The sequence below is a fragment of the Carcharodon carcharias genome, chromosome 7 (genome assembly GCF_017639515.1).
Source record: "Carcharodon carcharias isolate sCarCar2 chromosome 7, sCarCar2.pri, whole genome shotgun sequence".
Classification (NCBI taxonomy): Eukaryota; Metazoa; Chordata; class Chondrichthyes; order Lamniformes; family Lamnidae; genus Carcharodon; species Carcharodon carcharias.
Genome location: NC_054473.1, coordinates 25449137 through 25573605, shown reverse-complemented (window position 1 = coordinate 25573605; position 124469 = coordinate 25449137). Strand labels below are relative to the sequence as shown.

Genomic DNA, 124469 nt, shown 5'->3' with positions numbered 1-124469 from the left:
TCAGATGTCATAAACTGTAACAGCAAAATTTTTAATGATTCATGAATGACATTTGTACTTTGAAGTTAGTCACAATTCACTTTTGTTGTACACTGTTAGGTGATGAATTTTGGGGTGGGGAGCAGGTGTTGTGTTACAAATTGATGCTTTTGTTTATGATTGTTGTATTAAGAGTTCCATTGTCACATGAGATTCACTTTATTTGCAATATTTGAACAATGCTGAGTTTTTGATATATTAGGGAGAAATTCTATAAACAATATGGTTAAAAATTTACTTGTCCTTTAATTTTTTTTTATTTTCTAAGATTGGTTAGGTTGTGAATTTCAGTTACTGCTTTCTCCTTTGTATTCCCAAGTGCTATTCAATTTCAGCACCACCTTGGAAGGCATCTTTATCAAAGATGACCTCTATGCTTACAGATGACATAGTTTCCCATAAAAGGTAATAGCAACTTGTGTATAAAAATAGTTGCTGTGACACTGTAAATAATGTAACCTAATTCAGACTTTTTGTCTTGGAGGGGAAGACAAAGTAGATGTTAAATATTTTGCTTTGCCACCTCATTAGTTTTTCTATCTTATGATTATAATTAGTGAAATAACTTCATTTATGTATTGGCATTGGTACAAATTGTGAACAGGCTACATATATTTAGCTGTGCTACATTATAATCCTAACGGATCTTTACAATGGTGCCTATTAATAATTCCATTATATGTTAAATTACTTTTTGACCTTGGGGCCTTCTTGGGCATCACTGGATCTTGACAGAGAACAATATTCATGAGCATATTTCTGGTATGCTACCTTGGGTTTCTTACTAAAACTGGTAAATTCATGCATTATCAATCTGACATGTTGGAAAGATGGTCATTACATATGTTTATTTTTGCATTAAACGTACAGTATATTTGCATTGCTAAATTGCACATTGTTCCAGCCATTGCTCTTCCAGAGTTGCATTTTTAACAAACTTGCAGAAAAGATGTGAAAATGGCAATTCACTTTCAACATGACTAAGTCGGAGGTGGTGCATTTTGTGAAATGCCGAGACCCTGTAATTCTTGGAAAACAAGAATCTAATTGAGGTAAAGGAACAAAAGGGTCTAAGGATGCAGATTCACAAATCACAAAATGTAGCATGCAAGTTAACAAGGCCTTTCAAGTGCACAACATGGGTTCATGTCTAGAGGAATAGAAATCAAAAGCAGGGTAGGCATGTTAAACTTGTACCTTGGTTTTGGAATATGGTGCACAATTCTGGTTTCCATATTACAGAAAAACTATACTAGACTGAAGAAAGTTCAAACATATGATATAGATGATACAGAGCTATCAGCATACAACTATTTGGAAAGGCTGGTGCTCTTTTCATTAGAAAAGAGAAGGCCAAGAGGTAACCTGATAAGAGTTTTGATTTGGGGAAATAAACAGATGTTTCTGTTTATGGTGGAGTCCAAAGTTAGGGGGTATAAATATAAGGTAGTTATTAATAAATCCTGTAGAGAATTCAGGAGAAACTTCTTTACTCAAAGTGCAGTGAGGATGTGAAACATACTACCACATGTAGGAGTTATGATGAATAGCATTTATGCATTTAAGGGAAGCTAGATAAATTCATGAGGGAGGAAGGAATAGAAGGATATTTTAATAGTGTTAGAGGAAATAAGGTGAGGGGAGGCTCATGTGGAGGCTCAACACTGGCACAGGCTAATTGGTTGACCAGCCTGTTCTGTATGCCAGCATTTAAATTAAATTATGTGAGAATATATGACCCCAACATATGCTTCATCAGCCAACAAAATTCCTCAGAGTGTAGGAAATGTGATTTTGATGTACACTGACTAATGTGCTGCCAACAGAAAGGAGTGCAAGTTTTTGAGCTGGAAGCAAAAAGCAGAACTGGACCAAGACCAGATGATTACCCTCCTTAGATTGAAATGCAATATTATGCAGTGTAATGACATCTATTTAAAATGATCTAAAAACTTTCAAGCCTCAACAATAAGCTATTTTTTTAGTCCTGTATATAGATGATTGCTCAGAAGTTGGTTTGTAGCAGATCATAATTTTTAAGTGTTTTGGTAATGGAGCTGTAGATCAGGGGTTTTCAACCTATTTTTGTTTAAGGTATCCTATAATGTGAAATTCTATGGGACCCCAACCTTTTCTCCCTTCCTCCCCTTCCACCATAAAACAAAAATGAAAACAAAGTAAAACCCTATTGAATGAATTAATGAAAATGCAATCTTTTTTATTATTTTTCATTAAAAATGAGAACAATGTATCTTGAAAAATTGGGTACAATAAAATACCTGAAAATTGTGCAGAACTCTGGGGATGCTTGCAGAACCCTTGAGCTCTGGGGAACCCTGGTTGAAAAACACTGTCATAGATAAATATAGAATTATAGACAAACTGTATTGCTTATTATCTGTTTCTATTTTGTATAATTTGTAGCAAATCTCCAAAGATTAAGAGCAGTGGAAATTCTGCAAAAAAAAAAAATTCCCTGTAGCAGCATCTGTACATTTGAACCCTAACCTTCCTGTCTAAGAAAGGCTGACTATGCATATCCCAACAACATTTCCATTACTCAGTGTCTTTTGTAATTGAGCTATATCTGGATAAGACTCTCCAAAGTGCAGCTGAAACATATGTGGAGAAGCTCAACCTCTTCCACATAAAGCACATTTATTCTCCAGCAAACATCGTCGTAAGTTTAAAGCAGTGATTTTTAAAGCTTTAAATATTATTTCCTACTATTCAAACTTTAACAAGGCCTAATTTGTTTTTTTGTCATTAATACCTTAAAAATACAATGAATTGAGCATGTATTGGATTTATTTCCAAAATTAATTATATTTTAAAAGTGTAATTAGATTTCCAGATTACTCCGTCACAAATATTGCTTGCTTGCTCATTCTCGCACATATTTATTTTTCCAGTACAAGTAGCCATTCTACTTCCTCCTCCATCTTAACCTCCCCACCTCCAATTCAGTTTCTGCTGTCTCTTCTGATTTTGCTGATTTCTGTCAGGCAACCTTGCATTAATTCATCCAAGTGACAGTCCTTCTTGTGTGAGCATAGATTGCATGTCCAAAGGCTATTCAACTAGGCCCCACTCACCTATCACCTCTATTGTCACGCTGACTTGCATTGGCTCCAGGCCCCACAATTCTCATTCCTGTGTTCATGACCTCTCCATTTCACTGTGACTTCTTAGATCGCGCTCCAAAATTTGTTGCTGTTGCTACATTGACACTGCTGCATTCATGGCCACCCTTTTCTTTCTCTGGTTTAGTCAATTTCAATCCATTGCAGATGCTTGCCTCCTATTCCTTGCTTTCTTAAATTGCGGACTAATTGCTAGAGATGAAAACAAATAGGATCGAAAGCATTAATTTGACACTGACAGCCTCATAGTCCTAGAGGAAAACACAATGGGCAAAATATTGAGCTTGGCGGGCAGCGCCCAATCTGGGCGAGCGTAAAATGACACATGATGACGTCAGGCAAGCATCCCGATGTCATTGCGTAATCCCACGATATTTCGTTCGGTGGCCTTACGGTTGGTGGGCAGGCGAATACGGTAAGTGGCCTTTGCACTTTTTAGGAAACCTCATCCACGGGAGGGATGAGGTTTCCTAAAGCAAATAAAAATATAAAAATTTGACACTTGAATTAAAAACATGCCCCTGCTCATGTGACAGTCTCACACGAGGGGACATATTTTATGACGTTTTTATTTTGTGCATTAAGTTTTTTCAAAGATCGCTTCATCTTCTTGAGCAGTTTCGTGCCTCGGAGATTGAAGCGCTCTTTCGCGTGCATGCGCAAAGTTCACGCTAGGCCCACTCGCCCTCCTCCCCCCCGCCCGCACAGGCAGCGCTCAGCATTGCCGCTTGCGTTCCATGCGGGGCAGGCCTTAATTGGCCTGCCCGTGTAAAATCACGGAGCGATCAGGGGCGGCAGTCGGCTTCCTGACCCCTCCCGCCGAGCATCCCCACCAAGGGCAAAATCCTGCCCAGTGTATAGAGTGCTGGGAAGGGCTTGAAACATCAGGCAGTTCTGACATTTGAGGATGGGGGATTGTGGGGGGGGGGGGGGGGGGGGGGGATAACTTTTGACAAAATAATTTAATTTGCCCCAATACTTACATCTCTGTATAGTCCTAAATCCTAGAAAGTCCACAGTATATGATTAGCTTTAATTCGGGAATCTAAGAAATAGTTTGGAGTAATTCAATGATTGACCCATCTTACCTACTTCTCCAAGGATATTTCTTTTTCAGACTTCCCTGATGCCTTAACTAGAGTGAATAGCTAAGCTTTATAGATCAGAAAGGCCCAGGTTTGTCTGTTGGTTAACTAATCTCATAAGAAGCAAAAGGAACACGACAAGTGGCCCCATCACCCGAGTTAGTGAAGGGGAAATCAACCCAGGATTCTTGCTCTTGTTTGCTATCCAGTGACTTCTGAGGATGTTGGGCGAGGACAAAATTTGGCTGAGTTATGATCCTTTATAAATAATAGGAACTTGACAGTGCCTGGAGTTCAAAGAACCATACCTTAATAAAGACGAAGAGATGGGTAAAAATTGTCAGAATAAAGCTTGAAAAAAGTCAATTTTCTGGAGGAGTTTAGTTGATAGCAACTACATATTGCTGTTTTATCTGATACAAACTGTATAGTTTGTGCCAAATGGCTCACTTGCTGCACTATGGACTTTTATTCAGATTGTGCAATTTACAAATGTGCAGTATATGTGTTGTTTTTACTTTATTTCTGTAGCATATAAATCATTGCTGAGAGTTTTTTTAAGGCATATGTGGGTATTAAGTGCACATACTTGTTTAGAGAAGAAACTGACCTGTTTGAGAATTTAGGGTTTTAAGTTTTTCTGTTTAATTTCTTTTGCAGTCTGAAAGTTGGCCAATCTGAAGCTGTTTTATTGATCCTATTAATATTCCTTTCTGCGTTTCTATTTAATGTTGAGAACTGAATTGGCATCTTTGTACTATATCAATCCTCTCTTTTATGCTGAAATAGAATATGTAACATGTTTTCATTTTAACCTATATTAAAGATTTTGTGGCTGTGAGATCAGATAACCAGAGATCATTGTCCCATTAATCAATTACATCCCAAAACTTTGACCTGTGGAAACCCAATCAGTTTACAGAACCAATCTGTAATGTTTTTCAGTAACAATTCCATTCAATTCTTGTTGGTTCAGATTTTGTGTTGCTGCAAATATAGAAAGGGAATCAATCAGAACTGTAAACTGAGGTTATTGTGAGTACAGTTAGTTTATCAAATGCTTGTCTGATGTAACATTGATTAAAACTTTATTGACCTTCAGCAGCTGTCATAATTTTCTTATTTTAAAAGGTTACAGTAAATATCCAATTATATACAGTAATGAAAAAATATCCGTAGTATTTGAATGACAGAGGAAATCTTAGACTTGAGTGCAGTTTCAATCAGTTGTTCCTAAGCTAGTTTGATTAATCATATAAGTTGGTAGCAGACTAAACAAGGGTCACAACAAAATAAGTAATCGGACTCTTGGCATCAGTCTTACAAAATTTACTCAACACCTTTCATGAATTCCAGGAATTCTGTAATAGAACAGATTACATTATAAGAATACAATATTAAAATAAATTTTAATAAACAATAAATATTAAATATCTCACAACATTAAAATGTGATTTTTCATCAATGTATTGAAAATACATTTAAGTTGAGTAAAGTGCCCCTGAAAGTTGCTAACTGTGCATGGTGCACTTAATTACTGAAAACAATTTGGGACGCCACCAGTTTGAGCTCAGATTTGTTGCTCCTAGCCTGATATATATTCAGTATACTCTACTGTTGTTTTGCTGAGCTCAGGATGCGGATTATGTGTCTGCCAGAAAAGGCTGATTTAGCTCCAATCTACTATTGCTAGGTCTGTAATGTTTGAGCCTGCTTATCCACAAAGATACCCTACGTACTGCTTCCAGCAGCCCTTCGCCACCTACTTTCGAAGGAGGACAGCCATTAGTAAGTCATTTGGCACCCGAGAAGTGCTTAGCCCCTTTATAGATGGCAGTGCGTATAATGGGGAGGCAAAGGCGTAGTGGTATTGTTGCTGGATTAGTAATTCAGGGACCCAGAGTAATTCTCTGGGGACCTGGGTTTGAATACTGCCATGGCAGATAATGAAATTTGAATTCAATTTAAAAAATCGATGAAACCATTATCGTTAAAAACTTATCTGGTTCACCAATGTCCTTTAGGGAAGGAAATCTGCTGTCTTTACCTGGTCTGGTCATGTAGATGTGACTCCAGACCTACAGTAATGTGCTTGACTCTCAAATGCCTTCTGAACAAATGGGCAATAAATGCTGGCCCACATCCCATGAATGAATAATAAAAAAAATAAGGAACTCTTTATGAACTGTTTATAAAATGTGTGAGTGTTGGGCACACAGTACCCATCAAGTAACAGTTCTAGGAGATGTGGATCTTGCCCCTTTCTAATCTAATTGTGATAGTTGATGAATGTTGGCTACATGAGTGTATTCTCATGCCTGGTATTCAGGTAACACTTTCCAGCAGATATCATCCAAAGTCATCGGTTACACAATTGACATTTGGCTTCACCTTTCTAGAAGGTCTTCTGCAGGACAGCTTGTAACATGCAATCTACCTTGATGTTCTGAACATTGAAATCCAATGTCATGTGCCAGGTTTACTTTTAATAATTTTAATCCAAGATGGCTTTGGTAAAAACATGGTGTACACTGGCTTGAGCACTGTGGAGGGGGTATCAAGACTAGTACAGATCACTGCAGATGCAGTAAAGTTGATTTCAAACAACAGTCCTGGTACAGCTCACTTTGAAAACTGACAGAACCAATCACAATCCACACCTGTAATATGACAGGCATTATCATATATGATAGCACATACAAGGTAGTTAGTCCGGTTCGAAGGTCAAAGAAAGAAGTGCAATGTGCTTATTAATAAGTCATAACATTTGATGAGAGATGACTATATTTAAAATTTGTGAAAAGGGGGTTTGTGTCAAGAGTAAAAGATGTGAAGATGGAAGGATTTTGTTACAAGCAGAGTGGGAGACCAAAGAGGGAGCCTATGGGAATAAATTTAGAAATGAATTAAGGAATAAACAGAAAAAATGGATGATTGGGGATTTCCATGAGAAAGGGACAAAAACAAAGGGTCAATAGATTGGAAAGAGGCGGGACAGGGTGATAATGTGGAAGAGAGTAATGGGAGAATAGATGTGAGGAGAAAAAGAAATATGTGGGCCAAGAGAAGTGAGGAGGATCGTAGTTTAACATGAGATTGGCTTTGGGATTACGTGAAAAACAATGAAGGAGACAAGGGTATAAAATGAGGACAATATTGCACATCCATGCATTGTGTGTACCATGCAAGAGAGAAAGAAGACAGCACAAAAAACATAGGGTCTCGTCAAATGTCATGCAAGGCTGGGGTTCAGTATGGCTTCTTAATATATGTTAATTTAACCATTGTTTGCATCTGGTAGAAAATCAGAACCATGGAGTGTGAGGGAAGACAAATGAGAATCAGATAAATGGATTATACTGCCACTTCAAAAACTTTTGAATGCTCAAATGTAATATTTTTGAAAATTGTTGCCTCCCCAAGGACTTGGGGAATTTGTTTAAGAGTTGCTAATTAAACAAAAGACTCTGGGTTGCAAAACATATTAAGCGATTATGTAACTCACCGTCATAATCGATTTTTCCATCACTATTTTTGTCACCATCTCTCATGAGCTCTTCAATGTCATCATCGGTGATACATTCACCTGTTTCTACCAGCATTGTTCTTAATTCATTGAGGTCAATGTAACCGTCAGCATTTCTGTTAATATACAGGTGAGTATAAAAGTGGAAACAGTGACACTGATGGATTGATCAAGCATTGTGCCTTAATAAGATTTGCAACTTTAATAAAGCTTGTTTCTTCATGTAATTTTATATGAATCCTGCTGAGTCTTTTAATATTATAAATGACTTTTCAAATCAGCAAAACAATTGCAGCCTGTATGTTAATCTTCACCATCAATAAGGAAGTTAAAACTTCAATGAAATCAATTTGAACCTCCTTCATTGCATATCCTATTGTTACTTCCGACTTTTTGTAAAGGGGTGGAATATTTAAATTTCAATGTCTTTGATTAAGTTCCTGAGCTGAATACTATGCACATACACTTTTGTTTTTACTCTTTAAGTTATGAAATGGATTCAATTACAATATTCAAGTCACCATACTTATTGCCTTCATGGACTAATATTGAGTTTGTTACAAATATGTTTAATGCATTTAACAGGGTTGTTCAAAATCATGAAGAGATTTAATAGGGTTGTTCAAAATCATGAAGGGCTTTAATAGAGTAAATAAGAAGAAACTGTTTCCAATGGCAGAAGGGCCAGTAACTAAAGGGCAATTAGCAAGGTAATTAAGCAAAGGAACCAGAGATGAGTTGGAGGGGCGTTTTTTATGATCTAGGATGCACTGACTGAAAGAAATAACTTTCAAAATGAAATTGAATAAATACTTGAGGGCGGAAATTTGCAAGGCTATGGGGAAAGGGCAAGGGAGTGAAACTAATTAGATTGCTCTTTCAAAGAGCTGACACAAACATGATGGGTCAAATAACTTCCTTCTGTGCTGTATCATTCTGTAATTTTATAAATCAAATATGATGTGGAAGCCATATTGTGAGCCTGTGCTACAAACTGGAAATTCAGCATGCCTGGGGACAAAAAAGGAAATGGTGGTCTCCACCACTGGCAACAATTATTTACATAACTACAATGGCACTGCTGTCTTCTGAGGCTTTGAGAAAAATCTTCTCGTGACAGTTTTCTGGATCGCCTCATTTACTTCACAGCAAGTTAGGCTGCTGGCAATAGTAACATTGCAAACCAAATGCAGAAATGCTAAAAAAGCATTATTCTACATCTATTCTTGCAATTAATGGGAAGACTTTAGCAATCACTACATGGTGAGACTTTTTTTTAGACTTTTTTAGCAATACATTTGCACAGAATATATTTCCTCACAACTGTTGGTTGAAATTATGGTCCATTCATGTCTAACATTTTATATCACATTCTTGATTATTTCAGTATCTGGAGTATTCCCCATTGTTGACTCTCTCTTTCTAACAAATAGGTCTGGATTTTTTGGCACCAACCATTTGTTAAACTTGCACTTTCCCATAGATTTTTAATGGGCTTTTGCACTGGATATTCCAGTCAGCCAACAACAGGTTGGGGGTCTCTATAGGGTATCTGGCACCTGTGTGAACAGGAAAATCAACTGTGCAACTCCTTAACCCCCATTCAGATTGAAGAATCATGAATGAACAAGATAGTGTCAGATCCAGGAATTATCAGTTAGACTATCTCATTCAATGTCAAATCAAAAATAGAAAGTAAAACAAAGCGGAAGCAAATAAATACTTGATTGAGAGAGGGGGAGCTAAAACTTTGAAAATAAAAAAATAAAAAGAATGATTTATTTTTAAAAATTTCCATCACTAATTAAAATTTTTAAGAATGAGAGTACACACTTGTAAAATTTAATTTTCGGTGTGAGAGAGATTGTTTGGAAGTAATTAAGACTTAATACCCAGTTCAAAATTTACTTACGCTTGAATGGACAAGACCTAAATTTTTCTGGCGACTATAATGTGTATATATTGGTTAAGTACAGAAACGTCATGCTGTTATATATATATATGAATGGCAAATCTCTCAGTGAAATACTATCATGTGCACCTTTTCGAGGAGTATCCATCTTCAACAGCAACTTCTTGATTTAAACATTTAACTGCACATGTGTTTGCCTCTTCAAGTTCTTGTCTGATTTACATGTTAATAACTGTGAGCAATGTTAGTTCACTGTTATTTCTATTGCAAAAACAGAGCCTACCTGTTGTTTAATATTCAGAACAATTAAGGTCCACAGTTTTCTACTGACATAAATGGATGCAAACCTATTTGGTGGCAAATTTAATAATTGCATATATTTGGGTCATCGTATGTAAATGTATGGGAATGTATATGTAAGCTACAAGCATATTTTAAACAATAAACACTTACTTATCAAACATTCGAAACAATTCTGCCAGCTCTTCTTCTGGTTTTCCTTTGCTATCGTCTTTCATACACCTCACCATCATGACCAAGAATTCATCAAAGTCAACAGTTCCACTGCCTAAATGAAAATCAAAAATGGGAAATGTTTACATTGATCACATATTAAAGAAAATGTACAAAATCACAAAAATACATATCCAATTGCTTAACTCATCATTTAAAAAGTGGTCTGTCATTAAATATGGAACAGTAACACTGTCCTATTTTCTAACCCAATGCACTTCCAAAATGTCTGTCTTCATTGTCTATCACCTTGCACACCCTTAATATAAAAGGTACACCTTTTAAAAGAATTCAACTGAATGAGATCATCAAAATTCTAATAAAATAGAAAACTTACCAATACTCATAGTTTTCACTCAGTAACAACTTAAGACAGTAATAGAAAAGCAAAGTTTGATGGACTGTTGTGGAAGTAAGACACCACAGCATGTAAAATTGTTATGTTGATGTTTTATGTTTTATGTTTAATTTTCAGGAGCCAGGCATTGCTTTTTATTTTCCCTGTAGAGATTGTTGAAGATCTGCTGAATGTTCTAGTACATAATGGTTACTGTCCAAAAATAAATTTCCAACAATGCAATGCATTGCATATGAAAACTAATAAAAGTAATGGCTTGGTTAAGTTCTTTCCTCAGTGGGTTATACTAATAAATAGCAAAGTGTCAAGTATTTGCAGAAAGCTGCAGAACTTTTGTAAACCCATAATTCACTGCCTTTGGGAGATAGAGAGGAGAAGAAAGCTATTGCAGACAGAACCCTGGGAATAGGTAGCCAATATTTTTTTTAAAAAACAGTGTGGGGCAAGTACATTAATGAGTGAATTTCACACTTCTACTTTTTGACCTCTTCCCTCGCAAATTTTACCATAACTGAAAATAAGAGACCAACCCATTAAACAATCACAGTATCACAGTGTAATGTTCAATCATCACTGATAATTTTCAAGGCTACAGCTCTCATGATAATCATTGAAAAAATGATTGGAATTATTGAACGCAATCTCTGTAACATAAGCACAGATCTTGCAATCCAATGTAAAAAAACAGAACTTGACTAATTTAGTCATGATGGCCCTGGAAGCTTTGTGCCTACTAAAATCTGAACTAAGTTAAAATCTGTCCATGTCTGCTGGCTTTTTAGTGTGAAATGATTGATATTCTTTCTATTGCTATAGTTTTTAATTTTCTAACCTATCAGCATTATGACATTGACTGCAATTCATTGTAACCCTATAACTTGTTCAGTGGAAATCCAAACTCATGCTGACCATGTGGTTCACTGGAATGAACTGTATCTGGTGTTGTGACAGCTTTCTGAATTTGACACTTTATTCCTCATTTTAAGATATTGGACAGTAATCTCTGAAAAAAGAGGAAAAGCTACTTGCATCCACAGGCATCTTTAAACCATGATAAAATTATAATAGTAAAAAGGTTAGTCCCAAGCCATTATGTGAAGTTCAGTTGACTGCTATAAAGTTAAAACTTGTGCCACAGGATTTTCCTTCTACTCATGAAGCAACAATAATTTACTTGCAGAACTTCTGAATTATCCAATCAGTTCATATACATTATCATATCCACACATTCTTTATCTCTACTGTTTTTTAATTCATTCAGGGGATGTGGGTTTCGCTGGCTAGGCCATCCCTAGTCACCCTGGAGAAGGTGGTGGTGAGCTGCCTTCTTGAACTGTTGCAGTCCATGTGTTATAGGTATACCCACAGTGCTGTTAGAAAGCAAGTTCCAGGATTTTGACCCAGCGACAATGAAGGAACGGCGATATATTTCCAAGTCAGGATGGTGTGTGACTTGGAGGGGAACTTCCAAGTGGCAGTGTTCCCATCTATTTGCTGTCCTTGTCCTTCTAGATGGTAGTGGTCGTGGGTTTGGAAGGTGCTGTCTAAGGAGCCTTTGTGAATTCGTCCAGTGCACCTTGTAGATGGTCACAGTGCTGCTACTGTGCATCGGTGGTGGAAGGAGTGTTTGTGGATGTGGTGCCAATCAATTGGGCTGCTTTGTCCTGGATGATATCAAACTTCTTGAGTGTTGTGGGAGCTGCACTCGTCCAGGCAAATGGGAAGTATTCAATCACACCCTTGACTAGTGCCTTGTAGATGGTGGACAGGCTTTGGGGAGTCAGTCGGTGAGTTACTTGTCACAGGATTCCAAGCCTCTGACCTGCTCTTATAGCCACAGTATTTATATGACTAGTCCAGTTCAGTTTCTGGTCAATAGCAACCCCCAGGATGTTGATAGTGGGGGATTCAGTGATAGCAATGCCATTGAATGTCAATGTTGATGGTTAGATTCTTTCTTTGCCTGGCACTTGTGTGACACGAATGTTACTTGCCACTTGTCAGCCCAAGCCTGGATATTGTCCAGGTCTTGTGGTGTTTGGACATGGACTGCTTCAGTATCTGAGAAGTTGCAAATGGTGTTGAACATTGTACAATCATCAGCAAACATCGCACTTATGATGGAAGGAAGGACATTGATGAAGCAGCTGAAGATGGTTGGGCCGAGGACACTACCCTGAGGAACTCCTGCAATGATGTCCTGGAACTGTGATGACTGACCTCCAATAACCACAACCATCTTCCTTTGTGCTAGGTATGGCTCCAACCAGTGGAGAGTTTCCCCCTGACTCCCATTGACTCCAGTTTTGCTAGGGCTCCTTGATGCCACACTCAGTCAAATGTGGCCTTGATGTCAAGGGCAGTCAGTCTCACCTCAGCTTGGGAGTTCATTTCTTTTGCCCATGTTTGAACCAAGGCTGTAATGAGGTCAGGAGCTGAGTGGCCCTGGCGGAAGCCAAACAGTGTGTCAGTGGGCAGGTTATTGCTAAGCAAGTGCTGCTCAATAGCACTGTTGATGACCCTTTCCATTACTTTACTGATGATCTAGAGTAGACTGATGGGGCAGTAATTGGCCGGGCTTGATTTGTCCTGCTTTTTGAGTACAGAACATACCTGGGCAATTTTCCACATAGTCGGGTAGATGCCAGTATGTTAGCTGTACTGGAACAGCTTGGCTAGGGGCACAGCAAGTTCTGGAGTACAGGTCTTCAGAGCTATTGCCAGAATATTGTCAGGGCCTTTGCAGTATCAGCCGTTTCTTGATATCACGTGGCGTGAATTGAATTGGCTGAAACATGGCATCTGTGATGCTGGGGACACCCAGAGGAGGCCGAGATGGATCATCCACTCAGCACCTCTGGCTGAAGATTATAGAAAATGCTTCAGCCTTAACTTTTGCACTGACGTGCTGGGCTCCCCCATCATTGAGGATGAGGATATTTGTGGAGCCTCCTCCTCCAGTGAGTTGTTTATTTGCCCACCACCATTCACAATTGGATGTGGCAGGACTGCAGAGCTTAGATCTGATCAGTTGGTTGCGGGATCACTTAGCCCTGTCTATCACTTGTTGCTTCTGCTGTTTGGCATGCAAGTAGTCTTGTGTTATAGCTTCACCAGGTTGATAACTCATTTTTAGGTATGCCTGGTGCTGCTCCTGGCATGCCCTCTTGCACTCCTCATTGAACGAGGGTTGATCCCCTGGCTTGATCGTAATGGTAGAGTGGGGGCTATGCTGGGCCTTGAGGTTACAGATTATGCTCAAGTACAATTCAGCTTCTGCTGATGGCCCAAAACAGCTCATAGATGCCCAGTCTTGAGCTGCTAGATCTGTTCAAAACCATTTAACATTGTGGTAGTTCCACAACAACTGTGCGGATGCTGTCATGGACAATGCATCTGCGGCAGGCAGGTAGGTTGATAAGGAAATATGTTTTCCCCTCTTGTTGGTTTCCTCACTACCTAGACTAGGCAGACCTAGTCTAGCAACTATGTTAATTAGGACTCGGTCAGTAGTGGTGCTACCGAGCCACTCTTGCTGATGGACATTGATGCCCCCCACCCTTCTCTAAAAGGCATTAGTGAACCAGATGGGTTTTTAACAACAATCAACAATGGTCATCATTAGACTTTAATTCCAGATTTTTATTGAATTCAAATTCCACCATTTGCTGTGGTGGGTTTCAAACCCAGGTCCCCAGAGCTTTACCCTGGATCTCTGGATTACTAGTCCAGCATCAATACCACCAAGCCATCACCTCCAATGCTGATGCTACAAAATTTGTGCCAAGGCTTTTTTTAACAATGAAACACATTCAAAATACAACATACTGTTGACAGATCTCTCTTTTGAAATGAAGGACTAGGAAATAGCTTTTAACAATTGCATATGGCTCCCCCAATGTGTATATCTTCCTCTGGCACAGCTTTTTAACTCAGATGTACACGATCTCAGACAATCATTTTACAACAGAAAACTCCAGGAAATGTGTGCAGGTTTTTATGGAGGAGCAAAAGGAGCTTGAATCCTATATTTTCTCCATCATTATTCTTTCCTAATCTCCCCACATCATTCACAAAATTTGATGGGAATGTGGGCAGCTGACTTTATTCCAGACCAACACCACAGCAGCTTTGAATGAGTTTTAATATTTTTGGGAGCATTTGAGGCATCTTTCTCCATTTGATTTTTCAACTATATCGAGTAAGTCCTTGTGGTGACATGGGTGAGATGACAAGCCTTCTAAAGTATTGAACCTGTGTGACATCATTCAGTGCTGTTGGACATTAGTGCATTATGGTTATAAGTCCTAAAGGAAAATAAGTTCAATTATAATTTATGAAGAGTCAGTAGTGTTTAAAGATGTGATAAAAAAAGTTATGGTCATGTACTAGGATCTGGGGACTTGAGTGCAACCCCCTAGTTCTTAAATCTGCCTATGGCCCCATAACACAAAAATCAGTAGCTGATTATAATAACAGTGATAAATAATGTTAGGAGAGGTTATAACATAATTTATATCTGTACCATCTTCATCCACTTCATCAATCATCTCCTGCAATTCTTCAGGTGTTGGGTTCTGACCCAACATGCGCATCACTTTGCCAAGCTCTTTGGTGCTGATGCATCCATCTTCAGCATCCTGCACAAAAATATCAAAAGCTGCCCTGAACTCTGAAAAAACAAGGAGCATTTCAGTTCCAGGAAGTTTGACATGATTCAAGCATTGATTTTCATTTTCTTATTGTGTTTAATGACTCCTTACCATTCTTCTGCTCCTCAGTCAGTTGCTCAACCTGTGTAACAAAAACATTGATTGAGTTCCGCAAACGTCATTATTCTACTACTTCAAAGCAACCATGAAAATTGAAAGCTACGGATTGTGTGAGAAAGATTAGATATACGGTTGTAAACAAATGGGTTAACTCTAAGAGCTGTGTACAAAGACTATTATAGATGCTCACTGAGAGACAACTGTGACTAACAGTTTATGACTGATCACATTTTAGATGTTTTTATGATGGCCACGAACTATAAGCAAAAGATTTACAGGCCCCAATTGTTGAATCCTACATAAACTTGAGCTCATCAAAAACTCCACTGCCATATCCTAACTCACACCAAATCTCATTTACCCATCACCTCTTTGTTCACTGCCAGTGATTTCTGGTCCAGCAATGAATCAATTAAAATTCTTATCCTTGTTTTCAAATCTCTCCATGGTCTTGTGACTCCCTATTTCTGCAACGTCCTCCAGCCCCACAACCCTCTGAGATCTCTGCGTTGCTCCAACTCTGCCTTCTTGAGCATCTCAGATTTTAATTTCTCCAACATTGGTGGCCATGCCTTCATTTGCCTAGGCCCTAAGCTCTGGAATTCCCTCCCTAAATCTCTCCACATCTGTATTTCTCACACTCTCCTTTAAGATGCTTCTTAACACTTAACCCTTAAATCAAGCTTTTGATCATCTGTTCCAATATCTCCTTATGTGACTCGGTGTCAAATTTTGTTTGATAACGCTCCTGTGAAGGCACTAAATAAATGCAAATTGTTGTTATATGCACACACTAAATGGTCACTACTTGGTCATGCAAGTTTTCACAATGTAACTGCTGAAGCACACGGTATCATTATGAGGAGGAGGTTATACTGTAAGTAATATGAACATTTATAATGCTGTACCTGTGCTTTGTCCATGATAAATAAATGAAGAAGTAATGAAGAATTGACACACACTAATCAAACACATCATCTTCTGACACCAGCACAAAGCTGTGCCTTTGCTATGAGGTTGAACCAGACCTTTTGCAACCTCAGCATTCTTTTTTAACCTTCAGCTGAGCTTCCTACCCATATTCTCTTCAGCATAAAGACGGCTTACTTCTACTTCTTTAGCACCACTCATCTCCATTCCTGCCTCAGCACTCCAGCTAGCGAAACCTTCATCCCTCATGTCAATCTCAGACTCAATTCTTTCAACGCTCTCCAGACCAGCCTCCCATATTTAGGGTTGCCAACTCTGGCTGGACATATTCTGAGAAATGTGAGCAGAAGTGACATCACGACAAGCCGACTGCATGCTGCGAATGGGTTCTAAAGGAGCGCGAGTGAGGAAAACAAATCCCCGGGGTAAGATTCCTATCGTGAACATCCCTGTTCATACAGAATGGAAATATATCCCTTTTATACAGAGCACACTCGAGAATTCAGCATTGTCCAATCACTGCAGCCTTGTGTAAACTAGCAATAATGTAGGATTTCAATGAATTGCCCTGATGTTCATCTTGGCCTAACTTGAAAAACAAATAAATGCTTCCAATTCCTACCTGGATTAAAATCCCTGAAGATCAATGTTTTCCTCCCCGCAAAATAAAATCCCATTAGGATTGGCTTCCACCAAAAAATGAAGAGGGAGAAACTCATTCTACCCTTCCTGTGCTGCAGATTTAAATCAATTCCCGGGGACACCTTGCAGAGAAAGCAATCAGACACTTACCAATATTACTGGATAAGATTGCCCTTGCAGAAGTGCTCAGTCCTAGGGTGGAAATTTCTGCGCCCACTGGTGGCAGGCGTGACTGGTGACATGCTTGGACAATATGGCATGATCTGTTTCACAACGGCAGGAAGGCAGGTCACGATCATCCACTCAGCCTACCGATGGCAGGCTGTGTTCCCCACCTTCAGTCGTCGGAGAGCTCATTGTAATGCTTCAGCATATCATTAAAAGGCCATCCTGCCAGGCTCTTGGATCCCCACTGGATCGTCCATCCACGTTGGCAGGTAAGCACATCGACGTGTTTCACAACAGCCCACAGGTGATGTGCACTTGGCGGCCTTCACTTTGAGAGAACTGGAGGTGAGTGAACAGCATCATTCAGCAGGGCTCGCCAGGGTCACCTGTTGCTTTGCAGGCTTCGGGGCACCGGGGGGCCGAGGTGAAGCGCCACCCTGCCATGGAAGCGACTATTGTCGGCCGGCTGTCTGGGGGCAACTACTGCCCAGCCTCGGAGGTGACTATTGTTGGGGGTAGTGGGGGGGGAGCAACTGCTGCCCTGGCGTTAGACTCCGCGCACAAGAAATCGAGGTGGGGGGCAGGGTAGGCGAGGGAAGTGGCCATGCAGTAGGGACACCTGTATTAACTGACCATTCCTCTGCAACTGAGACAGTTCAGGCGCAGCCACGATGATATGATTAGGGTTGGGCTCCTCGCCTGCCCGTCCACGAGAGCAACACAGAAGCACCAAAAGGCTACCAAAGGCCACAAACCTTACCCCCCACCTGGCACAGAGTGTGAGTCCGCGACCACTTTACTGGACCATGGAGCAGTTGGACATTGTACAATCTCCTCACCAACGCTGGCCATGTAGCAGTCACTGCTCGAGGCGCTCATAGCCCCTTGCAATCTTAGCATCGCGATTAGGAGCAGTCTCCCCCATGTCACAGGTTGACAGGGCAGCCATGCAGTGCACTCATCTGTGGCCATCTGAAGGGTGGCCAGCACTCTCTGGGAAGCATTAAGGGCTGGTCACACAGGGCACGGAAAGGTGCTAAGTACACCAATGCTAACCATGTCTCTCTCTCTTTCATGCCGCAGGAGGACCACATCTGGAGCATGGAGCCTAGAGAATTAGCTGTATGCCTGATGGCCTGCAGAGAGCAAAGAAGATGGAGGAGAGCGACTGAGGCTCCTGACTGTGCAAAGGCAGGTGCAGCAACCTCAGGAAGAAGGGGCTGTTGGGGCTTCCGCCCACACTGCCCACGAGTGATAGAGAGCTGTGGCTAGTCGGCGCTTAGTGATACCCAGGGTCTATAGACGCCGCCTGTCATTCCTGCGGATGACCAAGAACTAGTGTTACCAATGACTGCGCATATCTAGGGACCTGGTCGCTCACATCTACTTATTGCAGGACTTGGCAGCAAAGGGCTGTGAAAGTGACTGCAGTGCTCAATTTCTACACCAGTGGCTCCTTTCAGGGCTCCACAGGTGACCTCTGTGGGATCCCACAAGCCACCACCCACAAATGCATCGCCATGGATGCCATCTTCTCAAGGCCACACAATTTGTGCCTTTCACCTGGGGCCGGGACAGCCAGGATGCAAGGGCCATTGGAGATGGTACAGATAGCCCTAGTGGGGGTGGGGTGGGTGAAAGGAAAGGATCGAAATAGGCTAAAAGGTAGAGATAAAAAAATGGATGAAAATACATTTAAAAATTATGGAAGTAGGTGGGAAAAGAAAAATCTATATAAATTATTGGAAAAAAAAGGGGGGATCGGAAAGGGGGTGGGGATGGAGGAGAGAGTGCATGATCTAAAATTGTTGAACTCCTTATTCAGTCCGGAAGGCTGTAAAGTGCCTAGTTGGAAGATGTTCCTCCAGTTTGCATTGAGCTTCACTGGAACAATGCAGTAGGCCAAGGTCAGACATTTGGGCAAGAGAACAGGGTGGAGTGTTGAATTGGCAAGCGACAGGGGAGGTCTGGGTCATGCTTGCGGACAGACCGAAGGTGTTCTGCAAAACGGTCACCCAGTCTGCGTTTGGTCTCTCCAGTGTAGAGGAAACCACATTGGGAGCAACGAATGCAGTAGACTAAACTGAGGCAATTGCAAGTGAAATGTTGCTTCACCTGAAAGGAGTGTTTGGGCCCTTGGACGGTGAGAGGGGAAGTAAAGGGGCAGGTGTTGCACCTTCAGCGGTTGCATAGGAAGGTGCCGTGGGAGGGGGATGAGGTGTAGGGGATGATGGAGGAGTGGATCAGGGTGTTACGGAGGGAACGATCCCTGCAGAATGCCACCGGGGGGGTGATGAAGGGAAGATGTGTTTGGTGGTGGCATCGTGCTGGAGTTGGCGGAAGTGGAGGAGGATGATCCTTTGAATGCGGAGGCTGGTGGAGTGATAACGAAGACAAGGGGGACCCTATCATTGTTCTGGGAGGGAGAGGAAGGTGTGAGGGTGGATGTGCAGGAGATGGGCCGGACATGGTTGAGGGCCCTGTCAACCACCGTGGATGGAAAACCTTAAGGAAGAAGGAAGACATGTCAGAGGAACTGTTTTTGAAAGTGGCATCATCAGAACAGATGCGATGGAGGCGAAGGAACTGAGAGAATGAGATGGAGTCCTTACAGGAAGCAGGGTGTGAGAAGCTGTTGTCGAGGTAGCTGTGGGAGTTGGTAGGTTTGTAATGAATATTGGTAGACAGTCTATCACCAGAAATTGAGACAGAGAGGTTAAGGAAGGGAAGGGAAGTGTCAGAGATGGACCATGTGAAAATGATGGAGGGGTGGAAATTGGAAGCAAAATTAATAAATTTTTCCAGGTCCAGACAAGAGCATGAAGCAGCACCAAAGCAATCATCGATGTATCGGAGAAAGAGTTGTGGGAGGGGGCTGGAGTAGGACTGGAACTAGAAATGTCCACATACCCCATAAAGAGACAGGCATAATTGGGGCCCATGGAGTTACCCATAGCCACACCTTTTATTTGGAGGAAGTGAGAGGAGTTTAAGGAGAAATTGTTCAGTGTGAGAACAAGTTCAGCCACATGGAGGAGAGTAGTGGTGGATGGGGATTGTTTAGGCCTTTGTTTGAGGAAGAAGCGGAGAGCCATCAGACCATCCTGGTGGGGAATGGAGGTGTAGAGGGATTGGACGTCTATGGTGAAGAGGAGGCAGTTCGGGCCAGGGAACTGGAAATTGTTGATATGATGTAGGGTGCACCTGATGCTGTGTCTGCCTTCAGCACCTGAACCTTTTGGGAGCTGGAGCAGAGCAGCAGTGGTCATAGATGCTGAAGAGATGGGGGCCAGCCCGTCCTTAAAGGTGCTGAGAGCACATTGAGAGAATGAGAGAACTCTGTGGAGGTCACCCATTACATTCTGACAGCAATGACAAGCACTGCTGAGGTGCAGGCATCAGTAATATTTCCAGTTAGTGTGAGACTGGACCATCACTTTGGTCTGAAGGCTGCACAAAGCACAGGGAAGAGGCCCTGGACCAAGAAACCTGCCTTTTATCTTGTGCAGAAAGGTTCCACATCTAACTGACATGAACACTGCTCATCAGAACAAGGAGCCATAGGCAGGGAGACATTCTTGGGGGTTTATTGACAACAGTGAATAGCATGTACAATTAACACCCGTGCCCAGGCTGTGCAACTAATTCTCTTTACCTTTCCTAACCCTGCTGCTACGTCTTATTGCTCCCTGGACATCCACACTTGAGGTGGAGGCAGCATGCTGACTGCAACGCCTTGTATGTGATGACTTTGGCGGGCGTCCTCTGGTGGACCGAGGCTTGGAGGCTCCTGGCCTGCTTTCAGGGTCCTGCTGTGTGGCAGTGGCACCCTTCTTGGCCTGTGGTGCTGGACCTGCTGTGGTCACAGGAAAAGGGGAATAGGATGGGCCGGACGCTCTTGGAGTCACCTGGATAGATGGGCCCGGAGTGTGCACTTGCTGGTTCTCCTCCCTGTGGGTGGTCAGAGGCCCCAAGCTGACTCCTTGAGGAGCAGGGGTAGCTGGAGTTAGATCGATCTGCCCGGCATCCCTCTTGCCTTCATACTGTTGGAGGCCAACTCTGGCATCAGTGATGGAGTTGAGCCCATGCAGCAGTGCAGGAGCAAAGTCCTGAACCAAGGTCTCCAAGGTGGTTGTCACCCTACCAATGTTGACCTCGGTGCATTGGCACGCCAGCGCTATCACCTCAGCCTGAAGGCAGACGGACTCCTCCGTCGTGCATTGCAATCTGAGAGTTGCAGCGGACATCCCTTCCTGTTGTTCCCTAGCTTGTCTTTGTAGCTCCGGCAACTGTGACCTGATTGAGTCCAGAGGCTCGTCATCTGACTCGGACTCAGCAATGTTCTGGCCTCCAGCACTCTTCCAAGTGCTGGGGACCTGGGAAGTCCCTGCTGCAGCCTGCTGTGGATCAGACAGTGTGATGTGCTCACCAGATTGTGATCCTAGGGCTACTCTAAATCTAGGTCCCACCGAGGTGTGTGTCTCTGCGCTGGTGGAGGGTGTGGTGAGCACTATGATGGGACTTCAGGGAGGATGCCTCCAGATTCTTCTTCAGAGGTTTCTTTGGGGCTTGATTGGAGGCCCTAGGTCATGAACTCTGTCGGCTGTTTGGCAGATGTGCCTGTGGAAGCAAGGGGAGATAATTAGTGCATGGCAGTGGCCTGTGAAACAGGACACATCAGTAACAGCATGGTTGTCTGATGGATGTTACACTGCCGGATCCTCACTTGATAGAGCAGCGCTGACCTCACCGTCAGCACAGGAATGGTCCAGATCCTTGCCGGCCAGCTGGATGGCTCAGTTTTCAAAGTCCGTGAGGACCTTGATTTCAGGCATGCTGCCACCAGGCAGCGACCTCTTTCTCTTGTGTGCCAGCTTGTCCTGCATGAATAGAGATGGAGAAAGTATAAGCAGGACGCCTGCCAGGCCAGATGATAAATATGCCTGCCTTTGTGAATGGTGAGTGGTGAGTGGTCCCATGGACGGGATGAGGACAATGACGGTGAGTGTGAGACAGTGAAGGTTATGTCCCTTGAACTGGCAGTGAGCAAGGGCCCTGCAGATGTGTCATGGGTTTGTGAGTGTGTGAGGTGAGAGTCATGAGAAGAGTGACTTACCCTGGCGGAATGGAGGAGATCAGTCATCCTTTTGTGGCATTGGGTGGCTGTCCTCTTCTGAAGGGCGCTGGCGCTGACCACCACTACCACTGCCTCCCATGCTGGATTGGTCAAGTTGCTGCCCATCCTGTGGCCAGAGCAGGAGTACAGGACATCCTGGCGGGCTTCCACAGCATCTAGAGGTCGCTCAAGGGACCTGTCGTTGAAACAGGTCTTTTTTCCTTTGCCAGCCACGTCTTCTGGGCAGCAGTGGTGAGCTGGTGGCAATGTGCGCTGTGTTGGCAGCTGCCTTTTAAACAAGGTGGTTGGCATGATGCAATGGTGGGGTGATGGCAGGCGGGCGAATGAGAGCCCACCCACCATGGAAATGGTGTGTTTCCCGGGAAGGCATAAGTAATGTGGCAGGCTCGGGATGATATGGTGTGAAAACTCGCCATCGGCAGGTGGAACGCCATTTTGCCAGCCTGCTACAGCACTTAGTGCAAATTTGGGAAAATTCTTCCCTTAGTTTTACCTCCTTATCTCAATGAGGTCGAGGCTCAGTGCCGGTGGGAAAACAGGCAAACTGCATGCGCCCCAGTTTATGTTTTATGTCATGCCAATATGAACGCAATTAGATTACTGTTTTCAATGAGTGATGACTGGCCAGAGATTCTGTACAAAGCATGAGCATTATTTGCTTGAAATATCCATTTTAAAATCTCCCCGGATTACTTTTAAAAGCCAACAAGAGATTGATGTCAATTCTGGTAGACACCCAGCCATTCCAGGAGGGTTGGCAACCCTACCTATATTCTACCCTCCATAAGTTTCAGCTGATCCAAAATTCTGCTGTTCACATCACAGCCAGCATCAAGATCCACTCTCTCTCACCCTTGTCCTTGCTGATTTACACTGGCTCCCAGTCCCTCAACATTTCAAAATTAAAATACTTATCTTTGTGTTTTAATCCATCAATGGCCTGTCCCCTCCATTTCTCTGTAGCCTCCTCCAAACCTACAAACCCCTCAAGAAAGCTGTGTTCCTCCAAATATGGACTTATGTTTATGCCCTCCCTTTTTCCACCATTGATGGCTGTGCCTTCAGCTACCGAGGTCTGAGGATCTGGAATTCCATCCCTAAAACTTTCATCTCCACACCTCTCCATTATCCTTCAGCAGGTTCCCTAAAACACATCTCATTGGCCAAGATTTTAGGCAGGCCTTCATTTAAGTCTTTAAGCTGCTCAGCATCCATTTTTATCTGATTGTACTTCCATGAAATGTCTTGGGATATTTTTCTACAGGTAAGATACCTTGTAAATATAAATTGTTATTGTTGTAGATTATTCCTCAACTGCAAGCTTTGAATCTATTGAACGTTGGCCTAACAACAGTTCAAAAGATGCGACAGAATAGCACTTTGACAAATCATGTTTCAGTCTGCAGGAATGGGTCTTCTTTACCCAATAAACATAGCTTTGCTGAAAAGCAATTTCTGGGCACAAATTTAACAAAACAATTACAAATTTAACCAAACCAAAGATGGCAAATGCTTGAGTTACTAATGACAACAGTAACTTGCACTTATATAGCTCCTTTGATGCCATAAAACCTCCCAAGGTATTTCACAGCTCTGTTATAACACAAAATTTGACAATAAGCCACATAATGAGACATTGAGATAACCTCAATCTTGTCTAAAGGGATAGGTTTTAGCAAGGAAGAAAGAGAGTTAGAGAGTTGGAGAGGTTTAGGAAATGAATTCCAGAGTTCAGGACCATGACAGCTCAAGACACAGCCTGGTGGAGTGATTAAAATTAAGGATGCACAAGAGGCCAGAATAGGTGGAGTGTTGATATCTTGGTTATTGGGCTGGAGGAGATTAAAGAGGTGGGGGTGCGAGTGGTGACCATGGAGGGACTAGAAAAAGATAAGAATTTTAAAACTGAGGCATTTCTTAATCGGAAGCAAATAGTGGCCAGTGAGCACAGAGGTGATGGATGAACAGGACTCGGTGCGAGTTAGGTCATGGGCAGCAGAGTTTTGGATGGCTTCAAGTTTACAGACGTAGCTGGTCAAGAGTTGAAATAATTAATTCTAGAGGTCACAAAGGCATAGATGAGGGTTTTAGCAACAGATGAGCTGAGGTAAGGTGGATTTGGGCGGTGTTACAGAGATGGAGATAGGTGGTTTTGGTGATGGTGTGGATATGTTGTTGGAAACTCATCATGGGGTCAAAAATGACACCAAGGATGCAAACAGTTTCCTTCAGCCTTAAAAAACTGCCCAAGCTAGGGATAGAGTGGTGGCTAAGGAACAGAATTTGTCCTGGGGACTGATTACAATGGTTTTGGTATTGTCAATGTTTAATTGGACAAAATATCTGTTCATCCAGCAGTGGATGTTGGACAAACCATTGACAATGTAGAGACCGTGGAGTAGTCGAGAGAGGTGGTGGTGAGGTAGAGCTGGGTTTGTCAGTGTACAAGAGGAAACTGATGCTGTATCTTCGGATGATGTTGTTGAGGAGCAGCATGTAGATAAAAAAATAGGAGCAAGCCAAGGATTGACCTTGGGGAACACCAGATGTGATGGTATGGGAGCAGGAGGAGAAATGCTTGGATAGATAAAAACGGAACCAGGTGATTGCAGTCCCACCCAGCTGGGTGACAACAGTGAAGCATTGGAGGAGGAGAATGTGGCCAGCTGTGTCCAAGACTGGAGACAGGTCGAAAAGGAGGACAAATACAATGAACCCTCCTTTATGTACAACGTGCTCAATTTAACGATTGGTAATAAAGAAAAAGGGCTTCTAAAACATTTTGATTTCCATATGTTGTTCTGCTTAATTTAAGAAAGATCAATAAATATTAAAGAACCTTCAAGCAAGCCAAAAGAAACTTTAGTAAAGAGTTACAACTGCACCATGTGGACCTCACTTCTGTTGCATTTTGCAATGTGCTGGATTATAAACTGCTCACATGCACAGCACAGTGCCATCTAGCGAACATGTGAAAAAGGAACATTAGAATGTACAGCAGAAAGTGGCTTTTCTGTAGGGGATTTCAAGTTTAAAATGTTTGAAAAAGAAACAATTCAAACCTGGAAGTTAGTGCAAAAATATGTGAAAGAATTAATATTAGCAATTATTCCTCAACAACTACTTGTTTCTTTGGCTCTGACTTCTTGAGCTTGTTTTAGGTGCTGATTACTTTTTTTACAGGAGGAGACAGACAGGCTGTAACAGCATGGCAAGAATAGAAGCAGCACAGGAAGGACAGCGACAAGGTCCTGAGACGATATAGTAGCGACCTCACACAAGAAAGGTGCTGGTAGAATCAGGGACAGAAATAGTACCTAGAGAGAGTAGCAGTGTTTCTGGAATTTAATAATCAAATTCAGGATGAAAGAAAAAAGTCCTGCATTTATTTAGCACTTTTCACAGCCCCAGATTGTCCCAAAGCACTTTATAGCCAATGAAGTACTTTTGAAATGTGGTTATTTTGTAATGTAGGTAGATTCAAGATTCAGCCTGAGAGCTTGGTGTCAGTTGCTTTTGCTGGAAATCTCTTCACTAATATGTGGCCCTAAAGCTTGGGTATTCATGATGCTGAAGCCATGGTCTTCATTTCTCAGCCATTCCCTCACAGGAAACACAGAAACATTCTTCTCCCTTTACTGTTAAAATTATGATATGTTGCTAAGTTATCCAATTCCTCCAAGTCATACACCATCTTGACTTGAAACTATATTGTCATTCCTTCATTGTCCCTGGGTCAAGATCCTGGAAATCCCTCACTAACAGCACAGAGGGGGTACCATTGCACAGGTTGCAACACTTTTGGAAGGCAGCCCACCATCACCCTCCCAAGGGCAATTAGGGATGGACAATAAATGCTGGCCTAGCCAGTGATGCCCACATGTCATGAATGAATGAATAATAAAATGGAAATAGATTTGTATTTATTATTAGGCCACCAGAGACACACCACATGGCAAGGAGAAATGGCCACATAGTAGATCATGAAGGATTGATTGCCTCTCCCTACCCCAATCTCTTAAGCAACACCTGGGAATTACCCCTCGCACTGTCCCCCTCCAAGAACAACTAGACATGTTCTCTCAGTCCGTCACTTTATAAATATTGAAAAAGTAAATATGTACAAGCTTTTATTTTATCCCACTTTATTTGTTGCTCTGGCTTCAATCATATATACAACCTCTCAGTCACCAAATGCCTTTTTGGAAGGAAATTAACACCAGATTGCACATATTGGTCTTTCATGTATTGTCATGGTAAGCTTCTGTGAATGGAATGTGACATGCTCATTTAAAGGGCCAGACCAACTCAAAGATGAAAGATTTGCTAAAACAGCATTGAGAATAGTTCAATCTGAGTTTACTTCATATTCTGATAGAATTCAGACACGTTCCTAATAGTGCCAGTAATGGCTACTGCAGAGTGCATCAGAAGTTAAAAGTGTGGGTTAGATAAGATCAGCTGTTTAAAAAAAGTCTCTCCTTTCTCTCACATTCCCATTCCCCACCCATACACCACCCCGCCCCACCAACCACACCCCCCCCCACCCCTGCCACACACACACACACACACACACACACACAAATACTCTTCATGGGTAATTTTTTGACTTGCACTTCGGGCATTAAATCTCAACTGCCAGAAACAAACCAGAATTCAAGCATGTGCTGAATATGATTTTCTAACCAATATTTCAAATGGTGGGATATCATGCTTTTAAAGTTCTAATACATTGGGCAAGGTACTCCAGCTTGAAATATGAGGTTAGAAAATTACCTAAATTCCCTTATTCTCTTCATTATGCTCATTTTCTGGTTCTTTATTGCTTCCTTTTTCCATCACTCTGGCTCACTTATGTTTCTTTTAGTTAATTTATGAATTGTCACAGCTTTTCATACTTTTGAGTTTCCTTTAATGAGTGACTTTCTTTGTCTGTTCCTTGATTTCTCCTGGCTTTATTCCTATCTATAACCTATTTAAGCCTTGGATTAGCTCAGCAACAAATGCACATTGCGCCTATTATTGTATGGTCCCAATTATTACATAGCTTCTGAACTAATTGATGTGAGGAGAAACTTTACTCTTACTTCAACTATTACAACTGGTCCTGAGCCATCAAAGAATCCAAGCTGTACTTTAGCAGTGCCTCCATGGTGTTTGTGTTCATTGTTGATCCTATCTTTTGAATGCAATTATTCCAAATAGCGTATATTCACTGTTAGGTGATGCTTTTGGTGCCACATGAATTATGTGAAAAGTGAAGCAATAAAATAGTTACAACACATTGCAGTAGCTACTATTAGCAGGAAGTAAAGTATATTGCAGGATGCAGGAACTCCTGGACTTATATCCACCTTCAGTTAGCAAATTGCTGTGAAGCCCTAAGCATATAAGTGAGCTGGGACCAACTGTATATCTAGTTGCAACTGTTGGAGAAGTGGTGATGCCTATCAACTTTAAGAATTCTCCCCAAACATTTCTAACATTTTGGGGGATCTTATTAAAACAGCTGTGATGAAAAGGGGCAGCTGTTATCATTGTTATGGCGTCACCTCTAAGTCAGGATGGTTTGGATATAAGTACCCAATACACAAAGCTCTTTTATAGTTCTGTTCGCTGTGGCCTTGGTAACATGACTCCTTGTTATTTTTAACAATATACACGACAAGACAACTGTTGAGCAGAGCTAAGACAAATACTGCGGATGGTTTACTTTGTTCCACGTTTTTGATTGACATAGACATATATCCTTGAAATCTTTATCTGAGCATTTGGGTCCCTCACGGTTGATGGGAGCTTATCGCCAAGATAAACGCCCCCACAATACCCAGAAATAGCTTTAACTCGGAGGAACAACTATTCATCGCATTCCTCGAAGGCCGAGGGTAAAGATTACAGACAAAGCCGTATTAAAAAAAAAATTAACAATAAAAGGCTTCCGTTAATTATATTGTAAACTTATGAATGATAAATAATACTCAATACACTTTTATAGATCGGACCAACATTTTAAAAAATCCCGACCTTTGTCACGCTTCTTCAAACTTGAGCCATAAATGCTGCAAGTCAATCTTAAACAAATGATAAAATAACCCAACATCAACAGGTTTGAATCCGGGAGCACAGGAATCATTTGATTGTTGGCTAACACGCTCACACCGATGGTAGATCCACCTGCAGTTTGTTTTATACTCATTGAGAGGCGCCTGTAAAGTGGGACAATAAAAAAGGCAACAAAAAATCTGAATTCGGAATCATTAAGAGATTTCATGGCTCACTATTTGTTATAAAAAACGTATCTTTAAACCCAAGACACGCTTCAGCTCCTTATCAATTGTATTTTATCGACCAAGGAAGGTTAACTTTATTTTTTTCATTTGCTTATTTGTCAATTTAAAAAGTTTATAGGCCGAGATTGCACCGTAATCAATAAAATACGGACTCAAAACGTTAACTGTGTTCCTGTCCGCAGATGCTGCCAGACCTGTTGAGTTTTTCCAGGTATTTTTGTTTTTGTTTTGGATTTGCAGCATCCGCAGTTTTCTGTTTTTATCTTAGTTATAGTTGTATGGAGATTATTACCGAATCTAGCCTCGCCCTTTAAATATGATTTGTAGAAAAGAAATGCAGAGGTCTTATGTTTAACTTTTTAAATTTTTTTCGAAAATTATTTTAAAATAACTTTTCTTGTACCTAACTTTTAAATTAGGGAAATTTTCTATTCAATGAATTGTTTGAAAAAGTTGTCACTCGTTCGCTGCTGCAAATTTAAATATAACCTTTAAAACCTTTAAAACTGTACTTTATTCATATTCTGGTGTAATTATTATTATGCTATATCTTTGTATTTCCTCTCTCTCTATGTGTAAATATATATATATATATAGAAACCACTAGCATATCTACACTCTGCATCTGATTTCCATGCTTCAGAGCCAGGAATAACAATTGAAAATATAAACTACGAAAAATGTGTCTTCGTTCAGGGATTGTACTCACCGCTGCTTTGTAAATATCTTCCATGGTTGAGGTTGGATACAGCACTGTTGGCGGACAGGGAGTCAACGACCCTTCAACATCTTTTATAGGCCACAGCTCCACCAATACGTTAACCATACGCGAGGCTTTCCATTCAAACCTAACAGCACTAAATCACTGACAATATGGCAGATAAGAATTGAATGCCACGGTGGGGGGTGGGGTGGGGGCTGGTGGCGTGCAGGGCAGCAATGCTATCGTCTGGACATAATTAAACTGGCATCTTGGCCTTTCACCTTCTCTTGTCCATGATATGTCACTGGGGATAATGCAAGGTCTCCCAGCCTTGAAATTCCTGCTAAAATGTTACTGATGACTCAGTACCTTTTACTGAGAGGTGATAGCCTCTGGCCAAATATTCAAGTATACAGGGGGAAGAGTTAAATCTGAAGCCATGAGATTCTTTTCCTGTTTTGCTGTCTTACTTGGGATATAATCAAATTCTTAAAACAAAATAATAATGTATCTTAAAAGTCAAATGACAAAGTAAATGTTTTGTTTTTCAACATTAAGTTGAACTATGAAAAATACTGTTTATTTTTGTTTGGTTCTTTATCTGAAAGTCGCTATAATTCCTTTCTCATTGAAATGTGTGATTTTAGGCTTAATATCAATTGATTATTTCTGTAATGGTTACATTTGGTTTAGTCTCAGGCTAGTTTTTGGTATATATTTGTATCAACTGGTTTGGGCTTTGCATCCTTGTAATTTGTGCAGTATAATTCAGATGTGAAATCACCCCAATCAAATTCCAATGATTGGTGCAAGGCCACTTCAAGGATATCACCTTCCATTGCTTCAGCTCAGCTTTCATCAATTTGAAAAGTTTCCAGGTGCAGTGGATCACCTTGGGACTTTTAAAACCATTTTAATCTTTTCTAATGTTAGCAGAGAGCTGCTTGTCAGCAGAGAGGTCTAGATCCTGAATCCCCATTCTTCTGATACTGGCCTTTCCTTTGCCCTGCTGTTGGTGGCTGTGTTTTCAGCTGTTGAGATTCCACTCTCTGGAATTCCCTTCCTTGATCCCTCTGCCTCTCCACCTCCCTCGCCTCATTAAGACAATTCTTAAAACCCACCTTTTAGCTCGATGTCCATTTTCTTTATAAACCTAAACCCCTTGGCAGGTTTTTCTATATTAAAAGTGATAAATAAATGCAAGTTGTTGTTACTATATGTGTATAAACTTGTGGTGATTACAACTAAATTCCTCAGTGAGAATATGGATTACCCAGCTCTCCTACCACACCACCTCAGGGCAAAAATACCATCACACTACATAAATAATGGACAATTGGGGCAATGTCTGGTGGTGTCATGAATTCAGCAAATGGTGATAAGCTGCATCAGTTTTTCTTTAATAATTAATGATGCCTTGTTAATCACCGCTGTAATGTTATTGCCTTGATCATTCCCTAGAACCTGCTGTTCTCTGTGTAATTTGTAAGTACAGTATCTATGACTTCTCATTTCACATTCCCTTCATCAGATATTTCACTGATATTATTACAAATCAGGGATAGTGGTTCAGAAGACTTGTTTCCAACGAGTTATGGTATAATCTGGAAGTTTGCTCACATGCGTACTTGTAGAATCCAATCTAGGCTGAGCAATTGGAGAGGTGTAAAGTGGAGTGCATGTGCTTTCACAAGATGAGGACAAACTGGTCAACATTCCAAGCTGATCTTGCATAGTTTTGATTGCCAGTTTAAGAGCAATATTGATGAAGTCTTATGAGAAGAATTGGGAAATCTAAGGAAAAAGGGCTAACAGATATTACTTATTGGTGAAAATATCACTCATAGTTCTCATCTCTTCTTCGAGGCTTCAGCCTCCACTCCTCTATTTTATCATGGCATTGCAAGAGTTAAAACACCCCATAATTTACATAAACTTACTTCGCAATAATATCTCACCACTTACTAGAATGTCTAAAAAGGGACCAAGAAAAAACAGCAAAAATATACGATGAAAAGAGTTTAATCCAAAACTCAGAAACTAATCAAAATATAAGTATCTTCCCAACATAAATTAATTAATTTTGTTCATCATTGAGGAACAAAATAAATTATTTTGTTACACTTAAAAAGAAGAGGGTGAAAAGATTCATGAAAATGATTCCAGGGATGAGGACCAGTTATATGGATAGATTGGAGAAGCTGGGGCTGTTATTTTCCTTAGAGAAGAGAAGATTGAGAGGAGATTTGGTGGATGTATTCAAAATGTCTAGGGGTCTGGACAGGGTAGATCTGGAAAAACTGTTCCCATTTATGGAAGGGTTGAGAACCTGAGAACTTTGATTTAATGTGATTGGCAAAAGAAGCAATGGCGGCATGAGGAAAACATTTCACTCAGTGACTAGTTAGGATCTGGGATACACTGCCTGAGAGTATGGTAGATGCAGATTCAACTGATGCTTTCAAAAGAGAATTGGATAATTATCTGAAGGGGAGCAATTTGCAGGGCTACAGGAAAAAGACAGGGGAGTGGCACTAGATGAAATGCTCAAGCAGAGAGCTGGCACAGACACAATGGGCTGAATGGCCTCCTTCTGTCCCGTAACTAACTATTGTACGATTCTGTAAGTATTACCTATCAAGAGATTTATCTTCTATATGATGTGATCAGAAACTGGGCTAGCTCCCTCTTGAAGGCAGAGTCAGCACCCTCTACACCAGTCGACAATATATTCCAGAGGCAATATAGTCTCTGAGCATAGAAGAACTGCCTAACATCCCATCAATTCTTGCATAGTTTAAACTCATATCGCCTGGTACTCGCCCATCTCTTAAGCTAGAATGATTTATCAGTAGGAACACTATCTGACCTTTCATTATTTTATTGATCTCTACCATAATGCAGAATTGACTACATAAGGAAAATACTCATGTAATTACTCTTGTAGTTGTTTCATGCACACATCTGGAATTTGTGAATGTTACTACTCTGAGGTAAATTGTTTTGCATGTTTGGGCATCTCAATGTGCTGTTTATATTATTAAACAAGTCATTTTATTGGTTCTATTTCATCCTGGACCATGAAGAGCTGAGGCTACGGTGCTTACAATGGCTAAATTCTAGCAAATGGATTAACAATTAATGGATTAGCTCTTACAGTTATGGCTTCTGACTGCAAAGCTAAGCTTTGTACTATTAATAAATTCTCCTTGAGAAATATGTAACAGAACAGGCTTTTGTGGAAAGAACTAGAGAAACATTCTAACTTAACAAGAGTGTACATATAAATGGAATGAGGATTTGTTCAATAGACCATCATGAGACAGGTTAGTTTTACCCTACTGAGGATTGTGTTGTTGCAATAGTAATCTTGCTCTGCATGAGAGCAACTGCATGTTCAGGCATTTGGTGTATGTGCTTGGCTGAGGAGACAATGGTACAAAGCTATCATCTGTGGAATTATGACTGAATGCCTCTAAGTCAGAATTCCCCCTAAACGTAATGACAGCCTAGTGCCGTGAGTCACTACTTGGCCTGGGATAACTGACTCCAATTGGTGCATATTGCCGCTCAATTCAGGGCTGGAGTGCGGCTGGATGGGCGCCGCCTCTCTCCTGTAAATGCATAGTCTGTTCGTGGGGAACCTGGTGCTAAATTATTCCTAGATGACCTGATTCTGGCTTAGGGGTTCGCACATGGCAGAGCAGCTATCTCATTGTGATCTCTTGAAAGTCACCCCTCGAGCTTTTTTTTTAGAGGAGCCGGTGGTGTTGTGATAATGTCACTGGATCAATAATCCAGAGGCCTACGCTATTGCTCTGGGTATATGGGTTCGAATCCCACTATGGCAGCTGGTGGAATTTAAAATAATAAACATGGAATTGAAAAGCTAGTCTCAGTAATAGTGACCATGAAACTGTAGTTGATTGTTATAAAAGCCCATTTGATTCACTAATGTCCTTTAGGAAAGGAAATCTGTTGTCCTAACCTGGCCTGGCCTACATGTGACCCACAGTAATGTGGTTGACTCTTAAATGTCCTCTGAAATGGCCTAGCAAGCCACTCAGTTGTATCAAACCTCTACAAAGCCTACAAAAAGGAATGAAACTGAACAGATCACCCAGCATCAACCTAGGCATTGGAAATGATAATGACAAACATGTCAACCCTGCAAAGTCCTCCTTACTAACATTTGGGGGCTTGTGCCAAAATTGGGAGAGCTGTCTCACAGACTAGTTAAGCAATAGCCAGCAGAGTCATATTCACAGAACCATACATACCGATCATGTCACAGTCACCACCATCACCACCCCTGGGCATGTCCTGTTCCACTGACAGACATACCCACCAGAGGTGGCAGCACAGTGGTATACAGTCAGGAGGGAGTTGCTCTGGGAGTTCTTAACATCAACTCCAGACTCCATGAAGTCTCATTGCATCAAGTCAAACATGGGCAAGGAAGCCACCTGCTGGTTACCACTTACTGAACTCCCCTCAGCTAATGAATCAGTACTCCTTCATGGAGGAAGCGCAGAGGCTGGCAAAGGCACAGAATGTACTCTGGGTGGGGGACTTCAATGCCTATCACCAAGAGTGGCTTGGTACCACCACTACTAACTGAGTCCTAAAGGATGTAACTGCTAGACCAGATCTGCGGCAGGTGATGAGGGAACCAACAAGAGGGAAAATCTACTTGACTTCGTTGTCACCAATCAACCAATCAGAGATGCATCTGTCCATGACAGTGTCAGTAGGGGTGACCACTACATAGTCCTTGTGGAGACAAAGTCCCGTCTTCACATTGAGAATACCGTCCATCATGTTGTGTGGCACTACCACTGTACTAAGTGAGATAGATTTCAAACAGATCTAGCAACTAAAAACTGGGCATCCATGAGGCACTGTGGGCCAGCAGCAGCAGTAGAATTGTATACAACCACAATCTATAACCTCATACCCTCCACTCTACCATTATCATTAAACCAAGGGATCATCCTTGGTTCAATAACGAGTGAAGGATTTTAGGCCAAGAGCAGAACCAGGCATACCGAAAAATGAGGTGTCAACCTGGTGAAGCTACAACATAGGACTACTTGCGTGCCAAACAATGAAAGCAGCATGAACTAAACGGAGCTAAGTAATCCCACAACCAATGGATCAGACCTAAGCTCTGCAGTCCTGCCACATCCCGTCGTGAATGGTGGTCCTAACTAGAGGAGGAAACTCCATTAATATTCCCATCCTCAATGATGGGGGTGCACAGCACATCAGTGCAAAAGGCAAAGCTGAAGCATTTTCAACAATCATCAGCCAGAACTGTTGAGTCGATGATCCATCTTGGCCTCCTCCTGAGGTCCCCAGCATCGCAGATGCCAGTCTTCAGCTAATTTGATTCACCCTACATGATTTCAAGAAATGGCTGAAGGCATTATATACTGCAAAGGTAATGGGCTCTGACAACATTCCAGCAATTGTACTGAAGATGTGCTCCAGAACTGGCTGCGCTCTTAGCCAAGCTGTTTGAGTACAGCTACAACACTGGCATCTACTCTGCTATGTGGAAAACTGGCCAGCTATATCCTGTTCACAAAAAGGAGGACAAATCCAACCCGACCCATTACTACCCATCAGTCTACTCTCAACATCAGCAAAGTGTTAAAGGCGTCATCGTTAGCGCTGTCAAGCAGCAATAACACTGCTCACTGATGTTCAGTTTGGGTTCTGCCAGGGCCACTCAGCTCCTGATCTCCTTTCAGCCTTAGAGAAAAAATGGTCAAAAGAGCTGAACTTTAGAGGTGAAATGAGAATGTCTGCCCTTGACATCAAGGCAGCATTTGACTGAGTGTGGCATCAAGGAACCCTAACAAAATTGGACTCAATAGGACTCAGTAGGAAAATTCTCCACTGGCTGGAGTCATACTTGGCACAAAGGAATATGATTGTGGTTGCTGGAGGTTAATTATCTCAGTCCCAGGACATAACTACAGGAGTTCCTCAGGATAGTGTCCTAGGCCCAACTGTCTTCAACTGCTTCATCAATGATCTTCCCTCCATCATAAGGTCAGAAGTGGGGATGTTTGTGATGGTTGTACAATGTTCAGCACCATTTGCGACTCTTCAAATACTGAAGCAGTCCGTGTTTAAATGCAGCAACACCTGGACAACATTCAGGCTTGGGTTGATAAGTAGCAAATAACATTTGCACCACTCAAGTGTCAGGCAATGACCATCTCCAACAAGAGAGAATCCAACTATCTCCTCTCGACATTCAATGGCATTACCACTGCTGAACCTCCCACTATCAATGTCCTGGGGATTACCATTGATCAAAAACCGAACTGAAGCAGCCACATAAATACTGTGGCTACAACAGCAAGTTTGATGCTGGGAATACTGTGAAGAGTAACTCACCTCCTGACTCTCCAAAGCCTGTCCACCATCTACAAGGCACTAGTCAGGAATGTGATGGAATACTCTCTACTTGCCTGGATGAGTGCAGCTCGAACAACACTCAAAAAACTTGACACCGTCTAAGGCAAAGCAGTCTGCTTGATTGGTACCCCATCCATCACCTTCAACATCCACTCACTCCATCACCGACACATAGTAGTAGCACTGTGTACCATCTAAAAGATGCACTGCAGCAGCTTACCAAGGCACCTTCGACATCACCTTCCGAACAGCGAACTCTACCATCTAGAAGGACAAGGGCAGCAGATGCATGGGAACACCACCACCTGGACGTTCCCCTCCAAGCCAAACACCATCCTGACTTGGACCTATATCGCCATTCCTTCACTGTCACTGAGTCAAAATCCTGGGACTCCTTCCCTAACAGCACTGTGGGTGTATCAGACACCACATGGACGGCAGCAGTTCACGAGGCAGCTCACCACCACTTTCTCAAGGGCAATTAGTGATGGACAATAAAAATGCTGGCCTGGCCAGTGACGCCCAGATCCCTTGTAAGAATTTATAAAAATTTCCATTGAAAAGGAAGTAGTGTAGTTTAAAAGACTGATAAACTTGTATTTAATTAGTGCCTTTTACATCTCTGAGAAATAGCTCCTATTACTTTGAATTACATCAACTATCATTGTGTAAAGAGACATAAGTCATTTTATGCATAGCAAGATCCCACATTTAACAGTGAGATTAAGGGCATCACTGTCAAGCTTCATCCTGTTCTCATCTTCCAGCAGGGAGGGTAGGAATGGCAAAACAAAAACAGAAACAGAAATACCTGGAAAAACTCAGCAGGTCTGGCAGCATTCGGCAGAGAAGAGCACAGTTGACATTTTGAGTCCTCATGACCCTTCAACAGAGTAGGAATGGCACCTGAATTCCACTCCCACACCTCACCACTTATGATGCATCAGATAATTGTAGTGTCCCTGTGACATCCTGAATGGGCAGCAAATTTAGCATAAACTGGCATTCATGGTTGTTTTTTAACTTCATCTGATCTTTTTAAACAATTATTTCTTGCACAAATGTGAGCACAAACTGAATCAAGACCTTGTCTAACAATGATATAAAAATGCTGAATTGCTTTTGCAGAACATTCTCTATCGCCACCTGGTGTTGAATTGCAGCATTGCCAGCTAACAAAGATGGGCTCCTCTCTCTCTCTCTCTCTATCTCTCCGCCCCCCACACACACACCTTAAACCAGCTTATATTTCAACTCTTTCTTGGACTCGAACTCAAGTTCTGTCGAAGGGTCATGAGGACTCGAAACGTCAACTCTTTTCTTCTCCGCCGATGCTGCCAGACCTGCTGAGTTTTTCCAGGTAATTCTATTTTTGTTAAAGATGGGCACCTAATGGGCCAGAATTGACTTATAAAATAATGGTGAGGCCAATGGCGTTCAATGTTATTTATGTTATATATGCTCTGCCATAAGCTTCCTGCAAACAGCATCTCACTGTCTTGCTTACTATGTAAATGCACAGAACAGTGTAATGTTCCTGTACTTGGATGGTAGGCATGGACTAAACTTCCCACAGAAAGTTAGGGCTTATCCATTTCAGTTGAAATATCTTTTTTAATGGTGTGATAAGACTTAATGGTTGCCAAACAATCTCTGTGGTACTGAAAATTGACTTCTACAATTGCAGAATCTCATTCTTTCTATCTTTAATTGTTGTTGGAGATATAAATATTCTTTAAACTTTTTTGTCTCTTTTATTCCTTTCTTGTAATCCAATATTGTTTTCTCTCTCTTCATTTTTCTCTCTATAACTTATTTGACATTGAATAGACTCTTGTAACTGATGTCAGAGTCGGTGCTATTCACTAATTCTTCAATTTACTTGGTTACTGAGATACACTGGTCCCAGATGCTCAGTAGAGGGTGCACGTCCTGACTGCATCATCTTGCCATGAAAAAGCTCATGGAAGTTAAAAGGGCAAAGGCAAGTCTAATGAATGGCAGATGCTGTTTGCCAAATACTGTAAATTCTGGCTCTGACATAGTAGCTCATAACATCAAGCATAATGATTTGTTTTTTGAGTGGGAAAATATTGGATTTTCAAGTAGTGGGGAGAAGGAATTCTGGTCTGTTTGGGTTTCCACAAATGTCATGGAGTTAAAGCATGTGTGCTTATTTTGAACAAGGATGCCTGTCTGGAAGTTAGCCTGACTGATATGTTTGGCTCCCTGTCAGGCAGGGAATGCTGCAGGAGAGGCTGGAGTTCAGGAACAGTGAGGTTTTGTGCTGCTCAGGGTAGAGATCACAAAGGACAGTGGTTGGGTACAGTGTGGTTTCGAGTGTCAAAGGCATTGGGGGGTGTGACTGTGGGGCTGGTAGATAAGGTTGAGAAGGGGGGGTATTGGTAAATGATTTATCGTGTGACAGTGGGAGTTAGTGATCACAGGGAATGTCAATCTGTGGGGAGGTGGTGGTGGGTTTTCTTTGCAAAAATTTACTTTATTCATAAAATATCTGAAGGAACATTACAAAACATTTCAAAATGGCCATCACAAAAAGTGCAATAATATTCAAGTTTTCCACATAGATCATGTCGTACCCTGAGGTCACGGAAATCACAGAACATGACAGACATTTCAAAATGGTCATAACAGACAGTCAGACAGTGCAATGGTATTTAAGTTGTCTACATATATCATGTTGCACTCTGATGTACTTTAATAAAATTGTGTTACGTGTAATATTCACTGCATACATTCCATGTGAGTCATATAGCCTGAGGAGTCTAAACAATTCCCAGCCCCTTAGTGCACTATGGCTGAAAGTCATTAGACAGTGACCTTTCCTCATTGCACCTTTGCGGCAGCTGCCCCAAGTTTTAGTGCATCCCTCAGCATGTAGTCCCTTACCTTGGAATGTGCCAGTCTGTAACACTCGGTCAGGGATAATACTTTGCACTGGAAGACCAACAAGTTTCGGGCAGACCAAAGAGCATCTTTCACCAAGCTGCTGATCCTGCAGCTGCAGTTGATGTTTGTCTCAGTGTTTGTCCCTGGGAACAGCCCATGGAGCACAGAGTCCTGTGTCACAGTACTGCTTGGGATGAACCTCGTCAAAAACCACTGCATCTCTTTCCAGGCCTTCTTTGCAAAGACAGATTCCACAAGGAGGTGAACAATGGTCTGTTCCCTGCCACAGCCACCTCAAGAGCAACGTGCAGAGGGAGTGAGACTCCTGGTGTGTATGAAGGACCTAATGGGGAGGGCCTTTCTCACCACCAGCCAAGCTATGTCTTGATGCTTGTTGGAAATTTTTGGCGATGAGGCATTCTGCCAAATGACATTGACAGTCTGCTTGGGGAACCATCCGACAGGATCCACCATCTCCTTTTCCCACAGGGCCTCTAGGCTGACCACTGCCTGAAGGATTTGTGGTCAAAGGTATTTTTCTGCATAAATTTTTCCACGAGGGACAGGTGGTACAGCACCGTCCAACTACTTGGGGAGTTCCATGGCAGCGTGGCCTGACACATCCTTTGTAACATCAGGGACAAGTAGAACCTCAGCATGTAGTGACACTTGGTGTTTATGTACCAAGGGTATATACACAGCTAAATGCAACCACACACAAAGATGGCCATCAGGATGAGGGGAATGTTGGGCACATTTTTCCCCCTTTATATAGAGATTTGTACACCATGTTCCCTGGAACACAGTCCATTTTCAACCTCTGGATAAAGCAGGAGATGGTTCTGGTGATCGCCACAGTGCAGGAGTGAGGAATAGGCCAGAAATGCGCCACATACAGAAAAAAACAAGAGTGCTTCACAACTGATCACCAGGTTCTTACCTGCAACGGAGAGGGAGCATTGGTTCCCACATGCTCAGTTTTCTTTTCAGTGATCACAGAGTAGGTGCCCACAATGTTGGGAGTCTATTAATGGGGAAGGAAGCAGGTTAGCTTGGTGAGCCTCCTTCTCCGCCTGGTTGGAGTGTTGGAAAAGCACTTACCTCTTCTATGTAGCAGTCCTCACCTCCCTTTAACTCTCAGCTTTTCCAAAGCCTGGGAAGCCCAGCTGACTAGGGTTAAATCAGGATGGGATATAAAATGTCAGGCATTCAACCATATTAAAATATTTAAATGAACAACCTGCTGCCTGGGAGTGGGTTGGTTGTCTGTTGCCTTGCCCCCACTATTTCATCCTGTCTCTGTGAACGTGGAAATGGATGAGTTCAAGACGGGTTGGATTGGCGTTTGTGGTTTTTAAAATTTTAACATACCACCCAATCCAAAGCCACCCATTATTGGGGGTTAATTTCCCCCTCCAAGTGTTTGCTTTCTCTCACCAGGTTCACCTCAGTGTTAACAATAATTTCTGGTCCATCAGCATAACAGCAAGCTTTCTTCAGATTTTGCTTAGGAACAAGCTGCTTTCCACTAACATTGCACCATCAAGAGTATCATTGATCTTGGAACTAACTTTTGAAATCATGATAAAAGTATTAGAGCTGTTGTGATGCAGTTGGTTGAGGCAGCGAATAGCTGAGGCATATGTCTCTAGAAGATCACATGTTTTCTCTCTGATCTTTGCAGCATAGGTAATTTTAACCAGCTTATTAGTTGGGCCACCATAACTAACCTCAACACGCTTGGGTAGGGAAGGAAAAATAGGATTGTTGTTATTTTTTTGCCACTGTCCAGTGACTCCTGCTGACATGAACATCTGTGGGTAGGTAAAGAAAGAAGGAAGTTGCATTTTAGGATAGGATTAAGTTTGGTTGTGAACTTCCCCCATTGAGAGGAGGGGAGGGGAGAAATGAGAAAACTCATGTATGATAAGATAAAATGTGTCAAAATGCGGAAGTGTCCTTGATGAGTCCCTAAATGAATGTGGACGGACATTGATATTTAGGTGTTTATTTTCACTGCAGCATGTCAATACACTAAAGGGCAAGATGACCATGTTCTTCACTCAAACAAAACCACCTAGAGATATTTTCTAAATACAGGAAAGCAACTCCTATAATCATAGAATAATACAGCAGAGAAAGAGGCCCCATTTGACCCATCATACTTGTGCTAGCTCTTTGAAAAAGCAATCCAATTGGTTCTACTCTCCTTTTGTTTCTCCAAAGCACTGTGATTTTTTTCCCCTTTCCTTTATGTATCTAATTCGGTTTTGAAAGTTACTCTTGAATCTTATTCCACCAGCCTTTCAGGCATTGCATTCTAGATCATAACAACTTGTTACACTAAAAAAAGATCCCCTTCACCTTATTTTTGATTATTTATTTATTTAGGAATACATCATTGCCAAAAGAAGCTACAGAAAAATTAGACTCTTACTTTATCAGGACGCAAAAAGGTATTGTAATAATGCTAAAGCTAAATTATTATGCTAGTGCTATGATTATAAATGATTTAACTTGGTTGTTGCTGAGAGTCAGTTCTGTCTAACAAAAAGCATAAGCAACAACTTGTACAATCCAGCTTTCTTAAAAGAACAAGAAACCTTGTGGGAATACTTATGGCATAAAGTCTTTCACCCATATGGATACTGGGAAAGTATAGTTTTAAAATCTTCTACTAAGCTCCACTGATAGCTTTCTGGGGAAAGGCAATGCCAGGGTTAGTACAAAACCATTTAGACTAGGTTGATTCATTGCTGAGTTAGCTGATCTCAGCTGGAAAAACAACTAGGACAAAGAAAACTCCACTGCGATTCCAGTTCCTAATTATGATTCCTGCTGCAATGCATGTATGTGAAAATTTTCATTGTATGACTATGTCAGGCTGTTGCTTGACTGGTCTGTGAGGCAGTTCTCCCAATTTTGGCACTAGCCCCCAGATGTTAGTAAGGAGGACTTTACAGAGTGGACAGGGTTGAGTTTGCCGTTGTTTTTCCGACGCCTCAGTCGATGCCTGGTGGTTTGTCTAGTTTCATTCCTTTTTTATGGCTTTTTAGCGGTTTCATATAACTGAGGTCTCCCTAGGCCATTTCAAGGGCATTTAAGAGTCAACAACATTGCTGTGGGTCTGGAGTCACATATAGGCCATAACAGGTAAGGACGGCAGATTTCTTTCCCTAAAGAACATTTGTGAATCAGATGGGTTTTTACGACAATCAACAATGGTTTCTAGGTTGTAATTTTAATCATTAAACCTGATACAAAAAGCTAATTTCAGTAAGGTTAACCACAAAACTGCTGGAATATCGAAAGAACCCATTTGGTTCATTCATATCCTTCAGGGAAGGAAATATGCTGTTCTTACCCAGTCCAGACCCATAGTAATGTGGTTGACTCTTATCAAACCATGTCAAAAAAGGCAAAAAATAAAATTGGATGAACCACTTGGCACTGGCATTGGCATCAGAAGTGACAAAGGCACACCACCCCCAGTCAACTCTGCAAAGTCGTCCTGAGTAATGTCTGAGGACTGGGGCCAAGATGGGGAAAGCTTTCCCACAGACTATTCAAGCAACAGCCTAACATAATCATACTCATAGAATCATTACCTTACAGCCATTTTCCCAGACTCCTCAGGATAGACTGACTAGAGGTGGTAGCACAATGATATACAATTGGGAGGGAGGGGCCCTGGGAGTCCTCAACATTAGGCCAAACATGGGCAAGGAAATGTCCCGCTGATTATCACCTACAACCCTCCCTCAGCTGATGAATCAATACTCCTCCATGTTGGACACCATTTGAAAGAAGCATTGAGGGTAGCAAGGGTACAAGAGGTATTCTGGGTGGGGGGGGCTTCATTGTCCATCACTAAGAGTGGCTTGGATGAAGGAACCAATCTATTTGATCTTGCCTTCACCATCCTACCTGTGCAGATGCATCTGTCCATGACAGTATTGGTAAGAGTGACCACCACATAGTCCTTGATGTAGACAAAGTCCTGAATTTACACTGAGGTTACCTTCCATTTTGCTGTGTGGCTCTACAACCAGGCTAAACAAGATAGATTCAGAACAGATTTAGAAGCTCAAAGCTGGGCATTCATTTGGCACTGTGGACCATCAGCAGCAGCAGAATTGTATTTAACCTATATGTAACCACATATCCCTCACCCTTCTATTACCATCAATGAGGAGTCCAGGAGAGCATACCAGAAGCAACACCAGACATGCCTAAAAATGAAGGACCAACCTGTTGAAGCTGCAATGCAGGACTACTTGCATACTAAACAGAGGAAGCAGTGTGTGATAGATACAGCTAAGTGATCCCACAACCAATGGATCAGATGAAAGCTTGCAGTCATGCCACACCCAGTCAAGAATGGGAGGAGGAGGCTCCATAAATATTCCCATCCTCAAAAAACAGTAGGACAAATTCAATCTGGCCAGTTACTGCCACATCAATCTACTCTCAATCATCAGTAAAGTGATGGAAGGTGTTGTCAACAGTGCTATCAAGTGCACTTACTCAGCAATAACCTACTCACCAATGCTCAGTTTGGGATCCTCCAGGGCCACTCAGCTCCAGACTTCATTACAGCTTTTGTCCAAAAATGGACAATTGAATTGAATTCAAGAGGTGAGGTGAGAGTGTCTGGCCTTGGCATCAAGGCAGCAGTTGACTAAGTACAGCATCAAGGATCCCTAGCCAAATTGAAGTCAATGGGATCTGGGGACCCAGGTTCAAATCCCACCGCAGCAGATGGTGAAATTTGAATTAAATAAAAATCTGGAATTAAAACTCTGATGACGACCATGAAACCATTGCCGATTGTTGTAAAAATCCATCTGGTTCACTAATGTCCTTTAGGGAAAGAAATCTGCTGTTCTTACCTGGTCTGGCCTACATGTGATTGACTCTTAAATGCCCTCTGAACAAGGGCAATTAGAGATGGGCAATAAACGCTGGTCTAGCCAGCGATGCTCACATCCCATGAACGAATAAAAAAAAAACAGGGAGAAACTCTTCAGTACCTAGAGTCATACCTAGCACAAAGGAAGAGGGTGTGGTTTCTGGAGACCAATCATCTCAGCCCAGGACATCACTGCAGGAGTTCCTCAGGGTAGAATCCTAGGCCCAACCATGTTCAGTCGCATCATCAATGAAATTCCCTCCATCACAGGGTCAGAAGTGGGGATGTTTGCTAATGATTAGATAGTGATATTGAAGCAGTCTGTGCCCACTTGCAGCATGGCCTGGACAACATTCAGGCTTGGGCTGATAAGAGGCAAGCAGCATTCACACCGCACAAATGTCAGGCAATAATAATCTGTAACAAGAGAGAATCTAACCACCTCCCTGTGACGTTCAATGGCATTACCATTGCTGATTCCCTCCACCACAAACATCTTAAGGGCATTGACTGGAAACTTAACTGGACCAGCTATATAAATATTGTGGCTTCAGGATCAGGTAAGAAGCTGGGAATTTTGTGGTGAGTAACTCAGCTCCTAACTCCCTAAAGCCTGTCCACTATCTACAAGGCACAAATCAGGAGTGTGATGGAATATTCTCCACTTGCCTGGATGAGTGCAGCTCCAATAGCAAGCAAGAAGCTCGACATCATCCAGGACAACGCAGCCTTCCTGATTGACACTCCATCTTAAACATTCACTCCCTCCATCACTGGCACACAGTGGCAGCTGTGTGTGCCATCTATAAGATGCAACTGCAGTGTCTTGACTTCTTTGACATCACCTTCCAAACCTGCGACCAGGAGGACAAGGGCAGCAATGAATGGGAACACCACCACCTGCACATTCATCTCTGAGCCACATAGCATCCTGACTTGGAACGATATTACCTTTTCTTCACTATCGGTGGACCAAAAACCTGGAACTCCCTCTCTAACAGCACTGTGGGTTTACCTACACCACATGGGCTGCAGCAGTTCAAGAAGTTAGCTCACATCTTCTCAAAGCAATTAGGAATGAGTTATAAATGCTGGGCTTGCCAATGGTGTCCATCCCATGAAAGAATTAAAAAAACACACGTTTTGTTTTTCCTCTGATTCTCTATAACTAATATATGCTTAAATAAACCTAGAGATTTGAATAATGCTCTGGTACAATATCTGATTATTTTACATTTATATCATAGAATATGGATTGCTGATTGCGAAAAGCAGATGGCATTGCTGGTTGGAATGATCTGATGGCTTTATTCCTGTAACTGAACAGGAATGTAATTTGATTCAAGAGCAGCTTAGGGCATTGGTTTAAATTGCTATGACTGCCTTTGATGTACGAGTCCCTCCGTTCCAAAAGACCTCTTTATTTTCCATTGTGCATTGCCTGTTACACTCACCTGTAAAGCTTGTTTGTCTGGAAATATGTGGCAGAAATGTAAATTGCACAGATAGAATTTTGTTTTCTGCTCATTTGCACACATAATAAATGCAGGTATTTGTTACATTGTCAAATGATATGGAAATAAATATTACATTTTGTCCAAAATCAATGAATTTATTGGACAAAAGCATATACTTGCTCCAATTCTTCAATTTGTTCAGAGTTCTTACATTTGTTCCGATTAAGGACTCAGTAACATGGGGCTCACTGTCTACATATTGAGGTTTAACTCCAATTGGGCATGCTGGTACCAAAAGTGTTATGAGAAAATGATGAGAACAACTTGCATTTATATAGCACTCCTCACATGCAGTGAGATATCTGAACTTCAAAAAACAATTGACAGGGTTGACACACAGCACTAGTTTCAACACCGGCCCTTGGAGGACACCACTACACACTTCCCTCTAGTCTGAAAAACACCTTTTCACCACTACTGTCTGTTCGGAAAATCATCGGCCCAGGGTGCTTGCTGCTTGCCGCTTGCCATGAATTAAGTCTTGCTAGGAGACTTAGCAATTTAACGATCTCTCTGATGAGGATTTCACCTTTATCACTGTGCTATGGTACTGCAACTGGTAGCAGCTTTCTTTACTGGGCATTCACAGCTTGGGGTTGGACTAATGTCATCAGAGGGTCCAAGTAGTCAATCACATTAAAGGATTTTCACAGACCTCCCCAAACAAGAAATAAAACAAGAAACCGAACACTAAAATAAAATCAATTTTAAAATTTTTTATATGAAGCAACTTAAAGATTGGAATGGATAGGGTGAGGTAGAAGGTAAAATATTCTGTAAAAACATTTTTCAAATCAAAATTATTTTTAAAACTTAGCTTAAAATATCTACTAATTAATCAGTTAACAGCACTCCATGAATAAAAAATTATTTTTTCAGGGCAAGTTCTGTTGTTTATTAAATTTTATTAATTACATCTGTGTTAAAAACACAGTTATATCTGATTAAATAGGGTGTATCTTCTTTACGGGGTTTCAAGGGGAAAAGTGGAAGCAGGAAAGTTGAAGTTCTCACTGATTTCATTATTACCCCCTGAGAGGGGGTGGTGGGGTGGGGGTTAGTAGTTGGAGCCCTGAGTGACAAACTACAACTTCAGGATTTCCATGCTAATCTACACATGCAACATCCTGAAGCTGCAATCAGTTTCAGAGGGCCTCCTTCAGAGGATAAGAACAGTGAACTGTCAGCAATCACCAATCAACCCTGACCCACAAAATCCAGGCCAATCAAAAAGGGAGCTGATATACCTGCTATGCCATGGTGGCAACATATGAAAATTCTTGATTTAGCATTCACCAAATTTCACCATATGCCAATTAGCAAATCAGAGTATTAGATCTAATTCTCAGTGCTCATCCAGCCTGAACTGCATTGCAAGAGATTGAAGAGTTTTTGCTGTTAAACACCCATTAAACATATCCAAACCAAATGGAAAAGAGGAAGAGGAAAAGAGGGAGACAAAATAGTTGAAAATAAGTAATTGGAAGGCTTGGCCATTTCAAACATTGCTCTGGCCAGACCATACTTTCAGTGCAAAAACAAAAATACCTGGAAAAACTCAGCAGGTCTGGCAGCATCTGCGGAGAGGAGCACAGTTAAGGCTTCGAGTCTGAATGACCCTTCAACAGTTCTGCCAGACCTGCTGAGTTTTTCCAGGTATTTTTGTTTTTGTTTTGGATTTCCAGCATCCACAGTTTTTTGCTTTCATACTTTCAGTTCTGCTTGCTGAGACACAACGAAGACAGTCAATGTAATGACTCGACACCAGACAGGTTTCAACAGGAAACAACTAAACTTTATTTCAGGGAGCTTTTCAGGTGCTGCACGCTCGATCAGGACTCTGATCAGGAAGCTCCATCCTCCGGATTGCCCGCGCTTAGGGCTCACTGGAGCCTTAACAGAAAATCACATGACATCTGATAGACAACAGGAGGGGCTATCCCCTTAGTTACCACAGTCAACTTTTGGAGCCAGTGTTGAGGAGAACCCTGAGGCCACTACCGCTGTACCTTGAGTGCCCTGCCATCCATTCTTAATTAGCACATTCATTTAGATAATATCACCACCTTCAACAGCTGTTTGTTCCTTTCTCTGTGACATCTTTTGATTATCTGCTCCTATCACTGCTTGCTTGTCCCTACAACCACACCACCCCCCCAACTTCTCTCCCCCCACCCCCCACCTTAAACCAGCTTATATTTCACCCCTCTCCTAATATTCACTTCAAGAAATGCCTACCTCCTTGAAGAAGTTCTGTTCTTTTCTGCACACATTCGTTTAGATAATATCACCAACTTTAACACCTATGTGTTCTTTTGTTCTATTGTTGTTGACATCTTTTGATGATCTGCTTCTATCACTGCTTGTTTGTCCCTACAACCAAACCAACCCCCTCCACCTCTCTCTCTCTCTCTCCGCCCCCCCCCCCCCCACACACACCTTAAACCAGCTTATATTTCAACTCTTTCTTGGACTCGAACTCAAGTTCTGTCGAAGGGCGAAGGGTCATGAGGACTCGAAACATCAACTCTTTTCTTCTCCGCCGATGCTGCCAGACCTGCTGAGTTTTTACAGGTAATTCTGTTTTTGACCTAGTTCTGCTAAAGGGTCATGAGGACTCGAAACGTCAACTCTTTTCTTCTCTGCCGATGCTGCCAGACCTGCTGAGTTTTTCCAGGTAATTCTGTTTTTGACCTAGTTCTGTTGAAGGGTCATGAGGACTCGAAATGTCAACTCTTTTCTTCTCCGCCGATGCTGCCAGACCTGCTGAGTTTTTCCAGGTAATTCTGTTTTTGTTTTGGATTTCCAGCATCCGCAGTTTTTTGTTTTTAACCCTGAGGCTGATCCCTTGTATTCATGACGAAAGACAGAAATTTTTTTTAGCATGGAGTGGAGGAATCTGTTAAATAATGTTATAGAGGTGTAAAATGTAGTTAACATAGCTTAAATTGTGAGAGTTAATCAGGGGATGCAGGTTGAAACTATTATAAAGCAAGTTTAGGACTGATACAGATCGTTTTGATCAACTGATGGAATGGATTTGAGGAGGGAACAGTGGAGGCAAAATTCTTTAAGAAACAATATGAGTACCACCCCCAAGACTATTCCCATCTCTGTAACCTCACAAAACTTTTCCCCTTTCTCAGATAATCCACCGCTGAAACCTGCATCCGTGTATTTGTTACCTCCAAATTTGACTATTTCAACGCATTCCTGGCCGCCCTCCTGCATTCTACCCTCTGTAAACTTGAGATCACGCAAAAATTTGCTGCTTGTGTCCTTACTTGCAACAAGTCCCTTTCACCTATCACACTTGTGCTCACTGACTTACGTTGGCTCCTGGTCAAGCAATGCCTTGATTTTAAAATTCTCATCCATATTTTGAAATCTCGTCATGCCCTTGCCCCTATCTCTTCAGTAGCCTCCAGAATACCCTCCCCACACCTCTCTGCCTCTCGATCTCTTTCCTCCTTTAAGATTCCTTAAAGCATACTTCTTTGACCAAGTTTTTGGCCATCTGCCCTAACATTGCCTTAAGTGGCTTGGTGGCAAATTTTCCTTTATAAAGCTCCTGTGAAGAGTTTTCTTTGGGGTGTTTAATTACCATAAAGGTACTATATAAATAAAAGTTGTTCTTGATGCTGTGGTGGGTAAGGTGCTTTTGAATAGTTTTCCTTACTGAGAAGTAAGGTCATGTAAATTATTAAGTTAAAAAATGCTGAAGCAATTTTATTAAGGTTTGCCGTTATATTTGTAATCTGCAACAGTGACAAAGATTGCAAATCCATTTGTGCAGATGTGACTGGGAGAAACTAGTCATCAATAATTTACAGGTTGCGCTCAGGATGAGCAAAGCAAGGAGCACGTGACGGGTCCGTGACCCTTGTGCGCATGTCAGTAAAGTTGTTGTTGTAGCTGCTGGCGGCCAGGAGCGGAGTCGAAATGGCGGCGGTGCGAAGCAGGGGCTGAGGGAGTGGAGGGGAGGAGGAAAGGATATTTATTTATTTATTTCCTTCTCCTTGTTTACATTATTAGAAATAGGATGGAGGCGGGGCGGTTTTCTGAGGGGCACTATGAGAGAAAAGAAATCTGTATCATCGGGTCGGAGCTGGTGGAAAACTATACGGTGAGCGAGAGAGACATTTTGGTGTTTGAGTATCTGCTGGGACTGGGGCTGGGGCTGGGTCAGGGACACCTCAGAATGTGGGACCCGGGAAAAGGGAGAAGGAATCGACTTTTAAAATGGGTGAAGAGTGGGAAGGAATCTCCTACTTCTTCACCTTTTGCTTTCAACGGAGTCGCCCTCCTTTACACATGATCAAAATCTGCTGATATTAGGAAGTGTTCATTATCGATTTTTCATCTAATCTGGGCCACAATTGGACATTACTTATTGCATCCAAGATGGATGTAAATATGCTCTGGAGCTGTTGCTAACAAACATGATATTACGCTTGTAACAACAAGCACCCCCCCCCCCCCCCCCCCCGGTCCATCATAGACTTGTATGAAAGTATTTATAGCATAACATTGGACAAGGGATGTAGGTAGCATACTCTTGTTTTTTTTAACGATTAGGTGGTCTCAACTGTTTTATTTCAGATCAATGTACATTCTTCTGACTTCTATTGCCTTACGAAATGCTCAGTTGTAGGCTAGAATGGGAACAGGTTTCACTGAAAAATATCTTCATTAGACTAGACTAACTGCACCCTTAAAGAATAGGGTGCAGACCATTTCCCCCTCTCTTTTGTTGTCTAGCGAGTAGATCAGAATGCTGACTTCTTCGTAGACTTTATCAGTATCTATCTGACTAATTTGGATGCATCCAGCAGATTGTGTTGGGACTTTCCTGCAGATGTTATTTCTTCCATCTGTGAGAGCTGTCCAATTTCTTAACTCATCTCTAAAGTGTTGAGTAATTTGCTGACCTCTTTGCCTAAGAATTGGCTCCTGCCCCCAATATTTCATCATAGCGCTCAGGAAGATCCCAGATTTGATGTTCAGTTTCTGTTGAGTTATCAGTTAGGGTGGTTGTGCTGTTGTTATGATTGTCCTTAACTCATTTCTAAAGTGTTGAGTAATTTGAATGACCTCTTTGTACTGTTGGGTTAGGAAGGGGTAGGGAAATCTATGGTTCCTGATTATTACCTAGTGACCCTCCCCCCAGGCTGAGAGATTGTGTTGTTCCTCATATGAAGGTAGAATTGGTTATGATGGTACCTATGTTTGAATGACTGCTGACATTTTGTCGAGGCTTACAGATGACTAACAGGTGAAGTACTGGAGAGTGCCTCCAACTCTATAATCCACTGATAAATCTGCATTCCTCCAATTCTGGCCTCATGCACATTCCAGATTTTCTTCGACAATGTCTTCAGCTGTCAAGCCCCTCATTTCTGCAATTCCCTCTAAATCCCTCTACCTCGCTTTCCTTCTTTAAGATACTCCTTAAAACCTGCCTCTTTGATCAGGCCTTTGGCCACCTGCGGTTATATCTCCTTCCTTGTCTTAGTGTTACATTTGGTCCAATAATGTCCTTATGAAGCACATAGGGACATGGTACTATGTTTTGAGATGCTGTATAAATACATTTTGTTCCCAGTGAAACTAACCAAGCAAGCAGTCAAGTTCAGAAGGAGTAGGAATGAAGAAAATATTAGAATAAGATAATAAATGTTCTGGATAGATCAGTAGGGCCACTGCCAGTGCTGCTCTATAACTAGTTGATGTTGAGTACTGTGTTCACTTATCTTTGCTTTTAGGAAAACACATCCACTTACTGATGATGGAGATCCTTTATTTCTTTTACATTTAATCAAATTTACTTTTTTCCCCTTAACAAATCTTGCTTGATCCAAAAATAAATGAAAAATTAATGAAGCGCAAAGCATTGGTGTCGATTAGTTAGCCATTGGGCCAAACAAGAGCTGTAACAGGATGTAAACAATCAAATGTGGCAAGAACTGATGGAGTAGAAGAAATGGAAGCACAGGTGTACAAGCATTGCTTGAAATCTTTAGTAGTCAAAACTACTAATGTCAGTTTATTTATAAACTCTGAAAAATTTATAGTCACTGCTGGGCTCTTAGCTAAATTGAAGTTCCAACATTACTGGATCCTGTCAGATCTTTAATTGAAAGTAGTTCTGTGGAAATGTATTGTGTCCTTATAGCATTTTAAGTTTTGCAGGTACATGGTAGTTTCTGTAGTTCATGATTTAGGAAAACTGGAAGCCATAGTTTCCTAGTTTTAACTTTGGCTGATCTTCTTTTGTTTCCGTATCTTCTATATTAAGATTTGTTTAGAGAATTATATGTATTTGTTGGGATAGGTGGCAAGAAAGAATTAAAACTCATTTCACTTTCCACATCCAGTCCTATTAAAGGAGAAATGGAATTCAATGGTGTGCTTTTAGATTTGTGACAAACCTGACTTTGCAGAGTGAAATCAAAATTTGTACGCAGCAATTTTTATAATATGGGCCAAAGAAGGCATTGGTGTGTGAACCCCCGCTCCTCTCTCTCTTTCTCTCTCCCCCACCCTCCCCCAATTCATTCTTCATCGTTCAGAACATTTGTTGAGATACAGATGATTGCACATTGTGGAGCTCAACTCTGGTACAACCTGTCTTGCTGCATGAATATTTAGTAATCTTTTTCTGAGTGATCAGAGCATGAAAGCTCTTAACATTGACTTCAGAAATAAATCTAAGAAATATTTCACAGATTTCATATTCCCTTGAATTTAAAGTTAAAAGCTTTGCACTTAGTTGATATCTAACCCTAAGGTAACTGTGATCAGGAAAACTGGAATGTAACCTTTACAGTTCTTCTTGGGCTGCCTTTCTATTTGATTTCTAGTGCAGTATGGTTAGTTATTACTTTTGAACTGAATCTTATCATCACCCATAATCCTGACAGTCAGCACTTACAGCTGGATTCCCTGAATATTGATCAGGTGAGTGGCCTTGTCTGATTTCACACCAGCACAGGATTCTGAGGTTATCGTAGCTTCCAAATACCTAGCTTAGCTGAGATCATCTGATTTTGCAAAGACAGTGGGTTGAATCTGGCATCTTCCTTGTCAGTGTGGATCAGCTGTTCACAGCCTTTGAGGAAATGCATTGTTATTCTAAAATTGCTTGATGTTCTGAATAGAGCATTTAGTACAATTGGTTTGAAAAATTTTAAATTAACAGATGTGAAATAAGTATTTCAGGTTTTTTTACTGAATGAACTAAAGGTTTGTGTTTTAGCGTAAATAACCATATCTTTAATTAAATTATCACCTAGGTTCACCAACACAAAATTGATTAGTTTTATGATGGGCAAACTGTTCAACTGTGATGGGCAGTTGTTTCAAATTACTCATCGTTTGTTGCCTTTCCCATTGCATAAAGGTAGCTTACACGTTTCCAAATGCAAAACTACTTTGCTGGCCTGTATGGAGCAGAATGATTGACTTGCCCCAATACAGACCAAAAACATGTTAGCTTAGGGTGTTGCTGCTGTAGCTGTGGATGCCACTTCTGGCAATTCATTGTCTGGTTTTTATGTTATTGACCTCTGGCAAGTTTTCAGACAAGATGAACTAGCATTTCTGCACAATGGAAAGGTGGAAGACAAGGTAGTTTGCAAATATTTGAGCACAGCCAAGTTAATCATTTGTTGAGCACTGAATTGATGAGGAAAATCTTTGTGATTAGATTGGCATTTATTGGTGGATTTGTCAGTTGATTATTTATTATGCTTTGTGGGGTTATTTAATACATAATTCATTTCCTATTTAAAAGTTCTTTTTTGGGCCAGGAGTTGTTGAACCATTTTTCTTGTGTTGTTTTAACTTAAATCAGGATTTCAGTATATTTTATCTGCACTACACTGTACAGAAAAGTAGCAGGAAAAGTAATCTGCCATCCTCCTTCCCCCAGCCAAAGTTTATGGTATTTAAATATTGCGTAGTTGTACAGTATTCAATTAGTATAGTATTGGTCACATACTTGTAAATGGATGGGAAAAGCATTCAAATGATCATTGTTCAGCTGGAGTAGTAGAAATCTTGTCTGAGAATTAAGCTTCCTCTGTTTCATCAGGTAGCATTGATGGTAAAAGCCAAAGTTAGCTTAAACTGTAGGTATCCATGTTATTAATTTTAAAATATTAATTCAAGGAATATGGTGTCACTGGCAACACCAACATTTATTGTCAATTCCTAACTGCCTTTGGCAAGAAGGCAGTGAACTGTCTTGCTGAACTGTTGCCGTCTGTGTACTGAACATAGTCCCACAGTGCTCTCAGGTAGGAAATTCCAGGATTTTGACACACCAATATGTATCCAAGTCAGATAGTGTGTGCCTTGAGTGGTGACGTTCCCATTTACTTGCTCTCCTTGTCCTTTTTGGGTGGTAGGGGTTGTGGGTTTGGGAGTTGCTGTCGAAGAATCCTTGACAAGTTGTTGCTGTGCGCTTTGTAGATGGTACACAATGCAGCCACCTTGTATCGGTGTTGGAGGAAGTGAATGTTTAATTTGATAGATGGGCGTCGTGTTATTGCAAAGGTTTTTATTGTGGTTAATTTGGTTATAGGCTGAAAGGTTTATTTTCTTGTTTTTGCACCGGAAGGACGTTGTTGACCTAATTTTTTCTTTCCCATCCTATTGATTCATTACTCTCCCCGAAGAGAGTGAATGAGCTTTAAAGTAATATTGTGATGTATTGTGGGTTACATTACAAGTGACGTTTTAGCAGTTGGCAAAACATCAAATATGTGTATCCCTTCCTTAATTATTTAAATCATTGCTGTATATCTGTAGTTGTTACTAATGAAAGCCTATAACTTTCTTAGGTGTATATCATAGAAGTGAAAGTTGGGAATCATCAATGGACAGTTAAACACCGCTACAGTGATTTTCATGAGCTACATGAAAAGGCAAGTTTTTTGCATATTGTAAAACACTTGTGTTGTTTTACTAAGATTCTTTATAGTCACTAAATGCTAGATGCTCTGCCAAATTTTCTGCAAAGTTGGTTATGCTGTGAAATCTGACATGCAGCAACACAACTTTCATGTGGCTTTTAAGCAGGGATGCACTTCAAATTGACATATGGCTTGTATACCAGATTTCAGTACCTGCTCCAATTGCTGCTCCATTGGTCTAGGAAATTAGCTGAAGCCTCTAAATCAATTGGCTGCAGTGATCTTCTGAACCAATGGTTTTCAAATCTTTGGTAAACGTTAGCAGACTCCTAACTTGCCAAAGACAATATCAGTAGTCTGAAGAAAATCAGGAGTATCACTGCATAAATTGCTTTTCCTGTTAAAAAGTGACAGAAGTAATATTCTAATAATTCAACAAATGCACAGATCTGATAATGTAGATACCATGGAATCCCTTTTTGAACCACATTGACACAAAGCTTTCAGGGCTTCGGTTTGCAAATTTGTATTTTAAACAATTTGCTCTGTGACTGTCCTGTTGCTTGTAATAGGCTTAATACTTTTATACCAGTATGCATTGAAACTTACGTTTCATAATTATAACTATTCCCCATAATTTTCTATTTCTGTTCTTTTGGCCTCTGTCATTTAAGCTTGCACCAGGACTGCTATCGCTGCTGCTTTGTTTTGGCTGATTGTGTGCTAATTACAATGAAGTTCAGATACGATAAGCTTAGAACACATATTCTGGATAATTAAGCTGTATTCTGTGTGTTTTAAGCCTTTTTCAAAAAAAAGCCATCTTCTGTTTTCTATTTGTCTCTCATCAAGAGATAACTTCAGACAGGAATGCTATGTGATCTTCATCAGCTCCAGACTACATAAGGACATCCCTTCTTAATAAGATTCTAATTCAGTTGAGCAAAATGTAACATCTATTTTTAATTCCATTGCTATCAGGTCCAGGTATGTATTCCAGTACTAAAGGAAGCAAAATAATTTGGAAACAGTGATTGTACTTAAAGACCAGAGGGTGGTAAACTTTATGCCTTTGTACAAGAGAGGGCGACTGGGTAAACTAGAAATGACAAGCATTTAATCTTCATTCTTTTTATATACTTCAGAAGTTTGCTCATAAATGATATGAAATTAGTGTACGCTGAGACGTGGCTTAATTGGGGTTTGTCACCATCAATTTGTAAAGCACTATTTGTAAATAGTGCCTGATTGAATTTTTTTTTGAGAGAAACTGATTATATAAATAAAAGGGAGCCATTTTACTTGTGGATTTTCAGAAGGTGATTTTGGTAAGTTTCCCAATAAGAGACTTTTAATTAAAAAAAAAATGAAGATAAATGTAACCACATGGATGGAGAGCTATACACCATAGAGTCTGGATATTGACATGCCCCACTGACCTCTGCTGAAGTGGCTTCTCTCCCATTTTTTATAAGTGAGTTGGGTGTGAACATACTGGGAATTATGACATTTGCAGAAATCAAATTAGGGGTATGGCAAATAGGAGAAGAATGGAGGAGATAGAGGGTATGAACAGGATAGTGGATTGGGTGGAGAGTTGGCAGATGCAGTTTGCTGCAGGGAACTGTAATGGAGTACATTTTGGAGGCAGCAAAAAATTTGAATTTGAGATATCATCTTTAACATAAAGGAACATCCTAAGCCATTTCTCAAATGTACATTAGAAAAATGAGTTTGGAGGCACAAACATTCTTTTTTAAATGTTTAAAAAATAAATGGGATTATATGTTTATTATATACAGGGCATTGAAAATAAAAGCAATTTGTACAAAAGCTGGTCAAGCGACAGCTGGATTATTGAATGTAGATCTGGGCATTCCATTATAGGAAAGATTGAGCAATGGGGGAAACAGGGAAGATTTACTAGAATGTTACTGGGAATAAGTGGAAATTCTTTTGACTGGAACAGAACAGATTAAGGTGGAATTCGTAAACTGCAAACCGTTGTTCCAAATGATTGGTGAATTTGAAACTAGCAGATGAAACTCCGGATTGGCTGCAGAAAAATGAAGAGGGAAAACTTTTGCACATAAAGGATTGAGATTTTGGAATGTTTTACTGTATGAGTAGTAAATGTCAGATAATTCTAAAGGATTGGCTAAATAATTAAAAGGAAATTAACAGAAGGACAGGGAGGTAGGGTTTTAGTAGATGGTTCTAAAAGGAGCTGGCACATTGGTGAACAATGGCTTCCTGTGCTGTTATTTCTGTGATTTTATTTTTAGAATTCCAATTTGAGTGAAATAACTGTTAACGTGGAGCATTGTTTTGTTCTTGAGATATAGGTGCATTTATTGACCAGACCTTGATGTCATGCGGAAGCAATGGTTGCCCTTTGTCTTGGTAGAGGTTTTCTTATATAACTGATATTTTCCGAAATAGCCTGGCAAGCATTAGGAGTCAACATGTGGTGTGGGACCAGCCACGTGTGCGCCAGAGATGAATGGGTTCCCTTCCTTTGATAATTTTAATGGTCAATTTTGTATTGCTTGTGTGCAGCACATATGCCCATCTGAGAGGAAGCTCTTCCACTCATGCTGACCAAGCCAGGTCACTGTTAAGTCTTGTTAGAGTGTAGGTTATATGGACAGATATTCAGGCACTCTTTTCCAAAACTACATCGCCTGGGCTTGCTCTTGAATTTTTTTAATACCCAAGTCCGTAAGACTGATCTTAAGTCCAAGTTGTACTTTCTTGCTCAAACATGGTTTGGTCCTAAGGTAGGAGAAAATAGAGGAAACAATTGTATGTGTTTTCCAAGGGATAGTCAGTCAGTGGGTGGAATTTCCTTCACTCTGAAGTTGTATGATTGTTCTACAGACTCCTACCAGGAGTTTCTCTTTTGCCTCCCATCCCCTGGAAGCACTAGCTCAGTACCCGCTCAATGATGAACCTTTCCCATGGAATGGAAGATAATTTATCTTGAATGAATAAAACTACAATGCATGTACTTTGTTCTTTACCCACTTCCACTAGCCCAGCTGAGCAAGTTGCTAGCTTGTTCTCCATCACTTTAGTTCTTTTCTGCAGCCACCATAAGTGAGTGAAATCTGTTATAATGAACTCTTTCTTTCGTCACTGCTCCCTCAAGTTGCTCTACCAATGCATTAAGATAACCATCATACTGCAAAATATTTATTTTGTTCCCATTGCTTCATACTCTAGCGCATGCTTTGCACTTGGAACTGATACCTGCTTTGCAAATTTGATAATGCAATGGCCTGTCTTTGTGGAATTTCCTATGATGTACTAAGTGTACAGAAAAACTAATTGTCTTTGTCAATTCAGTTTTTAGATATATGATCTTTAACATCTTTTATTTTGTTTTAGCTAACTGCAGAAAAGAAGATTGACAAAAACCTACTTCCACCAAAGAAGATCATTGGCAAAAATTCCAAAACTTTTGTAGAAAAAAGACAGAAAGAATTGGAAGTCTATTTGCAAACACTTCTAACAAAGTTCCCATGTGCTGCACCAAAAGTTTTGTCATTTTTTCTGAATTTTTACCTATATGTAAGTTTAAAAAAAAAATTCTTATTCTCTCTAATATGTTTGGTGCTTCAGTATTTGGTTTTTGTTTTGCACATTTAAAATCATCTCTGTCAATTGTTGGATGTTTAATAGATGTATGTACAGACATTTATTTAAAGTAGATTGATGTGCAGGGCCTTGCTCACATACTACTGGCAAGGTGGTTATTTTTCTATCCTAACTTGCCACTGTAGGTGGTCTTGAGCCTTGGAGCAATTTGATGCAATTGAGCGGCAGTTAAGAGCTGACCATGTTGGATTGCAGTTATATATAGGTCAAATGGGGTAAGGATGGCATATTTTCTTCCCTCAAGGACATCACTGAACCAGTTGTGATCTTATGATAATGTGACAGCTTTATGGCCACTTTTTACTGGTACCAGATTTTTTTCAAATCCAAATTATTAAACTGTTGTGTTAAGATCTGAGGCACGTTCTCTGTGTTATTAATTCAGGCTTCTGGTTACTAGCCCAGTAACATAATCACTACACCACTGTACCTGATTTCTTTTGCTTATCTGTAAGAATCTAATAGATGCCTGAAACAGATGTCGAAATTTTATTGCATAACTAATTCAATGCTTGTTTATCCTCCATGTGTAAAATGAAAATTTTATTTATGCTTAACAAAAGCAATAACCTTGTATGTGACTTGATTTTCCTTCCTGAAAAGAATCTTCATCCTTGGCCAATTATCAGCTCTTTTCTTCCTATCTTTGTAATCTCCCCCAACTCTACACCCCTTCGGGATATCTGCACCCGTTCAATTCGGGCCTGTTCAGCAACCAAGATTTAAATTGCTCCACCATTAGTGGCTGTGGTTTCAGTTGCCAAATCCTATGCCCTGGGATTCATTTCTTAACCCTCTCTGGCTCTCTACTTCTCTTTCCTTCTTTGAAACACTCCTTAAAACCTACCTCTATGACTAAGCATCTGCCTTAATATCTCCTCTGGCTCAGTGTCAAATTTTGTTTGATAATATTGCTGTGAAGCACCTTGAGACATTTTACTACATGTAAAGGTGTTCTATAAATACAAGTTGTTATTGCTAACCACACGTTACATATTGTCTTTGCCTTCAATTTTTCTTTATTTTTAAAGCTCTCCAAGTGAAAGAATCATTCTTTGTTGTTTTGAACATGTTTTTGTTTTCCAAAAGTAAAATCCATCTTTGTTAAGTTTCTTAGGGTGCTGGGTATTTGGTGTTCACTTTTGACCTTGGAGATGGAATATATATTCAGTATTACAGTCTCTTTCTGGAGTTAAATAAGTCCCAGGCTGAAAACAATTATTTCCTATGGTATTAAAACTTCAAAATCCTCACATTGACGTTTTATTAACCTAGTAATCAGATATACCATTTTTTAACCCCAGCCGATGATCAGGAACATTTTCGGTACAATTAAAACTCACTTTACAGACAGAGCATTGGTTACTCCATAAGCTGGCATGGAGTTCCCTTGAAATCCATTTTGAGGCTGTCATGTGCAGAGCAATCTTTGTTTCATTAAGTTCTTGCGTATTATTGAAAAAAGACATGTCAAAGCTTTTCGCATGAATATCAAATGTAGAGGGAACAACAATTTATACTTCATGAGAAGACACTGCTGATTGGTTGGCAAGTGGACTTTGGTAGAGGCTTTGCCATGGAAAATGCAACAGTTAATTGATGACTGACAGTTAGCTTTCAAGCTTTGTTTAAATTCAAACCTGGCAGGTTGACTCTGGTCAAGGCATTGCCCTGGGGAATAAGCCAGAGAATAGCTGTCACCTATTTTGTTTAGTTAGAAAAGGCAATCCTGATTGAATAATCCTGAGTGTGCTAAGAATTACACTGATAGCCAATTTAAGATTATCAGTTGGGCTCGCAGTGTGGCTTGCCAGGAGCTACATATATCAATACACAGGACTCTGTCCTTTGCGGACAGACAGAACATGTACACACATTGCACCTTTTTTAACTAAACAAAGTAGGTGATAGCCATTACCTGGTCCATTTCCCAGGGCAATTCCTTCACAAATCGGAGCCAACCTGCCTGGTTTGAATTTAAACAAAACTTGGGAGTTAACTGTCAGTCATCAGTTAACTGGTATATTCTTCATGGCAGCACTTGTCAATCAATCAGCAATCTGTTCCCATGCAGTCTAAATTGTTTTTACCTTTACATTTTGGTATTCTTGTGAATTGTCCTGATTGTGAGACAAAAAACTTCAACAATGTATCTTTTTTCAGCAATACTCAAGATCTATACTGCCAAATGACTATCATTAAGTTTATTAGATATTTGTGAATATTTGTGTATATTTTCAAGGCATTCATCATTTATGGTAGTCTTGGAAAGAAATGATAGCTACCTATCTTTGTCTTTTCAAACTGAAATATGAAGCCTGAACCAGGGCACGTTTCTGCTTTCAATATGCTACAGTAGTTTTGAAGTACAGTACAAAAGGTGCAGCTAATCACTGGCTAAGCTACCTAAACTATAGAGAGAGGCAATGAGTGCTTGCATCTGCCACAGAGCTGACTTGTGCCTAAAATCTTTTTCATTTGTAGAGAGCAGAAAAAGAATGAACTTTGGAAAAACGTCGGACTGTTAATATGTAGACCATGGTTGCACAGATGTGAATCTTTTAATTTGGTTCTTAGACTATTGTGTTCTTTTGTAGGAGATAAATGGCATTACAGCTGCCCTTGCTGAGCAACTGTTTCACAAAGGTATGGTTTTTAATTTTGAATTTTAAAGGTCTTGACATTGTGGGTTGCTATTGAAAACTCCGTCTGCCTGGTTTCCTTTTTAAGACTGCAATAATTTCAGCATGCTAATAATGAAGCATGTACGTTGAAATCTAGAATTTTAAGTTATGGATGAAATGGAAAAAGGCTGTCTTTGTAACTCTCCTGCCAGGAAACAAACTCTTGTAACTGATCCCCCAAATTTTTCACTTCCACTTTGTTACGGATGCAAGATTTTTTTTTAATCTAATAAGTGGGAAAAAGCTACTCATGGGTTTTCCTTAGCTAGAGCCAGAATTTAAAGTAATTATAGTTGTCCTGTGATTAATCAAAAGTTTGCAAGCAACCACAATTACTTAGATTTGTCTTATTAAATCACTTCCCCATGGAAAATATTTGAGTGGTAGCCTTATAGGAATTAACAGCTAAATCTTCACAATCGCACCCTTAACTAAGTTACTGTGTTATTATGGATAATGCCACGAGAGATCCACTGTATTTCATGGAACTTGGCATTCATGTGACTGGGTAAGAAAAATGGAGCAGATTACTTAACCGAGAATTATAAATGTAATGAAAACAGAAAGTGCTGGAAAAACTTAGTAGGTTTGGCAGCATCTATGGAGAGAGAAACAAAGTTAATGTTTCGAGTCCAATATGACCCCTCTTTGTAAATAGAAGTCCTGAAGAAGAGTCATATTGGACTCAAAAAGTTAACTCTGTTTCTCTCTCCATGGATGCTGCCAAACCTGCTGAGCTTTTTCAATGCTTTCTGTTTTCATTTTGGACCTCCAGTATCCAGACTATTTTGCTTTTATCATAAATCTTAAACCTTATCTTACCTAAACCTAATCTAACTTCTGAGCTTGGAATTCTGTTGTACAGAAGCTTGCTTATCTTGGCATGGTTGTTTGTTGGAAGAAGGGACATAATTTTAAGAATTAGCCTTACTAGTTAATCAGAGTGGCAGGAATAAATGCCTTTTCAGTAAACTTTACATCCATCAATCAAAAAATCAGTCATACATATAACCCAGCTTGCATTTTTTTCAAGTGGTAAAGTGTAATTTGTCTACAGATGTTTTTATATTACATTTTTATAGGTGAGCAATTGCTCTTGGCGGGTGAAGCTTTTTGTCTTAGACCACTACAGTTGTATGCAATCACCCAACAACTGAGACTGGCGAGTCCCACCTGTGCGAATGGTGATGCCAAGACTGACCTTGGGCACATCCTGGACTTTGCTTGTAGACTTAAGTATTTAAAGGTAAAAATCTATTCTCTTAAAATTGTAATTGTAAAATCTAGCATATAACTGGCACATTTTGCACTGCCCTTTATGGCTTGCAAATTTTGATTTGTGCCAGTTAATGTCCTGGTGCAACAGTAATTTTAATTTGTTGCTAATAAATGTTGCTGTGGCTCAACCAGTAATTTTAATATTTCAGGAAAGGAAAATATTTTATTGTAAATTAGAGAATCTTATTATTTCAAAATGTTTCCTGGATAGAATACATTTAGCATTCAAATGAATTATTTTAAACTTCTGTCCTTTTTGATCAGGTAGTTTTTTGAGGATGGCATTGACCCTTCTTTGCAACTCTGCTTTCCAGATGAAATGCTTTGATTCTATTTTGTATCACTTTGCACAAAACTCAGTTGAGATTGAAACTTATCATGTGGGAAAGAACCCCTTTCATTTCCCTGTAGCACAAGAATGCTGAGCTTTGAATGCAATATTGCCTTTATTTTTTAAAAAGTCACTAATGCCTCTTCAGTTTCAAATTGCGAAGGACTATAGATCTCTCAATGATTTTAATTTCTAACAGATAACAGGCATCAGAGGATCTGTTGGTAGCAGCAATATTCAAGAGCATCTCCTTAAATTTGACCTGTCAATCTTCAAGTCTGTTCATCAGATTGAGGTGAGTGAAGGAGAAGAAATAATTTAGTTGACTGTTTCTTTTTCTAATTTTTTTTACAAAAGCTCTCCAAATTACTTATTTCTTGGTTTCCAGTGAAACGAAACGTAATGGGAGGTACAATATACGTGGCAGGGTACATATGCTTAAGGAAAGTAATTTCTGGATGACTTGAGACAAATCTTTGAACAACTTAATATGTGTCGCTGGTTTGCATGAAATAACATCATGCAGTTTGTGAGGAAAGAACCAAAGTGTTGTTTGGTAGCACAGAGCATCAGTATTGCTGAAAAAATACATTTTGTCAAAGTTTTTCATCTTGCATTCATCAGGGCAATCGCAAGAATACCAATGTCAGGGGAAGCAACAACTTTATTCTGTATGAGAAGAGAGTGCTGATTGGTTGGCAAGTGGACTCTTGTAGAAGTGTTAACTGGTACATTTCCCATGGCAATGCCTCTACCAATCAGAGTCCACTTGCCAACCAATCAGCACTCTTCTTATATAGAATAAAGTTGAAACCTTGGAAAAAGTTTTATTTGCATATAAATCTTGTTTCACACTCCAGTAATTTGGAAGCTGTGGAACAAATGTTTAATCTAGCCTCGTTTATGATGTACTATTAGATTTTTTTAACAAAATTTAACATTCATATTGTGTTGTTATAGATAAATAACTGTGAAGCTAAACAGATTATTGGACTTCCTTCCCTGAAGAACTCACTGGCCACAATGAGTGTAGCTTTTTCGACTGCTTCAATGAAAGTATGCATCTCATTTTGTATATTTGTGTGTGTATAGTAAGCATTTTTTTGTTTCTATTTATCCCTTCTTGTCTGAAGGTACGTAATCATGTTGTGATATGGTTCCATGACTGTGTTCCAGACTACTGGCACCTTTATTTTGCTGCAGGGCACACTGATTAGTAGTGAAAAATGAAAATACTGGGGGTTTATTTTGGTGAGAGGGCGAAAGTAGATACCAAATCACTGCCTATTTGAAAGTCTATTTTTAACCAGCACTTTTAGAGCTAATTGATTACAATGATTTAAACAGGTGTATGTTAGACACCTATCAGTTTAGCACTCGAGTGCAGATCAGAAACAATTTTTGTGGAGCGGTAAATGTAGCTTCCATGCACCCATTTCTGCTGAAGGTGTGAAATGTACTGGCTGACAGAACGGAATGTTTCACTATGGCTTGGAGAGCAAGGGTGAGGGCACTCAGGTTCTCAGTCCCATCACTGGAGGTCCTGGTGAGGGAGGGCCAGAGGAGGACATCTTGAAACTGCAAAGGTGTGTAGGAAGGTGCCAACATTGCCCTCCAGCAGTTTTATATATATTATATACACCAAGGATTTTGACCCAGCAACAGTGAACAAATGGTGGTATAGTTCTAAGTCTGAATGGTGTGTGGCTTGGAGGGGAACTTGCAAGTGGTGGTATTCCTGTGTGCCTGCTACCCTTTTCCTTCTCAAGACTCGTGTTCAGCTGGATAAGGTTGTTAATTGAAGCACTTGTTAAGAATAGAGATAAGTACACCAATCCATAGGACTGAAAGACTAGAAGATCAAAATGGCAAGTTGCAATTTAGGGAAGTTAGGAAGAGGCAATTTAAAAATTCTGTGATTACATCCTTTTTTACATTAGGAACAGAACCATGTTTCTTTTTTATAGTTGAGGAAATGCGCTTTTAAATGGGGAATTTTTTATTTGTGTAATTAAGTGATGCCATTCTCCCACTCATCAGTTATTTGATAAAGTTGATTTGTTTTAATCAGGATATTTTGGTGCCAGAGGCTTCTGAATTTGAACAGTGGGAGGTGGAGGGGATGGCATTTGAGCATCCAGTTGCTGCTATTATCCCAAGATGGAGCATGCTGACCACACTTGATATGAGTCGTAACCAGATATCTAATATTGATGAATCTGTGGTAAGATATTTTTATGCATTCAACTCAAGAAAAGGCTATTGAGTGCATATGTGGCCACTCTCATATTTCAGTTGACTACGTTCTGTGCTCCCAACCATCCATTCTTTTTTCTCTTGCTACCCTGCACCTCCAGAGAAAGGCAAAAACAGGAGTTTGCCAAATTCCTTCCCAACCCTTCATGAGAGAAGCATGTATGTTTCTGGGCTAATTGAACAGGTTTATGTCACATACAAAGGCAAATTATTGTGGATAAGACTGTTTGAATCCAAAATTTCTAATGTTATTTGCCTCTTGAAAATGACTTTTTCCTTTTTTTATATGCAAGAACATTAAGGAGGGGTTGAGAAAAGAAAACCAGTTTGCAATTAGGTGTAAAACATATGCATAGATTCTCAAAACATTATTTTCTTTTACAATATCTGACCGTTTAGGTTGAGCTGAGCATACGTCTGGTTCCAATTTTAAATTTAGAGTGCGGAAACTCTCTCACCTTTTCCAAATCTACATGCTTGTACATAGATTTGATAAAATATAGTATAGAGATGTAAGAAAATCTGAAAGACATTCCTGCTTGATTGGCACACCCTCCACAAACATTCGCTCCCTCTGCCGACGCACAGTGGCAGCAGTATGTACCATCTGCAAGATGCACAGCAGGAAGTCACCAAGACTCCTTAGACAGCACCTTCCAAACCCTCAATGGTTACCATCCAGAAGGACAAGGGCAGCAGACGCATGGGAACACCACCACCAGGCAGTTCCCCCCCAAGCCACTCAACATCCTGACTTGGAAATATATTGCCATTCCTTCACTGTTGCTGGGTCAAAATCCTGGAACTCCCTCCCTGACAGCACTGTGGGTGCACCTACACCACAGGGACTGCAGCAGTTCCAGAAGGTAGCTCACGACCACCTTCTCAAGGGTAATTAGGGATGGGCAATAAGTATTGGCCTAGCCAAGGACACCCACATCCCATGAATGATTTTTTGTTTGAAAAATGGTGGTAAATTATTATTATATTTTTGAAAGGCTCCCAAGCTTTTGTAAAGCTTGCTGCTCATAAAGCTTATTACTGTGTGGTGTGACATTCTAATTGTCCATTTGATCTCTATATAGGCATAGGAGAATCAGGGGTCAGCTGGTAACCTTTTTGTCCATTTGTAGTGAGAAGTGGCTTTGATCTGCTTTCTTTGTTGTCAAGTGGTCACATTCCTTCATTGGCTATGTAAAGCTATTGACGCTGCCTAGGATACAGCTCTGGACAATACTCTGGGCCTTTGCAGCTTTTGTGGTGTATTCTTTATGTCTGTGCAATGCAGATTCTAATTTCCAAGCATTAAGATAGCTGTTGAAATCATTTTGCTTGTCCCTTGCACTTCATCCTAGTAATAAAATTGGTGGAATTCGAAAAGTTTGTAGTTTAGTATAAACTAGGGTAGCAAATATAGTAAAAAGTAATTTAAAAATAAAGGGCAAAATTACAGGATGAATGCAGTGATTGAGGATTTGGACATTAGTGCACAGTGGAACAAGGTGGGAAGTAGCGGTTTCACGATTCAGCTGGGTTGTTTTTGGCCTTGTGTCAAGAAGTGAGCTGCTTGCTTCTCCTTAATGGGAGTAATGAGATGTAGAATCGTGAGTGAAAATTAAGGACTTGTGCCAGTAATTGGGGAATAATTAATCATCATCAGAACCCAGATCAGATGGGCATGTAGCACTTATGACTGACAATAAAACCCCTTAGGCGATAATGTATTCAAACGTATTTAAAGGTGGACACTGCCTGCGAGGTAGGCAGAGTTTCATGTTCAAGGACTCAGGCATGTACACCACATACTGGGAGAAAAATGCACAAGAACTACTTGGGGAGCAATTTCCTTTGAACAGCAAAGAACACAGGACAAAAGGCAAGCTAGAAAGACCAGGCAATCTCAACAAAATAGGACAATTCATCCTTTGCCTGCACCATTGGAAGCCATGCAGACCTGCAATCGGATTCCACAGCCAAATAAGAACACACAACAGATGATTTTGCATTGAATGAAACTGTTATCTTTGATAAAGAAGGGAAACTAACAATGAATTATTCTGGGGAACATTACCTTTTATATTGGATTGGTGAAGGATTCCAAGACTATTTATAAGATTTCATATCCATGTTACACCACAGTATGTAATGGAATTTTTTTTCCTTTTCCCGTCAAAAAAATTTGAAATCGCTAGTTCCTTTTATTCCTGTTGTTTAAGATGTTTCTTACCTGGTGACCAGCCCACTAAAAACCTGACAATTTTCATGAGGTAAGATCAGTATTTCAGGTGAAATGTCCTTCTACTAATAGCAAGTGACTTGAGACTTGCTCCTGGGCATTGACACAAAGCTAGCATGCAATTAGGAAGGCAAATTGCATGTTGGACGGATTTTAAGGGAATTGGAACACAAGAATAAGGAAATCTTGCTACAATTGAATAGTGCTTTGGTGAAATCACACCCGGAGCACTGCTAAGTTTTGGTCTCCATTTCTAATGATATATTTGCATTGGAGGCAGTAGAGCAAAGGTTAACCTGCTTATTTCCTGGGATGAGATAGTTGGCCTATGATGAGAGACTGAATAAATTGGGCCTATAGTGCTCTTTGGGTTATTAGAAGAATGAGAAGTGGTCTCATTGAAACATACAAGGTCCTGAAGGAGCTTGGTATGGTAGACACAGAGGTTGTTTCCCCTGGCTGGGGAGTGTAGAACATGGGATCATAGCCTCATGATAAGGGGCTGATCATTGATCACAGATGAGAAATTTCTTCTCATAGAGAGTTGTGAATCTTTGGAATTGTCTACTGCAGAGGGTTGTTTAAGGCTGAGATGGGCATGTTTTTGATGTCTCAGGAAATCAAGGGATATTATTAGTGAGAAGTAAAGTGGATTTGAGGCAGGAGATCAACAATGATCAAATTGAATGGCAGAGCAGGCTCGAGGGACTGTATGGCCTGGTCTTGCTCCTGTTTCTCATGTTCATATGTTACAAGTGCTGTTCTAACATCTAATTAGCAGGTATTCTTCAGTACCTTGGCATAATTAGTCTGCTTGACTTTTTCCCAATGGATAAATAGCTGGCTTCAGCTTCACTCCACCCAATTAACCACGTTGTGAAATAGTGCATTATGTTAAGCATTTACATGCACTGCAACATAGTAGTGTATTGATTACATTATTCTTGTTTTATGTTAGCTGTTTTGAATTTAGCAGTTTATGTTGCTTTATTATCCAGAGTTGCTGTGCATCAGTTTTGTAATGAATGTTTTTGTGCATCTGTTTTACAGAAATTAATACCTAAAGTTGAATTTCTGGATCTAAGTTACAATGAAATAGCAGTAATGGAAAACTTGCAGGTAGGACAATCACTGAATTGTTAGGAATCGTGTAGAACCTGCAGTGTTTGCCAAATGTCAAAAACTGCTAATCACTCCGTACCCTCGAACAACCAGTGAATCCTTTTTTTGTGGTCAGTCTGTACTGTTGGAACGTGAAGCCAATTGATAAGCATGGCGCTTTTGTAAATAACAAAAACAGCTTCTAGTCATACAGTAGCATTTTTAATATAGAAAGCCTTTCAAGCGGTGTCAGGAATAAAATGGATGCTCAAACCAAAGAATGAAAGAATAAGATGGGCAACCAAAAGCATGGTGACAAAAGCTTTGTTTTAAAGACAACCTTATGGGAAGCATGGTGAAAAAAGTTTGATTTTGAAGACAAACTTATGGGAAGAAAAGGAGTGGAGGAATGCAGTAGTTTTTGGAGGGAATTCCAGAGTTTAGTTTCCAATGATGGGGTTAGGGTGAAGCGAGAGAGGGGGAATGCCAATGTCATTCAGTGAAGGTAATGGGAGAGCCAACTTTGTTGCAAAATATGGCATAGGCAGCAGAATTCTGGATAAGCTGAAGGTTAGAGGGTGGAAAACAAGCAAATAAGATAGCAGAAAACCAAAGAGCAAAAATAATTTCCCATGATAAGCATTAGTAAGAACAAATCAGAACTAGCGTGGCATAGACTGAAAAGTCCCAGTCGAGCAGCAGAAATTGAGCATGCAGAAGCATGCTAGATAGTCGAATAAAGGCAATTCGGTGAATAAAGTGAATCTCAGCTCAATGCGTTTTTAGTTCAATAAGGAAAAGTTCCATTGCTGAATCTAATTTTAGGAAATGAAGTACCGGATGTAACACAAAGGACCGATGACTCTAATAATTTATATTAGATATAAAAAATGAAAAGGAAGGAAAATACTGAAAAGGTAAGATACTGGTGGAAGGAGGAGGAAGCCAATTTTAAGGAGAAACAATGCATCAGTCTTACGTAGATTGGAAAAAGATCTGGCCGTTAAGATGTTGGGTAAACAGTGGGAAATGTTCACAGATTAACAAACATAATTAAGGTTGAGTATTTGAAGAAAAGTTCCTTTCATGAATGGAGAAATTAAAATTAGAGTTGAGGGCATAGAGCCAATCTAGAGAGTGAAAGAAGGAAAAGGGCAGCAGATGCATGGGAACACCACCACTTGCAAGGTCCACATCTAGCCACATACCATCCTGACTTGGAACAGTATCACTGTTTCTTCACCGTTGCTGGAATCCTGGAACTCCCTAATAGCACAGTGGCTGTACCTATACCACATGGACTGCAGCAGTTCAAGTAGGTGGATTACCACCACCTTCTCGAGGGCAATTGGAGATGGGCAATACAAATGCTGGCCTAGCAAGCAACGCTCACATCCGTGAAAGAAAAAAAATCCAAAGCTAACATAAAAGATCAAATTGTATTTAGAGGGGGAAGCAAAAAATGGTTGAAGATCTGAAGAAAAACTGATAAGTGACAAAGAGAAATGATGTTTTATAAATATAGTTATAGGATAAAGCCAATTAAACATGAAAAAGGGTATTTTGTGGCAGATGAAGGAATAAAGGAGATCCTAAATGAATATTTTGCCTTAGTTCTGACAGAAGAATTTGGTGGTGAGGTTTAAAGCCTACAGGAGGATTCTGTGGAGTGGAACAGTTAGATGGTGTAACTATTGATAAGGAAGCAATACTCAAAAGGGATAACCTGAACAACTACAAACTAGTCAGCCTAATGCCAGTGATCGGTTATCTTCCAGAGGTCAAAAGGATGAAATTAATAACTGCCTGGTAAGATATTGTTTAACAGCCAGCATTGGTTTGTAAAAGGCAGGTTGTACCTCAGACATTTGAATTAAGAAGAAATTATGCATTGTGTTCATAAAACAAATTCAATGGATGCTGTATTTCATCGATTTTCAGAGGACATTTGTCATGGATTTTCAAAGGACACTTGTCATGAATTTTTAGAGGACATTTGATGGTACTGCATAGGAAGCTTGTTACCATTAAGGCACACTAACAATGTAGCAGTGTGGTTAGGAAGTTTATGGTCTTTTAATTAAGTTAATCTGTCAACTAAGTTGATAGATGAACCTGCTCGAAAGCCCACCCTGCCCCATAAAGTGGGCGTAAAGGATCCCATACCATTCAAAAAAGAACATGAATCTGTGCTGGTTTTCCAGGGCTGTATGTTGAGACCAGAGATTTGCTTGATATATAAATGCACTAGATTTGGGCCTAGTAGGTGCAATATCATTTTTTAGACACCACAAAGATGTATCAGGAGGGCATATGGAATCACAGAATTATTTTGATGTTGGATGAACGTTAATACAAGGAAAAATATGTTTGAGTGATAAAGTAGAAAAGGCATAGACACTAAATGGTTAAATTTAAAAGAAGTAGAGTCTTGAATGTTTAGATAGACAAATCTTCAAATGTAAGAGGGTAATTTCCTAATGCTGTTTTTTTTTTGGCAAGGTGAACCTCCTCCCCACACCACACTTACCAAGGATCCAGCGTTTTATAAGAAAGAAGAAGACTTGCATTTATGTAATCCTTTCATAGCCTTGTGTGTCAAAGTATAATACAACCAGTGAATGGTAGCCATTGTTATAATATAGGGAAATGCAGCAGGCTTTTTTTTTTTGCACAGCAAGGTCCTACAAATAGTAACGAGCTATGTGACTGGGTAATCTGTTTCAGTGATGTTGTTTGAGTGACATATGCTGGCCAGGACAACAGGACAGCTTCCTGTTCTTTTTTGAATGGCATGGAACCCTTTATACCCACCTTATGGGGCAGACTAGACTTTGGAGCAGGTTCTGAAGAGTTCTAGTCACATATTTTATGTTAATGCTTCTAGTTTCATGGGAGGGCATTGCTGATTTGTTTTCTGATTCTAAAATGATCACCTTGGTATTGTTAACCTATTTGTATGATTTGTTTTGATCTTCAGTTGCACAGTGCTTTAGAGTGAAACTGTTCATCAGTTTTGATACTGCTACAGTTTCAAAAATTACTGTAAACGGACTAGTGGGTGTTTCTTCACGTTTGTATAAATCAGACTTGTTTAAACTCCCAAAGTAATTTATTCAGATGTTTATTAATTACACTAGAAATCTTCCAGTGCTGCCCACAATAATTAAAAGAATTTTTGAAAAAGAGCTCAGACGTGATGTAGCTTTCTTTATGATATGAAACAAATTATTTTGTGGTAGAATGTTATTTGGGAGGACTGTTAGAGATAATTAAGGCAGCAAGAGTGAGGAGTTGTAGGATTGCGAGCTCTTGTAACGATGCTTGGGAGAGGAGACTTGTTGAATAGAATGAAGTAGTGAAGGGAGAAGATAGTGGTTTGCTGATGCTTGGAGGAATCTTAGTGCTGAGTAATGAGGAGTATGGATGTTTGAATGGAGTGCTTTTTGACAGTTTAGCTTGCACGGAAAGTAAGTGTATGGATAAATGTGTGACAATAGGAAGCATGTGAGATAGCAGAATTGCAATATAATTGGCTGCTCGTTATCTCCATTTTATAATTAAAAATTGTTGTGTCCTTGATATTGTTGCTACTCAAGCTAACTGCAGTGGCATTAAATTTGTCTTTTGTTCTGTATAGTTTAGTAATGCAGTCCCCTTGCTGGCCTGATCTCATTCTAATATGTTTTATGTTTCTTTTTACAGCATCTCTATAATCTCATTCATTTGGATTTGTCATACAACAAGATCACATTATTGCAAGGTGTTCATACAAAACTTGGAAACATCAAAACTTTAAATTTGTCAGGAAACCAATTGGAAAGTCTGTCAGGTCTTAACAAACTTTACTCGTTAGTTAACTTGGATCTCAGCAATAATAAAGTATTGCAGGTAATTTTGCATGTTTGGTCATTGTGTAAGCTTAAAAAGAATTAGATGGTTTTACTAAATGTTTATAAAGATGTGGTTAGATTTCCACTGTAGTTCGATTCTGGCCACCATACCAGTGGGAGGATGTTGAGGCTTTAGAGAGGATGCAGAAGAGATTTATTAGATGGTACTAGGGAGAGTGACTTTGGTTACATGGAGAAATCAATGTAGCTATATAACAATTTATATAATGCCTTTACAAATGAAACATCCCAAGCCAATTTTACAGGGATGTTATAAAACAAAATATGACACTGAGCCACACAAAATATTTGGTCAGATGATCAAATCTTGGTCAAAAAGACAGGTTTTATAGAGTGTCTTAAGGCTGGAAAATGAGATTTAGGGAGGGAACTACAGAGCTTAGGGCCTGGGCAACTGGCTGTATGGCCATCAGTGGTGGATTGATCAAAATTGGGCATGTTCAAGAGGCTGGAATTAAATGAGTGCGGATATCGTGGAGGGTTGTGCATCTGGAGGAGACTAGAAAAATGGAGAGGCAAAGCTTTAGAGGAATTTGAAACCAAGGATGAGAATTTAAAAATAAAGTTGCTGCATGATTGGGAACCAGTGTAGCGAGCTTAGTGGTAATACATGAATGGAACAAGTTAAGACACGGACATCAGAGTTTGTATGACCTGAAGTTTATGGAGAGTAGAATGTGGGAGGCCAGCCAGTAATGCATTGGAATGCACAAGTGGAGAGGTAACAAAGCATGAATGAGAGTTTTAAGAGTAGATGAGCTGAGACGGGTTAAGTTGGGTGATGTTAGAGGTGGAAAAAGGTGGTCATAGTGAAAACGTAAATATGAAGTCAGAAGCGCCATCATGATGGGCTTGATGAAGCAGTGGGTGGAAGATATAGCCAGGAGGGGAGGCTTCATTCAAGGGAAAAGTGTCATCACCCCTCAGTCTGGTTTCTGTTAAGGCCACGATATTGATGCAGTCGTCCATAACAAACGGACGGCAAGAGCCTTGTTTCAAGTGAACTGCCATTCTGGAGGGAGCTGTGCAGAGGGGTGGTGAGAACTGATCAGTTGACAGAGTCCACAGGATCAGCAATGGGAGGGGTGAGTTAGACAGGAAGGAGATTGGCAAGATTAGCCCCCATTGGGCACACCGGACAGGAAGTCAAGAGAATGGGATGGGCTGTTGGTGTTGCTGCTCATAATGAGCCTGTGCCGAGTACCTTGATGAGCCCTTTGGAGGATGTCAGGGTAGACGCAGAGAGAACCTGTAGGCTTTCCTAAGAGGAAGTCAAGCCTGAGACAGCAGCAAGATCACAGGAAGACCAAGGAGCGCTGAAGAGTTGTGGTAAAGAATAGGGAGGACAGATTACCTGAGAGTGGAGAAATGAATAGAAGTTAGTGGAAGAGAGGGGTCTAGGAAGGGTAAGGGGAAGTGAAGATTTTTTTTTTTAAAAAAGCATAAGTGGAAATAGTGATGGTTTCAGGCTGGTTGCGGCAGCTTTGGGGGGAAGCTCAGGCTACACAGGCCTGGTTACATAAAAATTAAGATACGTAAAAACCCAATAGTAAATGGGTGATGGAAAATAGATAGGAAACAATAGGAAGGAGTCCAAAGTTAAAGTCAGAGGTCCCATGATAGGATAACAATGAAGTAAGTAGGGTGGTTTCAGCATGGAGCATCGATTAATTGTTGTCCGTGGTGAGTGAAATGCAGAAGCTATATGAGGGTTGAGTAATAGACGACCCACTGATGATGGTGTTTTTGAGGGGATAAGGATGGCGATGGTGTATAGAGTCTGTTGCAATATCATAAAGATGATGGCAAATTTGGAAACACCATAAAATCCAGTAGCAGCAGAGGTATGCTCTTCAGCCCAGGCAAGTAATTTTCTGGCTAGGAATAGACTGAAGCTGAAAAACTAGTATAACCAATGGTCAATCACAGGCTCAGCAGGAGATTGAAGTCTCACAATCACAGCAGCGTTGGGGGAAGGACTGTAAACTGATTAAAATATATTTGGATCCTTAGAGTAAAGAAAGTTAAGAGGAGACTTCATGAAGTTCAAAATCATGAATGGTTTCAATAGTTTCCCCTTATTTACTAACCAGAGGACACATTCCTAAGGTGTTTGGCAAAAGAACTAGAGCGACATGAAGAAACCTTTTTTTTTAACACAGTGAGTTGTTGTCATCAGGGATGCATTGCCTGAAAAAATGATGGAAGCAGATTCAAAGAAACATTCAAAAGGATTAATCACAGAATCACAGAATCTCTCAGTGCAGAAGAGGCCCTTTGGCTCATTGAGTCTGCACTGACACGTAAGAAACACCTGACCTACCTACCTAATCCCATTTACCAGCACTTGGCCCATAGCCTTGAATGTTATGACATGCCAAGTGCTCATCCAGGTACTTTTTAAAGGATGTGAGGCAACCCGCCTCTACCACCCTCCCAGGCAGTGCATTCCAGACCGTCACCACCCTCTGGGTAAAAAAAAGTTTATCCTCACATCCCCCCCAAACCTCCTGCCCCTCACCTTGAACTTATGTCCCCTCGTGACTGACCCTTCAACTAAGGGGAACAGCTGCTCCCTATCCACCCTGTCCACGCCCCTCGTAATCTTGTACACCTCGATCAGGTCGCCCCTCAGTCTTCTCTGCTCCAATGAAAACAACCAAGTCTATCCAACCTCTCTTCATAACTTAAATGTTTCATCCCAGGCAACATCCTGGTGAATCTCCTCTGCACCCCTTCCAGTGCAATCACATCCTTCCTATAATGTGGTGACCAGAACTGCACACAGTACTCCAGCTGTGGCCTCACCAAGGTTCTATACAACTCCAACATGACCTCCCTACTTTTGTAATCTATGCCTCGATTGATAAAGGCAAGTGTCCCATTTGCCTTTTGCACCACTCCACTAACATGCCCCTCTACCTTCAGAGATCTATGGACACACACGCCAATACTTGAAGGAAAAAATTTACAGGACTTTGGGAAGGAACAGGGGAGTGGGAATAATTGGATAGATATACTACAGAGTCGACATAGGCAATGTGGGCCAAATAGCCTCTTATGATGCAATCCATGATTTTGTGCTTTTCCAAATTCATGGTCATGGGGATTTTCATTTCTGGAATTAAGGTAGTCACTAAAATGACATTTTTTCATTTGTATTCAGTGAGATTTTTAGTGCTATATTTTTTTTCATAATAGGAGTAAATGAGAACCCATTAAGTGATAGTATCAAAAACAATGGGACAAAATCTTTAATAAACCTAGGCCATTCAGGAGCAAAATCAGGAAGTACTTTTTTTTGCAAAAATTGTGGTCCACATATGGAATTCTTGCCCCCCACTGCCCAAATGCCATGACAATTTGAGTTTTTCAGGATGGAAATTGATAGACTTTTGGTAGGTAAATTTATAAAGGGATATTGAACAAAATCATGAAAATAGATTTGAGGTACAGATTAGCCATGATCCACAAGCAAAATACTGCAGATACCGGAGATCTGAAATGGAAACAGTTAAGTGCCGGAAAAAATCAGGTGTGGCAGCATTTGTGGAGAGAGAAACAGTGTTAACATTTCAAGTCCAATATGACTCCTCTTCCGAACTGAAGAGAGGAAGAAATGTGATAGGTTTTATGCAGTTGAAAAGGGGGGTAGGTTCAGTGGAACAAAAGGGAAGATTGGGGATAGGTTAGAGTGTGGTGGAGATTAAATACCAAAGATGTCATTGAACAAAAGGCAAAGGGAGTAATAATAGTGGTAGTAAAGAAACAAAGCATTGGTCCAGAGTAGATGTTAATAGAAGAAATTCAACTCTATTTGAAAGCAAAAACTTGAGAACAAGATACAGACTGGCGTTGGGCGGGGGGGGGTGCATCAAAATGGAGGTCTGAGTTCATGGCCTGAAGTTGTTGAACTTAATGTTGAGTCCAGAAGGCTGTAAAGTGCCTAATCAGAAGATGAGGCTCCTGCAGGTTGTGTTGGGCTTCACTAGAATGTTGCAACAGGCTGAGGACAGAAGTGTGAGCATGAGAGCAAGATGATGAATTGAAATGGCAAGTGGCAGAAGGTTGGAATCATACTTATGGACTGAGCATGATCTAAGTGGCAGAGAAGGCTTGAGGGGCTGAATGACATATCCCTGTTTTGTTCCTTAATACAAATAAATTTAAGTCTACCCTACAAAATGAAAATGGCTGCTGTTAGTTTAGTAAAACAAGTGGGATTGTGTCAACAGTGTGGGTTCAGCATATTTCTAATAATCTTGCCTTTCTTTCTTTGGAGGCCTTTGGTTTTAGGCTTCTGGTTTACCTGTTTCTTAAAAATAATTTTTATTTATATATTTCATCGATAGCTAGTCAGTTTTGACATGCCATAGTGAGTTTTAGTCATTGCATCTATTACCATAAATTATTCCAATTCCTATATATGGCAGCAAATTTAATATTTTTCACTTGAATTCTCGATGTGACTTATTTGCTGAAAATGTGCTTCAGTGTTGTCCTGCCAACCTGTCCATCTCCGTTTTCATGCAGTGTTCTGTCCATTAACCTGAGACATCTAATTAAGGGGAAAACCTTGATCACTGTCATATTAAGTCATATTCAGCACTGTTATGTTTTGCATAGTGTGTGTCTTCATGCTGTACTGATAAAACTGCTCTCCCATTCAATTACTAAATTTAGGTTTGTTTGTTTATAGCTATGTATTTTCTATACCTGTGTGATACTTTGTGGGGCCAGGTGCATGTATGTTCTATGCTCAACCACCATAAGCTTGGCTGCCCAGAGCAGAAAAATGTATCTCTATAGAAAGTACGAGTTGTCCTTATGTAAATAAACTTTTTCAGATTGAAGAAATCAAAAACATTGGGAATTTGCCATGCCTCGAGAAGGTAATTCTGAATAACAACCCCCTGAGCATTATTCCTGATTATAGAACAAAGGTGCTTGCACAGTTTGGAGATCGAGCTTCAGAGGTAAGATTGAAATAGTAATCATTGTATGAATGGAATGTGAGATGTGGAATTTTTTAAAAGCTACTCTCCATTTATACCATCCTATTGAGATGGCAGTTAAAAAAATGAATAATTGCAATTTAAGTATTTTGTAACTATTTAGATCCTAAAATGCATTAGTATCTGTAAGCAATCACTTGGGAAAAAACGTTTTTTTAAAAACCAGTCTGGTGTTATTTTGTCTTTTAATGAAATTTATCATCATTCTTATCATGTATTTGAAATTTGATGACACTGGAGTTTCTCTATGTAGAGCTGATCAATTTTCAGAGACTCTGAAACCAAGAGTCATAGGATGAAAATAATATGGCAATAGAATCTACCATGGTAGAATTTTGTCCTTGACCAAAAATTGTTTTAATGACATTTGAGATCCTAGAACTCATATCTTTGAAATATTATGTATTGAACTAAGTATTTGCCTTTTTTGCCTGTGCAGTTTTGTAAAACAGTAAATCCGATTCAGGAAATTTTGCATACCTGCCTCTAATCTTTCATTTGAGGTTGCAGTTTCCTTTTTTGGATCAAACATTAAGTTGAGACTTCTGGGTTTTCAGTAATGTTTCCAAGCCTGTGTTACCACAAAATACTGCCAGAAGTCCTCCCAAGGTTTACTTGTTTTCTTGTGTATCTCCTAGGTCTGTTTAGATAATACTGTTACAACAGAGAAAGAACTTGATACAGTTGAGGTGCTAAAGGCAATTCAGAAAGCCAAAGAAGCAAAAGGTCGAATGAATATTACAGATAAAAAGGTGAGACTACAGTAATAAAACTTGTTTCTAAGTTCAACTTTGTAATTACTTTGGTATTTAGTGTTTTGAATGGCTAATACTACGATACCATCCACTATAAGCATTAGGATTCATGCTGCAGAGGTATCATGAATTACATCGAGTTTTGCTTTCCTTCCCTGGTGCTCTTTGTAATTGGTGAGTAATCAGCGGGGGACGTTTTAGGTGGATTTGGTATCCTCCTTCAGTTTGAAGTTACCTAGGAGGCAAGCTAATTGTTTTTAAGTTGGATTTAGGTATCTATAATCTGAACAATAATTCTCTAAATAATGGAATTTATCTAAAAATGCTTTTGATGGATGGAAGGGAATTGCTTGTTTCAGAATGTATTAGCTCTTTTTTTACTCTTATTTCCCGTTTTCTTTCTAAAATTAGTACTCTGACTCCGCTACGTTAATCTTGGCATTGTGTGTTGTCTTAAAAAAGTACATTTTTTTGTTAGATCAGTGAGGAATCGAGACTTGCTGCTCCAGGGTCCAAACCCAGCTGCTTTTCTTATGCTGCTTGTCCTTCCTCTCCTTTGCTGCACCATGCTGCCAGCTCCAGCCAAGGTAATCATGTATGTATCGGGCTGCTGGTGTGGGCCATTTCTAGTTCTAGTGCTTGCTTGTCTGCATTGGTGTGCGTGCGTGCATGCATAAAAGAGATAGACCACTGCCAGTTGTGCACAAAATATTCCAACTGCAGTTATTGTACCAACTGTATTTTAGGCTTTGTTTAAAAGCTAGGTGGATTGATAGATACTTGAAAATTATAGTTTTTGTGGTGGTCATAATTTATCCAATTTTTCCAGAAATGGGCACCCTCTCCGCCTCTCACTCAGCACTCTACTAAGGAGCTTGCTGAATAGATGGAGAGGTTCTTTGTACCTTTAATACCTAAAAGGACTGAAGTATTTTTTTAGGGACTTCGCTATCTTTTAAGCAGCTGAATTTTTAACCCATTTTACAATGTGCATGGCAAGCAGGTACATATGTTATCCTTTGTAACTCTGCTCTAAATGTGTTACTCAATAGAACATAACATAAGAAATAGGAGCAGGAGTAGGCCATTTGGCTCCTTAAGCCTGCCCTGCCATTCAGTAAGATCATGGCTGATCTGCTTCAGGCCTCAACTCCTCTTTCGTGCCAGCTCTTCATAGCCCACAACTCCCCGATATTTCAAAAATCTATTTACCTCCTGTTTAAATACTTTCATTGATTGAGCCCCTGCAACTCTCTGGGGGAGAGAATTCCAGACAATCACTACCCTCTGAGAGAAGAAATTCCTTTGCATCTCAGGTTTAAATGAGTGTCCCCTTATTCTGTAACTATTTCCCCTAGTTCGAGATCCCCCCACTAGTGGAAATATCTTCTCAACATCTACCCTAAGCCCCCTCAGAATCTTGTATGCTTCAATAAGATCACCCCTCATTCTTCTTAACTCTAATAAATATAGGCCTAATCTGTTTAGCCGTTCTGGATAAGTCAACCCTTTCATCTCAGGAGTCAGCCTAGTGAATCATTTTTGAACTGCCTCCAATGTCAGTATATCCTTTCTTAAATACAGGGACCAAAACTGTACACATTACTCCAGGCACGGCCTCACTGACACCCTGTACAGTTGTAACATGACTTCCCTATTTTTAATCTCCAACCCCCAAGTGATACCGGCCATAATTACTTTCTGCACCTGCATGCTAACTTGTTGTGTTTCATGCACAAGAACACCCAGCTCCCTCTCTACTGCACTTTTTTGGAGTTTCTCTCCATTTAAATAATAGCCTGCCTTTTGATTCTTCCTACCAAAGTGCATGACCTCACACTTTCTCACATTAAACCCCATCTGCCAAGTTTTTGCCCACTCACTCAACCTGTCTATATCCCCTTGCAGATTCCTTATGTCCTCATCACAGCATGCCTTCCCATCTATTTTTGTATCGTCAGCAAATTTGGATACATTACACTCATGCCCCCTCCTCCAAGTCAGTAATATAGATAAATAATTGAGCCTGTAGGATTGATCCTTGTGGCTAGTTGCGTCCACTAGTTACGCCCTTCCAACCTGAAAAAGACCCATTAATCCTGACTCTGTCTTCTGTGTGTTAACCAATCCTCAATCCATGCCAATACGTTACCCCCCAATACCATGAGCTCCTATTTTGTGCAATAACCTTTTATGTGGCATCTTATCGAATGCCTTCTGGAAATCCAAATACACTACATCTACCGGTTCCCTTTTATCAACTCTGCCTGTTATATCCTCAAAGAACTCTGGCAAATTTGTCAAACATGATTTCCCTTTCACAAAACCATGTTGACTCTGTTTGATTGTGTTAAGCTTTTCTAAATGTCCTGCTATTTCTTCCTTGGTAATGGACTCAAGCATTTTCCCAATGACAGATATAAGGCTGACAGGCCTATAGTTTCCTGCTTTTTGTCTTCCTTCTATCTTGAACAGGGACGTCACATTAGTGGTTTTCCAATCTGTTGGAACCCTCCCGGAAACCAGTGAGTTCTGGAGTATGAGTTTGAATCTTAACACTTGAATATTATCTTTTGGTCTTCCATGAGCGAGACAGAACAGGGAAACCTGGCTCCATGCTCTCTCATTTTGGTGAAGTCACTTCCCTGGTTTCTGCTGATTCAAAGAAGTGATGCCAATTTATTCTATGCTAGTTTGTTTTGTCATATTTCTCCTTTGCTTCCTCCCATTGCATCACCTTTTAAAAAGTGTTTTACGCTGTGCTTGAGTATGGGCTTTTAGAAGTATTAGCTTCCTCAGGCAGATTGTTTGCTTGAGTGGACATTGCTCATGAGTGTGCCTAAACAGTGAATATTGGAAGGCTGTTTATTTCTGGGATGTCATAGTTGAGCCTGGTGCTATTTAGGTGTCAATGGTGGCTGAGTGGGTAGTATTCTTTCCTTTTGAGTTACGTTGTGGCTTCAAGTCTCACTCTAGAACTTGTGCACAAAAATCAAGGCTGATGCTCAAGTAGCAGTAGTGAAGGAATGCTGCACTGTTGGAGGTGCTGTCATTCAGATGACATTAAATTCAGTTCTTTCAGGTCGATCTGACCTCACTTATTCAAAGAAGTGCAGGGGAGTTAACCCCATTGTCCTGGCCAATATTCATCTCTCAATCAATATCACAAAAACAGATTATCTGGTTATTATCACAAAGATGTTTGTGGGAGCTTGTTTGTACAAATTGACTGCCATGTTTCCTACCTTATAACAGTGACTACGCCTCAAAAGTACTTAATTAGCTATAAAACACTTCGGGTCATCCAGCAGTCGTGAAAGGTGCTATTTAAATGCAAAACTTTCATTTCTTGATGTTTGATAACTACAGACATGTATCATAACAGTGCTCAGTAAGGTGGGGAACCCTTGTAACTTTTAAAAAAGTGTTTCTCGTATGAACCCTTGTAGCTTTTTAAAAGTATTTCTTGTTGACCCAGTGGCAATGGTTAAACTGTTTGGTATAACTACATGTAGAACTATTGATGGAGTTTTCATTCCAGTTTTAAGTTATTATCACCAAGCTTAAATTAATTTTTAAAAATCATTTGAATCACTTCTTAATACAGAAGATTCCTGCATGGCTGTAAAGGTTATAGGGCTTTCTGTTGTTTTTGCATGAACTAATAAAACTCATGTTAACCTTGTATTGGTAAATATTGAAGGTAATGTGACCAAGTTAATTAATTATATTTTTAAGTACCTTTTTCAAAATACAATAGTGCAGCTGAGATCAACCCTCTAGTAAAATAATAAAAGGAAAATTTGATGCTTATTGGCCATGCATCCAATCTGTGCTTTCAATTTTGCTATCAATGCATAATTCTAGATTTTCATTCCTATTGCAGAAATAGGTACTAAATCAGCCCTAATCAGCAATCTACATCAAAATGACAGTTTGACTCCTATGACTTCTACAATTACCCAGGGATGCTCTAAAACAGCAAATATGCATGAAATCAAGAGCAAGGTAATGTTATTGCACCTATTTCAAAGTTGATTGCTGACTGGTAGAAATTGAAAAGTGTTGTAATTGTCTTGTAGGCTGTTTTTTAATGTCAATTGCTTTGTTCGATGTAAATGCTTGTTATGTATGTCTTCTGTCTTTTAATTTCTCATGAAATCACTGCACTCAGGAAGAATATATTGGCCTTTTGAAGGGGTGCAGTGCAGATTCATCACAATGATACAGGGGTGAAAAGGGATATTCTCTTGCATAGATAAGTTGTAGTTAGATGTTTAAGATTTTGTAGATAGAGGAGATACTATTTCCCTTGGGGGGGGCACTCCAGAACAAGGGGGCATAACCTTGAAATTAGAGTTAGGCTGTTTGGGCGTGATCAGAACCACTTCTTCACAAAAGGGTGGTGGAAATCTTGAACTTTCTCCTCCCCTCACCCCCAAAATAGCTGTTGAGGCTAAGTAATTTGAAAATTTCAAACTTGAGATTGATAGATTTTTGTTATGCAGCGGTATTAAGGGATAGGAAACCAAGGTGGATAAGTGGAGTTAAAATGCAGATCAGCCATAAAAAATGGTGGAACAGTATCGAGGGTTGAATAGCCTAATTTATATTCCTGTGGGTGAAGTCAAGTGAACTCTAATCCTCTTTAGTAACTGGGTCTGATCAGATTTGTTTTCTCTTCATTCTCTCGTCTTTTGAAGCAGAAAAATCCTTTGCTTAACACCTTCTCTGCAGGTCCATTAAGATCAAGAAATCCTGACACTGAGATGCTGCCCTAGCATGGTCTGGTAATTTGCTGTGTCAGAGAATCACATTTCACTTCACTTTTTTTTTCAGTGGTTACAGTAATTGCACATCAGTGCAACCAGGTTGAAAACATTAGTGGTGATCAATTTTGATTATTTTCCCTCATTTCAAACCTCCCCCAGTGGCTGTTCCCCAGTGACATACATGTTGCAAAATTTGATTGAAACCTTTTACTTGTTAAATTGTAGAACTACTCTACAAATATTACTGGGTTTCACAATCAGAACTATATTGCACAGTGCAACTATCAGCATAAGTCAAGTGCCCCATTGTTTAGACTTGCATCTGTTACAGATTTGGGGTTGGGTCAAGGCTATTGTATCCACATTAGCCAATCAAGGTATTGCAAAGATTTAAAACTAGAATCTTCCCCTTTATAAGAAACGGTGGTAGAACAGATTTTAAAGGCATTTCATTTCCTAACAGCCCGTCGTATTTCAAAATAAACTCTTAACCTTTCCTTCATTCATTTGCTGCTGATTTTCCAATTACTGCCCCCCAGTTCTGAGTTACTAAATAGAACTTTTCCTCTGTTTACCTTATCAAAGCCCTATACAATTTGAAAGTCAGATGTCCACTTAACCTTTTTGACTACTTTAAGGGAAGGAGCCAAGTTTCTCAATAACTAAAGACTCTCATTGCCGGGATGATACTAAGGATCTCTTTGCAGCTTCTTCATGACCTTTGACATCTTTTCTAAGATTGGTTTCAATTTATTTCAAACCAATTTCAAAATTGGTTTGAGTCAAACCAATTAAACTAAGTTAACAAAATCAGGGATAAAGTAAAAGCAGCCCCTTAGAGGGAAACTGCAAAAACAAAATTTAAAGGAAACCTATCAACATTAAATCAAAATGTGATCAAAGGGGCCTAAAAAGCAAGGTGCACAAAACTGGACACACTATTCTAATAGGGATCTAATCAGTGATTTGTCTCAATTTAGCTACATCTCTTTGCTTTTGTCCTGTATTCTGATTTATATTTTATAACAAACTTTGTATCCAAGTTGCCACATGCCTTTTAATTGCATTGTAATTCTATTTATCAGCCTCCTTTTTAGCACCTTTACCAAAATTGGCAACTTTTGGAATCACCTGACTGAAGGATTGATTGGCATGTATAGCACACTGGTCAGTACTTACCTGGAGTATATCAGCCTATGTCTGTATTTCTAGTTTCCCATATGGGAGTGAATCTGATAGCAAGTTGATTAGAGAGCCTCACACACACTTCCTCGGCTTTAGTCAGTAGAGAAAAATACAGCTGAAGAGGTGGAGAAAAGGCAGGGAGGGGCTGGCTGTGGAACATAGTAATTGCAGCTAGTTATATTTTCTTGAATTGAAATTTATTCGAATCCAAACTGTGAAATCAGATTCTATTTTCATTTGTTTGAATTTTATTTAAGGTTGCAAATCAGGAGATAAAATCTGAGAAGGAATCACTTGAGGAAAGTACTGACTGCCCACATGTGAGGTATGGCATTCCTGTGCTGCTTTAAATAACCAATTGTTGTGGATAGGAGTGATGTTCCTATATCTGGTAAAAGTGGGTAGATTGTTTAGTTTGGAATTTTAACTTTAGAACTTTTCAATTTTTTTTGGACACTTGACTTGATAGTTGTTGATTTCATCCACTAAGAACAGGTATACTTTGCAATTTAGCAGTAGGCATAGGTGCTTTTCTGGCCTCTGTGTTTCTGCTTTTTGTTTGCGGTGGTAATTGGGTGAGGCAGACAATTTGTCATGTAGGGAATTTAATGATAATTGGAATGCTGTGCTACATTGTGCACCATACCTTTCTTAGTAATACTATTTATTTACTTTGGACTGATGGCTGTGACTTCTGGAGTATATTTGAAAGGCATTGGCAAAGGCAACCAGAAATGAAAGCTCAGCCAGCTGAGAAGAGGGCCCAGAGAAAACTGAGGCCAATGAGTCGTGCGTCTTCTCAAGCCACTGTCTTCCTCTGCTGCAAATGCGGCAGAGACTGCCATGCCAGGGTGGAACTCCTGAGTCACATCAAGTGATGCTTAACTACCGCACAAAACATTATCTCATGAGACAGAAGGGTGCCACCAACTTGGACTGCTTGTGCTAAAGTATAGCAGCTTCAGCTTTTGGGTATATTGCCAACTCATGGTTAATGCCTTTGTAAAACACAGAACTGAAACCTGTATTCATAGTAAGGCTAGTATGACAAAATATTGTGTAGGTCATTACACAGTATCAGCTATCTGTATGAGTTATGGAAGAATCTTTGCAGCACTGCAGTCTTCCATATATTATCCAGATCTATTATATTCTTTGCAACTAATCATTACTTATAGTGGCCTGACATAAATATTGAATTGGACTCTAATGTAGGCTTTATTTCTACATTTTTTCCCTTCTGTAGCACATGTATAATTTTCACTGACTCAGATTTAAATTTTTTGTCTCCCTCAAAAAAGGTTTAGTCCTGCGAATCCAATTGCCCAAGCTGATGTGCAGAACTCATTACACGATCCTACAATGACACTTGTGCTGCCTTTCTCCTGTGCATCGTACACCGCCAGCAATCATGATTTTGCTGCATATTTGTCTGGAATGATTAACCAAGCGGCTTTGAAACTACTTACTGCTGAAACGTTGATTGACTGCCAGGGAAACCCTGTTGACCATCCTGAGGTTTTCCATACTGAAGCTGGGTATTTTGAAATGGGACTAGATCAAGGTGACAATATTTTTGAATGTAGTTCCGACATTGATCTTGCTAGTGTTTCTGCTAATGGAGAAACTGAAATCAGTAAGGTATTAAAGGTACTGTGGACACTTTGTGTTCAGGTGAATAAGGGACTAAGGTTGTTTGCATCTTGTATTGTGTTGACTGATAGTGTTGTAGCTGTATTTCAGATTCTTCAACATGAACTCTTGGAGAATATGCAAAATGTTATTTCTCAGATGCAGATGGTACTCTATTTTCCTTGTTCAGAAATTTTGGAAGTGGACTTTGAAGTGCCAGAAATGTGTCTATCAATGAAGATGAAAACCCATGGCTGTTTCTTCTTTATATCTGAATCCCACAATCTCAAAGACTTCTACTTGTGTTTGAAAGCTGTTCTGTATCAACAATCTGTATCTATTTCAAATTTGCCCTTGCTTGATTATGAAGGGCCAATTATAAAAGACTTCATTCTTCAGCTTTTGCAATATCAGCAGCTCCCACTAAATGACACTGATATTAAAGGTAGTTTTGCTGCATATATTCTAATCAGAGATAATCTCATGCTGCATGATCAGTTAGAAGTGATAAACCCATCTGTTCCACATATGGATGTGGTTAGTGGCACTGAGTCAAAGTCTAAGAACTTTCCATATTCTGAAATCTGTTCGGCAATTCTTCCTGAGAGAGAAGAGAATCTCAAACCTATGTACATACCTTGTCTGCTGTTTTTGACAGCCCAGAATCTTTATTTTGTAAGGGTAGATTTCCCTGTAGCAGCAAAACGGAGACCAGGTTCTGAAGAGGAGGATACAAGATGTCCATTTAAGTTGAACAGAATTCCGCTGGCTACATTGCTTTTAAACCCAAAGCAAAGATCCCATTCTGTTGAAACAGTTGCATTTTCAGATGGCCATGTACTTGAATTCTTGATTGGATACCAACTTGCAACAGCAGTTTTTGTGCTGCCTCATGAGAAGTTCCACTTTCTACGACTGTTCAGTCAGCTGAGAGCAAGCCTTCAGGGTGTCAAATCGATTGTAGTACACAGAGCTTCTCTGGATCACAGTTGCTTGGAAAAATGTTCTGCAGATACCGTCAGTCACTCTCCAGAAACCATAAGGTAATAATGGGTCAACGCATGGTTGGTGGTCAAATCCTAAAATATGTTTCATAAGGGAGATGATCTAAATGCATCTGAAAGAAACCAAGTCACCCCCCCCAGCCTTATAGCCATACGTGTATTTGCACATATTAAGCCAGAATATGCTATCCTGTGGATTTCTTTACTCCTATTGATGTAGTTGTATGATTGTTAATGGTGGATTGTAGATGGGGCATTCTACTCTATGAATGGGATGTCTCTCTTTCTGCCTGGCAGTCGGTCTATCAACCTTGATGAGGGCATACAGAACCCAGTAAACCTGAGTTTTGACACCTGTGACTGGTGGGGGCTCTTGAAGTTCAAACTGTGTATGGTTAGTTTCCTGTATAAAATCTATAAAATTTAATGCATGCATTATACTTCCATACAAAGCTTGAACTCGTGAATTGGAATGAAACTTTCACAAGTCTATGCGACTTGTTGCCAGCAGCTGTTAAAGTAGCAAGCTCAGAATCATCTGTACCTGGTCATTAATCTAGCAAGTGATGAGTAGAATCTGTTTTATAGAAGCTTCTGCTGTACTATGTGTTTGATTCCATAATGACAAAATTGACTTTACAAATGTGCCCATAATTAACCCAAGACTGTTGGCTTCAATGTTGCCCTTTCATTCAGTGAGGTAACATGATGGATAACACATGGTGTAATAATTTCTTAAAAATGGCATAACAGTGGAGAATACTGTATGCATCAAGTTTAACCCTCTCTGTGCTTATTTAGGCATTAAAATTCCTCCTTGATGGCAGAAGGTTATCTTGGTATTCATAACAGCAAAATACTGCGGACTCTGGCGATCTGAAAAACAAATGAAAATGCTGGAAAAACTCAGCAAATTTGGCAGCAAGCCTGGTAGCATCAGTGCAGAGAAAAACTCCAAAGTGAGTTCCGAAGGAGATTCATATTGAATTTGAAATGTCAACTCTGTTTCTCTCTCCACAGATGTTGCCAGACCTGCTTAATTTTTACAGAGCTTTATTTTTAACTTGGTTTTTATGTTTGTTTGGCTCAGTATTTTTAACACCTTAATGTAAAAGGTACATGATGAAATTTAAGATTTTAATTGGGTCCTCCAAGGTAATGACCACAGCTGACCATAAAAGCAATAAAAGACACGTGTATAGTCAATGAAAATTGTTTCTGAAATCTTTACCTGACTAAAAGATTTGCATTTATATTTAGAGTAATAAAGTATTACAATATAGAAATGGGCTATTTAGCCCATCACGTCATTGCCACTATTTCCCCTCCAGATGAGCCATCAAGTCCAATCTCACTCCTGTACCTATAATATTTTTAAGCAACTTTTAATCACTGCTTCAACGGCAGTTTGTGACAGAGAATTGCAATAACCTTTGGTGTAAAGAAACTTTTCCTAACCTCCACATAAATACTTCTATGATTTATCTTAAACCTATACCTACATGTTGCCACCTTGCTGACCATTGGGAGCAATTTAATACGTAATCCATATAGCTCTTCAAAATCTTGATCTTTATTAGATTACTCCATAACCACCTCAGCTCTTGTGTGGTGGGATGGGTGGATGGAGTGGGGGTAAAGATGAAGAGAAGAGTCTGTGTGTCAAACCATAACCTCTTCAGTCCTGCTGAGACCTCGGGAATCAATGTTGCGTGTTGGCCTTTGCTTTTATATCCTCCCATAATGGGATGCCCGAGACTGTTCAGCACATTCCAATTATAGTCTAACTAGGATCTTGTCTGTTTGAATTGTCTCCTTGTTTTTGTATTCTAGATACAAAGCCAAGGATTCTGTTTAAACTGGAGAAGGGTCTTCCTGAAAGAATCCCTTTGTGAAAGAATGGTAACACAATTACTTCTGTCACTGCATAAAAATTGACAACTATAAATCACAGTGTATAAGATAGCCTAATTTTTTTGACTCCAAGATGTAAGTTTAGGCCTATACTTGGCATTTAAGTAGATTCCCTATTTTTCAGCTAATAAATGCATGTTAAGGGCTTTGCTTGCATTAAAAGTTGGCTTCAGTTTTTCAGCTCAGATACAAGGTCAGGGTTATACGCACATTTTAAATTGGTGCATGGGATCAAACAGGCCATGTGGGCTGTGTTGCCAAGACAATGGATGAGAGTTTAGGACATGCCCATGCAGAGCACACTGCGCATGATGACTGACGAACAAAAATTGGTCCTCTGCACCAGCGCTGGGGGTTCACATTTTATATTTGGCAGATAACTCTACCTCTGTTTTTGGAAGGATTTTTCAAAGCTGCAAACATTGACTTATATGCCACGATGTATAGTAATAGAAAATTCAGGGCAGCAAGTAGTTAAAGATAACTAAAGTGCTTGGAAAACTATTATTCCATTCCACATGGATTGTAGAAGTTTTGCTTAGAGAGTGCTTTTCCACTATTTTCTCTTGTCTCAAAATTTTCATTAAGTTAATCCCATTGCTGGAACATGTATTCCTTTTTAAGTTTCCATATTTTGTGTTTTTATATAGCAGCCAACCAAACGTCAGATCAGAGCTGAGCCTTTCTCTGCTGTATCCTTCAGAGGCACTGCTGCAGAAACTAACTGAAGAAAACCAGTGTCCTTTTTATCTTTCTGCTTCCCAATCTCTCCGACATCTGGCAGATTTGAAAGGAAGAGCTGTTGTGGAATATTTTCACAATAGTGTGGCTGAGGTAATCCTTATACATGGTGGGAGTACATATTTGTGTATATCCTCTTTGCTAAAGCCACCAGAGATGAGACTAGTTGGACTGAATGTAATGATGGTGGCAGACCTGTTGGACTGCTGTGGTAATCTTGATAGCCTGATGTTCCTTTCTTGTGGCGCTGGGCTATGACCACACATGGGAATAATTCCAGGCATTAGAATTTTCAACAGCTCAACTATTTTGGCAATAGCCATGACACATCCTTTTGAAAGAATGTATGTATGTTGTGAACTGTTACCCATACCTGAACATATTTTTCTTCAATTTAATATTAAAAATTTCTGTCTAATTATTATGCATCATGAAATCATTCCATTCCATTTATTTGCCATTATATGATTCTAGAATCATAATAAAATCATATAAAATGCTGTGCTGTCTCCATCACAAGTTGTATCCGTGCTGGCTTTCTGCAAGAACAACTTACTCCCACACATCTACCTTTTACCCATAGCCCTGCAAATATTTTCTTGTCAGGTGCTTATCCAATTCTCTTTTGAAAGCCATGATTGTTTCTGGTCTTCCACAGTGCATTCCAGATCCTAATCATTAGCTGTATTTAAAAATAAAGCTTTTCCTTGTGATGCCTTTGGTTCTTTTGCCATTCACCTTAAATTGGTGTCCTCAGGTTCGCAACCATTCTGACAATGGGAACGATTTCTCTGTCACCTCTGAGCAGACCTCTTATGATTTTGAACACCTCTATCGGTTCTCATCTCGACCTTGTCTTCTCGAAGGAGAATAACCCAACCTCTCCAGTCTATCCATGTAACTGAAGTCCCTCATCCCTGAACCATTCTTGTAAATCTTCTCTTCACCCTGTATAAAATCTTCACATCTTTCTAAGGAGTGGTGCCTGAATTAGACACACTACCCTAGTTGAATCTGAACCAGTGTTATATAAAGGTTCTTCATTACTGTTTGTATTCTATGCTGTTGTTTATAAATCCCAGGATTCCTTTTGCCCCTTTGACTACTTTCTTAACCCAACCTGCCACTTTCAATGATTGGTGCACATATACCCCACGTCTTTCTGTCCCTACACCCTCTTTGGAATTATATTCTTTGTTTTATGTTGCCTCTCTTTGTTCTTCCTACCAAAATATAAACTGCATATTTCTTAGCGTTAAATTTCACTTGCCATGTGTCCAGCCATTCAACCAACCTGTCTGTTCCCTTGAAGTCTATCACTGCCTCCTTTATTGTTTATAATACTTTAGAGTTTTGTTTCATCTGCAAATTTTGAAATTCTGCCTTGTACTAAGTCTAGGTCATTAATATTCATCAGGAAAAGCAGTCATAGTACTGACCCCTAGGTTGCCAACTCTGGCTAGACTTATTTCGGGGAATGTCGGCAGAAGTGACATCACGTGAAGCCAGCAGAAGTGACATCATGGCGCAGACCTGTGGAGCCGAATGATCTCTATTTTATATGGTTTGATGTAATAAATGTGAGATTGGCAATTTACAAAGATGAAGCATAAAGCAGCTCCAGGGCTCTGTTTCATCGAGCATTTCCGTTGAGGTGGCCACCTGGTCTCGATTCACATAGGCTGTTTCTGTCAACCATGAACACTGATTTCAGTGTGCCACTGAGTTTGAGGAAATGAAGCTGTCTCCACTAAACTCCGCTATTAAGTCTGAACAATTTCTTCCTCTGCCAATTGCTTTTGGGGGATAGAAATCTGCAGTGCACCACACACTGCCTGGTCGTCACTAATTCAATCTGACACTAATTATAATACTAGTAACACTAATTACTGCATCAGCGTCTGGCCTGTCTCAGCTGAGCCTATCCTTGGCTCATAACCAGTGCCTTTTCCTTCAGTTCTGCAGTCCGAGTGAGCATCATCTCAACTGATTGGAGCACTGGTCATGTGGTCTGTAGGCAGTTAAGATGTTTCCGTCAAGTGGCCTCAACCAATGCCGTCGGACTTTTTTTATATGTGACAAAATAGGTTTCTGGCATAGGGAAGGTCATCTGGTACCTGGACACAGGCTGTGATTGGCTGACAGCTAATCCCTGACATAAGGAAGGCCAGCTTGTACTTGAGCATGAGCTGTGATTGGCTAGCAGTTGATCCTGGCTGCCTGGAGGATCAGGTGGTACCTGAGCATGGGCTGTGATTGACTGGTGGCTGATCCTGGTTGCCATTGCTGGGAGCTGACGTACTCCTGGAATGCTTTGTTTAGCCACAGTGAGATTGTGATAGATTCATGGGGGCTTCTGACCATTCCAGGAGGATCCCTGGGAATCCTACCTTCCTCCAGTTGCTGAACAACTGTTAATCACTACTGTTTTCTGTCAGTCAACCATCTCCATTTTCATTATGCCACTGTCTTTTTTATTCATGAGCTTCAACTTGTCTGGCAAGCCTCTTATGTGGCACCCTATCAAACGTCTTTTGGCACTACCTCTGTATCTGAGGAGCATTGGACAATTATGGCCAGTGCCTCTGCAATTTCCACCCTTAATTCTGTCAGTATGCTCAGCCACATCCCATCCAGCCCTGGTGACTTATCAACTTTGAAGTGCAGCCAGCCTTTCTAATATCTCTGCTTAATTAATTTTTAGCGCATCCAGTGAAACAGGAGACAGTTGAGTCACTGATTTCAGCAGCATCCTCTTTCTTGGCAAAGACAGATAAAAAGTATTCATTTAGTGCCTCGGCCATGCGCTCAGCCTCCATGCATGGATCCTCTTTCTGGCCCCTCATCAGCCCCACCCCTTGTCTGACTACCCTTTTACTATTTACATGCCTATAGAAGACTTTTGTATTAGCCACCAATCTGTTTTCAAATAGTCTTTGCCTCTTTCAATTTCTTTTTTCACTTCCCCTATGACCTTTCTTTATTCAGCCTGGTTCTTAGTTGTATTATCAACCTCACATCTGTCATATACAGCTTTTTTCTTCTTCATCTTCCTCTCTATCTTTTTCATTACCCAGGGAGCTTTGCTTTCCCTTCACGGGAATGTATTTCAACTACCTCAACTATCTCATCTTCAAAGGCACTTTAACTTCTGGCTGTCAAATGGATGTGTTGGGAATTGTTTATCTTGCTATTTTGTCTGCAGAGTAAATTTTCAGTTCTGTTGTCATGGAATTGTTTATTCAACTCATTCATTCATTTTAATGCATGAACTGCTTTTCTCAAATTTGTGGTTACATTTTTAGAATGAGCTTTTGTGGGTGTACATGACTTCACATTGCTTGCTGATGCTTTGTTTTATACTGTTTTCTCTTGATTCATGCTCCCCCTCTTTGATTCAGCTTGTCAAATTTTTATTCTGCTCTAGGTGATTTCCTAGTATCAGATTCTGGTTAACTAGGAATTGTTTGTGTGGAGTTGATTGACCTCCTGGACTATGACCAACAATTGATGTTTTGTATGCTTATCAATGTGTTGAATATTTATATTTCATCAATTTAATATTGGTGGATCTGCACTGAGAAACTTAAAACATAAAATACATTTTTTTAATCCTTGCGAAGCTTAACTATTTACATGACCTTAAAAACCTTTGATATTTTTGGTTGAGGTAGGTTTTATAACCGTTGCTCATTTTTGAATTTGAGCTAAATTAGCCAATCAGCCTCCATATTAAGTAATAGGCCACTCGATATTAAACAATAATTCTGGATGCTTATATCAGTCTGCATCAAAGTTGAATCTGGAAAATTTGTGTAGTAGTGATCATTTCCATTTTTAAATTGCTATTTAGCAAGCCTGTTCTCGGGTAAAGTTTCAAAACTTAATTGCTGATGGCTAAAGCAAGATTGGGTGAGCATTTTTGTTCATCCTTTAAGTGATTTCTTGTCTCTCTGTTTCACCAGTTTTCTTCAATTCTTCAACTTTTACAGGTTGAGAATGAGGAGCTAAGACATTTAACTTGGTCTTCAGTCATTTTTTACAAATGTTCTGAGCTTGAAGTGACTGCGTGCATAATGCTCTCAACCAAAGCATTATATTTTGTGTTGGATGATGCCATCATTCAGCTTGCTGATCAAACTGGTAGGGATAATTGATTTGTGTTTGCTTAAATATCATTTACCTTGTGTAGTAACAATTAACTTCAATGTTGATGTTTTTTGCAAATCTAGTTGCATTGCTTGGTGTTTTGAAAGTTATGGTATAGTTAGGATCATACTAAGTAATGAACACTTAAGTACAATGATAATCACAGAAAGGGGGGACCACATGGCTGGTTTAATCTGGAAAAGGGAAATCTGGAATACACTGCCTTGAAAGAATGCCGGAAGCAATTTCATTAATAACTTTTAGAAGTAAATTGGATATATATTTGAAAAAGAAAAATTTTGTAAGGCTACGGGGAAAGAGTGGGGAAGAGAGACTTTAGAATAACCCTTTCTTTCAAATACCTGGCATAGGCATGATGGGAGAAATGACCTATTTCCGTTATATATGATCCTTCATCGTTATTTTGGGATTAAGAGAAACTATGGAAATATTTAACATAAGTGCCTTGCCTCAGCTTTTAGCAGAGGAGATTGAAAGTGGTACTGGAGGAAGGTATGGGAGAGCTACTCGAGATAAACTTGTAGAAACTTGTCTGAGCCTGGGAAGAGTAGGATACTGCCCTTCAACTGGCATTCATGCAACCCAACAGGTTGGAGATGGTCAAGTAATATCTGAAGTAAAAGTATTGATATTTTCCTCTCTGACTTAAAGCCAAATTGTGGCATTATTAATGCTACTGTAATTGAGGTTGGCTAACTCAGTGTGGACCAAGGATTGAACTTTGGATATTCATGTCTGGTAAAATGATAATATAAAGAGGAATTGTGCATTTAACTTCAATACCTGTTTTATATTTTGAGGCATCTAGGATGGAGAATTTTCTTGATAAATGGTGTAAAGGATTATTACCATCAGTAATACTTGAGTCCTTTTGCCATGAATGAGTTTTACTCAAATTCTCCCTGTACATTTGGGCTCAGTAACTCATTCAACTAATTGCACATTCTCCATGTTAGAACTTCTGAATCAAATATAATTTTAGTGAAATATTTACAGACTCTACTTTGACATTATTTTCTGTTTTTCTCCTTTTTTAACAAAAAAGATTGGCCTAGCTTTTGAACTGGTAATGACTACAAAACTATTAGTGTTTGAGATCATTGCTCCTCTGAAACTGGCAGCAAGTTCAGGAGTCCACCATGTGCACAATAATGCGGAAGTCCAGACATTGCTGTCGGTGATTCTATGCTTCTCCAGAGCATGCACTGTCAATAAGAAATCTTTGAATTACTGAGAACTTCTACTATTATATTGTTAGTCTTGCTGTAAAAACCCTTAAGTTGCACCTTTTTGAATGAGGTGTATGGAATTTTAACAGTGTACGACTTCATAATTTCTGATAAATACTCTCACTGTCCCTGAAAATCTAACTTTAGATTTGTTAAGTGTTAAATAATCAATTGTAATAAAAATCAACATTTTAAAATTTTGTTTTAAGGTTTATTTTAGCTATTACCTTTAATAATTTTTTTTAGCTATCTGAAAATTTAGAAATGAATGGTATTAAGTGCCTTTAACTTCCAGGGTTTTTGTGTTTGAGTACTTGAATATATTGGCTGCTTACCTACTGACATCACCACTGTGTGCCAGGAGAGCGCCTTGATTTGGCACCAGACCTAAAAGTGGAAATCTGCACTACAGAGGTTTATTGACCCTTGTGACCAAACCTCTTTGAGGTTACTGTCTTTACCAAGGCCTCTGCCTTTACCAAGGAAGATGTTGCTGCACAGGTTATGGTGAAAGAGGAGGTAATTCAGACACTTGAAGGGTTTAAACTTGATAAGGAGGAGTTATTGGACAGGCTGTCTCTGCTTAAAATTAATAAGGCACCAGAACTGGATGAGATGCATCCAAACATACTGAGGAAAGTGAGAGTAGAAATTGTGGAGGCACTAACCATAATTTTCCTGTCTTCCTTAGTCTTGGGGGTTTGTCAGAGGACTGGAGAAATATAAATGTTACACTTTTATTTGAATAAGAGTGTAAAAATAAGCCCAGCAATTACAGGCCAGTCAGTAAAGTGGTGGGGAAGCTTCTAGAAACAATAATTTGGGACAAAATTAATAGTCATTTGAGTGAGTGTAGGTTAATTAAGAAAAGCCAGCATTTGTTAATAGCAAAATCATGTTGCTAAGTAACCTGCTTGAGTTTTTTTGAAGAGGCTAATGCTATTGATGTGGTGTACATGGACTTCAAAAAGGCATTTGATAAAGTGCCGGCAGCAGACCTTTGAGCTAAGTTTTAACTCGTGGTATAAAAGGGACAGTAAAGACATGGATATCAAATTGGCTGAGTGACAGGAAACATAAGAACATAGGACTTAGAAGCAGGAGTAAGCCATTTGGCCCTTTGAGGCTGCTCCGTCATTTGATAAAATCCTGGTCGATTTGATTGTGGTCTCAACTCCACTTTCCTGCCTGCCTCCCATAACCTTTGACTTCCTAGTCGATCAAAAATTTGTCTACCTCGGCTTTGAATAAATTCAAAGACCCATTCTCCACTGCCACTGCTTTCTGGTGAATTCTACAGGTTAATGACGCTCTGAGAGGAAAAAATGCCCCCTCATCACTGTTTTAAAAGGGAGACCTCTTGTTTTAAACTGAGTCCCTTAGTTCTAGCCTCCCCCATATACACACACACACACACCTCCTCCTCCCCACACCACCCCCCCCCCCCCCCAAACCCATAATCCCACAAAAGAAAACACCCTTTCAGTATTCACCCTTTCAAGCCCCCCAGGGTCTTATGTTTCACTAAGATCACCTCTCATTCTTCTGAACTCCCATGAGTATAGGCCCAACCTTTTCTATTTTTCTCAATAATATAAGCTCTTTATCCCAGGAATGAATCAAGTGAGTCTTCTCTGAACTGCTAACACAATTATACTTTCTTTCAAATAAGGAGACCAAACTGCACAGAGCACACCGGATCACCAATGCCCTGTACAGCTGCAGTAAAACTTTTCCACTTTTATATTCTATTCCCCTTGCCAACATTCTGTTTGCTTTCCTAATCACTTGCTGTGCCTCCATACTAACTTTTCCTGCACCAGGACACCCAGATCCCTCTGTACCTCAAGAGTTCTGTAATCACTTTCCATTTAAATAGTATACTGTTTTTCTTCCTGCCAAAGTGGGCAAGTTCACATTTTCCCATATTATATTCCATCTGCCAAATTTTTGACCCGTCACTTAACCTATCTATATTCCTTCATAGATTCTTTACCTCCTTTTGACAACCTACTTTCCTACCTACTTTGGTGTCATCAGCTAACTTAGCTACCATACAATTGGTCCCTTCATCCAAGCCATTGAACTAGATTGTAATTAGTTGAGGCCTCAGCACTGATCCCTGTGGCAGTCCACAAGTTATAGCTTGCCAACCCGAAAATGACCCATTTATTCCTACTCTTTGCTTCCTGTTAGCATGGATAAAGGACTGGTTAGCTAATATATTGCACCCTACACCATGAGCTCTTATTTTGTTTAGTTACCTTAGATGTGGTACCTTATTGAATCCTTTTGGAAATCCAAATACACCACGTCTACGGGTTCCCCTTTATCCTCCTTGCTTGTTAACCACCTCAAAGAATTCCAATAAAGTGCTTAAACATGATTTCCCTTTTATAAAACTACATTGACGCTGCCTGATCCCATTATAATTTTCAAAGTGTCCTGCCATAACCTCCTTAATAATTTCTCAAGACAGATGTTAGACCAACTGGCCTATAGTTTTCTGTTTTCTGTCTCCATCCTTGAATAAAGGTGTTACATTTTCTATTCTCCAATCCGCTGGGATCTTTGAGAATCTAAGGAATTTTGGTAGAATATAACCAATGTCTTTCCTATCTCTGCAGCTACTTCTTTTGAGACCCTAGGATGCAGGCCCTTTGGGCCTGGGAACCTGTCAGCCTTTAGATCTAATAGTTTTCCCAGTACCTTTTCCCTGGTGATGGTGATTGTTTTAAGTTCCTCCCTTTCACCTCCTGATTTTTTTGGACTGGTGGAAGGTTTATAGTGGAGTTCCATAGGGGTCAGTGTTAAGACCTTTGTTCCTTCTGATATATATTAATGGCCTAGACCTTGGTGCACAGGGCAAAATTTGCACTTGATGTGAAATTTAGAAGCATTGTGAACAGTAAGGAGGATAATGTAAAACTTCAAAAGAACATAGACAGTTTGGTGGAATGAGTGGGCAAGTGGAAGATGAAATTTAATACGGCAAAAAGTGAAGTGATTCATTTTGGTAGCAAGATCGTGGTGAAACAATATAAAATAAAGGGTATAATTCTAAAGGGGGTCTAGGAGCAGAAGGATTTGGGTATATTTGTGGATAAGTCATTGAAGGTGGCAGAACAGGTTGAGAGAGCAGTTAGTAAAACGAGGGGCATAGAGTACAAATGCAAAGAGGTTATGTTAAACCTGTGTAACACTAGTTCCGCCTCAATTAAAGTACTGTGTCCAGTTCTGGGCAGCACATTTTAATGCCTACATATCTTTCCCAAAGAGAGTGCAGAAAAGATTCTCAAAAATTGTTCCAGGCATGAGGAACTTCAGTTACAAAGATTGGAGAGGTTGGTACTCTTCCTTGGAGAAGATTGAGAGGAGAATTGATAGATATATAAAATCATGAGACCTGGATGGAATAGAAAGGGAAAAACTTCCCATTGGTGGAAGGATCGAGAACAAGAGGTAATTGGTAAAAGAAGCAAAGGGGACATGGCGGAAAAACTATTTCATGCTGTGAGTAGTTGGGATCTGTAATGCACTGCCTGAGATTGTGGTGGATGCAGGTTCGATCAAAGCATTCAAGAGGAAATTAGATTATTATCTGAAAAGGAAGAATGTGCAGGGCTACGGGGAGAAGGCTGGGCGATGGTGCCAGGTAAGGTGCCAGGTAAATTGCTCCTTTGGAGAGCCAGCACAGACACGATGGTCCAAATGGCCTCCTGTGCTGTAACCATTCTGTGATTCTGTTAGTGGCGAGCCAAATGCAAAACCTGCACCACTATCTTCATTAGGAGAAAAGCCATCCTGGATATACATTACATTGCAAACTTCAGCTGAAAGTGGATACTTCACATCTTGCCCACTACATTATACTGTCAGTCATATAAGCTAGTACCACCTGAATGTTGTGCCAGTTTTAACTTAGAGTAGAAGTTTCAGTGTTGCTTTTTGAACAGTTTTCTGGAAACATGGATTAACTTGGGAGTGGAGTAAATAACTGTATTGCTGAAAAAAGAGACGTTGAAGCTTTTCATCTTGCACTCATCAGAACATTTCACAAGAATACCAGTATAAGGGGAAAACAACAATTTATACTGTATGAGATACAACGCACTCTTCACAGTAAAAACCCTTCATATAGTATAAGTTGCTGTTTTCCCTTTGTATTGGTATCCTTGTGAAATGTGCTGATGAGTGCAAGACTTAAAGCTTCGGCATGTCTCTCTTTTTCAGCAGTACTCCAGTTTTGTACTACCAAATGACTATTAGTAAAAGTGTATACAAAGCACATTAAACTCTCAAACTGTTTCCAGTACATTAAGCTCACAGTAACATTCAATGATCTGTTTTCATAAATTTTATTAGGATGTTGGAATGAGCAGCTCTCTTTTGACTGTGATCGGACCAGTCTGTTGCTGTCCTTCTGCTTTGTCTTAAAATTAAATGATCTGCAATCTGTGCACGTGGGCCTTTTCGATCAGTATTTTCGCATCACTGGTGAGTCAACTCTTCTAATTTGCTGTAGGCAGCTCACAATCTTGCAAACATCAGGAAAATGTAATTTTTATATTGTTCCTTTTTATAACAGTGAAATAACAGTTAACTTCAATTGTATTTCTTCCAAATCTATTGACATTTATGACCATGGCAAAACAATGAATTGCTAACACAGATGCCAATATTACTTCTTGGTGTTTTAATACTGATTTGTAGTTGTGTTAAGAACTAGGAATTTTTTTTTGGCAGAACTCCACCCCTTTGACTGATGGTAGACAGAAATTTCTACAGTGCAAATTAATTTCCTTTATCTTGCTGATCTTTACAGCATAGAAGGAGGCAATTCACCCCATTGTGTCTGTGCCTATGCCTGTTCTTTGAAAGAGCTATTAAGAGTCGTCCCACATCCCTGCTCTTTCGCCACGTATCAATTCCCATTTGAAACTATACTGTTAAATCTGCTCCCACCATTTCACTCTTTCAGTAAGTGCATTCCAGATCAAAAAAAAACTCTGTTCTTCTCATCTTGCTTCTGGTTCTTTTGCCAGTTATCTTAAATCTGTGTGCTCTAATTATTGACCCTCCAGCCAGTTGAAATAGTTTTTCCTTATTTACTCTATCAAAACACTTCATCACTTGAACACCTCTGTTACATCTCTCATTAACCTCCCCTGCCTTAAGGCGAACAATCCCAGTTTCTCTATTCTTTCAACATAACTGGTCCCACTTCACTGGTAACTCTCCTTTCCACTCTCTAAGCCTTTTGACTTGTCACTGCAGCATTTCTAAGGGCTAGAGTGTGATGGTATGGAAGTTGACTGTTAGTGATACTTATATCATTTTTGGTTTATGATTTTCATAGATCAAATTGGGACCCCAATTAATGCACCTTTTTTTGGTCAAATTCTGCTTAGGTGTAAGCCTAGAAAATCTTCTCCCATGAAAGATCTATCAAGCTCAGTCAGTGTGAAGAATTTGTGAATTTACAAAGATCAGTATTGTAGCAATGTACTTGAGATATTTCATAAATGTCCTTTTTTTTAATTAATTTGAGGGCTTCGCTGGCTAGGCCAGCATTTATTGCCCATCCCTAATTGCCCTTGAGAAGGTTGTGGTGAGCTGCCTCTGTGAACTGCTGCAGCCCTTGTGGTGTAGGTTCACCCGTAGTGCTGTTAGGGAGGGAGTTCCAGTATTTTGACCCAGTGACAGTGAAGGAATGGCAATATATTTCCAAGTCAGGATGGTGAATGGCTTCGAGGGGAACTTAGAGATGGTGGTGTTTCCATGAGTTTGCTGTAATTGTCCTTCTAGATGGTAGTGGTCGTGGGTTTGGAAGATGCTGCCTAAGGAACCTTGGTGAGTTCCTGCAGTGCATCGCGTAGATGGTACACCATGCTGCTACAGTTTGTTGGTGATGGAGGGGGTGAATGTTGTGGAAGGGGTGCTAATCACCAGGCTGCTTTGTCCTGGATGGTGTCAAGCTTCTTGAGTGTTGTTGGAGCTGTACTCATCTAGGCAAATGGGGAGTATTCCATCACACTCTCCTGACTTATGCCATGTAGATAGTGGTCAGGCTTTGGGGAGTCTAGAGGTGAGTTACTCACTGCAAGATTCCTAGTCTCTGACCTGCTCTTGTAGCCACAGTATTCATACGGTTACAAGAATGACTGTAAATGTTAGCTAACAAGTTGAGACTTTCTACTATTAAGACATTATTGGATAAAATACTCTTTAAAATGAGAACAAGATACGTTCTTACGTATTTAGGCAAACTGCAGTTTTTTCCTAGATTTAACAAATTCCACAATTTTAAAAAATATTCTTCATTGTGCATTTTTAACTTTTGACCTAGGCCCATCTGCTGAACAAACAGTTGCTTGCCTGACCAGGGACAGCTATACCACGCATACTTTTGTGCAACAGTTAATGGCTGTTTTATCTTTGTTGGAACGGACACCTTCACCAGAGCCAGTAGAGCTAGATTTCTATACAGAATTTGGAAAGAAAAGCACAGGTAATGTAGATAGGGCTATAAGGTTTTGGGCCGTCTTCTTTTTAAAGCAGTTTAATTGAAGTTTTGCAGCTATGTCCTGCCTGAATCTTCTATTAGTGATTTAGAGAATGGAAGCTTTGGTTTATTTTCTCGTGTTTATTTCTATATATGAAGATGAAATCAGTGATGTGCAACCAAAATTTATTGCCTGAGCATCAAATGAACTGCCACAGTATTTAAAACTACCTATGAAAAGCCTGTTTATGATCATTACCAAAACCTTCAATCCACCTGACACACGATGCAATTTTTCTGATTGATATGCGTGGAAACTGGCAAGATAAAGCATTGGTACAGATAAGGACAGACGATGTGAATGGAATTTAGTGCAGAAACCTTAAGATAATTGTTTAATAAGTCCCCAATATATTTTGGGGTTAAATGTTTTATTAAATTCTGTTTAGCCATATAATAGGAAGACCATCAATTTGCTCCACCTCTTGCGCACAAAAGAAAATAACTTTGTTTTTATTGGTAACTGACCTGTTTAGATTGTTTTTAAGATTCATAACTGCTCGTGGCCTTTTCAATTCTCAAATGTCATGTGACCAACCTACTTTCACCAATATTGCCCTTGAACCAACAGCTAGGAGCTGAACTAGAGTGTTTAATGATGCATTTTCCCCCTCCTTGTCAGTGTGAGGCACTGCCAAGCTTCTGTTCCTTAAGGCATCACTGATTAGAGATTGACTTGTAGTGTTGTGCTCCCACTTGCTAAGTATGGATGAGCACCATCTTGGCTCATTCCTTTTCTTTAAATCCTGCTTTGAGCCCACAGCATTATTGTTCTTATTTAACTCCTCTTCATGGAGTAATTAGCTGTCGTCACAACAACAAAAGTAGTTTAATGAAAACCTCCACAGCGAGATGATAAGCCATACTTAATCCTAGGGCCTGCTGTTTGCTTACTGTATTAGCAAATCTGCCTCCCTGTAAAATTAAATACGTTGGTTTGTAATTCAGTTCATTTAAAAATGTATTAATATGCAAGGGCTGTTTATTACTTGTGTGCATCTTTTCTGAACAGGTCAAATGGAAAATTATGAAATTGTCCACTCTAGTAGAGTGAAATTCATTTATCCTAGTGAAGAAGAAGTTGGTGACTTGACTTTTATAGTAGCAGAGAACATACAGGAGCTGAATAATCTCCAGACATCCAACATACTTTTGTATGTTCTGGCATTTCAAGTAAAGTCTCTGGAGATGTCTTCGCATGCTAGCAAAAGTTCTCTGCAGCCTAAAACCTTAATTTTGACGAGCTGTGGCATGCTTCTATTTGAAGAAGATTATGTCAGTTATCCATTGCCAGAATTTGCAAAGGAGCCTCCACAGAGGGACAAATACAAATTAACTGATGCCAGGAGGATCCGCGATCTGGATCGTGTACTCATGGGTTATCAAACTTATCCACAAGCCATCACATTTGTGTTTGATGATGTGCAGAACCGTGACCTCTTGAGTAACATGATGCTTGACCATTTTGAACATCCACTTAATGCCTCTTCTGCAAGTAGAAAATACCACTGCAACAACAGCAGTGAAGTTCAGTGGTGTCTGTTTGTCGCCAGTCCTGAAAGTCGTGAGAAGTTGATTGCATTGCTTGCTAGACAATGGGAACTGCTTTGCAGTAGGGAACTACCAGTTGAACTTACAGGCTAACTTTTTATTCATGCCAAGTATGACCAATAAACTGTAAAACTCAGTTGTACTGATGATGAGCAGTTATTTGTACAGCACTCTTGGGGATTGTAAATACCATGGGAGTCAGACCAGTTTCTTTGATGTTTAGGGCTTTTAAAGTTTATTTTTTACAAATTCAGCATAAACAAGTTTACTTATACACACTGATGCATCTTGCTTTTGTGCAATATAAACTGAACATAAAGGTCACTATATGTTATGCTTGTATGTTTTTGAAATATTAAGTGCAATGTTTACCTAATGGACAACTTTCTTTAGCATGCTGCTATAAGTAATTTGAAATAAAGTTGTTGGTCTTGGATTTTTTTTTTAAAAAGAGCTATTTTGCTTTAATGAAACTTTTAATATTTAATGAATGGTTTTCTTCTGGACAAAGCTGCATTTTGGAGTTCTATTACATAGTACTGTAGAGAGGATAAGGTGCAGGTTCATATTCATCTGTTCCACTTTTCTCAATCTGAGAAGTGAAAATTGGATCATTGGCAGTTAAGTTACTAATTTGTCTGATTGTGGCCAGTGAAAGATGGCACTGGCTGAGGTATAAAAGGGAGCTGCTGATCTGTCCGTGGCAGAGGATTTGAAAACTACTTGGCAATAGTGTAAGCAGGGACATAACAATTTCCTTTCTACAACCCAAAACACACTCTTGCAAGTGTGTGTAAATGAATATCCAGTAAGTGCTTTATGTGCCATTTTAAATTTGTTTTGTCACTTTTCAAATTCAGAAAATGAGGCCTTCCTTGGTGAACACAGTGTGCTGAAGCTTTGACAATGTATAATGCTTTGAGAAATAGTAATTTGTCTCTCAAAAGGTTCTGAGAAATAATTGGCTGCTATCCTAAACTGGAAAATCTAATGCCAAGTTATGCCAGAATCCTCCCTTTTGTGCCTCTTAACAAACTATTCTAGAATAGCATTAGTCACAACCAGGAACCAGTAGCATGCATGCCCTCCCCCCTGCTGCAAGAGTAGAAGAGGTAAAAATTAGTCCTATAAAGTTGAATGTTGTTAAAGGCTAATTAAACTGCCATAAAATGCAGTATGGAGTTTCCTAGTTAACTGGAATGATCTTAAAACTTTTGTTTTGATCTTATTGCATCATTATGCTACTCACATTATCCAGCATTAAAAAAAAAATCCCAACCATGTGTATTTTCTTAAAAATAAGACCGTAATCTCATTCACATTTCAGATTATGTTTACAAATCACTCTATGTTCCTTCATTTGAACCCCCTGGTGAATGTCTTACAGCAGTTCTAGTTAGTCATTTAAAAAAAATTAAATGGAGGTTACAGGCTGATTATTATAACAGCCCAAATAAATTTGTTAGTGTCGGTTCAGCATAGGACAAATCTTCATCTCATCCCCTTAACTCCTTATTAAGGAACTATGTTGGTATACCACCAGTTGATGTCTAGGAGTTAAATTTGAAATCTGGCTCACTCAAAACTATCATTGAGTCTGAGTAGTATTTGCAATACACCTGCAACAGCAAAATCTGCACAAGTTACTGAGTAAATTAACTCTTGTTTGAAAATTACCCCAAAAAAACGACAAAATCGCAAACTAACAATTGTTTTTTGATCTTGGTTTCCAGGGTTTAAAGTTTTAAAAAATATAGGGCCAGTTAGGTGATATAATGGAGGTTAAAAAGGCAGTTCAGTTATATCAATAGTTATATCTTAGCATCAGATATCCTAAATTAATCTAAGTTTATTAGACTCCACAGCTGATGATGTAAGGGCAGGAATGAAATAACCAATCTATTAAATAGATTGAACTTTATGATTAGCGGAAATTAAGAAAACTTGTCTAAACAAGCTAGTTAACTCTCCTTCCACTGGGAGGAGGATGATTGCCTCTTGAGATGGTGTGCTGAATCTTTATAGGAGGGTGCTATCCATTCTTCCTGTAAATTCATCTGTGCTAATGCCTGTGGATTGGTTAGTTTAAAATCTTGCCTCCTTTGATCATGGGGAAGTTTTTACATTTAAGTGATAAACTTAAATCTACCTGTATTTGGTTGCTATAGTTGTACAATCTTAACTCGTAATCTTTCTTTGAAAGCTGACATTTTTTGAGAGCATTGACTTCCTTCCAAATTTGCTGGACTATCTGCATCTACTACAAAGGCTACTATGAATGAATAAGAAAGACATGCTGATTTTTTGACAATCTCTTCAGAAATGGGGTCAACTTCTGCACCTGCAAAGTTAAGACAAGTTCTGCAGCCCCTCTTCAGAAATCCAGTCTTGGGTGAGGCATAATTTTGTCCAATTAAGCATTAAGACTGAAGCCATCCTGTTTGCACCTGCTGTAAATTTTGTAACAACCCTTCGTGCTAATTTCATCCCCCTCCCTGGTCACTGAGACTAAACTAGATGGTTTGCAATTTTGGTGTTCTATTAGATCCTAAAGGCCATTTGCTTCCACTTCAATCACTTACCTTCATCCCAACCTCTGCCTTCATCCCAACCTTGACTCAACTGCTGAAACCCTAACCTGTGCCTTTTGTCACCTCCAATCTCAACTATTTCATTGTTTCCCTGACCAGCCTTCAATGCTCCATTCTCCATGGATGCCAGTTCATGTGGCTGGCCATATCCTATCCTAGGACGGTGGTGAGCTGTCTCCTTGAATTGCTGCAGTCCAGATGGTGCAGTTACACCCTGAGTGCTGTTAGGGATAGATTTCCAGGATTTTGACCCAGTGACAGCAAAAGACAGCATTATAGTTCCAGGTCAGGATGGTGTTTGGCTTGGAGGTGAACATGCAGGTGGTGCCACGCACCTGCTGTCCTTGTCCTTCTAAATGGTAGCAGTTGCCAGTCGAAGGAGCCTTGATGAGTTGCTGCAGTGCATCTTGTGCATGGTGCACATTGCTGCCATTATGTCGGTGGTGGAGAAAGTGGATCTTGAAGGTGGTGGATGGGTTGCTAATCAAGTGGGATGCTTTGCCCAGGATGATGTCAAGCTTCATGACTGTTATTGGAGCTGCACTCATCTAGGCAAGTGGAGAGTATTCCAGTATTCCATCACACTCCTAACTTGTGACTTGTAGCTGGTTGCCAGGCTTTGGGGATTTAGGTGATGAGTTGCTCTCTGTGGAATTCCCAGCCTCTGACCTGCTGTTGTAGTCACAGTATTTATATGGCTAGTCTAGTTTATTTTTTAGTCAATGGTAAGCCCCAGGATGTTGATAGTGGGGGATTTAGTGATGGTAATGCCACTGAATGTCAAGGAGCAATGGTTGGATTCTCTCTTGTTGGAGATGGTCATTGCCTGGCACTTGTGTGGCCCGAATGTTACTTGCTACTTATCAGCCCAAGCCTGAATGTTGTCTAGGTCTTGCTGCATGTGGCCAAGGGCACTTCAGAATCTGAGGAGTCGCGAATGGTACTGAATATTGTGCACTCATTCAGCAAACATTCACACTTCAGACCTTATGATGGAAGAAAGGAAATTGATGGAGCAGCTGTTTTCATAAGAAAATGAATTCAATTCATGCACCTGCATACATGCTATTTTTTTTTCTTCCTCGCCCTTCTAAACATTTTCCTGTCCAACCAGTCCACAAATACTTGTAAGTACAAATTTCCCATGTACTACCAAAAGCACCACCACCTCAAAGGCAACTGGGAATGGGCAATAAATGAAGAGAAAAATTGTACTGCTAAGTAATGAACATTTACTGAGAAGAGAGAACTCAATATACCAAATGTCAAACATCATTTAAAAACTGGTATAACAGTAATGTACTATTTATTGTGCAATTAAGGCATATATGAATGATATCCAGCTGCTCTTTGGCAGATGTCTGCTTTCATACTTATGATATCTCAGCCAATATATGTCTTTTATTTCCATTTATTTTACACTGCTTAAGTTTTGAAGAGAAATAACTGATCAGCTTTTTTAAGATGTTGAGCAATGCATTTGATAAAGTTCAAAATTAAATGCATGTGTAAATATTGATGAAAGATTAACATCATTGACACGTTAGCCAGTGATGAGTCTCTAGTGTTAGAATCTGGAAATAAACCCACTGGTATAAAATTAGCTGCAAATAAGTAGATAGTAATAAAATCTACAATCAAATTGCTATTAGTATTTTAAAGATTTTTAAAAAGATGGTTGTAGGTCAACTCTTGGTCTATTACAGTTCTGAAACCACACTTTGAGGAACATATACCATTTGACCTCAAACGTAATAGGCACACAATTGTACTACATGACCACAAGTCACACTATATGCAATATAGAAACTACAGAATCTTCTTAGACTTTTCAGAGGAAAATTTACAAATTTTGTCTGTGGGGCAGTCACCAATCTTCACCAAGTGTCCCTACTGCAGTTTGGTAATAAGTGCAGTAGCTGGTTCCCAAACCGTAACAAGATTGGTGTTTCTAAACTTAAATTCTATGCCTGTGTAAATGTATTGATATTTTTAAATATACTTTGTTATATCAAAGCTTTCTGGGCAGGTTAGTTGAACAATTGTTTTTGAAAGTTGAAAGGTTGCTCTTGTGAATTAACTGTACAAACGGGTACTGGTTTCGTCAAACTTCAGTGGTGGGGAAGCTTCTCGAAACAATTATTTGGGATAGAATTAATAGTCACATGGAAAAATGTGGGTTGCTTAGGAAGAGCCAGCTTGGATTTCTAAACGGGAAATAACTTGCTGGAGACTTTTGAAGAGGTGACAGAGAGGGTTGATGAGGGTAATGCTATTGATGTGGTGTACATGGACTTTCAAAAGTAGCATTCGATACAGTGCCACACAACAGACTTGTGAGAAAAGTTATAGCTCATGGAATCAAAGGGACGGTAACAACGTAGAAACAAAATTGGCTGAGTAATAGGAAACAGAAGGTAATGATCAATGGATATTTTTCGAGCTGGGGGATGGTTTGTAGTGGAGTTCCCCAGGGGTCAGTAGTGGGACCCTTGCTTTTCCTGATATATGTTAATGACCTAGATCTTGGTGTGCAGGGGACAATTTCAAAGTTTGTGGATGATACAAAGCTTGGGAGCATTGTGAACTGTGAGGAGGACAGTATAGGACTTCAAAAGGACATGGGCAAGTTGGCAGAGCGGGCAGATAGGTGGCAGATGAAGTGGCAGAGAAGTATGAGGGGATGCATTTTGTTAGGAAGAAAGTGGAGAGACAATATAAAATAAGGGGTACAATTCTTAAGGGTGTGCAGGAGCAGAGGGACCCGACTGTAAATGTGCATAGATCATTGAAGATGGCAGGACAGGTGGAGAGAGCAGTTAATAGAGCATACCGTGACCTGGGCTTTAATAGGGACATAGAGTACAAGAACAGGGAGATTATGTTGAGCTTATATAAGACACTAGTTAGACCTCAGCTGGAGTATTGTGTACAGCTGTAGGAAGGATGTGAAAGCATTGGAGGGAGTGCAGAAGAGATTTACAAGAATGGTTCCAGCGATGAGGAACTTCAGTTATGCAGATAGATTGAAGAGGTTGGGACTGTTCTCCTTGGAGAGGAGAAGGCTAAGAGGAGATTTAATAGAGGTGTTTAAAATCATGAGGGCGTTGGATAGAGTAGATAAAAATTCCCATTTTTAAAAGGACTGAGAATGAGAGGGCACAGATTTAAAATGATTTGCAAATGAAGCAAATGTGATGTGAGAAAAAACTTTTTTACATGCAAGTGGTTCAAGCCTGGAATGCACTGTCTGGAAGTGTGGTGGAGGCATTCGAGAGGGCATTAGATGATTATTTGAATAGAAATAATGTTCAAGGGTACAGGGAAAAGGCAGGAGAATGGCACTAAGTCATAATGCTCATTCGGAGAGCTGGTGCAGACACAATGGGCCGAACACTGCACTGTAACAATTCTGTGATTCTGATTCAGACCATATGAGACAGGATTAATAACTTGCACAAGAGAACTGATGGACTGAACCTGTATCATTCAGCACTAAAGAAAATAAGCGCAAATGTTGCCTTGCCAACAGTAATTTTACTGGTCATAAATGGAAACCCAATTCAAGTTATCAAAAAATGGGAGTAATGTGAATCAACCGCAACTTACAAAAGTGTTCTTTGGAGGGGCTATGAATGAACTTGAATATCTCGTGCCATCTCAGAACATTGGACTCCTATTGTAATATTACAGGCATGAAAAGAGAAAATAGAAACATAGAAAGTAGGAGTAGGTCATTTGGCCCTTTGAGCCTGCTCTGCCATTCAATAGGATCATGGCTAATCCTCTATCTCAATGCCAGTATCCAAGAGATTATTGAATATTTTAGATTGGGTGTCAATTGTATTCCTGTTCTGTAATGGGCATCCTCACTCAATAATCTCTGTACCTTTCTGAACTGCACATCTCCAGTGTTTATGGCTTTTCAAATTTAACTGTATAGGTATGCTTGGCTGTTTCCAAAATCTTGCTGCCTCAACAGAATATCTTAAGTACAAATGCCAGTTTTGAACTATTTAAATAGCTATAATCATGTTGAAATACAATTAGTGTAAAGTAGATACCTGGAGAAATTCTCAAACTACTATATAAAATTCATCAAGCTTACTTAATAAGGCACCTAGAATTGTTTCCTTTTTTTACTATTTAATTTAGCTTTCAGCCGCCTCTTTTGTTTCTTAATGCTGTTCAGCTGAGCTGGGCTTCCAGTGTTGAGAATTTCTTCCTGTTGTTTGACATTTGAGGGAACCAACTGTTGTGCAAAATCACTTTGTTTAAATCCTGGTGTGCCAATTACTCCAGTTTCTGCATCCCAAACGAACCCAGTCACTCGGATGAGGTACTTATAGCTGGTGTACGACCATCCTGGGCAATGAACATCAGGTCTATTTGTTCTTACAATTGTGTAGTTGCAGTCAACACGGACCCTTTCACATCCAATTGGCCAAGCTGAAGGCCTCATGGGTCTGTGATGAATAACAGGTGAGTAAGTTAGGCAGAAATTGCAAATCACATGTTTTAATTCTTGAGAACCGATTGCATTTTTAATGTTTAAATGGCATTGAAAACCCTCTAGCACCAGACTTTTTAAATTGGAAACTGCATAAACTTGTTAGTTGTTCAGAGTATTAAATATCTTGATTGAGGTATTGTGTAAGCTGACTAATTTCAAATTTAATGCAGTTCAACATTGACAACTTTCAGAAGATAATAGAATCCAAAATTGAGCTAGTTAACTATTCAGTGATCTGACCCCATAGGCCAGCAGGGAGGAGATTTGCAATGGCAAGCTATACACAATATGCAGATATGGAGAAAAATATGAATATTTGTAGGAATTGTAACACAGGAGGGTATTCAACCCTTTGCAGTTGTGCTGATGCTAGCTGTTCAATTGGATCCATTGGTTTTTGAGTGTGGTGGCGAGCATATATAACAACTTATATAGAGTCATCAATTAATAAAATGTCCCAAGGTGCTTCAAAGTAGCATAAAACAAAATGTGACACCGAGTCACATAAGGAGATGTCAGGTGAGAATACGAAAGGCTTGCTAAAGACATAAGTTTAGAGGTGCCTTAAAGAAAGTGAGGTAGTGAGATGGAGAGATGTGTAGGGAGAAATCCAGAGCCTTGGTTCCAGGCAACTGAAAATGGCCACCAATATTCTGAACAACAATTAAAATCGGAGATGCACAAGAGGCCAGAATTGGATGAGTGTAGTTATTTTGGAGTGTTGTGAGGCTGAAGATTATAGAGAGAGGAGTGTGGTCAAGGAGGGACTTGAAAACAAGGGTGAGAATTTTTAAATCAAAATGATGCTTGACCGGGAGGCATGTAGGTTAGCAAGCATAGAGGTGATAGGTGAATGGGACTTGGTGCGTGTTAAGACATGGGCAGCAGAGTTTTGGATGACTAAGTTTATGGAGGGTAGAATTGTGATATATAGAGCTGAATTTTCATCTAGGTGTGGAGGCGTGCAAATGGCCAAACTGATTCTTTGGAGGAAATGATTTTCTTCTTTATTCCTAACCTCATGCTATTTTCCTTTCACCTTTTTGCAGGTCAGGTATGCCAAATGTGCAAATTGCGCACCCACCCCCGTTGAAGTTAGGTTCCCATTTTAAATGGGGGACGGAAATCAGATTTGCTCCTGCACACCATTTTCATCTGGTACTTGCAGGGTTTGGAAACCCATTAAAAGCATGCCAGGTTTGAAAGTTTGTGAAGAAATGGAAAGCCTGCTGAGGAGTTGGGAATATTCTGTAAGATATGTGTAAAATGATTTGACATCTTCAAATATCACTATTAGATGCTATAATGTAATGTAGATGTGCTTTTAATGCAATGATTCATCATAGGGATATGTCCTACAAAGGTAAGTTGACTTTTACGTTGACCAGCATTGTATAATTTTCACATGCATTATGGTACTTTCTCCATTGGAAAAGTACTATAATGTTTTTAAAAAAAGGTCCTTTGTTCTTAAGTTTTTGTGCTCTGATTTAATTGGGCTGGCAGATCTGACTTTTTAAATACTTCTGAAGATAGGAAAAATGGTCTGCAACTGCTCCCCCTCCATTGATTGACAGGCACTTTGCTTTGAAATGGAAAGGAAAATGGATATCTGTTCTGTTGGTGGAGCAGAAGCTTTTGTTATGACAACTGTTCCATTATGAATGCTTGGCTTGGTTTCAAAAGCTTAAGTTCAGCAGGTGGTCTTAATGATCCAATAACTATTTAAAGTTTTAGGATACTATTATAACAGATTATGTCTTTGTGATTTCTTGTTTGTTTAGGAACCTAAGCATTAAACTTTTTTTCCTTGTTAGAATTTTGGATGGTGAGTTTGAATTCAGGTTTCCTTAGTTGGATGTTTAATGATTTTGCAATTATTTTAAAAATCTAACTGGCCGGCCTCTGCACCCATACTCATGCACTCCATTGTGGCTCACAAAATGCATTGCACACATGACCCATGTAAAAAGATGAAAATTCCTCAAAGTCATACAAAAGTTGTGTGTGTAGTTTGAGAGTTCTGAAATTGCACAGGTCAGGTTTTCCAGAGCCCAGATGAAAATTCAGCCCAAAGTATCACAGTTCTATAGGACAGGTTGGATAAACTGGAAGGTTTTTATCTGTCTGTTCATATGTTGGTACTTTCATTTACTGTAATCCAATTTCCCTGTATACTTAGATTCTGCAGTGATGTCCTGGAAATGAAATGAATGGCCTCCAACAACCACAGCCATTTTCCTTCGTGCTAGGTATGACTCCAACCAGGGGAGAGTTTTCCCCCTGATTCTCATTGGCTCCAGTTTTGCTAGGGCTGCTTGATGCCAGACTCAGTCAAATGCTATCTTGATGTCAAGGGCAGTCATTCTCACCTCATCCCTTGGACAAAATAGCTGAACTTGTGTTTGAACCAACTCAGTGATGAGGTCAGGAGCTGAGTGGCTCTGGTGGAGCCCAAACTGAGCATCAGTGAGCAGGTTATTGTTGAGCAAGTGTCACTTGATAGCGTCGTTGATTACCCCTTCCAACACTTTACTGATAATGGAGAGTAGATTGATGGGGCAGTAATTTGCTGGGTTGGATTTGTCCTGCTTTTTTGTGTACAGGTCATACATAGGCAATTTTCCACATAGCCGGGTAGATGCCAGTGTTGTAGCTGTACTGGAACAGCTTGGTTAGGTCATGGCAAATTCTGGAGCACTAGTCTTCAGTGCTATTGCTGGAATATTGTCCGGGCCCATAGCCTTTGCAGTATCCAGTGCCTTGTGATATCACGTGGAGCAAATCAAATTGGCTGAAGAATGGCATCTGTGATGCTGGGAACCTCCAGAGGAGACCGAGATGGATCATCCTCTCGGCACCTCTGGCTGAAGATTGTAGCAAATGCTTCATGCCTTATCCATTATCAAATGCCTTATCTTTTGCACTGATGTGCTGAGCTCCCCCATCATTGCGGATGGGGATATTTGTGGAGCCTCCTCCTCAGTGTTGCTTAATTGTCCTCCACCATTTGCGACTGGATGTGGTAGGACTGCAGAGCTTAGATCTGATCCGTTGGTTGTGGAATCACTTCGCTTGTCTAGCACTTGCTGCTTATGCTGTTTGGCATGCAAGTAGTTCTGTGTTGTAGCTTCACCAGGTTGACATCTCATTTTTAGGTATGCCTGGATCAGCTCCTGGCATGCACTCCTGCACCCTTTATTGAACCAGGGTTGATCCCCTGGCTTGGTGGTAATGGTAGAGTGGGTGATATGCTGGGCCATGAGGTTACAGATTGTGGTTGAGTACAATTCTGCTGCTGCTGATGGCCCACAGTGCCTCATGGTTGCCCAGTCCTAAGTTACTAGATCTGTTTGAAATCTATCCCGTTTAGCAGGGTGGTCGTGCCACACAACATGATGGAGGGTATCCTCAATGTGAAGACGGGACTTCGTCTTCACATGACTGTGGCCGCTCCTACCGATGCTGTCATGGACAGATGCGTCTGCAGCAGGTAGGTTGGTGAGGATTGGTCAAGAATGTTTTTTCCCTCTTGTTGGTTCCCTCACCGTCTGCCACAGACCTAGTCCGGCAGCTATGTCCTTTAGGACTCAGCCAGCACAGTCTGTGGTGGCGCTACGAAGCCATTCTTGGTGATAAAACATTGGTCCCCCATGCACAGTACATTCCGCACCCTCGGTGCTTCCTCCAAATGATGTTCAAAATGGAGGAGTTACAGATTCATCAACTGGGGGTGGGGTGGGGGGGGGGGGTGGTGTGAGGTGGGGGTGGTGGACTGGTGACGGGATGCGGGTTGGTACATTTTAATCAGCAGGAGGTTCCCTTGCCCATGTTTGACCTGATGCCATGAGACTTGAGACTTCATGGTGGCCAGGGTTGATGTTGAGGGTTCCCAGGGCAACCTCCTCCCGACTGTATAACACTGTGGGACAGGACATGCACAGAGATGGTGGTGTCTGGGATATTTTCTGTAAGGTATGATTCTATGAGCATGACAACGTCAGACTGTTGCTTGACTAGACTGTGAGACAGCTCTCCTAGTTTTGGCACAAATCCCAGATGTTAGTAAGGAGGACTTTATGGGGTCAACAGGGCTGGGTTTGCTCTTGTAATTTTCAGTGCCTAGGTTGAGGCGGGGTGGTCTGTCAGTTTCATTCCTTTTTGAGTGGCTTGTTAGGCCACTTCAAAAGGCATTTAAGAATCATCCACATTACTGTGGATCTGGAGTCACATGTAGGCCAGATGAGGATGGCAGATTTCCTTCCCTAAAGGGCATTAGTGAACCAGATGGGTTTTTATGATAATTGATAATAGCCATCATTAGACTTTCAATTCCAGATTTTTATTGAATTCAAATAAAACCATCTGCATTGAATTCAGATTCCACCATCTGCCATGGTGGGATTCGAACCCGAGTCCCCAGGCACTACTCTGGGTCTCTGGATTACCAGGCCAGTGATGATATCACTACACCACCGCCTTGTAATCATCAGTAAAGTGATGGACAAGGTCATTAACAGTGCTATCAAATGGCACATGCTTAGCAATAACCTGCTCACTGATGCTCAGTTTGGGTTCTGACCTCATTTACAGCTTTGGTTCAGACATGGACAGAAGTGCTGAACTCCAGAGGTGAGGTGAGAGTGACTGCCCTTGACAACAAGCCAGCATTTGACAGAGTGTGGCATCAAGGAGCCCTGGCAAAACTGGAATTTATGGGAATTGAGGGAGGGGGGGGGGGGGTACTCTCCAATGGTTGGAGTCTACCTAGCACAAAGGAAGAGCAGTGAGCTCCAAAAACATAATCAAATGAGTTCCCAGACATCACTGCAGGAGTTCCACTTGGTTAGATGAGTGCAGCCCCAACAACACTCAAGGAGCCCACTTGATTGGCACCCCATCCACAAACATTCATTCCCTCCACCACCAATGCACAGTATGTAGTAACTACAAGATGCACTGCAGGAACTCACCAAAGCTCCTTAGTTAGTACCTTCCAAACCCATGACCACTACCATCTAGTCCCCCTCCTAGCCACTCACCACCCTGACTTGAAAATATGTTGCCATTCCTTCACGGTTGCTTGGTCAAAACCCTGGAAACCCCTCCCTAACTACCTTCATAAGCCCCTCTCTTAACAGCACAGGAGTTCCTCAGGCTAGTGTCCCGCTTCATCAATGACCTATCTTCCCTCATAAGGTCAGAAGTGGGGTTGTTTGTGCAATCATCAGCAATGTTCAGCACCATTCATGACTCCTCAGTTGCTGAAGCAGTCCTTGTCCAAATGCAGCAAGACCTGGACAATATCCAGGCTTGGGCTGACAAATGGCAAGTAATATTCGTGCCATACAAGCGCCAGGCAAAGGATCACCTCCGACAAGAGAGAACCTAACCATCGCCCCTTAATGTTCAATGGCATTACCATCACTGAATCCCCCACTATCAACATCCTGGAGGTCACCATTGACCAGAAACGGAACTGGATTAGTCATATAAATACTGTGGCTACAAGAGCAGGTCAGAGGCTAGGAATTCTGTGATGAGTAACCCACCTGACTCCCCAAGGCCTGTCCACCATCTATAAGGCACAAATCAGGAGTGTAATGGAATACTCCGCACTTGCCTGGATGAGTGCAGCTTCCACAGCACTCAAGAAGCTTGAAACCATCCAGGACAAATTAGCCTGCTTGATTGGCACCCCATCCACAAACATTCACTTCCTCCACCACCAACCCATACTGGTAGCAGTGTGTAGCATCTACAAAATGCACTGCAGGAACTCACCAAATCTTAGAAAGCACCTTCCAAACCCATGGCCCCTACCATATATATATTGCCGTTCCTTCACTGTCACTGGGTCAAAATCCACCTACACCATATGGACTGCAGCGGTTCAAGAAAACTCACCACCACCTTCTCAACAGCAATTAGGGATGGGCATTAATACCCATGTCCCATGAATGAATACAAAAAAATGTATTAAAAATCATTGTGTTAAATCTATGCTGAAAGGTGGTGCAATATGTTGTCTGTTACTAATGGGTGATGGACAAGTTGATAAGCAAACCCTCCAGGATTAAGTAGCATACCACACCTATTTAGGAAAGGGGACGGAAGAGAAGTCAGTGAAGTCAAGAACACAGCCCTGATTTTCTCTCATGATTAATTCTTAATCTTAGCCAGATTGTGAAGAAGGGAAGGTGAGCATCTCACCTCTTGTCTGTTTTTATGCATTTTCTGGTTGGTTACAGAATGGCAGCCCTCAGCACCTATGCCCAAATTTTTAGTGAAACTTTAGGGTTGGAAATTATAATCTAAAAGATCTGATAAAGGACAGGCAAAGTGAAAACGTATGACAGAGAGAAGGGAGTAATTAATCAAGTTTAGAAGCTGTCCAGCTCAATTATTGAGGAACATATAGCCATGGGCAAAGATTTATTTTGCATACTTGGTGTAGTCTTGCTCTACTCTCCAGCCTACATCAGATTTGCAGCCCATACCATACCATACGCTTTGGTCCTACGTCATAGACTGTTTTGTGTATTCTTCCTATTCACCCTACTAGTAGCAACAGGACCTTCAGCAGCCTCAGAACTATTTGGAATTTCCTTCTTAAATAATCTCTGCTTTTCCGCTTTTAAGAAGCTTCTTGACACCCATTGTTTTAACGAAGCTTTTGGTCACCTCCAACTCTTGCATTGTAGCTCCAATTGTCCAAATGTATTTTCCCCATCTTCACTCTCCCTATAAAAGGGTCTTATGATCTTTTCCACATTAGAGCATTTTATAATTCCAATTTGCCCTTGAAATTTGATTGGATGAATTTTACATTTGTACATGACTAAAGATTACTCACGTTTCACATTCTTGGAAGAGATCTTTGCCCAACTGCAAACAGCGGCAAAGTTTACAACCCAGAGATGGTGGCTCCTGCCATTGATTTCCCACCAAGCTTGGTGAGCAGCGGGCTGGAGAGAACATAGGAGTGCATTAAATAATCTCAATCAAGCTAAATTATAACACAATTGCATCAGCATGGAATTTTATTCAGGATTACAGGACATTGTGTAACTGCATTAAGAATCCAGCTGTAACGGAGTTTCATTCAGGACCAGTTTGCACAATACAATGTAACCTTTCTAGTCTGGAATACTTGGGACCAAGTCATTTCTGGATTTTGGAATTTTCTGGATTATAGAATGACGTTAGAATGCTTAACCACAAGGGTGTGAACTGGAAAACACAGTCGATATAAATATTTATCTGAAGTATAAAACAGTGATAAAAGGGCAAGTACTGCAATATTCAACCAAGGACCAATGTAATTGTGACAAACAATACTTTACACGATTGAAACCACAGTCTGTTAGCCTTTGTCCAGCTTTTTGCGACCTTCCATTAATCACACGATCCTCCTGCTCCACTTCTTTTCAAAGCTTTATGAGGCTGCCTGCACTTGTTTCCACTCTTCCCTTTTTGATCGTAGCCAGAGCATCTCTAGCGATTGTTTCTCCTCAGACCTCGAAACTACCACCACATTAGCCTCTCAGGAATCTAGCCCCCTTCTCCACACCACCCCACCGCCCAATCCTCATCTACATTAAAATAAAAGCAAAATAATGCGGATGCTGGAAATCTGAAACAAAAACAGAAAATGCTGGAAAAAGCAGGTCTGGCAGCATTTGTGGAGAGAGAAACAGGATTAACGTTTCGAGTCCATATGATCTTTCTTCGTATGGATTCGAAGCGTTAACTCTGTTTGTCTCTCCACAGATGCTGCCAGACCTGCTGAGGTTTTTCCAGCATTTTCTGTTTTTGTTCCTCATCTTCATTGCTGACCCGTAGCAACATGATCCCTAGCCTTCGGGGCAGCTTCCAAGAGTACACTAATCACGTTCAGTTCTACTTCTCTCAATTCTGCACTACATCTCTGCTATCAGTTTGATTGTTCAGCATCAAGTCTTAGGTGGGATGTTATTTCCTCCCGCTAGATATTGGGAAACACAAGCCATCATCTTTGGCCCCAAACACGAACTCTTCCCTTACCACCGACTCCGCCTCTCTCCCAGTCCATCTCCCCAGTCCGTTCAGATGGACACCCTGTTTAAATTTCCAACTCCATATCCTTTCCATCATCACAAAAGCCTCCATGACATTGTCCAGCATTGACGCTTCCTCAGCTCGTGTAGCATTGACACATGGAGACTCAATGTTCTCCTGGTAAGCCACATTCCTGTCCTCCCCAGTGACATCTGCAGCCGATCCTCTGCCAGTTGCTATTTCGCACCAACCACACTCGTCTATCATTTTTGACCTCACTGATATACACGGGAATCTAGCCCCTCAATACCTTAACTAAAATGTTCAGTCTTATGTTTAAATCCCTCCATGATGTTGTCCCCATGTATATCTCTGGCTTCTTTCAGTCCGACACCATCCACTCTTCATTTCCAACTCTCTTCCCTTTCCCACAATCACTGCTCGCTTTACTTCAACTGATAGGGTCTCGTGCTATGGGATTCTTTCGATAAACGTCACAAGATTACATATGACCAAACTTCTGGTCACCCTCCCAATTTTCCCTTCCTTGGCTAGTTATCGTTTTCCTTATAATTCTGAAGTATCATTAAAAATAATAATATAAATGCATAAGCATAAAGTAACTACGCGTGACTAATTTTATAACCTTATAAATCCTATGCGAAAGGAACACATTCCAAGAGAGTTTTAAACGCTTATTCTGCTTCCATTTCCCTTCCTGCTTATGCTTTAGAATACAGCCTCAAAGATCCCGCTCAGAACCAGGAGCCAATTTCTTTTGTAAATGGCTTGAAGACTGCTTCAAACATCATTTCTTCAATCAGTTGAAGCCTAAACATGTTGCAGCCGCTGTAATCTTTGATGCATGTTCTCTCTCTAAGAAGTAAGAAAGTAAGGAATTCCCATCGGTGCTTAATGCAGCGGGAACGTAGAACATCGCGATAACCATGGTGGTAGATCAAGGCGAATTGTTCTGTGAGAATCCTGAATTGTTTTTAGCTTTTTTAAAACCCTTGTATTGCCACCTCGGTCACAAAAGGGTGGTTAAGTATGATACCTTCAGATCTCTAACACTCTGGCAAGACAGCAGATGGAAGAGAACCCCGCCCAACGAGTCCACGCGCCTTATCACCTCACCGGATGCTGTATGTTGGAGCACCAAGGAAAGTTCCCTGGGATTATACTCTATAAAATGAAAAATAGCGCTCCCATCACCCAGCAATAATTTTGAAGAAGAGTCACACCGACTTTTTTTATTCATTCAATGGGATGTGGGTGAAGCAGGCTAAACCAGCATTTATTGTCCCATCCCTAATTGCCCTTGTTCAGAGGGCATTTAAGAGTCAACCATATTGCTTTGGGTCTGGGGTCACATGTAGGCCAGACCAGGTGACGACGGCAGATTTCCTTCCCTAAAGGACATTAGTGAATCAGACAGATTTTTACAGCAATGGGTTTCGTGGTCATCTTCAGGCTTTTAATTCCAGATTTTTTTGTTGAATTCAAATTTCATCATCTGCCTGGTGGGATTTGAACTCCGTCCCCAGGGCATTAACCTGGGTCTCTGGAAAACCATTCCAGTGACAATACCACAGATGCTGCCAGACCTGCTGAGCACTTCCAGCATTTTCTGTTTTTATTTCAGATTTTCAGCATTCGCAATATTTTGCTTTTATTCTAGTTTTATGCTGCAGTGGACAGCACATCTTGTTACCATAATGTGGTCTCTGCTTCCCGCATCTAGTCAATGTAGAAAAACAAATAGAATGCTGATGTCTATCTGGACAGTGTAGTATCGTTTCTCAGAAGCTGTTCAGTACAATTGGCCCAACCACACTGTTCAATTTTGGTAACTTTACAAAAGCATATACTGCAGAGAAAGGACAGCAATTCGACTGATCAAACAAGTAGGGAATGAGCTATAAGGAAGGATTATAACATTCCCAACTCTACTGTCTAGGAAGAAGGCAACAGAGTGGTGAGGGGAATCTACCTAGAGGTTTGTAAAATTATAAAATAGTGAACCTAGAAGATTTACAGGAGCACAGGGCTGAAATGTAAATAAATGAAAATTAACACCTATTGAGAAGAACTTCTATAGTCAGTGACAGACATTTGACTAACCTTGTCTGGGTGCAGGGGAGGCAAACATTCGTGCAGCTAGATACTAAAACGGGGCATTCTGTGGGGCTGAGCTTCGGCCTCAGCTCCTCAATTTTTAATTTTCCTTTTAAATGGCAATTTTAAAAATAGTTTAATTTTATTCGGTGGTGCTAGCCTTAAACGACACTTGCTGTATAAATGGAACACTATTTACACTTTCCTGTTCAAAGGAAGATTTACTAATACTTTGCTTTCTTCCATTTGGTTCCCTCCGGAACTCGTCTATTTTTAGACCTTTGTAGAATTGAAATACTTGCAACCCTTCTAATAACCTGAACAGTTCCAGAAATCTGATGATCGGTTTAAGGTGCATTACAGACCCTGGGCTTTTAAGCGTTCATGCTCCAATTTCCTTGGAAATATTGAGCTACTGTATTTAGCAATTAAAGCTGCCTTTTCCTCAACAATCCACACTTGGGACATTAAGTTGATGCAAAATTTCCAAACTTACTCAAATCCGCTCCCAGCAGCAGCCCGTGCGCCGTTCCTGTCAACACACAAAGTATCAGATAAACAAACATCCGGAAAATGATCATTTTGAGCGAAAACTGACCGAGGCTCCTCCGTTCAGGGCAAAACAGAGACTGGGAAGAGGCGTTGAAGCCTTGTGATTTGTTGCAGCGAGGCTGATTCTCTGTTTGATGCAAAGGACTTTTAAATATTTCAACAAGGCTCTCAGGTTAGGGCTATTACATCATCGGAATGTACGAGCTCAGGAGGCGTCTGGAGGTAAACTGACAAGAGTGAAATAGGATTGAGAACAGAGCGGACTCCCAACATCATTTTATTATATGTTTAAATATAGTAGTCACTAAACAATGGATTTTGTTGGTTGTGAACTAAGGTCATCAGTCCCCCTTGGCTAAACTATGGAATTCTTTTGCTCTTAACTAAGGTCCATTAACCCCTTCTGTCCAGGAGAGTTTTGTACCATTGTCTATTCAGGGGGAGAATACAACAAAAGGCAGGTTTGATATTTGCAACCAGAGGTGGACTAGTAGCTAGAAACAGTCAGTTAACTAAAGCCCGGTGGGTAAGGAAAATATTTCTTGAAGTTTGAGCAGCGTTTTAAAATTAGAAACAGTTCGGTAATATCCGATCAATTATGCGGGTAACTGTAAAATTGCAGAATGCTGATTGTAACATTTTGGATGAGTAAAACTTGTCTATGTACCCGTAAATGTGGAAATAAATTCAGTTAAGATCCCCCATCGAAGTTCAACATGGAGTTGAATTTAGCAGTGCTTTCTCATTTTGAAAATGGTGGGATTCATCTGATGTGTATGTCAACGTTTCAAAATGTTGTATGTTTTACTGTAAGAATCAAACTTCCTACATATCAGAAAACTTGAATGCGCAACCTATTGCCCATAGCAGCCACAGAATGCTTTGTGGTCCTTGCTAATTTACTACCTAAAATGAAGTATAGCTAAGGTAATATTTGAGCAAATATCTCATTTAGAACTCTGGCAAGTCCTGGAAAATTTTGGAGTTCCATGATTGAAACTATTATTAATGTTTTGAGATCAATGCCATGTCACTGATAATTATCCAAATATAACAGTAGGATAGTTACTCAAATATCAAAAGTAACCTTCTGCAATATTTTATGATTTTAAAAAATGAAACGTTTTTGGCTTTCTATGTTTTGCACTATTCTCTGTGGTGGTGCAGGTACACTCAGTGCTGTTAGGGAGAATTCTAGGATTTTGACCCAGCCACAGGGGTAACGTTGTTCCAAGTTAGGATAGTAGATGTATTAGGTAATGAAAAAAATCTCAACTAAAGGGATGGGGCAAGGCGAGGCAAGAGGAAAAGAGGAGAGTCAGCAACTTAAATTTTCCCTTTATTTTTCAATTTCCTTTTGCCTACCTGTTTTAAGAACATAGCACTTAGGAACAGGAATAGGCCATTCAGCCCTTTGCACCTGCTCCACCATTCATTAAGATCAAGGCTGATCTGGTTGTGGTCTCAACTCCATTTTGCCACCTGCCCCTATAACCCTTGACTGCCATGTCTATCAAAATTCTAACTCTGTCTTGAATAACTTCAATGACCCAGCCTCCACTGCTTACTAGAAGAAAATTCCACATACTAACAATCCTTTGAGAGAAAAAAAACTCCCCTCCTCTCCGTTGTAAATGGTGGACCCCTTATTCTTAAACTGTGTCCCCTGGCTCTAGTCTCTGCCACAAGTGGAAACTTCCTGATATCTACTCTATCAAGCCCCCTCAGGATCGTATATGTTGCAATAATATCATCTCTCATTCTTCAAAACTCCAATGGGATAGATCTGTTCAACCTTTCTTCATAAGATAAGTCCCTCACCCCAGGAATGAATCAAGTGAACCTCCTTTGAACTGGCTTGAAGACTCAAGCCTCGGGTATCTTCACCTTCCTCAATTGTCTTCTCAAACTGCCAAATATAACCCATGTTCCTGCTGTAGATACCCAGGCTCCAAAGTTGTGATTCCAGCCATCTTGTAGTATTCTCATCCACCCCGCCCCAGGAACCTTCTTGCTTCCAGTCACATACTAATCCAATGCCTCAGTGCCAAGTTTCACACTGTCAGTGCCATGTTTCATACTGTGTCAGTGCGATGTTTCAAACTGCCTCAGTGCCATGCTTCACGCTACCTCAGTGCCACATTTCACAATGCTTCATTGCCACGTTTCTCAGTGCCTCAGTGCCACGTTTCTCAGTGCCTCAGTGCCATGTTTCACACTACCTCAGTGCCATGTTTCACACTGTGTAATTGCCACGCTTCACATTATGTCAGTACCATGTTTCACACTGTCTCAGTGCCATGCTGCCTTTGTGCCATGTCTCACTCTGCGTCACTGCCTTGTTTCACACTGCCTTAGTGCCAAGTTTCACACGGCCTCAGTGCCATGTTTCACACTATCTCAGTGCCATGTTTCACACTATCTCAGTGCCATGTTTCACACTGTGTCAGTGCCATGCTTCACACTATCTCAGTGCCATGTTTCACACTGCCTCAGTGCCATGTTTCACACTGCGTCAGTACCGTGTTTCACTCTGCCTCAGTGCCATGTTTCACACTGCGTCAGTGCCATGTTTCACACTGCGTCAGTGCCATGTTTCTCACTGTCTCAGTGCCATGTTTCACACTGTGTCAGTGCCATGTTTCACACTGCCTCAGTGCCATGTTTCACACTGCCTCAGTGCCACGTTTCTCACTGCCTCAGTGCCATGTTTCACACTGCGTCAGTGCCATGTTTCACACTGCGTCAGTGCCATGTTTCTCACTGCCTCAGTGCCATGTTTCACACTGCGTCAGTGCCATGTTTCACACAGCCTCAGTGCCATGTTTCACACTGCGTCAGTGCCATGTTTCACACTGGCTCGGTGCCATGTTTCACACTGTGCCAGTACCTTGTTTCACACTGCCTCAGTGCCATGCTTCACACTGCCTTAGTGCCATGTTTCAAACTGCCTAAGTGCCATGTTTCACTCTGCCTCAGTGCCATGTTTCACACTGTGTCAGTGCCAGGTTTCACACTGCGTCAGTGCCATGTTTCACACTGCGTCAGTGCCATGTTTCTCACTGCCTCAGTGCCATGTTTCACACTGCGTCAGTGCCATGTTTCACACAGCCTCAGTGCCATGTTTCACACTGCGTCAGTGCCATGTTTCACACTGCGTCAGTGCCATGTTTCACACTGGCTCGGTGCCATGTTTCACACTGTGCCAGTACCTTGTTTCACACTGCCTCAGTGCCATGCTTCACACTGCCTTAGTGCCATGTTTCAAACTGCCTCAGTGCCATGTTTCACTCTGCCTCAGTGCCATGTTTCACACTGTGTCAGTGCCAGGTTTCACTCTGCCTAAGTGCCATGTTTCACTCTGCCTCAGTGCCATGTTTCACACTGTGTCAGTGCCATGTTTCACACTGCCTCAGTGCCATGTTTCACACTGCCTCAGTGCCATGTTTCACACTGTGTCGGTGCCATGTTTCACACTATCTCAGTGCCGTGTTCCATGCTGTGTCAGTGCCATGTTTCACACTATCTCAGTGCCGTGTTTCACACTGCTTCAGTGCAATGTTTCACACTTCGTCAGTGCCGTGTTTCACTCTGTGTCGGTGTCATGATTCACACTGCCTCAGTGCCACGTTTTGCACTGTATCAGTGCCATGTTTCAAACCGCATCAATGCCATATTTCACACTGTGTCAGTGCCATGTTTCACCCTGCGTCAGTCCCATGTTTCACTCTGCCTTATCGCCATGTTTCAAACTGTGTCAGTGCCATCTTCCACACTGCCACAGAGCCATGTTTCACACATCCTCAGTGCTGTCTCACACTGCCTCTGTGCCATGTTTCAGGCTCTCAGTGCCATGCTTCTCACTCTCAGTGCCATGTTTCACACTGCCTCAGTGTCATGTTTCACACTGTGTCAGTGTCATATTTCACATTGTGTCGGTGCCATGTTTCACACTGCCTCAGTGCCATGTTTCACACTGCTTCAGTGCCATGTTTCACACTGTCGGTGCCATGTTTCACACTGCTTCAGTGCCATGTTTCACACTGTCGGTGCCATGTTTCACAATGCCTCAGTGCCATGCTTCACACTGCCTCAGTGCCATGTTTCACACTGCCTCAGTGCCATGTTTCACACTGCCTCAGTGCCATGTTTCACACTGCGTCCGTGCCATGTTTCACACTGCCTCAGTGCCGTGTTTCACACTGCGTCAGTGCCATGTTTCACACTGCCTCAGTGCCGTGTTTCACACTGCTTCAGTGCCATGTTTCACACTGTGTCGGTGCCATGTTTCACACTGCCTCAGTGCCATGTTTCACACTGTCTCAGTGCCATGTTTCACACTGTGTCAGTGCCATGTTTCACACGGCATCAGTGCCATGTTTCACACTGCGTCAGTGCCGTGTTTCACACTGTGTCAGTGCCGTGTTTCACACTGTGTCAGTGCCATGTTTCACACTGTGTCGGTGCCATGTTTCACACTGTGTCGGTGCCATGTTTCACACTGTGTCGGTGCCATGTTTCACACTGTGTCGGTGCCATGTTTCACACTGTGTCGGTGCCATGTTTCACACAGCTTCAGTGCCATGTTTCACACTGTGTCAGTGCCATGTTTCACACCGTGTCGGTGCCATGTTTCGCACAGCTTCAGTGCCATGTTTCACACTGTGTCAGTGTCATGTTTCACACTGTGTCAGTGTCATGTTTCACACTGTGTCAGTGCCATGTTTCACACAGCTTCAGAGCCATGTTTCACAC

General features: G+C 40.5%; 2 protein-coding genes across 9 annotated transcripts; one reads left to right on the top strand and one right to left on the bottom strand.

The window, feature by feature from the left end:
• Positions 1 to 5596: 5596 nt before the first annotated feature.
• LOC121280204 (troponin C, slow skeletal and cardiac muscles) lies at positions 5597 to 39577 on the bottom strand. Its single transcript, XM_041191950.1, has 6 exons — positions 39501 to 39577; positions 15340 to 15370; positions 15102 to 15248; positions 10159 to 10273; positions 7773 to 7909; positions 5597 to 5628 (listed from the first exon to the last, which is right to left on the bottom strand). The coding sequence occupies exons 3-6, from the start codon at positions 15169 to 15171 to the stop codon at positions 5597 to 5599; spliced, it is 354 nt and encodes a 117-aa protein (XP_041047884.1). The 5' UTR covers positions 15172 to 15248; positions 15340 to 15370; positions 39501 to 39577.
• A 9335-nt stretch (positions 39578 to 48912) lies between these two features.
• nisch (nischarin) lies at positions 48913 to 102336 on the top strand. Of its 8 annotated transcripts, XM_041191255.1 has the most exons (22): positions 48913 to 49115; positions 53836 to 53919; positions 57298 to 57480; positions 60165 to 60213; positions 61334 to 61497; positions 62060 to 62155; positions 62821 to 62916; positions 63932 to 64084; positions 67403 to 67471; positions 71159 to 71344; positions 76215 to 76343; positions 77021 to 77134; positions 77616 to 77724; positions 81024 to 81145; positions 83352 to 83419; positions 84396 to 84658; positions 84917 to 85769; positions 88295 to 88478; positions 92378 to 92528; positions 98150 to 98281; positions 100134 to 100295; positions 101362 to 102336. In XM_041191255.1, the coding sequence occupies exons 1-22, from the start codon at positions 49032 to 49034 to the stop codon at positions 101991 to 101993; spliced, it is 4083 nt and encodes a 1360-aa protein (XP_041047189.1). In that variant the 5' UTR covers positions 48913 to 49031; the 3' UTR covers positions 101994 to 102336. The 8 variants fall into 8 exon arrangements, 6 of the variants coding, with proteins under 6 accessions (XP_041047189.1, XP_041047187.1, XP_041047188.1 ...); XM_041191253.1 differs by having other exon boundaries at positions 84396 to 85769; XM_041191254.1 differs by lacking the exon at positions 63932 to 64084 and having other exon boundaries at positions 84396 to 85769.
• The last annotated feature ends 22133 nt before the right edge of the window (positions 102337 to 124469 follow it).

Bases quoted from the DNA above. Each gene is read 5' to 3' on its own strand.
- LOC121280204 (XM_041191950.1), bottom strand. From the start codon at position 15,171: ATGCGCATGTTGGGTCAGAACCCAACACCTGAAGAATTGCAGGAGATG. The intron at 10,274-15,101 runs GTACAGATATAA...ATTTTCATTTAG, and splicing joins TGATGAAGTGGATGAAGATG to GCAGTGGAACTGTTGACTTT. The intron at 5,629-7,772 runs GTGAGTTACATA...GTTCTATTACAG, and splicing joins TGGAAAAATCGATTATGACG to AATTCCTGGAATTCATGAAA.
- nisch (XM_041191253.1), top strand. From the start codon at position 49,032: ATGGAGGCGGGGCGGTTTTCTGAGGGGCACTATGAGAGAAAAGAAATC. The intron at 53,920-57,297 runs GCAAGTTTTTTG...ATTTTGTTTTAG, and splicing joins TTCATGAGCTACATGAAAAG to CTAACTGCAGAAAAGAAGAT. The intron at 57,481-60,164 runs GTAAGTTTAAAA...GTTCTTTTGTAG, and splicing joins TTCTGAATTTTTACCTATAT to GAGATAAATGGCATTACAGC.